This window comes from Eumetopias jubatus, unplaced genomic scaffold (genome assembly GCF_037043125.1).
Source record: "Eumetopias jubatus isolate StellerSeaLion01/CBP00866 unplaced genomic scaffold, mEumJub1_p1.0 scaffold_1, whole genome shotgun sequence".
Lineage (NCBI taxonomy): Eukaryota > Metazoa > Chordata > Mammalia > Carnivora > Otariidae > Eumetopias > Eumetopias jubatus.
The window spans coordinates 203,055,203-203,193,368 of record NW_028274807.1 but is presented as its reverse complement, the minus strand read 5'-3'; the positions used below and the strand labels follow the sequence as shown (position 1 = coordinate 203,193,368).

The window sequence follows — 138,166 nt, the reverse complement described above, 5'->3', positions numbered from 1 at the left end:
CTCTGCGCAGAGGGATGCAGCCACAGCCAGAAAATGCAGGCCAGCGCCCAGAGGGGGACTGGGAGAAATATCTTAACACCAGCCTCTGTGGGCCTCCCCCGTCCCCCCTCCCCTTCCCCCCAGCTTGGCAGGTGCTTCCTTCCCACTGGGTGCACCCGGCTGAAAGGCAGGCGGCAGTAGGTCCAGGCAGGCAATGCAGTCTGGTTGGGCTCCCAGGGCAAATGACAGAGTAGCGGTGGGCGGAGCCTGGAAAGGGGCGGAAGTACACTTAACATGCATTGACATTTTTATGTCCATGCCCTGCAGTCCAGGGCAAAGTCACCTGCATCTCTGGTGCTCAGTGCTAACACATTCCCTTGGTAAAGACTAAGTGAACACACATGGGAATGTGGGGTTCCATTCTTCCAACACAGGGCTCCTGACATCTGCACCCTGGAATTCCCTCGGTGCTGCTTGTCATACTGGCTGGGACACAAAACACAAACAGGGTCAACAGGAAGGAGAAAAAGCGAACTCAATGTTTTTCAGCCAGTGTTTATAGGGAAAATTTCGAGGGAGAGTTCCCCAAACTCGGTAGATTTTCAGCAAGATGGGCTGGGAAAGTTTCAAATTACATTCTAAATGCAACAGACAGAATGTCAGGGCGGGCGTGGGTACATCTCAGATGTTACTGCATATAAAGCATATTGCTTGGAATCAACTGTTCAAGCATTTTGCTTTCTGTCATGAGTTTCTGTAACTTATATAAGGCATTTCGTGTGCTTTAGCTACATCTCTGGAAATCTCTTGGGGGTCTGGGACCCTTGTTAAACAAAAACTCGCTATCTAAATAGAAAGGAAGCGCCGGTTGGCCTTCAGCAGAATGCCAGGCTTTTTGCAGCTCTGTTGCTCTGAGGCTGATTCCGGGAGGAGCATCTCCATCCAGGGGGCCCCAGGCCCCGGGGGTCTCCCCACGAAGTCCATTTTGCTGGCTTCCTTGCCAGAGGGTGAAGAGGATCGGTTGGGCAGTTTCTCAGCCTCAGCACTACTGACATCTGGGGCTGGATAACCCTTTGCTGAGGGTGCCGTTCTGTGCATTGCTGGACGCTCATCAGCATCCCTGACATCCACGCACTAGATGCCTGCAGGGCCGGTTGCAGCTGCCACAGCCCAAGTCTGCAAAATCACCCCCTCCCCACCACTGAGAGGTTAAGAAGCAGTGAGAGAAGAGGGTCCCAGCGAAGCCCTCACAGAAAAGAGCCGGGCAAAAAATAGCTGAGGCAGACCTTATTTGTCTGATGCTCCAAATTCAGGGACTTATAAAGAAACCGTATTTCCCAAGCCAACATTCAGTGCACGTGACTTCAGGGAGGCTTTTTAAAGAAAACACTCTTCTGTGAGTTTATTTCTTCACCAGCAGTACACAGGTTGTACATTTGTGTAGGGGTTTTCCTCCCCTCCTCTCTTCCCCCCTTTAATTCTCACGGCCATCTCCCTCAATAAAGCTCTTGCATGTCTAATCCCATCTTGGCCCCTGCTTCTAGGAGGATTTAAGCTGGTTCAATGACTCAGTGGTGCTGCCGACGGAGGCCCCGTGTGCCCCCCACTCAGGGGGTGCGGCTCCGATGGCTACAAGAGAGCGGGCCGCAAGAAGCAGAGTGGACTGACAGCCTTGGCTGCCAGCGGCCCCCGCCTTCGGGACAGGAGGCCTGGCTGCCTCTGGGGCAATGACTGAGCAAGGCAGAGGTGCGGCAGGGGCTCGGTGGGGGCCCCGGTGCCACACCCTTCCCACCCAGTGCCGCCCTGGGGACTCCTCTAATGGGGAAGTTCAGCCTGCAGAGTCCCCAGTGGCCTGGCCAAGATTTTCTCAGAATTGCACTGCGGCCTGGGGCCTGGGGCCCTTCCTCCTAGTGCTCTCCCTCTCTGCTTAAGCAGGGGGGCTGGGCCTGTATTGCAGAGGGCTCCCCCTGCCTGTTCCTGCTCCCTCAAACCCTTGATCCCTCACAGGTGTTTCCCCAAATAACCCTCTTGCACTTCTAATCCTATTTTGCTGTCTGCTCCTCAGAGGATCAGACAAGTAATGGATTCCCTTCACTACACAAATGGACTTGTATAAACCCAGATTGTTTGTAGCAAAACTATATCCCAGGTAATCGAATAGTGATACTTAGTACCAGAAAATTGGGATGTATGGTCACGCCCCCCAGGTTTCCTGAGAGTGGACTGTATTTCTAAGTCAGGATTATCTGTACTAAGAAGGGCCCCTGCTTACTGCCTTCCCTACCCCTTTACTGGGACTTTCTCCAATAATTCAGAAGGCACCTGCACATGAGTGGTACCCTAATTCCCCCTCCTCCCCACGTGCCCCCCCCCCCCCCCGCTTGCCGCCCCTGCCAACATGGCTTTGGAATCCCATTCTCTCGAGAGAGAAAGGGCACCCTGGATCCGTTCAGGTGACAGAGATATGAATACTCTAAGCTAAGCTGCTATCCCCCCCACCCCAAATCCCCCTCCTTATTCTCATCTATCCTTTCTTCCTCTTCCAGGGAAATGACCCTTATCCCACCATGAAGATATAAGATAGGATAGAGAGAAGGCTGCAACTTGAAGGTCAAGGCTTTGCCTTTGCAGTGAGAAAGAGGAAAGTAGTTCCTGGCAGCAGGCTCCGACCAGCCTGGGGCTCACAGCTAGACTGCGACGTTCTGCTGCTGAATAGAGCCGATCTCACGGATCACATCAGGCAAGGTCTTCCACAGTCATGTCTGAGGGCAGACAAAATCAAGGCCCCTGTGTAAACCCCCAAACCCACCCAACGTCCCCCACTCCCAGCTAACGCAAGTGATGGCTGTCTCTTTACCAACCACAGCTTTAGCTCCGCTGTTTTTGTCTCAGCTTCTATATAAAAATCAAGATACCCAATCATAGAATAGATCCTGCTTTCTTGGAACTGCCCCCACAGTCCTTAACACAAGTTCTATTCTAACTCCCTTGTGACACCTTCAGACTGAGATGCCCCTCGACGCCTCATCTAGACACGTATGCAGTCTCCCTCATTGCAACAAATCAGTAAATCCAACTTTGTTCCTGGTGGTCTTTGGCTGTGGGCAGAGACAAGTGGTCCACAGGTGGCCAGGTACTGGCTTGTCCTGGGACTTCAGCTCCTGGGCCTGTTTCCAAGGTGCCGCATCCATCCTATGAGCGAAAAAGAGAAGAAACTGAAGGCAAGACAATGACCGGAAAAAAAAAAGAAAGAAAGAAAAGAAAAGAAAAGGCTTCATATATACAGCTGAGGTGTAGATGAATCTCCTGACTCTGGTTCCAATTCTAACTAGTTGCTCTGCGGCCTTGAACAATTCATACAAAAGTGGAGCTACATGTATCCTTCAGAGGCCTGCAAAGTAAGTTTTAAACAAGTCAAGGATGAGAACAAGCGGGCCCAAGGGCCGGCATACAAAAAGCACTTGCTCGTGGCTGGGAGGAACTGGCAGGGTGAGGGAAAAATGGAAGGTACAGAGAACATGATGGTCAAAGTCTGATCATCTCAGGGAGAGAGAAGAGCTAAGAACATCAGAGGGAAACAGAGCTGTACATGGAACCTAGGAGACAGAGAAAAGGGGAGGCCAAGTTCATCCTGACTGGGAATCCTCTGCCCTTGAAGTATTCCTCAGCCAAGGGAAAACAGATCTGGGGAGAAATGGTGTGGGGCTGGCAAGATTGGGCAGAAAAGCACCGAGGGAGGGGTCAGGGAGAAGAGAGAGGGACATCCACCCCCGGGGAATGGAGTTCAAAGTCCACCTCTGAGTGTGAGCTGAAGCGGGAGCCCCAGATGGGCAAGGGCTCCCCTTACCTTTATGTGTCAGAAGGAAGCTAGACTCCAGAGCAGGTGCCAGGGCCCAGCCTCCACAGCAGCCTTTATCCAAGACTCCACCTTGGGTTCTCTGAGCAGCCACCAATTTAGAAATGTACAGGCCTTTCAAGAGAAACAACAGATCAATAACGAGGGTGGCCTTCCAGAGACTCAAGAGGCCAAAATTAACAGCCCAACGTCGAACGGGTGAGAGGAAGCAGTTGTTAGGAAAACAGATGCTTTCAAGGAGGGACGAGACGAAAGGGGCCATGAGCTCGAAGACGAGCAACGGAGAGGTGCCTGGATGGGTTTCCGCACTTCCCACCTGCGCCCGGCTGGAGCCGGGGCAGGTGCGCAGGCCGACCACTGCCCCCAGCAGGAGGGCCCCGAAGCCTCGCCGTCCTCGCACACCGCCACCCTTCCGAGCTGCGGCCTTGAACTGTGGTTGGGAGATGCATGCTCACCCCCGCCTCCCAAAAAAGCGGGCCCAAACCGTGAGGTGAGGTGTCTGCTAGAGCAAACCTCTTCTGTCCTCAGTGGTGAAAACGTTCGCCAGAAACTCACTCAGCAAGCCCGTGGCACAGTTTCATGGATAAACGGGCTCGTTCTCCATCCGCCCACGTCCTCGACTGGGGTCCTGGCGTTTCTTTATTCGCACGCCGCCGCCGAGGCCTAAAACCTGCCTTCAACGCGCTTCTGCCCTCCGATCAGTGCCCTCTACCCGGAGGCCCACGTGCAAGGCGCCTTTGCGGGCAGGGCCGAGCGGGGCTCAGGGCCTCCTCCGTGCTGTCCCACCCTAACCAGAGGGCCGTTCTCGGTTGTGTGCGGAGGGGCCGGGCGTGCCGAGGGACGAGGACCGACTCGACTTCGCGAGACCAACGGCGCCAACCGCCTGCTGAGATCCAGCCAACGGCCGCCCGGCCCCGCCCCCCCACGATCCCGCCCCTCCCCGGCATGGCCCCGCCCCGTCTCCCCTCCGTCCAGCCCCGCCCCTGTCTGACCCCGCCCACCCCGTCCAGCCCCGCCCCAACCTGGCTCCGGCCCAGCCCGGCTCCGCCCCATCCGCCCCGCCACGCCCTACCATTCCCGGCTCCGCCCCTCCCGGCTCCGCCCCTCCCGGCTCCGCCCCTCCTGGCTCCGCCCCTCCCGGCTCCGCCCCTCCCGGCTCCGCCTGGCCCCGTGCCGTCCGGCTCCTCCCCATTCCGGCCCCCCCCCCCCCCCCGCAAGTCCTTGCCTACACCACGCCCCTGCCGCCTCCGTTTCCCCACGCTCACAGCCTAGCCTCCGCCACACCCTCGCTCCGCCTTGGTCTCAAGCTCCCTCCCCTCCCTTAGGCGTCGCCCGCAGGGTATCCTACTCCAAGCCTCAGCGTCTTTCTCACCCTTTGGGCCTGTGAGGCCCTGGCATCTTTTGCACCAGTTGTCCTCACTGTGGTCCATTTCATAGTCTAAAATCGTGGTTTGGAAGTGGAAGGCAGGATGGAGAGCCGGGACAGTTTGGACATAGGCCTCAAGACCTGCCTCGTTCTGCCCTGAGAGATGAGGAGGAAGGAAAGGTCTGCATGTCCGGCCTCAGGGCTCTTGCCTCACAGCCCCAGGATGAGAGCTTTACCTTATGAAGTAGAAAGATCTGGAAAGATTAGGGGCTGAGGTAACCCAGGATCTTCGGATGGGGATTTTTGTTGTTGTTGGCATTTGGGGGGCAGCTCTTGGAGATGCCTGGGAGGAAGATGTGCCCTGAGCACCAGCAGTCCTATATATAATGGTCCTCTTGTGGCAAGAGCTCTTTCATTGGAATTTGCTGGAAGAATTTGACCAGCCAAGGAGACAAAGCTCGTGATTCCCTTACCCCTTCCTCATGTCATGGCTTATGCAGCATCTTGGGGCATCTGTTCAGAGAAGGGTCAAGGATGGTGTCTGTTCTGCAGAAGCTCATCCCTAGTGTAGCCATTATCTTCAAAACCTTCTTCCTGATTGTTTGGGTCCTTAAAGAACCGGGGAAAGAGGACTTGAAATATGTCAATTCAGAAACTTGAGAAGGGACTAAAACATCGTAGAAGTGTCCACTCTTTCCACCCCAAACCCTGGGTGTGCTGAGGTGGATCAAGAATACTCCAGAGTGCCATCCTCTCCAACTGAGCCTGTTTGGTTATTTATTTATTTATTTTTTCTCAGTAGCTTGATTATGGGTTTCCTCTCCCCTTCAGGTGAGAAAAATATTAGGTTGCTACTAAAGAAACAGTAGTTCTCTCTGCAAAGGTTTGGATCAAGATCAAATCTTGAGGTGAGCCTGTCTCTCACAGGTGCAGAATCTATAACCTAGCTGCTCTGGCCGTCAGCATTGTTGAGGACAATGTTGAGGATACAGTGCATGATTTCTTTTCCTTTTTTTTTTTTTTAAGATTTTATTTATTTATTTGACAGAGAGAGCACAAGCAGGGGGAGCAACAGGCAGAGAGAGAGGGAGAAGCAGACTCCCCGTTGAGCAGGGAGCCCGATGTGGGGCTCGATCCCAGGACCCCGGGATCATGACCCTAGCTGAAGGCAGATGCTTAACAGCTGAGCCACCCAGGCGCCCCAGTGCATGATTTCTTTTTAAAACATCCAAAATGTAAGTTATTAGTCAAAGGATATTGCTAGGAAATCATTGCAATATGCTTTAATTGGTTTACAGATTAATGTAGCTTGTTTGCTAATGTAAGTAACTTGCAATGTATTCTGTTGCCTTGGGAGCAATGCTAGAAACAAAAGCTCCGAATTGGGAAAATTGAATGAAAATTGGCTAAGAGTCCTCATCACATTTTCTTACTGCCCCTCCAGCCTCAGCCCCACATAACATTCCTCTTCTAGTTTAGAAGTGTCTTAAGCCCCTCAAGAGAGCATGCCCCACTTGTTGCATGAATGGGTGAGTGCTATCACCTAAGGTTTGTAATCTCCCCTGCCCCCCACCCCACCTGCCACATGTCTGAACCTTTCCTTCTAGCTCTTCACAGGGCAGCTGCTTCTCCACCCACACTTAGCCTTAGCACCGTGTCTTCCACATCGGATGTATTCCATAGGAGTGAAGTGAAATAACTGAATTGAGTTGGACACCCAGCAGAATAAATACCACACAGTTTAGTGCCACCGGTGCTAAAATTCTTCATGCGCATCAAAGCAGATGTGATGCCATGTTCAGTTATTGCTCAATTCTTGGCAAGGATCTGAAGACAGATAGAAACATCTTGATCTATTTGTGCAAGAAGTCCGTGCTTGCAGCATCTGTAGCAAGTGTAAATTTTTATCTTAAAAATCGATGTCTCTGGCCTGGAGAAAATTAGATTGATTTTTTTTTTTTTTTTTAAAACACCAAAGACAGAGACTTCATTATCTCGAAAGGGGTTTGCTATCCATGTTATTTAAGGAAAACATAATTGAAGATAAAACTTCATCCTGGGTATACTGGACTGATTTGACACTAGACCTTTTTCTAAAAGGTATAGGGCACTTTTGTCTTCATTATCGGAAACATCTCTGTAGCTGGTGCTTCTCAAAGAGACTATCTGCCGAAATATCACTAGGGTGCCATTCAGGCGGAAGTGAGGAAGATTTCTGGAAAGATGTAACCCCTGACTGGAAGGATCGCCTCTGAAGAACGTATCTCCCTATTGTCCTTCCTTCATCTGGGCCTCAGTTTCTGCAACTGTAAAATGAATGGGCTGGTCACCAGATAATCTTTAACATTCCTTCTAATGAAAACTTTCACAATTCTTTGTTTTTTTGTTTTGTTTTGTTTTTGCCGGCAGAAATGAAGGGCAATTGGCCAGCTAATACCAAATGATGAATCTTAGGTGTTTGTTGTTGTTGTTCTTAAAAGTGATTCTGTGGGCACCTAGGTGGCTCAGTCTGTTAAGCCTCTCCCTTTGGCTCAGGACATGATCCCAGGGTCCTGGGGTTGAGCCCCACAGCATCAGGCTCAGTGCTTGGGCAGGGAGCCTGTTCCTCCCTCTTCCTCTGCCTGCCGCTCCCCCTGCTTGTGCTCTCTCTCTTTCTCTCTGTCAAATAAATAGATAAAATCTTAAAAAAAAAAAGTGATTCTTGTAAGGAAAGACTTCTGCTGTCGCTAGGTCTCCCAAAGTATTAGTGTCCACAGGTAAGTGTTTGCATTTCAAACAGAAACCCTGAAAATAGCAGGAGGGTGAAGTCTGGCCTCTGTAAACCAGGCATTGCTTGGAATGAGTCACAGACTATCTTAAAAATACTGGAAATCTTAATTAGTGTTTTTTCTTCTTAAATCAGCTTTACTGAGATGCAACTGACCTACACTAAAATGCACACATTTGAAGTGAACTGCTGATCAGTTTTGACAAATATTTGCTCCCAGAGAAACTGCCACCCCCGTTACCCTCTAATGTTCCCTCATGTCCTTTTGTAGCCAGTCCTGATCAGACTGGATCTTCAGTGTAGATACATCACCCCTTCGCATCCCATTTTTTGACTTTCCTAGGGACACAGAGGTGAACAAAGGCCACGTCCTTGCACTCAGGGGGCTTACACGCGCTGTAGGGTGAGCAATTCTTCAGTGAGCCCAAGCCCCAGCTTAACTAATTCAGCCTTTCTTACTGGATAAGGAGACAAGACTCTGTTTAGACCTTTAGAGGATGCCCGACGTGGGGGCTTCCCTCACACTTGAAACAGATCGTTTTTTTCCCTTAGGGCACCTGGGTGGCTCAGGGGGTGAAGCGTCTGTCTTTGGCTCAGGTGATGATTCCCGGGTCCTGGGATCAAGCCCCACGTTGGGCCTCTGCTCAGCGGGGAGTCTGCTTCTCCTTCTCCCTCTGTGTGCACTCTCTCTCTCAGATAAATAAATAAAATCTTAAAAAACCCAAAAACCCAAAAAACCCGAAAAACCCAAATTGCGTTTTCCCACAGGATGAGGAAGTTCTTACTATGTCTCCTACAGCTGAATACCAATGGTGTCTTCCCTTCTGTTCCTTTTTTTTTTTTTTTTTTGCAACAGCTCTGGAAGCCAACCCCAGAGCTCTCAGTGGGTAACAGCGGGGAGCAGAATTGCTGGGTTCTTCAGATGCATTTTGTTCTCCCTCTCTTGAAGGTGCTAGCTTGTTTTAGAAAAACACTTAGCCCACAAGAATTATTTGTTTTCCTGAAGAATCATGATGTAATAGTAAATGTCTACACTCAGTGGGACAAACAATGTAGAATAAGTTGGCAAAGTTAGATACAAGACTGGTTAATATCCCACAGGGCCATGAAACCATAACTTTTGAGGTTATCTTTTCTACTGGCCAGAGTTCATTTGCATCTGTACCTGACAAAAATCATTCCCAACTTATCAGTTTTCTACAAATGAACATATACTCTTAAAAAAAGAGTCTAGGTCCCAATCAATAGTAAGTCAACCAAAAATTTCATTTCTTTATAGCACTGGATGACCTTTAAGTGAACTTGTTAGACAATGCTCTGGAAGACTCGGAAAGGACATTCAGTTCATCATTTTGCATAATTTTCAAGTTTTGGATAATCTGTCTTTACACGATTGACCATAATCCTGCAAAATAATAACCAAGCCTCATTAGACCAAAGGGACAAGTGCCTCTTCCGTGGCCTGTTGAGCTGTTGAAGCTGATGATACTACCACCCTTATATCAGATGTCTTTCTCCCCACATCTCTCCTCTATCACCTGGGGGAGTTGGGGATGTCTTAGTACAATCTGACAGAGGAGTTACTTCTTGCAGCTTCCTGTTTGGTGTCTTCCTGTAATGGCAAAGACCATTGCTCAAGAATATTTGGCTTTCCTGAAAAAAAAATTGGGGCTCTGAGTAAAACGATTGATTCATTCTTCTTTGGCAACTTTGTTTTATTTTATTTTTTTAGACTGATTGATTGATTTTTAAAGATTTTATTTATTTATTTGTCAGAGAGAGAGAGCACAAACAGGGGGAGCGGCAGGCAGAGGGAGAAGTGGTCTCCCCGCTGAGCAAGGAGCCTGATGTGGGACTCCATCCCAGAACCCTGGGATCATGACTTGAGCCAAAGGCAGATGCCCAACTGACTGAGCCACCCATAAAATTTTATTTTATTTTTAAAAGATTTTATTCATTTATTGGAGAGAGAGTGAGAGAGAGCATGAACAAGAGGAGGGGCAGTGGGAGAAACAGACTCCCCGATGAGCAGGGAGCCCGAGGAGGTGGGGCTCCATCCCATCTTCCCCCCCAACATCGTGAGCAGAGCTGAAGGCAGATGCTTAACCGACTGAACCACCTAGGTGCCCCCTCTTCAGCAACTTTATTTATTTATTTTTAAATATTATTTATTTATTTTTTAATATTATTTATGTATTTATTTATTTGACAGAGAGAGACACATGAGAGAGGGAACACAAGCCTGGGGGGGAGGGGGTTGGGAGAGGGAGAAGCAGGCTTCCCGCTGAGCAGGGAGCCTGATGCGGAGCTCGATGCGGAGCTCGATGCGGAGCTCGATCCCAGGACCCTGGGATCATAACCTGAGCTGAAGGCAGCCGCTTAACTGACTGAGCCACCCAGGCGGCCCCCTCTTCAGCAACTTTAAACTGAGCTTTTAGTGACTTTACTTACAGAAAGACATCTAAGCAGAAGAAGGGAAATAGGCAGATCCTGAGTCATAGTAATCCCTATGCCAGAGGCCCCGGAGAAGGCTTGCCCTAATGCTCTGCAGGTCTATGTCATTAGGAGCCCCAAAATACTGAGTGAAGACATCAACAGCCACTAAAAAGTTTTATAAATACATTTTAAAAACTTGAATTATAGTTGACATGCAGTATTAATATTGTATGAGTTTCAGGTGTACAACGCAGTGATTTGATGATTATTTACATTATGAAACACTCACCATGGTAAGTGTAGTCACTGCACAAAGTTATTACAGTATTATTCAATGTGGTTTGAAGTGGTAGGGTTTGGAGTCGACGGCCAAGAAAAAATTCTTGAGACATCTTTGTTGCAAAAAGGTGGTATTATTAAAGCACCGGGACGGGACCCTGGGCAGACAGAGCTGCACTGGGATTGTGAGGAGTAACTGATTATATACTATGGAGCTGGGGGAGGTAAAAGACCAAGGGAATTTTCCAAAATGACTTTCATCTGCTAAAGAAGACTTGCAGGATCCTGGAGGCCTGGCTATTGTCAAGCTCAGGTTGTTTTTCCCTCTAGCAAGGCATTAACATAAGATGGTTGGGAGTTTCCTGGAGGAACGTTATACCCTGCCTGCCTCAAGTATTTGTCAATGGGCTGCAGGTTATAAGGAGATTTAATTTTATCGACATTTCCTGCTGCCCTTGTTCCCCGCGTCATTATTGACTACATTCCCTATGCTGTATTTTTCATCCCTGTGACTTATTCATTTTATAACTGGAAGTTTGTACCTCTTCATCCCATTCAGCTCTTCTGCTCATTCTCCCACCGCCCTCCCCTCTGGCAACCACCCGTTTGTTCTATTTATGAGTGTATTTCTGGTTCTCTCTCTCTCTTTTTTTTTTTCATTTGTTTTGTTTTTAAGATTCCACCTAGAAGTGAAATCCTCTGGTATTTGTCTTTCTCTGTCTGACTTATTTCACTTAGCATCATACCTTCTAGGTCCATCCATGTTGTTGCGAATATAGATGCATTTTGGAGTGCCCCCTGCTGTCTTGGAGGACCCTCCGCCTCCCCCACTCCCCAATCAAAAGAGGTGTCGTTAGTCGAGATCAAAGGCCCATGACAGTTAGCCTGCAGGCTAGGCCTCCTTGGTGGTTGCAGGGATCAGGGGTAAGTAAGATGGGGGTGATGGTGGGAAGAGACTTAGCCTGGTGGGATGTCGGATGATCCTGCTGCCATTCAGCCTGCAAAGGAGCTCAGGCAACACTGCGGGTGGCTGGCGGCCAAGTAATTTGTGTCTTGTGAAAAGAAAGGGATCAAGAATGGAACTGGTCCCTACCGGTCTCGTGAGCCCCAGGGAGCCCACCCAGGGTCCAAAGTACACACTGAGTCTAAGTCTGAGGCAGAGCGAGTGGCTCTTTCATTCACCCCCAGGCCCGTGGACTTGGATTTTGGCTAAAAATATAGCTTCCCCTCAAATTACAGAGCAGTCACAAAACTAATTTCTGAGTAGCCCTTCCCATATAGCAGGCTGCTTTCCCTGAGCTCCGAGGAGCAGCCTGACCCCCTCGCAGCCCTAGTACCAAGGTTAAGTTCTGAACAGATTTTAGTCCCTCCGGCCTGGGTCTTTGAGAGGTCAGAGCTGAACGCCTTGGGCCACAGGAAGAACCAATGAAGGGCTTTGAAGTCACTTCAGTAGGTAGCCGGTGCCGGGACTCCTCTTTCCAGGGGGGCGACCAATACCCCCTCTCATAGGGCTGGTGGTCAGCCCCCTGGAGACATCTTGGCTTGGGAGGATCATCAGTTGAGGAGTGTGTGGAGCAATGGAGTTCCGAGTTACTGGAGGTGTGTAGAAGAAGCTTCCAGCAGGGTGTGAGCAGCGTTTCTGCTGCTACACCTTCTAGTCTTTTCCAGCCAGTAGCCTCTCAGGGAGTAACATGGGATCTCTGACCAGAGGGGTGTGAAATCTGGCCAAACCGGTCCCAACACCTAGGGGTGGGGAGGAGGGAAGGGAGGCTCAAAGTCTGAAACGCTGGACTTAATAGAGGCTTGCAGGACTGTAATACTTTCACAGAATCTTGAGTTTTAATATATATTTAAATATATTTTTAAATACTCTCTACACCCAATGTGGGGTCCGAACCCATGACTCCGAGATCAAGAGTCACGTGTTCTTCTGACAGAGCCAGCCAGGTACCTCAAGATTTAACAACTTTTAAAAAGGAAATTTTCATTGTATTGTATTGTATTAATTAATTATCACTTATTTGTTATTATTTTTTTAATATAAAGATTTTATTTATTTATTTGACAGAGAGAGACACAGTGAGAGCAGGAACACAAGCTGGGGGAGTGGGAGAAGGAGAAACAGGCTTCCTGCCGAGCGGGGAGCCTGATGCGGGGCTCAATCCCAGGACCCTGGGATCATGACCCGAGCCAAAGGCAGATGCTTAATGACTGAGCCACCCAGGCGTCCCTATTTATTATTTTTTAAAAAGTTTTTTTTTTAAAGATTTTATTTATTTATTTGTCAGAGAGAGAGAATACAAGCAGGGGGAGCGGCAGGCAGAGCAGGCAGAGGGAAAGCAGTCTCCCCGCTCGGCAGGGAGCCCGACTTGATCCCAGGACCCCGGGATCACGACCCAAGCTGAAGGCAAATGCCCAACTGACTGAGCTACCCAGGCGTCCTTAAAAAAGTTTTTTTTTTCACTCATTTGGGTAATCTTCATACCCAACATGGGGTTCAAACTCATGACCTCGAGATCAAGAGCAACATGCTCTTCTGACCGAGCCAGCCAGGTGCCCCCATTTTATTGTGTTTTAAAATAAGAGGTACATTCTCAAAGTTCAAATTCAAAACTTACACAAGGGTATTGTTGTGACAAGATTCCCAGTCCCACAGTTTCATTCCATGAAGGCAAAAACACTTCACAGCTCCTATTTAACAAGATTTTTTAAGGAACTGCTTTTAAAACTTCTCAAATGCTTAGAGGCTATTTAGAGACACTGACTGAACTCCACACTGGAGAAGAATCAATGTGGTTTCCAACCATTGTAGGGGTTCAGAGCAAGTTGCAAAGTAATCAAGGCCCAAAGACTGGGGAAAAAACTTTGATCTTTCCCCTAACTGCCCAAAAGAATTTCGGTGAAGAACCTGTTCTTAGAAGAGGGATACATTAAATCACTGCATGTTAACAGGAACAAGGGTGGTAGACAGGGAGGGATTAGCAAGTCTGTTTGCTAAAATTCCTCCTGATGCCCATTGCTTCTCCAGCAAATATTTGTTTACTGAATATTTACTTTTTCATCTTCCTGTGAGTTTCCTTCCCTTTGAAGTCCCACACTCCTACCCCCTTACCTCTTTAGTTCAGGATGACATATAAACTTCATTTTGCTGGACTGTCTTTGGAATCTCAGGTGTATGTGGATTCCCCATATGTACAAGTTTATATGAGATTTTCTCCTGTGAATCTGTCTCGTGTCAATTTAATTCTTAGACCAGCTAGAAGAATCTTGGAGGATAGAGAAAAGTGTTTCCTTCCCAGCATCATCTTTAAAGGAGTGGTGTTGTTTGTCATTGAGGATAGGTGTCCTTTGGGGAGTGAGATGGAGCAGGGAGAAAAGACTGGATGGTTGCTATGGTTACTGCAAGCCACAGAGCTGGGAGTGCTGCTCCCTGCCTCCCCACCCTCCCTCACCATGTCTCCTTTGGCGTCTGTTTCTGATCCTAGTGCCCTGGGCAGGCAGGCCTGAATGCCCAGGGCTGCCTCAGACATGGGCAGCCAAATATCTCATCTCACTGCTCTCGTGTCACAAAATGAGACCCTGCAGTTTCCCCTTCCCTGGCTGTTGAGCCCCCACAGCTCATGCTGTGATGCTTCTTCTAGGAACGTCTCTTTCTAGGGCTGCACAAAAGCTGTAGGATCACGTGCCAGCTTGCTGGAGCTGACAGCTAAATGAGTTTGGAGAGGATGAGAACAGCATCGTCAAATCTGACACAGTTAGCTAGAGAACTGTCAACTCACAGGAAAAGGCAACCAGCTTGCTGAAGATGAGACCAAGCCAAAAGAAGCCGACTATTGGCAATGGTTTTCCTTTTCAGTGCAGATTTAAGGAAGAGTGGCTACTAAATTCAGACACTGTCATATACGTCACCTCTCCCACCCTCATAATCACCTTGTTAAGTAGGTATCAGGGTTCATATTTTACAACTGAGGACATTTTGGCTCAGAAGGGTTAAGTTGCTTGCTTGGGTTACATGGCTGGACTTCAGAGCTGCCTCTCAGCAATTCTGAGGTCTTTGTCAGTCTGAGGACAAATGTTTCCCCAAAACAAGATAGGCTGGGTTTAACATACATACCTGTGTGCACAAATTGATAGATCTGCACTGTCTCCTTGACACATGGTGGACGAGTGGCTGTGGCTTCTTCCGTGGGTTTGCTCCTGGAACACTCTTCAGTGACAGGCCTTGGCAGCAGTGGCTCCCTCAAAGACCAGCCCACTCCCCAACTGGTCTTCCGAGGTCTCTCAAGGAGCAGCAAACAGTGGCACAATGGACTGGAATGTGAGCCCCAGCCTCCTCATTTGTGAGTCTCCTTTCTGAAGAAAAGACTCAGTCAGTTGGCCAAAGACTGGGAAGCTCATTGAGAACGTCAGAACTCCAGTCCCAGAGATCCTGACTGTGTAGTTATGTATGGAGCCTGGGAATTTGCATTTGATTTAAAGACTCCCGGCAATTTGGACACAGGTTCCAGAAATCACACTGAGACACTCTGGGCCCTGGAATGGGACATTAGCTGGAGCAGGGCAGAAAACATCCAGAAGTTTTCTTTTCCACTGAGGCCACAAGGGCAAATATTGTACCCAAGTAAGGCTTCTATAGGCCTTGAGTTTCAACAGACTCAGACCCTGCTTGGAATTGGAGAAATAAAAATGAACTGTAATATGAAATATATTATAATTTATTATAATCTATAATATGAAAGCTTTTATTTTTTTTAAGATTTTATTTATTCATTTGAGACACAGAGATAGAGAGAGAGCATGAGCGGGGGGGAGACAGAGGGAGAGGGAGAAGCAGGCTCCCTGCTGAGCCAGGAGCCTGACCTGGGGCTTGATCCCAGGACCCTGGAATCATGACCTGAGCCGAAGGCACACACTTAACCATCTGAGCAACCCAGGTGCCCCATATGAAAGCTTTTAAATGGAAAGCTCCAATTAGCTTTTTTATTGTCCAGCTCAGCTCACTTGGGCCTCCTTGGTGACCATTGCTCTATGTCACATGCATAGACTTTCAGTGGCTAATTGTACTTTGAGGTTAGTTAATGCCCCTTATGGAAACAAAACGAAACAGAACAAAACATCATCATGTTACAGCTAGACTCAAGGTCTTTCTACAGTGTTACAATGGGCTACGTTTGTATTACATGATAGCGCTCATTTGAAGCCTGCCAAAAAAATGCTCATTTTTATTCTTGAAAAACATTTTAAATGCCAAAAGGCACGATATTTTTTAATGGAGACGTTTCTCTAGTCCATAGGGACAAGATAAAACTAAAACATACAGTGACTTTTAGCAAGCTCTCTAATCAGCTAAGGAAAGGGATAGGATAGGGGGAAATCTCTTTAGAGGTTCTTAAATTGCTAAGGCAGGAAACAGAAAAGAAATGAGCTGAATGCATAAATGTCTGAGTGAAGAAGATCTAGCCATCAAATCAGATGTGGCCGCCACATTATGCTGGAAACAAACACTGCATGTTTTTGAGAGATTTATAATCATATTCAAATATAAACAACTACATAAAAAACCAGCACCAAAGCAAAGTTGCCAAATGGCCTAAACAGTATCCATTTTCTCATTTCTCCCCTCTAATAGACCTTTACATTGCCAGAGTCACCAATGTGCCTAGCTAATTTTTCAGTCATCCTTGAAGAGAGAGGTGAGATATAATAAAAAGTTAAGTGGAGGGGCGCCTGGGTGGCTCAGTCGGTTGAGTGTCTGCCTTTGGCTCGAGTCATGATCCCAGGATCCTGGGATCGAGCCCCGCATCGGGCTCCCTGCTTTGCGGGAAGCCTGCTTCTCCCTCTCCCACTCCCCCGTCTCTCTCTCTGTCAAATAAATAAATAAAATATTTTAAAAAAAAAGTTAAGTGGAGCTCCCAGGAAAGCTCTTTTTTTTTAATAAAGATTTTATTTTTTTATTTGACAGAGAGAGAGAGAGAGAGAGAGAGGGAGAGCACAAGCAGGGGGAGCAGCAGAGGGAGAAGGAGAAGCAGGCTCTCTGCTGAGCAAGGAGCCCGACACAGGGCCTGATCCCAGGATCCTGGGATCATGACCTTGGCTGAAGGCAGACGCTCAACTGACTGAGCCACCCAGGCGCCCTCCCACGAAAGTTCTTTACTCCCCATCTCTCTGCTTCCTGCCTGGAATGTATATGTGGCTTCTGGAGTTCCAGCAGCCATAATGAGACCATGAAGCAAACTTTAAGATTTTATTTATTTATTTGATAGCGACACAGCGAGAGAGGGAACACAAGCAGGGGGAGTGGGAGAGGGAGAAGCAGGCTCCCTCTTCCTGGCCACAGCCAGGATGGTGACAGAGAAAGATGGGAACCTAGGTCCCACCTCTGAATGTCCTATATGTGACAAAATAAGCCTTTGTCTTGTTTAAGCTATTGCTTTTTTGTTATATGAACTTGAAGCTACCCTGTGTCCGGTACTGTTCCAGGTACTAGGAATGAAGATGAGGAAAATACACTGACAGTTCCTGCCTCATGAAACTTATAATTTTTTTTTAAAGCCCAATGCAGGGCTTGAACTCCTGACCCTGAGATCAAGACCTAGACTGAGATCAAGAATCAGACGCTTAGCTGACTGAACCACCCAGGTGCCCCATGAAGTTTATAATTTAGTTGGAAGAGCAAAATAAACAAGATAAATAAAAATAGTTTGTTAGGTAGTACCAATGCCTAAGGAGTACAAATAAAGCAAGGGAGCGGATATGAAGTGTGCAGGTTGGGGGAAGGCTTAACATTTTAGAGCGTAGCCAAGGACCCTGTGGGATTTTACCGAGGTAGTGAGGCGCCCTTTGTATAAAGACCTAAAGGATGGGGCGCCTGGGTGGCTCAGTCCTTAAACGTCTGCCTTCGGCTCAGGTCATGATCCCAGGGTCCTGGGATCGAGCCCCGCGTCAGGCTCCCTGCTCGGTGGGAAGCCTGCTTCTCCCTCTCCCACTCCCCCTGCTTGTGTTCCCTCTCTCGCTGTGTCGCTATCAAATAAATAAATAAAATCTTAAAAAAAAAATAAAGACCTAAAGGAAGTAAGGGAGAGAGCAGAGGGATTTCTGGTGGAAGAGCCTTCTAGTTGGAAAGAACAGCAAACACAAACACTGTGAGGCCAGAATGTTCAAGAATTACAATGGCTTGGCGTGGGTGGTGTAGGTATTAAGAGCTAATGTTTGAGAAGTGATAGAGCCAGGTCCAGCAGGGCCTCACGGGTAGTAGGAGGGATTTTGGCTTCTGCTCTGAATGAGAAGGGGCTATGCGGAGGGTTCTGAGCAGGGGAGTCATGAGATCTGCTTTATATAGGAACAGAACCACTGTGGTTACTGTGTTGAGACAAGGCAGCAGAGGACAAAGGTGCAGGCACAGAGACTGATGAGGAGGTGACAGCATCATCGAGGTGAGAGGTGATGGTGGCTTGGACCCTAGTGAAAGCAGTGGAGGTAGGAGGGTGGGGGATCCTGGAAACTAGGGAGAGCCATTAAAATTACTGGTGGCCCAAGGGCACCTGGCTGGCTTGGTCAGTAGAGCTTTCCTTCTTTTTTAAAGATTTTTATTTATTTGAGAGAGAGAGAGAGTGAGAGAGGAGTGAGGGACAGAGGGAGAAGCAGGCTCCCCGCTGAGCAGGGAGCCCGATGTGGGGCTCCATCTCAGGGACTCTGAGCAACTGGAGAGAGAGATCCGCCATCAACAGAGTTGGAGCAAACTGGTTCCTCTACCCTTACCCTCAATGGGAGGAACGGATTTGAGGGGTAATAGCAGCAGGTCAGTTTTGGGTATTTAGGTTTTTTTTTTTTAAGATTTTTTTTTGCGGGGGGGATGCCTGGGTGGCTCAGTTGGTTGAGCATCTGCCTTCGGCTGGGGTCATGATTGAGTCCCGGGATCAAGTCCTGCATTGGGCTCCCTGCTCAGCCTCCTTCTCCCTCTGCCTGCCACTCCCCCTGCTTGTGCTTGCTCTCTCTCTCTCTGTCAAATAAATAAATAAATAAATAAATAAATAAATAAATAAATAAATAAATATTTGACAGAGAGAGACACAGCGAGAGAGGGAACACAAGCAGGGGTCGTGGGAGAGGGAGAAGCAGGCTTCCCACCGAGCAGGGAGCCCGATGCGGGGCTCGATCCCGGGACCCTGGGATCATGACCTGGGCCGAAGGCAGACACTTAATGACTGAGCCACCCAGGCGCCCCAATAAATAAAATCTTTAAAAAAAAGATTAAAAAAAATATTCTCTACTTCCAATGTGGGGCTCAAACTCACGATCCTGAGATCAAGAGTTGTACGCTCTATGCACTGAGCCATCCGGGCACCCCAGTTTTGGATGTTTTGAATTTGAGATGCCCATTAGATGCCAAAAGAAGATGTTGAGTAGAGTTGGACACATTAAGTCGGAATTCAAGGGAGAGGTGGGTCCATCCTGGAAGCCATCAGGATGTAGATGTAGATATCATGTGACTGGAGAAGGTCACCAAGTGGGTGAGTGCGGAGAAAAAAAGGGATGTGAACCCTGAACCACGGGCCCCTCTGATGTTTAGAGCAGGAGGCAAGGTGGAGCCAGTGAAGAAAGTTGAGAAGACCAGAGTGGAAGGAGGAAAACCAGCAAGCCTGGAGCTGTCATGGCCATGAGAGAAAAAATACTTAATGGGGAGAGAGTGAGAGATGGTGCTCATTGCTCATCAAACTGGCCATAGAAACACTTCTGAAGAGTTCTCCGTACCTAGTAAGCATCCAGTTCATGGAAGGTGGTACTGTGTAACACACACACATATGCACACACACAGACACACACACACCACACACACAGACACACACACCACACACAGATAGACACACACAGACACACTCCACACACAGACACACATAGACACACACACCAACCACACACACTCCACACACACACACACCACACACACATGCATGCACACACACCACACACACCACACACAGACACACACACCACACACACATACCACACAGACACACACAGACACCCACCACACACACACCACACACACACATACAGCACATACACACCACACACAGACACACACACCACACACAGACACACACACACCACACACACATTGCACACACAGACACACACCACACACAGACACCACACACACCACACACAGACACACATACACACAGAGCACACACAGACACACACACCACACACACATCGCACACACACAGACACACATACACCACACACACACCACACCACACACAGACACACACACCACACACAGCACACACACACACACAGCACACACACACACACACACACACACACACACGGGAGCCCTAAGCCACTTTGGTGGCCCCTTACCTCATTCCCAGATCCTAGGAGCTGTCCCCTCCCACCCCCCCACCCCCCGGGGCTGCACTGAGCCACACAGCAGGTGGAAAGGCTGTACATTTGCTGCCCTGCCTCTTGCGTGTTTGCGTCCCTGGGTAAGTGACTCCATCTCACCGGGCCTCCTTTTCTTACCAGTAAACTGGAGATGGAACATTGCCGCTGCAATCTTCAGAGGCTACCGTGAGCGAAGGCTTGAAAGCTTCTAGCATAAGGTCTTTGCCTGGCATTGAATTCCTTCCCTCCGTCTGGCCGTCTCCAGTATGATACCTGCCGAATGTCGTCACTGAAGTACAGTATGTCTCTATTCTGACCATGAACGTAACAGATGTTCTTGCCGGGCACCCGCTGTGCTGGGCAACACGAGGAGGATGAACTAAGTACAAAAACATGGACTCCTACCTCCGAGAAAAGCACAACCGTGCTGAGCAAGACATTGGCAGTACAAACTCCCAACTAATGAGACTGATGTACCTCAGTGCCGAGTATCAGGCATCCTAAGGACGACTGCCATTTAGAGGGAGAGCTTGGTGGGGCTGGAGGGCTTCTTGGAGGAAGTGGGCTCTGTGATAGACTGAAGTGCTGGTAGGATTTTCACAGAGAGGGGAGGTAGGTAGCACAGCTTCTTGTAGAGTGTTGTCTGGGAACAGTGGCATGAGCCAACAATTGGGCAGGAGTGCCCATGATGCCCCCTGAGGGCTTTGAGTGCCATTGGGATGGAGCTCTGAGGTCATGGGTTCAATGGAGGGAGAGACCTGGAGAGCTGAGGAGGACCAGGTGGGAAACTGGAGGTGCCATACCTCAGCAGGAGATCAAGGATTTTATTCTGAGGGACAAATCTGAAGGTACAGGTGTTAGAGCAAGGGCGTTACCCGATGACGTATGGTGGGAGGGAGTGGGAAGGTAGAGGAGAAGAATCTAAAGCAATCAGGGTGAGTGACAGGGATGACCCAAAGTCTGGTCCAATATCCGGGCCTGGGTGACTGGAAGAGTCAAAGCATTTTGGAGATGGACGTGACCTTGGGCGATTTACTCTTATGTAGACATTTGAGAAACAGAACCCAACTCAAGGCCACCCAACTAGTTAGGGGCCGAGTCAGGAAATGAACTCATGTTAAAGGTTTAGTGCAAGGGGATGGGGAAGGAATTTGCCTCTGGGGTGATCAGGTTTGGGGCACATGGGGACGTATGAGCTGATGAATCCAGCAGGCTGCTGAAAATGTGGGTCTGGGGCCCAGGGAGGTATCAGCTAGGGTTTGGGGGGGTGGGCATTCTCATCATAGAACAGAGGACACGGTTAGAACCCCAAGGGGCAATGTGCTGAGACAAAAGGCCAGAAGCCCCAAGACTGAAGCTTGACGTCCAAGAACAGGATCCAGGAGAAAGGGCGGCCAGAGAGGTGGGATGTGGCCCAGACGTGAACGCAGTGATCAAGAGAAAAGGGGTTGGTTAGTGCTGTCTAGGGGCTTAGACACTTGGCTCCGATCTCCCCAGCCCCACTGAAGTAGATGGCCGCAAACTCCTTAACCCTTCTCCCACTGAGATGCGGAGTCTTTGCTTCCTCCCCTTAAATGTGGGCAGGCTCTGTGATGAATGTGCCCAGAGACTAGAATGGAAGGGACGCCATGCGGCTTCCGGGCCCAAGTCTCCAGACACTGGCAGGTCCAACTTTCTGCTCTAAGAACACTCGCTCTTGGAACACAGCCACCGTGTTGTGAAAAAGGCCCCAGTCCTGTAGAATGGTCCAAGGGAGGAAGAATCAGAGCTCCTGGTCAAAGCATAGTATTGACTCTCCAGCTGTGTGATGCCACCACCTTGAAAGGAGAGTGCAGGTGAGGTGCCCAGGGAGGTACGCCATCCCTGATGAGTTCTCAGATTTGTGAGCAAAATAAAGACTGTTCCTAAGTTACTAAAGTGTGGGGTGGTTTGTTATGCAACAATATCCTGTCTCCTCGGTGCACTTGGGTCTCTTCTCCAAGGGCAAGGTGAACGGTGGGGGGCCCTTTGGAGCGTCCCTCTCCCCCCAGCCTCCCTTTGCTTCTGTTCTGGTGGTCGGTGACCCTCATGGGGCTTAGGGCTCCATGTCAGTCAATGGCAACGGTGGCCCAAGACCTCTAGGGGGGTATTGGGAGTGGCCACACAGAGAGGCTCATGGTGACTCAACAAGGACAGAACAGAACAGGCTCTGGTCTCTGAGTTACCCACTGGCAGCCCAAAGCCTGGCATCTGGTACCATAAACACACAGAAAAGACAAGTGTCTGCTGAGCCCCTGCTGAGCCTGTCACAATAAACTGGGGGATCTGGGCCTCAGCCGAACCAGGGGACAAATAGCCCAATCATTTAAACAACTCGATGCCCATTTTTCTTTCCTGTACATTCGTTTATTTAAAAAAGTGTAGGAAATGAATAAAATGGTACCTAAAAAGTATCTACAACGAAATAAATTATTCCCAGTTACGCATTTCAGATCCACACAAACCGGTCCTCTAACATTGACCAAGGTTACATTCCCCAAGGACTTATATGCTTTCCCCCCGCTCTGACTCTTCCTGAGACTTTTCCCCTCCTGTGCGAAGTGACTATAGCATTAAGCCCCATCCTGTATGAGCTGGGCTTCCCCACAAGCATTGTGGACAGGCGTGGAGGCAGCCCAGGGGTCCACAGACCCAGCGGCAGGGCACACAGTAGGCGTCAGCAAATGTGTCCAAGTGGTTTCCAGCGGCCCTGACGTATTTTACCTAAGTAGGGTCTGGGCTTTAAAGAGAAGAGTCAGAAGTATGTTGGGCTGGCACCTCCAGGAGGCATAGCTTCAGAAAACATGAAATTCGCCTGAGGTCTCAGGAAGGTAGCAACTGGGCGTGGAGTTTGGAGCTCTCGGTTAAAAGCAAATGGCCCCATGGGGCCCTTGTAAGTAAGGGCAGAACGTGTGACACCAGGCCAAGGGTGGCCTGCCACACTCCGTGGCCGTGGGATGCAGAGCACTGAGGCCAGGTCTCCAGCAGTGGTTTTAAGTCATGATACAATGGCAGTTGGGGGGAGGAAGCCCCAGCCCTCCTCTGGCCCTTCATGGGAAGGGGGTCAAGAGTCCGAAGGTAACTGGGCAGGAGCCCGCCTTTTATAAGGGAAAGGTGCCAGGGGCTGCACCCAGGGTGTCAGCCAAACAACAAACTCTTCCTTCTGGAAAGAGTTCAAGAGGCCTTGGAATACACGCCATTTAGGAGATTGCAAAACTCCTTTTCAGGGAGGCAAAGTAGCACATGCAAGCAAGTCTAGGCAGTGCTTTTCCAAGGTGAATTCACTGAACACAGTGAAGGGCATTTATTTTTTAAAGGAGGTTTGGCCACAGAAACATTGACGTTTGGACCATGCCGACAAGACAGAACAGGATCCCTCTCCTCCCAGAATTGATCAGGGCCCACAGAGGCAAACACTCCGCCTCGTGGGAGCTGGGCTGGTCATTTGTATAAATGAGGGATGTGGGCCGCGTACGAGAAAAAACTTTCGTGAAACACACACCAGCCTTGAGGCCCATCTTATCCTTTGATAAGAGACACATACGGGTCCTAAACTTTCCATTTCATTATGAACAAAGCAACCCCCTGGGGGTGGGGAGGGGGCACTGATCAACAGCCACAGACGCTCAGCATCAGTGAGGGAGGCAAGAGGGAGTGGTGGGGACTGGGGTGAACTGGGGAACCAGGCACCCCACCAGCTTCCGCCAGGTGACAGTGTGAGCCCCAGCAACGGCCAGATCTCCTGATCTGGATTTTTATGCAAAAATTGTATAATTTTAAATGTTAGTAACAAATTCTTCCAAAAAGATTCTGCAGGCCAAACAAAACACACCTGCGGGCTGGGTTGTTTCCCAGTCTCTCTTGCAGCGGCAGGACGGTGTGATAGGCAGAATCATGGGTCCCCAAGGATGTCCATGTCCTGATCCCCCAGAACCTGAGGCTGTGTTAACTTACGTGGCAAAAGGGACTTTTCAGTGTGATTAAATTACAGATCCGGAGATGGGGAGATTTTCCTGGATTGTTTGAGTGAGTGGGCTTTATAAGCGAAAGGTCCATATAAGGCAGAGAAGGAAGGAGAGCATCAGTGTCACGTGGCAGCACGGGCGACCCAGTGTGACCAGCCAACAGAGGCATGGAGTGTGAGCAGCCTCTAAAAGCTTGAAAAGGCAAGGAAACCGATTCTCCCCTAGAGCCTCCAGAAGGAGCATAGCTCTGCTGACTCCCCGATTTTAGCCCAGGGAGACCCACTTTGCCCTTCTGCTCTCCAGAACCCTAAGATAAGAAATCTATGTTGTGTTGAGCTGCCATGTTTGAGGTGATCGGTTACAGTAGCAACAAGGAGCTAACACGTGGCCATTCTCTGGTGTATTTTTAGACATTGCTAGAGTTTGAAAATACTCTCTAGATTTCTCTTTAAATGCCGAAGTATTGCTGGAGCGGGGACAGCCACACAGCAATTCAAGGAAATTTTTCTTACTTCTAGGACTCAAGATAAATCTGTGCAGTGGGATAACCACACGCGGAGCAGGAGAACCAGGAAGTCGCTTATCAATGCCCTCAAACACACACACCCTGTTTTGGCTGGACAGACTGCAAATTATTCCCACCTTCCAGGGGACAGGCACATGTTTATCTAGTGGTCGGTAGAAGTCAAAACCCAGCCATCCAACCAGTTCGCATGAGTTGTCACCATGTCAGGTAAAAAGAGCTACGTGGTTATGCATTCGACTCCTTAAATATACAGGACCACCAAATAAATAATAATAATAATAATAATAAAAATAATAAGGCACATTATCATTTTCATCCGGGGGGCTCCAGCGGGAACAGGACCTTGGATGGGCTCCGAGGGATTGGAATTGTTGCCCTGAAGAGGTCCAAGTCCAAGTCCAAATCCAAGTCCAAGTCCAAATCCAGAGCTTGTTGCAACCTTGTATGTGGTGACTCATAGCCCTGTCCTCTCATTATGGGCTGATTTACAACCCAACCCGAGTTTAGAAGGACATGAACTGTGACGATTGTATCCAGGTCAGAATTCATCACTTTCCAACACCCCATCATTGGAATGAATCCCCTTGGAAATCAGAGGTCGGTGGTGTCCTGAAAAACCTCCTGCTCTTCCTTCCATATAATTCCTCTTTAGGATTTCTGCTTGAGACCCCTAAAGGGTGTCTCAATGCCCTATTTTAGGCAAAGTCTTTGGGATGGGTCCAAGTTACTCCCCAGGCTCCTCTGGCTCATGGGTGTCCAGCAAGGGAATGTCTGTGCTCCCGTTGTTGGGGTGGGAGAAGGTATATAGTTTGGTCTCAGACTCAGCAGGGAAGCCAGGGGATGGCTCATCTGTGGTCAACTTTGCAGTCGGGGCCCTGGAGCATATGGGGGGCGGGGAGGGGGGGCAGTCTCCTGTGGGGCCCTGGAAGGGCCGATAGGTGTCCACCTCTGGCTGCAGGAAGGAGCCGTTGGAATCCTGTAGCAGATGCCCATACACCATGGTGTCATCGATGACAGCATACACGTGGGAATCACTGTCCTTTCGTCCTTTCTGACACTTTTTTGGCTGCATCGGCATCTGGGTGTTGATGTTGCCATTGTAGATGCCTACAGGTGGGCCTTTGTTTTTCTTCTTTTTCCTACTGAAAGAAGGGGAACAAGACAGAGTCAGGAAAAGCAGGATCTTAGCTGTGCTCCATTGGCATAGCCCTACAGGAACTGGGGCACTTCGGGGTTCTCGCACGTCTCCCCCAAGGCCCTCAAATCCCTTAGCCCTTGGAACTGAAACTACTGTCCTTTGGGAGCATTTAGAAGGGACTAGCTCTGTCTCCAGTCTTCACAGTGGATGCAGGGTATCCAGGGGTGGGAACAGCTGATAACCAGCCCCTCTTTCCTATGAGAAAGGGTGCTGCCCCAGCCCGACCACATCCGGTGTGGTCGTGCCCCCGTCAACGCTCTAGGATGCAGTCTTTCCCATAGCTAATGCTTCATCCCTCTTTTGCATGGGTAGAAGCTCTGACCATCTGGATTCTAAGTGATGTAACAGAGGAGACTCGGGATGCGAGGCTGTATCTTAGTTTTTAGCTGGAGTTGGGGACAGTGGGACTCAGTATTAGCAGAGGTATCCAGTCCCTTCACGCAGTAGCCTGCATAAGGGGAACATCCTGCATAAAGGGACAGAGCTCAAAAGAAGACAGCATTCAGGCTGGGGCATGCCAGAGCTCCTCAATAACACCATTAACCTTTGCTTTGTAATGTTCTTTGGTAGTTGGGTGTGGATGGGCATTAGCACTCTCCGCCACGGAAAACAAAGCTTCGCCCTCCATCTCCATGAGCCAAAAGCCTGGGGTGCTGGCTTTTTAGCTGACCAGTGATTCAAATGGAGGACATTAGTTCAATTAACATAATGGACACTATAATGCACAGGCTGACTAATTGTGGACAGGCTTCCTGTCCTTTTCTGAGATAAAAATAATGCAGTACATTTAGCTTGTAACACTGAGTGTCTGGCTGGGGTGATGGGTTCCAAAGGCTCCTGCCTGAAGCCCTGAGATGGATGCCCCTCCTTTGTGCTCCATGGAGCCTTGATTGTCCCCACCACTGTTCTTCTCAGGCCAGAACCGGGGCAGTTTAGAGATGGAGGCAAGAGGTGGACCCTCCCCTTGCCTGGTTCCCACCCAGTGAGGAAGAAGTGTGTGCTTAACACCGTGCTTTCTGATCTGGGTGGCAGAGACTGCACCCCAGACAAGAAAGTTTCCTAGAGAAACCATAAAATAATTTGTTGAAAGAAGTCCTTTCCCCCTGTGTGGGGAAATTCCATTTCACGGAGAAAAGGCTTTTCCCTGGATCTGCCGCGGGCAGCCCCTTCCTCATCAGTGGAGACATTTCTAGACAGTCTCACTGTGGGTCGGGAATTTTGGTTGTTTGCTCACAGCCCCAGTTAATAATAAAAAAGAAAAAATTCTCTTTAGCTTGTTCCAAGGTTGAATCGCGCTAAGGAAAGCAATTTCCTTCTCCCTCACGGCTTTAATCAGAAATACGTGCAGAATTGATAAAATCTGGTGGCGTCCCTATTCTGTCTCAAAAGGTCAAGCCTCTGCCTTCATAAAACAGCAGCTCTCATCCTGAGGGGGTGGAAGGTGAGATGAGTCAGGTAACTGGGCCTTCCTTCCTTTCGCCCACAGGGCTCGCTTTTTGGTGCCTGTCTGGAGTCCAATAAAGAAGCGCAAAAAATTTAAGAAACCGGAGGAGAACCAGCTGGGGTGGCATGTGTTTGCTCTCCAAGTGACAGGGGACGCAGGCTCAGAGCCCTGGCCTGGGTTGGGGGTGGCGGTGGGGTCTGACGTGAGCATTTTCCTGCTAAGATCATCTCCGGATGACCACCGTCTGATGGGCAGACAGTAAATGATTTCCAGGGGACTCCTGCTGAGACAGCTGCGTAAAAACCGCAGGCTAACACGTCACCAGCTGCGTCTTCTGTCCCCACCCCCACCCAAGCATAACTCACATCTGGCAATATTATTTAATACCCATCCCTGGGAGAGGAATGGGAAGAGAGAAAAGAAGTCAGTAATTAACGACAGCTCTGGTCTGTGTGATCTAAGGAGGCGTCAGATCGGCGGAAGACAGTTTGAGAAATTCCACCTACTTCTTTTTCACAAAGCAAATGATGAGTCCGAGGGCAAACAGCAGTAAGGCGCCACCTCCCACGACCACGATGATGATGACAGTCAGGTCTGTGAGCAGAGACACGAGGGAGAGGGATGAGGAGACACGGGGGTGGTCAGGCAGACAATGAACTGGGGCAGACAGTCTCCAGAGATGGCCGCCATCCCTCCCCTCCCTCCCCAGACACACATGCTGCTCCTCACATCAAGAGGAGCCAATTTCCCTTCTTCTTCACTCTTCTTGACTTGCCGGTGCTGGGGCCTTTTAGAGGCCTGGTAACTTCTTGTACTTTCTGTCTGAGGGGCAGCGGGTCAGTCAGTGTGTAAGAAGGTTGCCCATGCTGAGGCCACCATGCTGTGAGGAAGCCCAAGCCAACCACGTGGAGACTCTGTGAGGAAATGGACCCAGGAACCTGGCTGAAAGTACCAAGGCTGCAGATGACCCATCCCCGCCACCCTCTAGCTGTTTGAGGCATCTGGTGGCAGCCCCAGATATCTAAGAGCAGAGAAGAACCATGTGGCTGTGTCCTGTCCAAATTCCTGACCCATGGAATTGTGAGCAAACAAAATGGCTGTTGTCTAAGCTACTGAATCTTGGGGCTATTTGTTAGGCGGTGACAGAGAACTAAAACAAACTACAGGCCCTACCAGATCCCTTCCAAAGTCTACTCTGGGCCTACCGTGGGGTGTGTCCACCCAGGCACCACGCCTACATGGGAGAGAGGGGCAGAGGGCTGTAGGGGAAAGCAGGGAGGCAAAGTCAGAAGTGAGGGTGCTAAGGACAGGGTTGTTTCATATGTGCTGTCCTTTTTTTATAGTTGTACAAAGGACAAAGGAAATAAATCAGACAGGGAGCCCTGCACCAAACAGGGATTTAGAAGTTCTTGCTTGTTTGGGGCACCTGGGTGGCTCAGCTGTTAAGTGTCTGCCTTCGGCTTGGGTCATGGTCCCAGGGTCCTGGGATCGAGCCCCGCATCGGGCTCCCTGCTCAGCAGGGAGCCTGCTGCTCCCTCTCCTATTCTCCCTGCATGTGTTCCCTCTCTTGCTGTGTCTCTGTCAAATAAATAAATAAAATCTTAAAAAATGCCAGTGCCGGGAGCCTGGGTGGCTCAGTTGGTTGGGCGACTGCCTTCGGCTCAGGTCATGATCCTGGAGTCCTGGGATCGAGTCCTGCATCGGGCTCCCTGCTCGGCGGGGAGTCTGCTTCTCCCTCTGACCCTCCCCCCTCTCATGCGCTCTCTCTCTATCTCATTCTCTCTCTCAAATAAATAAATAAAAAAATAAAAATCTTTTAAAAAAAAATGCCAGTGCCAAGTTCTGTGTCACACTTTCCAGGTCCCCGCATTTGAATCCCCAACACTTGAATTCCCAATGATACTTCTATGAGGTCGTTATAACCATTTACCCTCTAAGACGAGGAAGGTTAAGAGAGTGAAGAACCTTCCCCTATGCCAGAGAGAGAGTAATAGTAAACGACAGTGATAGATGGATGACAAAATTGCCCTAGTTCCCCACAACCATGTCTTAGACTATGTGACTCTGGAGCTCCTCCCACCAAGAGGTGGAGTCTATTTGTCCACCCCTTGAATTTGGCCAGGCCCAAAGAATTCTGTAGAAGGGATGCTATGAGTTCCTAATGCAAGCATCAAGAGACCTTGTATGCTTCTTCCAGACTCTCTTGGATCTCTCTGCCTCTGCCATGAGAACAAGGCCCAGGCTGGAGTGTCAGGGAGCGTGGGGAGGAGAGCCAAGGAAGCTAGTTATCTCAGCTGATTGCGGCTGGGCCCAGACGTGTGAGAGTGCATGGCTAAGACCACCAGAGTCCTCTAGCTGCCTGCAGCTGCCCACAGGTGCATGAGGGAGTGAACCCGGATAAGCCCAGCTCAGACCAGAATTGCCTAGTCAAGATGTAAGCAATAATAAATGGCTGTCTTTAAGCCACTAAGTTCTGGGGTGGTTTGTTATAGAGCATTACTGATGCAAACGCTGACTCATGGACAGCCAGGACTCAAATCCATGTTTTCTGGATTTTTTTTGCCTCCCAGGTTTGCCCCCTACCCTTCAGCTGCCAATTTGCTGTCCACACCCTGGCCCCCACAAGACCTTGCAGGCCCTTACCCATAGTCCTTGGGGTAAGCAACACCCAGAAGAACAGGTCCAGCTGCTTGCCACTCACAGGGCTGCAGTTGGAGATGTTGACCCAGAAGCTGTGGTGGTGAAAGCTTGGCTTGGGAAGCACCTCGTCCTCCAGGCTGAAGATCTCCTCCACCTTGCTCCGCTGCTCCTGGATGATCATGAACGCACGCCCCGTCTGGCAGACAACGCCAGTCCGCTCCTTGAGGAAGGTCAGGCAGGCCACCTGGTTGCTGGGTACGCTGATGTTCCAGGACACTGAGGTGAGGGACGGCAGGCCCCGGTCCCAGTTAGGGCTCCTCAGGTAGACCTTGTTTTTTGTGTCTGGGGTCACTGTGAAAACACCTTCCTCTGCAGGAAAGGGGAGAGAATCCACACAAGATGTTTCACTGAATCAAAATGGACGTTAACCTGTCTAGACTTTTCTAGAGTTTTCTGCGATGACAGAAAAGTTCTCCATGGGCTCACCCCATTTTATTACGCTTTGCAGATTCTGCGAATTTTTAAGAATTGAGTGTTTGTGGCAACCCTGCATTGAGCAAGTCTGTGGCACCATTTTTCCAATAGCATTTGCCATTTTTTTTGTGTGTGTCTCTGTCACATTTTGGTGATTCTCCCAACATTTCAAATTTTTCATTATTGTATTTGTTATGGTGATCTGTGATCAGTGATTGCAACTTGCTGAAAGCTCAGATGAAGGTTAGCATTTTTTAGCAAGGAAGTTTTTTGTTTTGTTTTGTTTTTCTTACAAAGTTTTTATTTTTAAGTAATCTCTACATCCAACATGGGGCTCGACCTTACAAGCCCGAGATCAAGAGTCACATGCTCTACCAACAAAGGGAGCCACGCACCCTGGCAATAAAGAATTTAAAATTAAGGCATGTACATTGTTTTTTTTTTTTTTAGACACGGTGCTATTGCACACTTACTAGACTACAGTATGGTGTAAAGAGAACTTTTATATGCACCAGGAAACAAAAAAACTCATTTCATTTGTTTTATTGTGGTGGTCTGGAACCGAACCTGCAATAAAACCGAACTCTCCTGGATACCCATATCTGCACTGCCCAAGCACATAGCCATCACCAGGTGTGTCTGTGGAAGACCCAAAATGTGCTCAAATGTGACTGAGGAGCTGAATTTTAAATTTTTTTTTTTTTTAAGAACAAAGCATTTTTTTTTAAAGATTTTATTTATTTATTTAATTGACAGAGAGAGAGAGACAGCGAGAGAGGGAACACAAGCAGGGGGAGGGTCAGAGGGAGAAGCAGGCTTCCCGCTGAGCAGGGAGCCCGATGCAGGGCTTGATCCCAGGACCCTGAGATCATGACCTGAGCTGAAGGCAGTCGCTTAACCAACTGAGCCACCCAGGCGCCCCTGAATTTTAAATTTTATTATTAATTTAAGTATAAATTGCCACACATGGCCAGTGACTGTTGGTCAGTACAAAGATTAGAGTCTCAGGTTACGTGCTCAGGTCTTTTGAACAAAACCAATCAACCAAACAACAAAAAAACCCAGGCTAGTTCACCAAACCACTGGTTATCTCTGAAAGCTTGCTTTCAGAAACACCCTCGACATAGCTGAGATTCACCTGACGCTCTGCTTCATGGTGGGACTGGTACAGAGCAATTTCTGTTCCCAAGGTTAAACTGCTTCCATTTCTGGGAAAAATGGTAGAAATGCAAAGCTGAAGACCTCCGATAGACATGTCACCTGACCTTCAGGTGAGATGAAACTCCAATGTTCCACATTGAGGAGGGTATGTCTTGTTTTCCAAGACTTCCCAGAGGAGTTTCTTGGGGAGCTGTGGGGATATCAGGCAGCTTGGACTGACCTTAATCTTATGGCCAAAGATTCTTCTCCTTCCCCACTCAGGTCTCTGGGAACAAAGTACGAAGTAAACCTCAGATAAAAGTCTTGGTCAATTTTTAAACGGCCTCTGACTTTGAGCCACTTGTAATGGCGACTGTGACTTTGAAAACCAACCATGGAGAGCTCACCATTGGGAGGGATTCAGACCCCGCTCACTGCCCAGCACCCTGAAGATCAAACACTAGCCTTGCAGGAGGGGCTGAGCCCCTGTGCTGAGAACAGGACCCTGGTGCTCTGGAGACCCTCCCCAGTCCACCTTCCTCTGTGCACTCCACGCCATGTTCTAAATTGTCAAAGCTGACTCACAAAAATGTCTGAATAAGGATTTTTATGCTACCGCCTTAAACATCTGGGACTCAGGAATATTTGGTTAGCTCTCATTGAAGCCCCTGCCTGCTTCCAAAAAAGGCTTGAACCTGATTCTTTGTCCTGCTGCCTGCCAACTGTTACCTCCCATTGTCAGAGTCTTCTTTTTTTTAAGATTAAAAAAAATTTTTTTAAAGATTTTATTTATTTATTTGAGAGAGAGAGAGAGAGAGAGAGAGAGAGAGAGAAACAGTATGAGAGGGGAGAGGGTCAGAGGGAGAAGCAGGGTCCCCGCTGAGCCGGGAGCCTGATGTGGGACTCGATCCCAGGACTCTGGGATCATGACCGGAGGCGAAGGCAGTCGCTTAACCAACTGAGCCACCCAGGCGCCCCAAGATTTTTAAATTTTTTATTAGAGAGAGAGAGAGTACAAGCAGGGGGAGCGGCAGGTAGAGGGCGAGGGAGAAGAAGCAGGCTCCCTGCTCAGCAGGGAGCCCAATGTGGGACTCGATCCTAAGGACCCTGGGATCATGACCTGAACCGAAGGCAGACGCTTAACTGTCTGAGCCACCCAGGTGCCCCCAGAGTCTTATTTCTAACTCCCGGGATTTTCCACACTAGGTGAATGGTGGAATCCGGATCAGGACACATCTTTCAGATTTCTTGTGAGAAGACCAGCCCACTCAGCTCTCCCTACTCTTCAAGTTGACAACTTAATGAAGATGATCCCAGAAGCAAAATAAGAGGGATGCCCCGCCAAGAAAGGGGCAGGGAGATGGGGATAGAGAGGGAGACCTCCTTACCTTTGAAGAATGGTATAAAGGACACGGTCAGGCCCTGCCTGGTGGCCTCTTGTCGGAAGCTGGGGGCAAATGTGCGGAGGGTCACCGAGATGTTCTGCTTCACCTGGATCTGCTCGATGGAGCCTCCAGGGCAGAAGAAGCCGAAGTAAAAGTCCTGGCCGGGGACGGCACTGGCCACCAGGTAGCTGAAGCTCGTGTTGCAGGCCTTCTCTTGCGTGTGCTGTTGCAGCTTCTGGGTGGGCACCAGTGCCAGGCTCAGCCTGTCCTTGGGCACCAGCAGCTTCCAGGAGAAGTCATGCAGCTGCACAGGCAGCTGGAGGATGTCCCCAGGCACCTGGAGGGAGTGGGACCTCCTGTGGCAGTACCGGTGGTCCGTGCAGCCTGGAAAAGAGGGGCTCGTGGTACCGGGCAGGGAGGGGACCAGCCCTGCGTCCTCCCCAGCTGGAGAGACTGCCCAGGCTTTCTTGCTTTTCCCTTTGGTCTCTCCTCTCCCACTCCGTCCCCCACTCTGGGCTCCCTGATGCTTCTTTTCCAGCCGCCCCTCTTGCTCTCTCACGTTCTTACTCCACCCTAAATTGGCAGACCGACTTCTGGGGGAGTACTTAGGGTTGAAATGTCCTCTTCCTGTGTGTCAGCCTCTCTTCTGTGGCTCTGAGTCTCAAATGCTCAGTATGGGCAGGGCGTAGGTTTTTCCTTCGCCCTGCTTCCCAGTGTCCCCGACTGTGGGGAAGTAGCTTGGTGCAGTGGTCAGAGCAGGCATGGAGCTGGGGAGGTATCTGCCACCTCCAAGTGGGCAGGCTGCCTCGCATCTTGTGGCCTCAGCTGTTGCATCTGTGGAAACCCTAAGAGCATCCATGTCGGAGGTCATGGTGGCCCAGCGGGGAGGGGACTAGGGGTTTTGCTGCCCTCCATTCATCAAACATTTAGTATGTGACTAATACATGTCCAGCACCCCCAGGGGCTAAAGGGACCAAAAAAAAAAAATAGAACAGGCTGCAGTTCTTGACCTCAGGACTCTCAGGGTCAGGCAAGAGGAGTCAAGTGTGTGGTGAGCCTGGAGGCGGGGGTGAGGGGTGTTGGGGGGTAGGGAGGCTACACAGAGGAGAGGATCTCAGGAGAGATGCTGGAAGGCTGGGCAGAGGCGCAGGCATGAGCTTGGGAGTGCAATGCACTTCTGAAGGATGCCCGTTCTCACTGAGGCTCTGGTCCTAGAGGGGCACATCTCCACCTCACTGTCCGCTGCCTGCCCTTGCTCACCCCGCATGGCGGGAGACAGCTCTGATCATACGATTTACAGCCTACCCAGCGGACCCCACTAAGAAGATAGGGCGGGGCAGCGAGACCTGCCCATGGCCCCGGAGGATTGTGCTAACCAAGGGGGCGTACTTATGGTTTTCTCGGCGTTCATCCACAGGCGAGTCAGATTATCACAAAGGAAGGAGATCTTGTGTTTGGAGCCAGACGTCAGGGTGAGGTTGGTGCTGCAGGTCCGAGACTCCAGGCACACAAAGCAGCCAGGGACAAACTTGCGGCTAAGCTTGATGGGCCGTGGCTCGATGGTGAGCGACATGGCTTGCTCGTTACTCAAGTCGACCAGGTAGATTTTGTCTGAAACCACGAAGAGAAAATAGGTCTGAAGCATGGATCAGCAGCCACCCTGTGAAGGGGCAAAAATTAGCATAAAAAGTCTCATGGCTGCGGAGCATTGGAAATATGTTTTATTATTACGAGAATATGCAAGCAGGTGCCTGGGCGGCTCAGTCAGTTAGGCATCTGCCTTCGGCTCAGGTCATGATCTCAGGGTCCTGGGATTGAGCCTCATGTCAGGAAGCTGAGGAAGTCTGCTTCTCCCTTTGCCCCTTCCCCCATTTGTGCTTGCTCTCTCACTGTCTCAAATAACAAAATCTTTTTTTTTTTTTTTTTTTAGATTTTATGTATTTATTTGAGAGAGAGAGAGAACAAGCAGGGGGAGGGAGAGGGAGAAGCAGGCTCCCCGCTGGGCAGGGAACCTGATGCGGGGCTCGATCCTAGGACCCTGAAATCACGACCTGAGCTGAAGGCAGATGCTTAACCAACTGAGCCACCCAGGTGCCCCTCAAATAATAAAATCTTAAAAAAAAAAAAAAGAACATACAAGAACTCTAGGAGAAATTTAAAAGGAAAAATAATGGACTGAATTTCTACCACCCGTATTTAACCGCTTTTACTTCTTCAAATTCATTTTAGTCCTTGTTCGTATGCATGCATATTTTCAACTGCTTAAAAGTATAGTATATATATAATTTTATACTCAGCTTTTACTTTATTACTTTACACAGGTTTACTTATTTTTCCATACAGTTTTCATATTCACGAGTCTTTGAAAATATTCAGTAATTTAGTGGCTGCGTGATAGTTAACAAGTGAGATTTACCATTGTTTATTCAAGTATTCTCCTGCTATGAATAGTAATTAGCAACAGTGTGGTATTAGCGTGGGGATAGAAGATTCATAGATATTACATTTCTTCATAGATATTATTATTCACAGATATATCCATCGATATTATAATTTAGTCTCTAATAAATGCTATATTTCAAATAAGTGAGGAAAAGACGAACCACTCCTGGCTTGGCTAGAACTCTCTCTCCCATTAGCAAAAGAATAAAATTAGGCTGGTATTTCAAAGCAAAGAGAATATCCTTATAAATGTGGAGTGCAAATTATAAAAGAAAAAAAATTTAGGTATCTGTCTGATAACAGATACTGAAATGTTGAAGGACAAGGGACACATCGGGAGAAAATATTTGTAAGAAAGATGGATTGAGCGGTTCACAAAAAAGGGAAACTGAAATGTTCACATATTCAAAATATAAGGAGTTCTTAGTATCACTTGCAGTATCACTTGTCATCACAGAAAAGCAAATTAAAACAAAGTGTAGACAGTGAAGATGAAAGCCTGCACCCTTGGGACCCCAGAGGTGTAACTGGGGAATATAAGCCCATGTTTGTACCGCAGCTCTGGAACTGTGGCAAACCAGACACCAGGTAATACGGGAAGGGTTAAATACTCTGTGGAACATTCATGAACATTCATGAACATTCAAAGCCTATGCTGTTTCTGTAACGCTCGTGGCCTCTGTGGCATATTATTTAGCAGTTAGAAAGAAAGAGGGAGATCTAGGGGTGGGGCCTGGGTGGCTCCGTCAGTTAAGTGTCTGCCTTCAGCTCAGGTCATGATCTTAGGATCCTGGGATCGAGCCCCACGACGGGCTTCCCTGCTCAGCAAGGAGCCTGCTTTTCCCTCTCCCTCTGCCCCTCCCCCCTACTTGTGTGCATGCGCATGCGCAAGGGCTCTCTCTCTCAAATAAATAAAATCTTAAAAAAAAAGAGGGAGATCTAAATATACTGATCTAAGAACTTCCAAGATACAGTGTTGACTAAAACAGCAAGTGTAGAACAAATGTAGACTATGACACCATCCGATTATACGATCTCTGCATCAAATGTAATCACTCTTTTTATGTGTATATACTTATGTATGTAAATGAAGAGAAACAAGATCTGGAGAGAAATACAACAAATCCATAACTGTGGTTACCCCAGGAAAGGAGCCAAGAGCGGGGCGCCACACACTATTTGGAATACCTCTGCTTGTTGACTGAGCTTCTCTGGAGGGTGCTCTGACCAGACTGCTTCCTGTGGAACCCGCAACATCTTCATGTTCAACCTTTTCTCTTGGGTTGATTGGATTCCCTCAAAGAGCCCGCCATTCACCAAACGGAGGAAACACACTTGGGGCTTCCCACGAAGGAAGTAGGCTGGGGCCTCGAGAGTCAGCACATCAACCTTATTCAAGCTCAAGCTGCCTGTGTTCAGCTTAGCGCCTTCACCTTCAGTGCAACTGGGATCTTTGGTTCAAAAACTTCCCCTTCCAGGGAAGGAACTCCTATCTTCTGTTGCCTGCGGGAGGAGCATCCCCGGGCTGCTTGGTGGATCTGGGGCTGGAGTGGCTTCTCCCACTTTTAGCCCTCGTTCTGAAGGTGACGTGTTGCCAATTCCTGCCTTTGAAAGATTCTTCTTGGTGTTTCCCACTGTGGGATTAGATTCTGCACTTTTTTTTTTTTTAAAGATTTTATTTATTTATTTGAGAGAAAGAATGAGAGAGAGAAAGCACATGAGTGGGGGGAGGGTCAGAGGGAGAAGCAGACTCCCTGCTGAGCAGGGAGCCCGATGCGGGACTCGATCCCGGGACTCCAGGATCATGACCTGAGCCGAAGGCAGTGGCTTAACCAACTGAGCCATCCAGGCGCCCTAGATTCTGCACTTTTGGGTCTGCTGAATCAGTTAACCCTATACGTCCATGCCGGGAAATGTTAGAATATTGTCTCCTGGGCGCCTGGGTGGCTCAGTTGGTTAAGCAACTGCCTTCGGCTCAGGTCATGATCCCGGAGTCCCGGGATCGAGTCCAACATCGGGCTCCCTGCTCAGCAGTGAGTCTGCTTCTCCCTCGGACCCTACCCCCTCTCATGCTCTCTCTCTCTATCTCATTCTCTCTCTCAAATAAATAAATAAAATCTTTAAAAAAAAAGAATATTGTCTCCTTTCCATTTATCATTTCTCTTGGAATTTATGCTTTTAGAAATGTTTTAAATGCCATTACAGTGTGGTTTAAGAAGGAAGCAAATGTCTCTTTAATGGGAAGACCTTATTTTCCAATTAGTTGTCTGTTTTTCTCATCAGAAAGTGAACTTCAGGGATCTCCATAACCTGCTTATCTGGCGCATAGTCAAGAGTCCATGATGTGTTGGGTTGTTAATCCTCATACATCCTGGAGAGGGAGTATGTCAGTCAGCTCAGGCTAAATTATGCTACAGTAACAAATGGTCCCCCAAATCTGAAGGTTTAGAATAACCAAGATTCATTCTTCATTCACCTTACCCATCCATTGTGAGTTGGCTGTAGCACTGGGGCATGTCTTTTTAATTTTTTTTTTTTTTTAAGATTTTATTTATTTGAGATAGAGAGCACGAGTGGGGGATGGGGTGTGGGGGGAGGGGCAGAGGGAGAGGCAGGCTCCCTGCTGAGCGAGGAGCCTGACATGGGGCTCCTTTCCAGGACCCCGGGATCAGGACCTGAGCCAAAGGCAGACACTTAACCGACTGAGCCACCCAGGGGCCCCATGTCTTTTTAATTCTGAGATCCGGGCTGAAGGAGAAGGGTCTGTGACACATCAGTCTCCTGACAGAGTTTGAAAGGAGAACCACAGGATGGGTGCTGAAGCTTCTGCTTAGAAGGGGTGTACACTCACTTCCGCTCATATTTCATTGATAGAAGAAAACTCACATGGCCAAGCCTGTAGCCAGTGGGGTAACGAATCTAATCCTCCCCCAAAAGGGATGGTGAAGATTTTGGAACAAATATACAATCCAGTGTAGTAGGCTTCCTCACCCCCATTTGACAGACAGGGAACCTAAGGCCAGGAGATGGTGGCGGGACTGGGATTCAAGTCCACATCTTCTGGATTACAAAGCCTGCGCTGTTTCTATAATGCTCGTGGCCTCTGTGGACCCCAGCTTCCTCTTCTCTAGCCGGTGGCTGTGCAGAGGAGACAAGAAACCGTGGGAACCCTGGACCTGGCTTCCCGAAGCTCGTATAGGGATGATGCTCCCTCTGAAAAAAACCACCAACAGCCATCTGATCCCAAGACGAGAGCAAAGTTGTCCCTTGATGTGCATTAGAAATGCACCGAATTTGTCAGACTTGCTTTAGTTCAAGGACAGTTCTTCAAATACTGATGGAGGACCTGCTTTTACCACCCACGCTGTACTCCAGGGATGGTCTACAACCATAAATGGAACTTTCCTTTGGAAAGTTCAAAGTTTAGATGTGTTTAAGGTAATACTGCTTTCATCATGTCGATTTTTATAAACTACAAATTTGAAGCTTAGAAAGGTAGTAACTTGTCCCAGGTCACACAGCTTGCTTGTAGCAGAGTCCGGCTCCCAAATCCGCTAACCACTGGCTATAGCTTCCCTTGACGTTTTGGTCATGAAATTTACATATAATGAAATGCAGAGATCTGAAGTGTTCAGTGTGATGGGTTTTGTCAACTTTATATATCCATTGTATTTATCACCCAGAGCAAGATCTAGAACATTCCTATTATCCCAGAAAGGTCCTTTGTGCCCCTTTCTCATCAATTCCCCTTCAATGGCCCCACGAAGGCCATGACTTTCTGATTTTTATCACCGCAGATTTCACCTGTTCTAGAACTTCCTATAAATGGAATCATATGGTATGTACTCTCCTGTCTGGCTTCTTCCCCTCAGGAAAATGTATTTAAGGCTCATCCATGTTGTTATGGATATCAGTTGCTTTTTCCTTGTCATCACGGAGTGGTGTTCCACGGGACGAATATCCCACGTTCGTTTGTTCCTAGATTGATGGAGATTTAGGTTGTTTCCAATGATGAAAAAAACTGCTGTATATATATTCTTTTATTGATCTTTGAGTAGATTACAGTTTCATTTCTCTAGGGTAATTAGCTAGGAGGAAAATTTCTGCCAGATGATTCTCTCAAGTGATTGAGCCTTTGTACCCCCCTGCCAGCCGTGTGTCCGGGCTCCAGTGCCCCACATTCTCACCAACATTTGGTGTTGCCAGTCTTTCTCATTTTAGCTATTCTGGTGGGTGTCGAATGGTACTGTGGTTTTACGGTTCATATCTCCTTTGAAGGTCACTGTAGAGCGATCAAGGGATGGTGATGAGACACCCCGCACTTGAGCCAAAACAGAGAGTGGAGTTTGTTGAGGAAAACAATCCTGATTCTGAGGCAAGATGGACCTTGCTCCACGGGGAGCGTCAGGAGGACCCTGGCCTCCGTGTTCACACACCCCACGTGTCCGGCTTTCCAGTTCTGCAGACACATCCCATTCGTTGGTCATTTGATGTGGCTTCTTTCCACAGTTTTGGTTGGCTCTCAGGGTAGACACGGTAAATTCCCATGATGCCTAAGGCTTCAGCTGTCCAGGTAAGAGGAAAGTGTGCAGCCCTCACCTGTCACACGTGGGGTGGTTTAAAGGGAAATGTCACTATCTACATTCGTAAATCTATGGAAAGATAAGGCAGATTTTACTCAGTGTCTCCTGTGTGCTCTGACAAGTGGCCTTATCCTACCCTCACCAGGAGGAGGAGGAGGGGTAGGTGTGACAGTTACCAATTTACAGCTGAAAGAGACCTTGGAGAGGCTCCAAGTACTTGCTCAAGGCTAGGAACCTAACTGATAGTTTCCTACCACAAGAGAATCCCATATGCTTTCTACAACACTGCACATGTTTCCTTCCTGTAATAAACACTTGAGCCGGAGATTTGAAAAGACATCCACCCCCGCAAAAAGACAACCTTTCACTATTTGCTACTTACTGACACTGGAAACCCTTGACAGAATTAGCTTATTGACTGAAGTTTCTGAAAGGCCCCTAATGATTTTTGTGGAATCTGTAGAGATTTCTTATTTATTTATTTATTTTATTTATTTATATTTTTGAGAGAGAGAGAGTGTGTGTGTTCGAGTGGGGTGAGGAGGGGCAGAGGGAGAGAGAGGATCTTTTTTTTTTTTTTTTAAAGATTTCATTTATTTATTTATTTGAGAGAGAGAGTGAGAGAGAGAAGGAGCAGGGGGAGAAGCAGAGGCAGAGGGAGAAGCAGACTCCCTGCCCAGCAGGGAGCCCGCTGTGGGACTCAATCCCAGGACCCCAGGATCACAACCTGAGCCTAAGGCAGATGCCCAACTGACTGAGCCACCCAGGCGCCCCGAGAGAGAGACTGAAGCACAGAGCTGGATACAGGGCTTGATCTAACTACACTGACATCATGACGTGAGCCGAAATCAAGAGTTGGATGCTTAACCGACTATGCCACCCAGGCGTCCCTGAGATTTCTTACTTTATTTATTTTTTTAAAAATTTTTATTTATTTATTTGACAGAGAGAGACACAGTGAGAGAGGGAACACAAGCGGGGGGGTGGGGGAGGAAGAAGCAGGCTTCCCGTGGAGCAGGGAGCCCGATGCGGGGCTCGATCCCAGGACTCTGGGATCATGACCTGAGCTAAAAGCAGATGCTTAATGACTGAGCCACCCAGGAGCCCCAGATTTCTTACTTTAAAATAAGAACAGGCTCCAGGGGAATAAGTCAGAGGCTACAGTACATGTCGACTCTGCCAGGACAAACATAAGACTCACAGAGCTTGAGTTACCCAACAAAAAACAAAAACAAAAACCAAGTGAACATTTCATTAAGGGCTCCAGGTAGCTTCTGGGGGTCTACAGAAGCTGAAAAAGAAGCAATACGACTGCTTCCCCAACCAGCATTTACTCAGATTGGTTAACGGAAGCACACAGTATAACAAGCTGGAAACTCCTGTTCATCTACCTTGGTTGATAACCCAGAAGCCCATGGGTTTTGAAGATACTCGTCTGTCTGGTATTTTCAGAGCAAGTGAAAATACCTTCGAAAAGCTGGAGGAGGATGCAGAAAGCAGCAGGCTAGCGGTCCGCTCTGGCTAAACAGAACCATATATTTGGGCAGACTACTATTAATTTGTGTGATCAGTATCCGCAGGGCCACTTGCAGAAATGATATAAAAAGAGGAACAGGCCGCAGGGGACAATAGAGACGTTGTTTCTCTACTGTGACTATCAGGATGAAACTCCAAGGGGGACAAAATTATTTTGTATAGTTCCAGGAAGTGATGGGACACTAATAACAGGTATGACAGGGTAGTACCGTTGACCCTTGAACAGTGAGGGGGTAGGGGTGCTGACCCCCTCCCACCGTTGAAAATATTCATATAACTTTTGCCTCCCCCCAAAATTTAGCTACTAATAGCCCACTGTTGACCAGAAGCCTTATCAATAACATAGTCGATTAACATATATTTTGTATGTCATGTGTATGACATACTGTTTCGTACAATAAAGTCAGCTAGAGAAAAGAAATTGTTATTAAGAAAATCATAAGGGGGGGGTGCCTGGGTGGCTCAGTCGGTTAGGTGGCTTTCTGCTCAATGGGGAGCCTGCTTCTCTCTCTCCCTCTGCTCCTCCCCCTGCTCATGCTTGCTCTCTCTCTGTCAAATAAATAAAATCTTAAAAAAAAAGAAAAGAGGGATGCCTGGGTGGCTCAGTCGTTAAGTGTCTGCCTTCAGCTCAGGTCATGATCCCAGGGTCGGGGATCGAGCCCCACATCGGGCTCCCTGCTCAGCAGGAAGCCTGCTTCTCCCTCTCCCACTCCCCCTGCTTGTGTTCGCTCTCTCGCTGTGTCTCTCTGTCAAATAAAGAAATAAAAGCTTAAAAAAAAAAGAAAAGAAAATCATAAGGAAAAGAAAATACTTTTAAGGTATTATATTGTATTTATTGGGGAAAAAAGTCTGTGTATAAGTGGACCCATGCAGTTCAAACCGTGTTGTTCAAGGGTCAACTGTATTGTACTATCAAATAATAAAGAATAAAAAAGAGAGTGCAGAATAGAACACTGAAAAACAAGATCTGTTTGGTAGAGATGAACGTCAATCGAGCTCTCGAACCTGGCTGAGCTGCGTGCTTTGGACAGCATCAGTTGTCAGTGCTCACAAACACGGTCACAGCAGGCCAGATGGGTCACTCCTCAGGCCCAGGGCAGCGCTCGTTCCTCATCCCACGACATAGGATGTCTGTGGTCAAGTCATGGAAAGACACCCCTGGAGGACTCCTCCAGGTCTACTCCGGGTCTAGTTTGAGCCTGTCTGATATTCTTGAGCAAAGTAGAGAGAAGGTTGATAGTAGGGTTTTTGGGAGCAGACAATTAGGTTCAAGGTAACCCCTGACTGTTTCAATCACCTTCAGAGATTGTTTTTATTTTGTTTTTTCCTGCAGTGTGGGCCCACTGTCGTCAGGTCCTGCTGTGGATGATGAGGGTGTTGGGCACTGGCTGGGGCTCTGATGGCTGCCTCCGCCCTTGCCGGGGCTTTGGCTTTGCATGGTTGCTGTTGACAGCCAATCTCTAGGCTTGAGAAGGTCTCCTGCTCTTCTTTCTCATGCTCTTCCCCTCATCTGACTTCTTGGGACAGCCACTCTCCTGGGTGCCCCCACTGAGGCGTAGCCACCTGCCCCTTCTAATGGGCTGTGCCACTGGATGGTGCATCTGGTTCTTGAGCCACTTTGGGCAAGAGGCTGCCCCCTGAGATTAGGATAAGGATTTACAAAAGGCCTGAAATGTGCCAGAAACTGGTGGGTGTGGGAAGAGAGAGGAATAAGACAGATTCCTGACTGGGAGGAATTTGGCAGGACACAGACCTGCAGACGGAAAAATACAACATGGTGTGTGATGAATGCAAACCCTGCCCCCAAGTGCGCTCTCGGAGTAGTGGCTTTGGTTTGGGCAGTTGTTCCTCTGCTGGGGGCAAAGGCGGATAAGCGAGGGGCAAGAGGCCCTCCCTGCTCAGGGAGGCACAGCAGGAGGGAGGCCTCCATGGGGAACCAGCTGCAGGAGTTTGCCTCCACACTCTTGGGGGAAGGAAGGGCAGAGGCTCCTACCTGAGGGACTCAGTCTCTTGAAGCACCTCCCCCCCACTCCAAAGCGTCTTCTTTCTCATTTCCAAGGCCAAGAAAGAGCAGAAACAGGACACAGAGCCTCTGACTGTGGCAATGAGGGGCATCAACCATCCGGGCCTCCGGGGTAGGTTGGAAAGCGCCAGACTCTGCCAAGAGTCTCCCCCTGGAATTCCTGTCAGCCTGCTGTGCATTCCCTGCCTTGAAGTCCCATACCACACCAGTGAAACTCCTGGGGAGTGATCTCCCGCATCTCTCTCTGGGTTGTAGTCTACCTTGAAGGACAAGTGCTGTGTCATTTTTTTTTTTTAAAGATTTTATTTATTTATTTGACAGAGAGAGACACAGCAAGAGAGGGAACACAAGCAGGGGGAGTGGGAGAGGGAGAAGCAGGCTTCTGGCCAAGCAGGGAACCCGATGCGGGGCTCGATCCCAGGACCCTGGGATCATGACCTGAGCCGAAGGCAGACGCTTAACAACTGAGCCACCCAGGCGCCCCCGCTGTGTCATTTTCAACCCTGTATCCCTTCCTTGATCTAGAACCCTGCTGGATAACACTCAAAGAGCGCTTACAAACCTGCCAGGCACCGTGTACCTCATTTCTTCCTTAAAACACCCCTATGAGGGTGGGCCTATCCTCTCTATTTTAAGATGAGGAACCGAGTCACACAAAGGTTAGGTGCCTTGCCCACAGTCACTTGGTAAGTAGGGGAACCGGGATTCAAATCCCCGCGGGCAGACCCTACACTTTATGTGAAGCCGTGATACCACCAAACAGCATTAAACACAGTTAACCGCTCTTTACTTACCTGGCAACTAAAGCCAGACCCTTTTTGACACTGGTTAAAGCCTGTTTAACAATTTGATGAGTTGCAGAAATGAACTCAGCTCTTATTCCAGGAGATGCAATACATCGGCAGCACTCACCATAGGGGAGATGAGAAACAAATCCCTCGGTCTCCTAAACTCAAACCCACACCATCTCCAGATGCTTGCGTGGCTGTTTTCAACATTGTAATGATGCAATTGTGACAGCAGAATCATAAAAATGTGTCAGCGGACACACACACACACACACACACACACACACACACACACACACACACACACACAGACTGACACCTTCTACAGGGTTATTGTAAATCAAAAGGCGTCTTAGTCTGGTTATGCTGGGGCTGCAGCTTCCGTAAAAACCCAGAAAGTATTCCCGAGGCAGCACCAGCCGGGCAACCCCTGGGGCGGGTCCCACACTGTCGATTTCTAGATGTTTATCAGCTCTACTTAAATAAACGTCATGTTTCCACTTAACCATTTCTGCCTGGCCCCACCTACTTCCCATAAGTAAATACTAACCAAACCAAGGCTGAGAATCAGTCCTCGGGACAGAACTCATCCTGAGCCCATGTCACGGGTTCAAGACCACTAGTCACACACTTGCTCCTTCGCACACTCCAGTTTACAGATGGGCCCCAGGAACAGCCACTCTGAACTCATCTCGTACCATTGATTTCAAGATCCACACCGGTCCCCACGGAGCAAAGTTCAAGGAGGCACTCACCCTCAGGGGCTGACCTTGTACTCACACAACCCTGAGGGTGAGCACCTCCAGAAGAGCAAGCGCCTCAGAGGGGGTGCCTCCTTCAGTGTTGCATGCTGGGCACTTTGCCCGAGTCTTGGCCCTGACTCACCTTTTCTGGGTTCATGGCATCTCAGTAAATGTGTGTAGAGTGACGTGCAACCGCATTCTCATCAACCCACCTGGGGTTCAGAATGGTCCAGAGCACAGGCTCTGGGTTCTGAGCTTGCTCTGCTCCTGACAAGCTATGTGACGTTGGGCTAGTTCTAAAAGCTCTCTGAACCTCCTGGTTTTTCACCAGTAATTGAGGATAATTCCTGCCTCCTGCCTCCCCTATAGGGTTGTAATAAGGATTAGCTGAAGCTAAGTGACATGCTAGGTCAGGGCTTGGCATGGAGCGTGTGTGCATGGTGTGGGGCACTCGGCCAGTTAAACAGGGTTCATTGTCATTATCGATGACGGTGCTGGTGCCATTCTGATTCACACTGAGGGTCAAGACATGTGATCTAGAAAGTAACCTTCTGGGGATGCCTGGGTGGCTCAGTCAGTTAAGCGTCCAACACTTGATTTTGGCTCAGGGCATGATCTCAGGGTGGTGAGATGGAGCCCCGCATCAGGCTCTGTGCTGGGCGTGGAACCTGCTTAAGATTCTCTCTCTTTCCCTCTGTGCACCACCTACCCCCTCTGCTCATGCTCTCTCTCTCTCTCTCAAAAAAAAAAAAAAAAAGAAAAAAGAAAAGAAAGAAAGAAAGTAACCTTCCAACACCTTTGTTAAAAACAACAGCCTGAATGCAAGTTCCCATTTGCTTCTTACTGTGTTGAAATGGAGCGGCATGCCAGGCCTTCACCAATAAGCCTGTCTTACTCTCTGGCAACGCACTTCCTGAAACTCTTAAGAGAGTCCAGAGTCCAAGTGTTCCCGAAGCCACAGATGAGGAATAGGAGGGGAACCTCACGCCGAGCCAACTACCCAGGAAGGAAAGAAGGAGCTGGAGGAGGAGGGGAAAGGAAAGTGGGGTTCACTTACTGCTTTCATTTTGTGGATGTTGGACCAAAACTTGAAATTGCAGCCGGAGGATCCCTGGATTTTGGGCATCTTGGTCACAGCCCTGCAGAGAGAGGTTGAAGTTCCCAGCCATGTTCCCGGGCTGCTTGTCCTCCAGCCTGAACACCTCGGGGTTGGTGGTGGAGCCTGGGATGTAGTACTCAACCCGCTCCTCCTTCTTCTCGCAGTTGGACACATTGAAGTGAAGGAAGGAGACGCTCGCCCGCAGGTGCGCAGGAATGACAAACTGCCACGTCATGAGCTCGTCCTCCGGGAAGCCATCTGGGTAGTTGGCAGACATTAGAGTTGCCGAGCCTTCACCCTCAAACACAGATTCGATGATGCACAGTCCTGTCGGTAGTAGGACCCGAATGAGAAAGAAGAAGAGGTGATTAGACCCTGCCCCTGCTGTCCATGGCTGAGAGGCAGCAGGCTTAGAGAGGAACCTGAGAGCAATGCTCAGGTCCTGAGCTCTGGGTGTGGTCTTACCCCCGATAAGGATACATCAGTGGTGGGTGACTAAATGTTGAATGACCCACCCAGCAGGGGGAAAACAAAGCCCTAATTTGTAGTGTCTGCCCATTTCCTTGCTGTAAATACACGCAACATGGCTGATTTCAAGCCACCAACATGATATGAATGTGGAGTTTGGAGCAGATGGGCAGTAGTCCCCGGTTGTATGGCATTTCCCACTACAGAGGTACTACCGACATCAATAACCTCAAGAGCACAGATAACAGTAAATGTAGCGAAATAATTAGGAAGTGATGAGTTTTGAGTGTCTATTACCTTTGTTTCTAAATGAATTTATCCTAACTGTAAGTTTACATCATTTGATTTCTATGAATGTTTAGCATCAGCCCACAAAATTCTGGAACATTCAACCATCAGCTGTCATGAACGGGTGTGAACCGGCTTCGGCACACCAAGGATACAATTACTAGAAATGTGAAAGGGCTAGAAGACGGGACAAAGTCATCAGCAACGGGGTAATCAAGGGAGGTCTGTAGAGCCAACGCCGATTCGTGTTCTGAAAATAAACCTCACGGGCACAGAGGACCGAGGAAAGAGAGTGGCCACACAGTTTATTTAATAGAGAAGGGTGGGTTCACACCAGAAGATCCGCACCACCTCCGGAAGAGTGGGATCTTCCTTCGAGGTATTCAGGTTGAATCATATAATAGTGCGGACATCTGCCCATTTCTGACCTAGAGCAGGGGGTGGGGTTTGTAGGTTTCAGTCTCGGCCAATAGTGGGGATGGAGGGGCGTGCTCACGTTTTATAGAAGATCGGTTTGCGATGCTGAAGCCGGAGACGTTTCGGTTGTGGAACCAGGGCAAGTGTAATGCCATTTTCACCCCTTCTTGCATTTTGATGCGGGACACAGTGCCGTTGCTGCAGAAGGTCCCAATCTTGACCGCGGTGGCATCAATGCGGCCGCTGATGGAGTGGGTGACTCCGTCCGGACAGCTCTCCCCTGGCCCGATCTGCCTCAGGCGAGGGATGGCGAACTGCAGCTCTAGACCAATGCTCTTGTGAGCTTTGACATCCCAGATGAAGGTTCTGTTGAGGGTGGGCAGCGCCGATGTGGAGGGCTGAAGCTGGACCTCCCCAAACGGACAGGGGCCTGACATGCAGTCTGAAACACAGTCACAAAAGCAAGCTTGGTCACAAATGCCACCAGGCCACTCAGGGCCTCTCCTGACCCCTGGAGGAGATGCTGTCCCCCCCCCCGAGGCATGATCTCCTGGCAGTGTGGGTGTTTGGGGGGAACTGGGGGGCTAGGGGGAGCCCCCTTGGCCCAGAGAGCCTGAAGGGTCCAACTGCACCTCCTCCCCTCCCAGGTTGGGTAGCGGCCCACAGCCAATCATTGCTCCCCAAGGCAGGGGTGAACAAGTCTGACCTCCTTGTTTCAAGGGACACAACCTGGTGATGCCGCTCATTTGTCCGCATCGGCCTGTGGCTACACTTCAGCTAAGACCACACCTTCTCTTACTTCCTCCCTTGGTTCTATTTTTTCATGGCTTCCTCGTTCCAAGGGCACCCTCTGGACAAGCGACTAAAAAATCCCCACGTCAGGCTCTGCTTCCAGGGAACCAGACGCAAGACACCTCCTAACTACTGTGTTTTCCAGACTGGAGTAAGCCAGATGGATGCCCTTTGCAGTGGAACCCAGGTTGTAGGATACCCCACGTTCCCCCCCACCCCGGGGTCTGAGACAGTCACGGTTTCACAATTGCGAAGGCACGGTGCCCAGCTCCGCCTTTCAAGACTGGTTTTTCCATCAACGTACCCATCAACATACCTAGTACTCTGAACTTACAACCCCCTTCATGGCTGGAACCCGGAGGCAGTTATCGTTCTGCCTCGGGGCTGTAATGTTGCTGTTTTATGACCAGTGCAGTTAAAAAACAATTTTTTTTTAAAAGACAAACAGCTAATGACATCCTTTGATGTGTTTTGTTTCCTAAGCCTTTTAAAACAAAGCACAAAACGTTGCTCTCAAGGAGGAAATGAGCCTGTGGAAGAAGTGATAGAAGGCAGACAGAACAGGGACACTTTGTTGTATACAGGCAGGGAATCTGAATGTGCAGTGCCTTCTGGCCACTGGATAGGAAATCTTCTCACCCCTAGTGCTGCTCCAGTGGGGGATCTGGAAGGACCACCAACGCAAAGTGGGATCATGGGAGAATTTTGGAGCTGGCTGGGACCTCCAAGGTCATTCCCACCCGAGCTCTCAATTTTGCAAGGCGGTCCTGGAGTCTGGGTGACAAGTGTGTTTGCAGTGCCTGCAATCCCAGGACGAAAGCCCAGGCTGTGTTTGGTCCATCAGAGTTCTTGCCAACACGTCGTGCTGATTAATCCATGAAATGGGGTCAGATGATAAGGTGACAAAAGTGGTTAAAGTTAGAGTTTGTGGGTGGGTAAAGATAGGACCTATTTTTAGGAGCTCACAAAAACTTCATTATATCAAGCCACCTCTGGGGTGCCTGGGTGGCTCAGTCGGTTAAGCGTCTGCCTTTGGCTCAGGTCATGATCCCGGGGTCCGGGGATCGAGTCCCGCATCGGGCTCCCTGCTCAGCTGGGGAGTCTGCTTCTCCCTCTCTCAGTATTCCTCTCCCTGCTTATGCTCTCTCTCTCTCAAATGAATAAAATCTTAAAAAAAAAAAAAAAAAGCCACCCCTGCCAGGGCTTTCTAGCCACACCTCCAATGTGCCCAGGGCCATATGGTTTAGCTCTTGCTGGGCTCTCGTGGGATCTCTTAACCCTCTTTAGACAGTGGGGTTTGTTTTTTTTTTTTAATGTTCTGGTACATTTTGATATTAGGGTTGTAAGAGCCTTATTATATGAACTATGTAAATCCACCTCCTTTGGTGCTCTAGAACAGGGGTCAGCAATCACAGCGAATGGGCCCAGTCCAGCCCAATCCCTGCCACCAAGCATAAACATGTGGGACATCACTGCCCAGATGTTTCCCTACTATCTGTGGCTGATTTCATCCTGTAACAGCAGATCAGTGGTTGGGAAAGAGACAATCTGAGATATTTACTACCCAGACTTTCACGGAAAAGGTTTCCCAACCCTCCTCTGGAATGGTTTAAATATAAAAACTTCTCTTCTCCGTGAAGTTTTATAGGATCCTCTATGAAACCATGTCTAATTAACCCAAACCCTGCTTGCCTCCATCTTGGACATGGTTTCCAATCGCCTCCTTGGTTATTTATTCAGGTCTCCTAACTTTCTAGGAGTCAATCTGGCTCATTACATTTTCCCTGAAAATTATTCCTTTTATTCAGATTTTCACACTTATTATCATAATATTGTACATAGTCTATTTTAGAAATTGCCTCTGTAAGGGGCGCCTGGGTGGCTCAGTTGTTAAGCGTCTGTCTGCCTTCGGCTCAGGTCATGGTTCCAGGGTCCTGGGATCGAGACCCGCATCGGGCTCCCTGCTCTGCGGGGAACCTGCTTCTCCCTCTCCCACTCCCCCTGCTTGTGTTCCCGCTCTCGCTGTGTCTCTGTCAAATAAATAAAATCTTTAAAAAAAAAAGGAAATTGCCTCTGTAAATGTCATTCAATCAACATTTATCCTTTCAATGCTGTATATCTGTATGTTCTCTTTCTTTTTTTCCAGGGGACTAGTCAGAGATTTGTCTATTTGTCTTTATAGAGAACCATGCCTTAGCTTTAGTTATCAGATGTAGTTTTAAAGCTGCTGATAAGTACTTTAATTTCTCTCTTTTTTTAAAGATTTTATTTATTTATTTATTTATCTGAGAGACAGTGAGAGCGAAAGAGAGAGAGAGAACACAAGCAGGGGGAGTGGCAGAGGGAGAAGCAGGCTTCCCGCCGAGCAGGGAGCCCGATGCGGGACTTGATCCCAGGACCCTGGGATCATGACCTGAGCCAAAGGCAGACACTTAACCAAATGAGCCACCCAGGCGCCCTCCTTTTGTTTTTCTGAACTTCTTCCTAAGGTTCATTTTACTCCCTTTTCTTGCTTATCTATTGCCCAATTCATTTATTTTCAATGAAAGGCAAAAGAATTTTCTGGGTATGGCTTTGGTTGGATCCCAGATCGTGTTCTCCTCGTTGTTACTATATCCAGGCTACTAGCTGGCATGCCCACCTAAAAGCAATTGGGATATTCTACGTTTAATTCTTTCTGCCTGGTGATTATATCTTATGTCAATCTCCTATCCCAAATTCAAAATTATGAGGAATAACACTAATCCCAAATAACCATAGTTTGTTACCTTGTGTGTCAAACATTAGTCCATTAGTTTATATCACCCTCAAGAGAGCCCTGTTGGTTGGTACAATGACTCTTATTGTACAGAAGAAAAAAACCAAGTCGCAAAGCAGTTAAGTGACTCAGTTAAAGCCACATGATGAGCTTACATGATCAGGAGCCTGGAGCTTGAAGCCAGACCCAGCTCCCTCAGCCTCAAAGCTGCTGTTTTCACCACTATACCTCCTGGACCCACTTCCCCACCTTTATGTCGTCAACCATCCAGTTTCCTTCCTTCCAAGCATTTTTTTTAAGTAATCTCTATACCCAATGTGAGACTCGACCCTACAACCCCGAGGTCAAGAGCCGTGCACTCCACCGACTAAGCCACCTAGGTGTTCCTCCAATTTCTTTGTCTTCCGACTCCCTTGCTTTTTGCTCCTCCTCAGCAACATTTTAGCTTAAAATTTAATTAGCTTAAATTTGAATTAAATGAGCTTTAAAGTTTTAATTTAAAAACTTTAAGCTTCAGTTTAAAAACTTAGCACATCAGCTGGAGCATCCCAGACCTGAAGGAAGATCCATAGCTCCGTCAAGAAACAGTGTGGCACAGTGGTTGGCAGGCAATGCCTGGAGGCAGAGCACCTGGGTTTTTGTCCTGCTGCTACTTATTAGCTATGCTATCTTAGGCAAGTCACCGTCTTTGCGAGTTTCTCATAGGGCTGTTTTGGAGATTCAACAACGTAACCTGTGTAAAGCGTTGACAACCACGAACAGCCACATCACAGCTAAACAGAGTGTGGGGTTTCGGCGTTAGAGGCTGGTTTAGCACCAGAAAGAGAAGCAGGGAGGCCAAACATTCGTGAGCGTGTACTTACCAATATTCTTCTGGATCTCAACGACAAAGTGATTCTCTGGGTTGTGGCAGCTGAAGGAAAAGACTTCTTTTTCTCCAGGTTTGATGGTCAACGAGGTTTTATATCTTTTAGAACTGATGATGTAACAGGGCTTCACTGGCAGAGGTGGGGTCCCAGGCTTTATGAAAACCGTGATGCCACTTCCATGTGGCAGGGCAATCTCAGAAGCTTCTGGAGGAAGGAGGAAAAACAGAGTGAGCAAGATGATTTATTTAGGTCTCCAAACTTGCTGCCGTCCCCTCTGCTGGGCCAGGAACGATGCCCTCTTTGACACCTTTGTTCTGTCCTTCCTGGTCTGGGGGGGGGGGCGGGGGGTGTGATGTTAACATGACAGTGTTGTCCTTACCAATGGGAAAGAAGCAGCCTATTGCTGATGGGTGTTGACAAGTGTCTCGTTTGCTTTATTAATTTTTCTAAAACTTAAAACCACTAGACCACAGCCTAGATGCTTTGAGCAGTATGTGTTTGTACCCCACCTGTGCAGCATTAAATAGCAATCAGAGAAACTGCCACACCTTTTCAATATGACTGTAGACAAAAGTCCACATACAGAAACCGTCTCTCTCTACAGGGACGTATTTGTTTGCAAAGAGCTGCTGTCTTTTCCCCTGAGCGCTTCACATGCCCAGTATATACATATATACAATAGTGGAGGCTGGGGAAAAAAAATTTTTTTTAAAGATATTATTTATTTGAGAGAGAGAGAGTGCGTGCACGAGCAGGGGGGAGGGGTAGAGGGAGAGGGAGAAGCAGACTCCCCGCTGAGCAGGGAGCCCCACGCGGGGCTGGATCCCAGGACCCTGGGATCACGACCTGAGCCGAAGGCAGACGCTTAACTGATTGGGCCACCCAGGCGCCCCTAACAATTTATTTTTTAAAATCAACTGTATTGAGATAATTTACATACATTAAAAAGGACCCACTCCTTTTAAGATATACACATGACTACCACAACAGTCAAGATATAAGAAATTTGCATCACCCCTAAATGTTCCTTTAATGTCCCTTTACGGTCAACCTCGGCTTCTGGTCCCAGAAAACTATCCGTTGCCTGATCCAGAACTTCATATAGACAGAATCCTACAGCATATTCTCTTTTGTACCTGGTTTCTTTGCTCAGCATGTTTGTGAGTTTAATCCATGTTCCTTCAGGGATTAGTAATGCGTTTCTTTTTACTGCTAAGTAGTATTCCATTGTCTGTATAAACTCCGCTTTATTTATCCACGCACCTGTTGAGTGACATCTGAGTGCCTTCTAGTTTTTGACCAGCCATGTGCTTTAATTTTATCAAAACTGCTAGCCGGCATGAAAGTTCTGTGCATTCCCGCACCCCCGCCACAGGAAGGTATGGGCGCACCTGCGTTCCCCGGGCCAGCAGCTGTGTGTGATCATATGTTGGGATTTTTGTCAACCTCTTCTTGAACCTCTCTCTCCCCTTGTTCGCTCTGCTCTAGGCTGACCAGCCAGCAGCTCTTTATATATAGTAGTGGAAATTGATCCGTCAGTCTGTGATAATGAACTGCAAATATTTTCTCCATTTTATCAGTGAGACCTTTACCCTCTTTGGGCCTCTGTTCCATTGTTTGTAAAATGAGGGGGTTGGGCTAGAATAATTCTACATTTCCTGCCAGCTCCCAGTCTATGATCAGTACCTGACTGAGGAAGAAGTGACTTTGCAACTATCAGCACCGCCCAGCAGTGACACACCGGGATACCCGCTTAGTTGCCTTCCCAGTTTGGCTTTCAAGCTGGCTTAAGTTTGCATTTTTGGAGCAAAATGTCCTGTCTCTCCAACTTCAGCTTATACCCCTCTCTGCTTTGGTCACTATGCTCAGGCCTCCTTTGCCTTCCTTCTTGAACACACTAACCTCCTTCCCATCCCCAGGGCCTTTGCACATGCTGGTCCTGATTTCTAAAAACGCTCTTTCTCTAGCAAGAGCCGAGTCCTTTTTGTCATTCCAGTCTCAGCTCAAAGGTCATCTCCTCAGAGCAGCCTTCCCTGAGCAGCCCCCTAAAGTGCTCCCCTCACCTCCCACCCCCAGTCTTCCTGCTTTGTGTCCCTCCCTGCTCTAGTCCTTGCCTGAGCGCATCGTCTTCCTTGTTCATTTGTTCTTGCCGCCCATGATCAGAATGTGAGCTCCTTCCTACCGTAAGGCAGCAGGAAATTTGCTTGCCTTTTTCAGTGGTAGCCTCGGGATCTAGACAGTGCCTGGTGCCCGTGTGGAGGCAGAAGTCACGAGCCTCTCAGTGGCTCCAGGAAAACTCTCCTCCCCATATTCTCGCCTCAGCTGCCTTTGGGTATATCTCACTGACATACCACCACCCCCGGATTTCAGTTTGGGCTAATCAATCCTGGTGGGAACCAGGGGCTCCGAGCTTCTCAATCAACAGCTTCAGACAGAGAAAACACTCTCCCAGGCAGAAGCTTATTTATTCCAGTGCTTCATCTTCAAGCAGTGTAGCCATTTAAAAATCTTCAGAGAGATAGAGAGCTGGAGGCCCGGGGGTTCTTGAAGACAACAGATTAAAAAAGAATCTAGCTGCGTGTTCAGAAACCCAGTTGTCAGACTGCTAGCCAAGCAGTCTATGTCAACCTTATGTTCTCTTTCTGCAATCGTCAAAATGTCTTACTGTGCTATAAAATTCTTGGAACACCCAGTCTCGGAAAGTGTGGCACGCTCCCTCGTGGCCTCCAACCCTGGGGCTCCAGTGGGGCTAATTCACGGTCAAGGGAAGCTGCATCCAGTCTCAGGGCTGCAGCCCGGCTAGCTAGGTTATCAGTTTCTTCCCCATTCTTACTGCTCCTCTGTGTTTACATCCATTGGCCACAGCATTTTTTAAAAAATTCCTGACTCAGGGGGCACTTGGGTGGGCTCAGTCAATTAAGCGTCGGACTCTTGATTTCAGCTCAGGTCATGATCTCAGTCTTGAGATGGAGCCCACATCAGGCTCCATGTGAGCGGGGATTTTGCTTGGGATTCTCTCTCCCTCTCCCTCTGCCCCTTCCCCCCATCCTCCCCCATGTGCATAAATGGCTCTCTTAAAATAAAAAAATAAAATAAATTAAAAAATTCCTGACTCTACAATGATGATTATTGTTATTTTATTTTTTAAGATTTTATTTATTTATTCATGAGAGAGAGAGAGAGAGAGAGAGAAAATGGCAGAGGGAGAAGCAGGCTCCCCGCCGAGTAGGGAGCCCGATGCAGGACTCGATCCCAGGACTCTGGGATCATGACCTGAGCTGAAGGCAGCCGCTTAACCATCTGAGCCACTCAGGCGCCCCGATTATTGTTATTTTAATTAAGTGTTAGACCCTAAGCAGATCAGTGGTTGCCTGCGGGGGAGGTGGGGGCAGGGGATGGAGGCATGGGGGGGTGGGGGGGTGGAGGAGCCTTTGTAGGACCAGGGAACCTTCCGTATCTTGACCGTGGAGGTGATTACACATTGTACACAGATGCCACAATTTATCAAACTGTACACTTAAAATTGGTGAAGTTGATTATATGTAAGTTATGCCTTAATAAACAAAAAAGAGGGAAGGACTCGTGTTAGGAAGATTGTGTTTCTACACAAAGCAGGCACTTAATAAATGAAACAGGAGTTGTCACGACCATAGTTAAAATATGGCTTAATATTTGGGGTGGGCCTTGTTTCTCTCATGGTGTGTGTAATATTTTCAGATATCTCTAAATTAGATTTCGGGAACAAGGCTGATCTCACCACGATGCCTCCGCTCAGCTTTCCCTCCTGCTTGCAGGCAGGTCGGTACCCCCCAAACAATCTATTCTATTCTTGATGACAGTCAAAGAAAAAATGGATGATCTTTTTTAGAACATTTTTTTCTTTTAGAATTTTTGAAATCGTGTATTCATTTCATAAACATTGTCAGGGTTCATAATATGTTCTAGGGGACCATACCTGGTGCAAATGATTTAATGACAAAAATCGCTGGGGTCCCAGCCCCCAGGGAGTTTATAGTCCAGACAAGGGGTTTCTTCTTGTTTTTTTGTTTTTTAAAGATTTATTTATTTATTTACTTGAGAGAGAGAGACAGAGAGAGAGAGCAGGGGGAGGGGCAGAGGGACAGAGAGAGAATCTCAAGCAGATTCCTCGCCGAGGGCGGAGTCCGAAGAGGAGCTTGATCCCAGGACCCTGAGATCATGACCTGAGCCAAAACCAAGAGTCAGATGTTCAACTGACTGAGCAACCCAGGTGCCCCCAGGCAAGGAGTTTCTAAATGGTCTCTGGAGGGCTTCCGGAATGATGAGGTCCCAAGGTCCAGGATGCCCACCATGAGATCTGGGAATCTGTATTGGAAACACTTTGTTTCGTCTGTGGTGGGAGGTAGGGATTCACTTTTACTATTTTCTCCTATATGGAAAGTCAACTGTCCCAACTCTGGTGATTGAACATACCAACCCTTCCTTCACGCATCGCTAATGCTACCTGTTATTTATATTTTTTATTTTGGGTCAAAATAACCCAGATTTTCATTCTAACTCATTTTGCAAACCAAGAAAATGAATGTTTGAAAGGGAGCGATGGCTCACTTCAGGTGAGCATACTTTTATCATCTCACCATGTTCCGTTGTTCCGCTCCCAGGTAGCCAACCCAGGACGTTCCACTGCCCAGCCACAGTTCACAGGTCTCCTTCGGTACCCTGCACCAGAGAATCCCCACCCAGCTTCCCAGCTCATTGTCCAGAGGAGACACATGCGCAGTAAAGCCCAAGCCCACCCACCTTTGCAGCAGGAGGGGATGATTTACATGATGGGCTGTTTCCTGGGGTCACAGCCAAGGACACATCACCCACAGGACTGCCCCCCTCATCCTCAATGATGTATATACTAGCAGAGCGGGTGGATGGGGGGTGAGAGGCTAATGACCCAACCATGGACATGCTTGATTTCTGGACTCCCTTTCCCCACCTCCCCCCAGCTCTAGCACTCAGTAGCAGAGAGACCCTCATTGCTTGAGTAAAATAACTTGTAACTCATCGCAGATGTTCTGAGGTTGAGAACGAACATGTTGCTTGCACATCTCCCTCTTGTACACTCACCATCATTAATCATACTTTGAAACTGGAAATCCCAACACTGGAATAAATCTCAGTTGCCCACCACAGCCACCCCCAACCGAGTCAGCGCAGGTGAGTGCTTGACAAATGCACTGTAATTTAAAGAAAGTGGTTGGGTGTTTTCTCCTTTAGCATCTCTTGCTTTTGCCTCCCCAGGAACTTGGTATTTCTCTGGTGTCGTATTTTGGAAGATCCGTTACCCGGGTTGCCAGAAACTCAGACAAAGCTCCAGATTCTGGTGTGATTTTGAGGTCTTCCAGGTGGAAAGAAATCCAAGCCAAGCCTTGCGGAAGCAGCGCGTGGGCTCCCAGGCTCTGAGTGTTCGGGCAGGCTCCCAGGCACCAAGCTGGTGCTCATGAATCACACCTCTCTTCTTCATTCTCCTGCCTTCCGACCTCTCCTTATTAGGACAACTTTGCTAGTTTCTGCCTCACCAGTGGCGGGAATTTCCAATTGTTTTAATCACCATTCATTATTCACCATTCATTAATCACCATAGCACAGGATATTATACAAATAGCCCTGTTATTTCTTCTCCCTGCCATCCTATTTCTTTGCAAGGGAAGCACATGCAAGGAAAAGAAACTCAAAGAAGGGGATTCCACCAGATACACATTTGCTCTCAGATTTGTCAAGTACAGTTTAAAAGACCGACACACATGATTTAAACATTTTTAGATGGGTCAGAACTAGCTGCCTCAATTCTGGGTGTGGTTCCCCGGGGGGCTTGGCTTCCAGGCACTCTCTGTCCACCAAAAATGGACCAAACAGTTCCCAGCAGGGCCTGGGCCCAGCCTGGGCACCCGGAGACACCTATTAAGACGGATGATGCCCTGCAGGAGAGCCCAGGATGTCGAGGGAGACAGAACGCAGAAGCCGAGTGGTATAATCGTGAATCAGCATGGCTGATCAGTCACTGCCTGGGTGGGAGTCAGATTCCAAAGCACATCTTTAAGGGGAAGAGTCCTTCTCGCCAAAACAGCCCCGTCCTCTCTTAGGGAGATGTCTCACTGCACATCAACATCCCTCTCTCAAGTCTACTGGCTACAGTAGTTTTGTTTGCTCATCCGTGGAGTGGATCCCTGCTTCTCAGGTTGAGCACCAGACAAAGCAGTGATTCAATTTTAGGTGCCAGGTTTGCAAAATACATTTTGTTAAATTGTGGGTGATCCCTCAGAGCATGGCACGCTCAGACCATGAGAGCCTGAGGAAGTGACACAAGGGACAGCGCTTCACCTGTCCAAGTCACGTCCACCCTGGGGGGACACTCATGCCGCTTATACGATCTCCTCTGCTTTTAGTCTTTGCAGAGAGCAGTTGCTGAATTCATGTAAGCTCAGTATACATTTGCCGGTCTGCCCCACCAGACCCCACCTGAGAGTCAGCAACTTGAAGGCACCAAGGAAAGTCAAGGTCCTCTGAAGGCACTGAGGGTCTGCTATTCACTGTCTAGGGGTGGTGGTCAAGGAAGGCTTCGCATAGGAGGCCTAACTTAAGATGGGTCTCGAAAAATAGATAGGAGTTTGCCAGCCAGGGCTAGTGAGATGGGTTTCAGGGTGGATAGGTGGAGGGAACAGCAAGTGTAAAGACACAGAGGTATGAAGAACATGGCTCCCTCGGAGCCACTCCATGGCGGTGTTTTGGCTGGAGGGCAAGGAACATGCAGTAGAAGAGGCGGGAGACAGAGGCAGGGGACGGGCTGGGAAGGGGTGTGGTCACGGCCCTGGAGTTGGCCCCCCTCCCCGGGGAACAAGCATAACTTAGCAGCTTTGCATAATGGTTAAGAGCTTAGATTCTAGAATCTGTTTGGGATCAAATTCTGGCTGGACCACTCACCAGCTATGTCTCCTTGGGCAAATTCCTTAGCTTCTCTGTGCCTCACTTTCCTCATCTGCAAACGGGGATAATACTGGCATTGTTGTTGTAAGGACTGAAAGAGTTAACACCTATGAAGTTGCTTAGAATGGTGCCAGGTAGCGATCAAGGTTAGCTGTTAGTAGTGTTGATCGTGTAAAGCCCAGGGCTGGGCAGGGATGAGGGGGAGGCAGGTAAGGCTCCCCTGGGGCAAACTTGAAGGAGGCCTTTACTCTCAGGGTTGTGCAAGCTTGGAGGCCTCCTTAGCGCTTCCAAGGCTTCCCTGCCCTGGCCTGGCCCTATTCACTGCTTATCAAAGCCTTTCTATTTGTGTTGACTCATGGGACTCCAGCAACCCTTTGCGGCTCAGAGATGTGACCTCACTTCCCCACGTTTGCTGAGCACAGGAAGCAGAGGGGACATTCTGGTTTGACCCCAGCACCCCTGCTCTGGCCACTCTCCTAGGTCCCACACTAGGCTGCCCTCTAAAAAGTTGCCAAGGTCAAGTGAGCCAGCAGGAAGGGAGGAAGTGCCACTGTTTTTAGGAGGTGCATGGAGTTCCTGATTTACACCTGGGCATCACCACCAACACAACCCATTCAGTGGGGTCTGCTGTGGGGATGGGGTGCCAGACTGTCGTACCACCGAATTCAGAGTCTTACTCATCTCATGGGCCTGGGGCAGTGAAGCCTGCAGGCAGAGGCGGGACACCTAGTTTAGACACCCTAAGCCCATCTGGCATCGACTTGGCCAGGTTTATTTACATCCTGGTGAACTGAAGGGAAAGTCTTACAATGGCAGGGAGTCGCCCATCTGCCTCCCTGGGAAGAATTAATTGCTCACATTCACACAAAACAGAACAAGACACAAGTTGCTGTTTCAGGAACTAATCCATCTCGCTTGGCTGAGAAGCCTCTGGAGTCTAGGCACTGGGCATGCCTCCATCATAATTACAATGAACACCAAATGAATGATCTGCCATGTGCAGTCTCCATTCTTGTATTCGGTAAAAGTATTTCTAAATACCACCCCCACACCACAGAGTGGGTTCTAATATCAATGCCCATTTTGCAAACAAAGGAGCTGAGGCTGAGAGCTTAAGCGATCTGTCCAGGCGTATATGGTTAATAAGAGTCAGGGCCAGGTCCTGTGTCCGAGCAGTCGGACCGCTGACCACTCCGCAGAGCTGGCCCTGCCCGAGGAATTCCACACTCAGCCACGAACTTCGTGATGAGAATGGTTTGTTCTCACCGCCGGTCCATCAGGACGGAATAAAGCATGTCCCAGATGCTGGCTCTCCAGGGATCTCCGGGATGTCAACAGGCAAAGAAAGATGTTTGTTTAAAATGGCTAAATAGGCACTCTGCAGTAACCGAAATCGTTTGTCATGTCAAAATAATTGGCAACCATCGCCTGAATTTAAACTTAAGATTTAAAGTTCCCTGGAACTCGAAATGTTTGGGGTGTGGTTCCTTTTTTGTGCATCTTTTTGGACAGGTCCCAGCACAAGGATGCGAGGAAGGGAAATTGGCATGTTTAGGTGCTAACGGTTCTTCTGCTGCTTTGGGGGGGTCTGCCTGGGGCTTGTGGGATGGGAGGCACGTGGCCAAGCTGGTGGCAAAGGAAGAGCGGCCATGATTCTGGTAGAGAGCACCGGGAATAAAGGGCTAATGCCAGGTCTTTAGGGAAATCACCTGCAGAAGTCCTGACCTGTGGGCTCACTTCCTGAGACCACTGTCAGTGAGACTCAAGAGGCAAAAATCAGACCTCAGTTGAGGAGAAGCTCCCAAATCCCCATCTACTGAACTTCCTTCTCGTTTAGTTGGAGTGGATGAATCTCAACCCAGGCCTCCAGTTTGGCGTGGCAGGGAATGAATGCTCCTGGGTAGAGACTCTGGCCCATTCTTCAGTGGTGTAGAAATCAAGCAGGACCTGATAAGGCACACCAACACTGCCCACCACCACCTTGTCTCCCTTTCCACGCCTCCGGCCTCCCTCCCCAGCCTGGCTGGGACAAAGCAGCCTGCTGCAGGACAAAGGGATGTGGAATGATGGCCGCCCACGAGGCAGCCCCATGAAGACGCTGGGGCAAGGGTGGTGGTCGGGGCCAGGCTGGGGGGATGCTTCAGGCTACTGTGGGAAGTCTGGAGGAAGAGGTGGGTAACGGGACAGGTGGCCATTCTCCAGCTCCAAATAGCACGGGCACCTCCCAACTGAGGATGCTGGGCCACGGGTAGCCACAAGAACTTGCCCACCATGCTCCCATTAGAGTTTATGGGTTCTCCAAAGGTCAGGGTCACACTTCAACCTCATGCGCTAAATGCTGCAGTGATCAGCTAGCCTACCTGGACATTGACAACAGTTAAAAATAAAAGGACTGGGGATGAATACGTGCCACTTCCCACCAGGGAAAGGGTGGAACTGAGACACAGGACCGCACCGGGGAGGTCAGGGCAGGGAAGAAGGCGGATTCCGGCCACAGGACGCAAGGTAATGGTGAGCTGCTGTCCAGCAGATGCCAGTCTACAAAGAAGAACAAGGCTGGGCCCGCCTTCCTGAGTCACATCCTGGGATTTCAGGGTTCCAAGGAAGTCACGTTCCACCCCCTGGGTGAAAGAGACCCATAGTTCTCTTTAAAATAGTTTACCATTTCCATGGCTCTGAGAGCAATCCTAGAGGACATGGTAACCTAAAGTTCAAAGGGCAATGTTAAAAGCAACCCCACGGGTCTTCCTAGTCAATCCAACTTGCTGGAACAGTTTATCAAAACAGGGGACCGTTAGGTCCACCCATTCACTTCCTACTCTAAATCCCCAAACTCTTTAGGAAAGAAATTGATGCTCACTGATGCAAGTTGTTTATTTTCTAAAGAAACTGAACGATCCTCTGAAGGGGACACTAGCAAGCAACTGTCTGCAGGGCTTGTGTTTTGAATTATTTCTCTAAAGTGGTGATGCGTGTGCAAATCCAAACCTTTCTGCTGTATCCTTCCCTTTTATGATCAAAGAAAACACACCCTATTAGAAATGCAAGTTAGAGACCCACAACCAGGCTGCCAACTGTCAGGGCCAGAGTCTGGAGCAAATGGATACATTGTTGTATAAATCTCTGGGACTGTGGCCAACCCAAAATGCGGACTTTCACATTTCACTTCAGATCGAATCAAACTGCACCGGACGAAGGAATGATTTCAAAGAGGGCCACAGAGGGAGAAAAAGTTGCATCATAACGGACTGAACGTGGGAATTGCAGAATTAAACAACAACATAACTCAGCTGATGACTGCTGTGAATAATTCATGATATGCTAACATGCTATAAGGCCGGCTTAAATCACACTTACATTTTATGAAATGTTAAAAAAGATTCATTTTGTCAGACCCTGAAGTGTGAGTTACCAGGACCGTGAAAGTCACTAAAGATCACAAGGATGGGTGGGGGAAGAATCAGAGGAGCAGATCGAAAAACCCCTCTGTATGTGTGCTCACATTTAGAAGCCGCTGGATCTCCAATTTCTTCAGTGTTTCAGCCCTAGAGCACTTTGTTCCAATGGCCCCCACCTTGCCAGTAGAGATTAGCTGTTCAGGTCCTTTGGATACAAAGTTGGCAGGGAGATGGTTGCACAAGAATCCATACACAAAAGACTATATGTTGTAGGATTCCATTTGTACCAAGTTCCAGAAGACAAAACCAATCTGTGCTTACATGTCAGAACAGTGATCCTCAGGGAGACAGGTATTAACTAGGAAGGGGTAAGAGGAACAACTCTGGGGTACCAGAAGGGTATACACACATGCACACGTATATATGTGTAGGTATATACATATGGAAAATGTATCAAGCTGTATACTTAACATTTATATATTTTCTTGTATGCCTCAATAAAACAATTTTTAAAACTCAAAAAAAAAAAAGTTTACTTGAAACTTGCCCTGATGAGAGGCTCAACCCCCCTTCTCTGTCCTTCTGGGCATGCACCGAACCCATCCCGAGTCCCACTTTGTGCCTGCAGAGTGCTGGGCACGGGGTCTCATTCACAAACGATTCAAAAATCTCTGCCCTCCAGGTCCTAGACTCTTGCAGAGCCTCACACTTCTGGCTACAACCAACTGTGTTTGCCCAGACAAAATGCTGTTGGCCTCGGATTGAAGCCTGAAGGGGTCTGAACCAGGCGTGCGGTGAGTTAGGCTTGTGGGACCCTGCCCGAGGGACCCTGTGGGGTGTGTGGCAAGGCTTCTTCTGAGGATAGGGTTAGAAGCAGATCCACTGGTAAGGACATTTACAAAGCAAGCCTTGGGATCGAAAGGCGCTTCACTGATTTTTTTTCTTGTGATAAAAAAGAAAAAAGAGAAGAGACTACTCATCCTTCCACTACCCACAAATAAACCCCACAAATATTTTTTTCCCATTTTAAAAATTGTGGCAAAGTATACATAACAGAAACTTTACCACAGTAACCATTTTTAAGTGTACAGTTCAGTGACATCAGGTACAATTACGTTATTCTGCTAACACTGCCAACATCCATCTCCAGAACTTTCCCATCTTCCCAAACTCTGTCCCCATTAAATACCAGCTCCCTGTTTCCCTCCCTCAGCCCCTGGCACCCACCATTCTGTCTCTATGTATCTGGCTCCTCTGGGGACCTCATACAAGGTATTCAGTATTTGTTCTTTCGTGTCTTGCTTATTTCATGGAGCATCACGTCGGTGTGCTTCACTTCTAAACCCGAGAATTGCTAACCACTGATTTGAACAACAACCAAAAAATTGAGCAAAATGGCACATAGTCTTCAATTCATACATACACACAATATTTGCTTTTGAGAAGGGGAGAAATTTTTCTTTAAGCGAAAAATGATGTCAATAACTAGAAAACTCAAAAGATGGCAGAAGGGTATGAAAAAGAAGCAGGGGCATTTCTCTGCAAAGTGAGCAGCTGGTCAGAAAGTCACTCAGCCTGCTAGCCATCAGCGCTCAGTGACCTTGACCTTCTCGGTGCTGCAGACCCAATGATGGGCTACCATGACCAGCGTTCTAACAGGCCTGCATTCCTTGGCGATTAGGAACAATAGACAAGAAAACTCTCTTGTCTGAACATAAACCATGAATTGGTTAAACTAAAAATAAATTTAGTTTCAAATGGGTTTTTCCAGAAGGTTATATGAGCCCATTTCTACCTTATTATTCACCATCCCTCAAAGCTAATGTTAAGAGATGGGGTTGGGAGGGCAATGGGGAAATGCTTCATTATTAAAACATCCACATTTGATTTAGTTCAGCCTGCAGCTTTGAAGAGCTGATCCTGGGGGAGCAGGGAGGGGCAGCAGGAGGGAAGGTTCTATTAAGGCCTGACCTGTGCTCGGGGCCACTCGAGTCTTGCCTCCACCACTCAGCCTGATGTACGTAACACTCTCTGTCTCATGAGCCAAGTCTCTCCAGTCATCCCTGGGGCCGTGCTTGGCTGCTCTGCTTGGGAAAAGCCATCTTACTTCTTTAAACTGTAGGGTTCTCATCTGTACTATCTGGCCCCAAACATTGACTACGCGGGACTTCTACAAGTATTGCAGTGATACTCTATGTGTAAAGTGCAAAGAACAAGGCTGCGCTGGTGGTAGGCCCTCATCTAGAGATGGCCACCATCGCCTCCACCCCCCCCAAGAGGGGACAAAGCCCCTGAGCCTCTGAACCCTCTGGTGGGCAGAATTTCAAGATGGCCCCAAAGACATGTGCTGTGTGTGTTCTCTTCCCCTTGAGTGTGGGAAGGACTCTGAATATTATGGGATGTCACTCATGTGATTAGATGGTGTTGTAGGGCCAGGTCAACACTATCCTGGTGGGCCTGACCTCATCAGTTGAGCAACCTAAAAAAGTCTGGGCTTTTCCTGGAGAAAGAGAATTGAAGTGTGAAAGGAATTCGACTGGTAGAGGTGGATTCTCTGTAGCTGGTTTTGAAGATGGAGGGGGCCAGGTGGCAGGGAGTGTGGGTGTGGGAAGCTAATTGCTGTGAGCAGGCTCAGTTTTCAGCTACTGAGGAAAGGGGGACCCCAGACATATGGCCACAAAGAACTGAATTCTGTTACCACCCTGTGAGCTTACGGGAGGACCCGAACTCTAGATAAGAACACAGCCTGGCCAATGTCTTGATTTTAGCCTAGGGAGACTGAGCAGAGAACCCATCCACATCATATCTGGACTCCTGACCTACAGAACTATGAGTGAATTAATGGGTGCTGTTGGAAGCCACTAAATTTGTGCTAATTTGTAATGCAGCAGTAGAAAACTAGTATAGAACTTGTAACCAGATGGGGTACCAGGCAGGACCTGCTGAGCTGCTCAAGGAAAGGGGTTTGGGTGAGTATATGGTATTGTCTAGGACATGGATCCTTCCCTTCTTTTTTATTTTTTATTTTTTTTATTTTTATTTTTTATTAAAGATTTTATTTATTTATTTGACAGAGAGAGACATAGCGAGAGCAGGAACACAAGCAGGGGGAGTGGGAGAGGGAGAAGCAGGCTTCCCGCTGAGCAGGGAGCCCGATGTGGGACTCGATCCCAGGACCCTGGGATCATGACCTGAGCCGAAGGCAGACGCTTAACGACTGAGCCACCCAGGCGCCCCTTCCCGTCTTTTTTAAAGATTTATTTATTTAACAGAGAGAGAGAGAGAGAGACAGTGTGCTGGGAGGGGCAGAGGGAGAGAAGCAGACTCTTGCTAAGCGCGGAGCCCAACGTGGGGCTTGATCTCACGACTCTGAGATCATGACTTAAGTGGAAATCAAGAGCCAGATGCTTAACTGACTGAGCCACCCAGGCGCTCCGGAGCTTTCCCTTCTGAGCTGAGTTACCATTATGGTGTTATGTCAAGTGGACAGCTTTTCTGGAAGTATACATCCACGAGGATGTCTAACCTCATTGTATTTACTGTAAAACTTCAGTGCCCAGATGCTGGAAGGTGACGGGGAGGGAGGTGGAGGAGGGCATCAGAGGGAAGCTCATGCCGTGGTCGAGAGAGCTCATGGCTGGTCATCTCACCTGGCCCTGTGGGCAGAGCGAGAGTAAAAAGAGGGTCCTCAGATGAAAACCAGACGTCAGGGAGAGAGCCAGTGGGAAGCCTGGCCTTAACACCCCAAGAGTCCAGAAGTGTTAGGCTGTGTAGGGGCTGGCCAAAGCTGGGGGCTGGTGGGAGGTGGCCTCTGGGAATGATGGCCATAACCTACCACCCCGATGTGTTCGGCGTCTGCCACGTGCCAGGTACTTCCTACACACATCCTTTAGGTAAACTGTTCACATTCACAGCTGGGAAGATGCATGGCTGAGATCCAAACCCAGGACTGCCTGACTCCAAAGCCCACGCATGGTTGCTGCTCCAAGATGTCCACCCTCAAGGTCACAGGCTGCTGGGCAGCCAGCCGGGGCCCAAGCGTTTGCCCCAGCCACAGCTAGGGAGGGACCCGCTTCAGTGTGTAGCACTCAACATCAATGCAGAGAGAAAGTATCCTGTTTGCTTTTCCAACACCCACTCTGAGTATCAACGCTGCCCTTCGCCCTAGTGCAGACAGAGGCCCCTGTGACGGTATACTGTGTTCGGTAGGGAGGCAGGAGCCTAGCCATCCAAAACAAGCCTGTTTGCCTAGTTTGAGCCCCTCTCTTGGCCTGTCATCTTACCCGCCTCAGAGCCCTGATCCCAACTCTCCTCATGAACAAGTCCTGGGCAAGGGATGACGTCCGCTCCTGCTGTCACCTCTGACATCTTCCCCCACTCCCTCTGTAACTTCGTTCCTGATACTCTGTCTGGAGGATGACCACCGGATGACTCACCCCTCACTCCAGCCTTGCTGCAACCAGAAGGACAGATGGCAGCATTTGCAGCCAGGGGATCAGCCTTCACCAAGTGGTGGCCGAAAGAGGGGCAAAATGGGTCTTTGTGGGGGGCCTTAGGGCTGCCAGTTTCTTAACTGCAAAGACCCAAATTCTTGGTTACTTGGGGGGACATAACGGGGGAGGGTGGGTATATCACCTTCGCAGGAGCCAAGAGAGCCAACTGTTTGAATCTCTTGTTTTAGGGATTAGGGATCAGTACCTCTTGCTGTTATCGATGTTTCCAGCATTCTTAAAGGGCAGGGGGGTGTCAACCCACACAGCCTGGCTCGGACAACAAGTCTCCAAACGAAGCTCTCTCAAACAACCACAGGCCAGGCCCACAAAGTGATTTCTCTGGCAAACCTCGGGTAAAACAGGTCAGCAAAGGAAGGCTGCACACTTCAGCAAATCTTTGGGGCCAGACAGACACATGCTTTCCTCACCCACAGGGGCTAGGACAGTTCCCAAGAGGTGTTATGTCAATGAGGGGGGCCATTAAAGAATACGTTACACTAGAGCATGGTGATTATGGGAGGTGTTATGTCAACATGATCAACCGTTATGGAAGATGTCTCCTCACTGAGGAGGGCCACTAGAGAAGAACGGTTGTTACGGAAGGTGTTATGTCCATGAGGATGGATGTTGCAGAAGATGTTGACATGGAAGGTCTTAAATCAACAAGAATGGATATTATAGGGGGTTCAGCCATCATGGAACAAATTCCATCAACAAGGATGGTCATATTGGCACCTGGACAGTGCCAGTATTGGGACCAGCCGCTGATCTCAAGGTCATTATGCTAAAAATTCAGGGAGATAAAAAACAAGGTTGGGGGACCGAGAATGCTGAGACGAGGGTTTTGAGGAGCCTGGCCCCAAAGCACATCGTGTTGGCAGGTGGAAGAAAACAGCCGATGGTTATTCCCGAAAGGGACAGAAGAGACTGTAGTTCAGAGCACTTTCCTTTTCATGAACCATATTCCTTCCTTACAGCAGGAGCTGGTCCTACTGCTAAGTGCTATTATCAAGGAAAGAGGAGGATGGGAACAAAACCAGCTAGAAAACCCCAGAGCAAGGAGGCATTTAATCCTCATTCAACTACGTTCTGTTTTGCTCCTATAGCTCGTCTCCAGTTATAAACCGTATATCGAAGGATCATTATTTTTTAAAAGTTTTTATTTAAATTCCGGTTAGTTAACATACAGTGTAATATTAGTTTCAGGCGTACAATAGAGTGATTCCACACTTTCATACTACACCCTGTGCTCATCACGACAAGTGCGCTCCTTAATCCCCATCACCTATTTCCCCCACCCCCACCTATCTCCCCTCTGGTGACCAGCAGTTTATTCTCTCTCTTGGTTTCTCTCTCTCTCTCCCCACCCCCCCTTTTGCTTGCTTGTTTTGTTTCTTAAATTCCACATATGAGTGAAATCATATGGTATTTGTCTTTCTCTGATTGACTTATTTCACTCAGCATAGTATTCTCTAGCTCCATCAATGTTGTTGCAAACAGCAAGATTTCATTCATTTTTATGACTAATATTCCATTGTATGCGTGTGCATGTGTGTCTATGATATATATGTATCATATATAGATAAATAAGATGTAGTGTAAATATGTATATGTGTATATGTATATACCACATCTTTATCCATTCATCAATTGATGGATGCTTGAACTGCTTCCGTAATTTGGCTGTTGTAGATTATGCTGCTATAAACATCAGGGTGCACGTATCCCTTTGAATTAGTACTTTTGTATTCTTTGGGTAAGTACCTAGTAGTATGATTGCTGGATCCTAGGGTAGTTCTATTTTTAACATTTTGAGGAACCTCCATGCTGTTTTCCAGAGCGGCTGCACCAGTTTGCATTCCCACCAACAGGGCAAGAGGGCTCCCCTTTCTCCACATCCTCGCCAACACCTTTTGTTTCTTGTGTTGTTGATTTTAGCCATTCTGACAGGTGTGAGGTGATATCTCATTGTGGTTTTGATTTGCATTTCCCTGATGATGAGTGATGCTGAGCATCTTTTTGTGTTGGCCATCTGGAGTTGAAGGATCACCCTTAATTACATTTTTCCAGATAGTGGATCACTTAGCAAGTTGTCTTTTCAGAGATGATGGGAAAATGCTCTGGAAATATCAGAACAACACTGTGGGATTATTGGTAATGAATGACAGAGCCACATTTCCACCCCAGAGTCAACCTCATGGTTTGTTACGATGTCCCACAGACATCAGACACCGGGAGAACACCTTGTGCTGCTCCTCCTCTTTTCCTGCCTACAAAAGCTAGTCTCCATCATCCCCAACCGCAGTTTTTATACATGTATCTTTTAAGTGTATTTATCACATTGGACAGTGTCTCAAACTCATGCTTTTGGGGCCCAAGCAGGCGATGTAAACGAGAAAGGCCAACAGAGGGTATTTGCTGAATCCGAAGTGCATGCTTTACTAAACACTTTGTGATTCAGCTTTTTCTTTTTTCAAAACACACCAAACAGAACTGGGTCAAGGCCTCTAGGCCTCTAATTTGTAGCCCTCAGTGTACCTGTTTGAATCCCTTCTGGATGGTGAGTCCCTGGAGAGCAAGGGACTGGGGTTTCCTACCTCTGTATGTTGACCGTCTAGCACAGGGGGCCTCCAAGATCTGTGGAATGGATGGGATTTATTACCTAATGGCTTAAGATTGCGCTAGATCTTTCAAAGACTTCCTAGCCAAAAATCAAATTCTCTAGGCCTGCTCAGTGCTAGGCTCTAAGAGTGGATAGGGCGAGAAATGCAGCAATTTCCTCTTCAAGAAAAGTTACTCCACGTGGAGAAGACAGCTTTGGTCATGAGTTCTCCAATTCCTAGGGACTTGATCCTTCTACTCCGTTCCTTCTACACAACCAAATTCTTGCAGGAAGCAACTGTAGACTTTTTGAAGACAGTATTTACATTCACAAAATCTGTTTTTTTTTTTTTAAGATTTTATTTATTTATTTGACAGAGAGAGAGAGAGACACCGAGAGAGGGAACACAAGCAGGGGGAGTGGGAGAGGGAGAAGCAGGCTTCCCGCGGAGCAGGGAGTCCAACATGGGGCTCTATCCCAGGACCCTGAGATCATGACCTGAGCTGAAGGCAGATGCTTAATGACTGAGCCACCCAGGCGCCCCTCAAAATCTGTTTTTTAACAAAAGTATTGATTGCTATCCTCATACCTGGCTTTGAAAAAAAATTTTTTTTTAATTTAAGACTATTTTTAAGGCAAAACTTTGGTGCTAGAAGGCAAAAGGCAAATCAAACGTTGCCTGGGGATTGACTGCAAAGGGGTCTGGAGGAACTTTGCAGGGTGGTGGGAATGTTGAATCATGCATTTGACAAGACTCGTTGAACAGTGCCATTGAGATTGGTAAAGCTTGTGCTCAGTATATTATAGCATAATAGAGCTGAAAAATATATTTTACATTTAGATAAGTAATACATGAAGCACAAAGCAAAAAAAAAAAGAGTTTTGATCAGTAAAAAGTCTTACTTTTATCTTGCATCTGGGGTTTTTGTCAGGGGCAACCAGTGATGTCCGCTTGTGTGTCCTCACACAGGTACTCTCTGAATATGTAAGTATATATCTGTATGTCACCCTGATTTTACTTCGGTTCCTTTTGCCAACAGGCAATGCGCTATACTCACTGTTCTGAACTTCACACTTTCCTGTCCATAATATATCTTGGGGGTTACTCCATATCAGTACACTGAAAGCTACCCAATTGCCTTAAATGGCTATGTAGCATTCTACTGTTGGGATGTATCATCATCTACTTAACCAGGCTTATAAGGAAGGACATTTGGGTTGTTTCCAGTCTCCAACTACCAGGACAAGGAGCAGAAGATGCTTATCTAGAGCTTCCAGGTGCCAGTGGGACACACCTTCCTTGGGTCCCAGGTCCCTGGCTAGAACTTGTATTGTATTCCCCACACAGGTCAGGCACAGACCAGGGAGGCTGAAAGATTTGGATGGCAGTGTTCGGCTGCATTGGGTGGTGATGGGCTTCTGCAAGATGACCCAAGCACTGTTTACAGTTTTTTTTAAGATTTTACTTATTTATTCATGAGAGACACACACAGAAAGAGAGAGAGAGAGAGAGGCAGAGGGAGAAGCAGGCTCCCAAGAAGCAGGGAGCCCGATGCGGGACTCGATCCCAGGACTCTGGGATCATGACCTGAGCCGAAGGCAGACGCTTAACCATCTGAGCCACCCAGGCGCCCTACTGTTTACAATTTGAAAAACGTCTTCTATGTTCTAACAAGTTGAGAACTTGCTCCCCACAGATTTAGCCCAAGGCTGAAGTGCCTGATAAGATTGTCAGCGACTTCTGGGCCGGTTGGGTAATCCTTCTTCAGCTCTGGGTGGAGGGGGGAGGATTAAAGGCGGGGGTCCAGCTCTGTTTCCACGGCTTGGCACATTCTAGCTTAGTCTTGGTGTATGACACCTGCTCACAAGAATACTATAACCCTCAGAAGCCTACTGGGTGTTCTCATTCATTTCGCAGATAAATTGGGCATGGCATTAAAGTTACATAAAACTGGTCTAGTCAGTTTCTTGGCTAACAGAAAATATGTGTGTGTGTGTGTGCACACGCGCATAGGGACTCACTTGCAAACAATTTTTAAAAATTTGTTCTAGTGTCATTGAGAATGACTTCTTGCCATTTTTTTTTTTAAGATTTTATTCATTTACTTGAGAGAGAGCGAGAGAGAGAGCACAAGCAGGGTGGGGGGATGTAGAGGGAGAAGCAGGCTTCCCACTGAGCAGGGAGCCTGATGTGGGGCTTGTTCCTAGGACCCTGTGATCATGACCTGAGCTGAAGGCAGATGCTTAACTGACTGAGCCACCCAGGCACCCCGACTTCTTGCCATTTTTAATCCAGCAGCTTCACTTCTAGAAACTTCCCATGAGATGTCCTCACACCTGCCCAAAGTCACCTGCACGGGGACAGTAACTGAAGCACAGCGTGTGGTAGCAGAGACCAGAGAACAACCTCTGTCTCCCACGAGCAACCTGGTTATGCAGACCACGACCTGGCACCTCCATCCAGACCATCTGCTCTTGAAAAATCTCCAAGTTCTTCGTGGGCTCAACTTAAATAATCAAAGAAATAGCAATTCTCATTAACTGAGGAATCTGTTCTCGGCCAGACCGGGTGCTGAGTGGTTTACAGATGTGATTTCATACAGACCTCCAGCTACCCATGAGGCGCTGCCATGTCCCCATTTGGAACTGAGGACACTGAGTCGTAGGGAGGCTAAGTAACTAGCCCAAGTTGTCTAGTTAAGAGGTGGGGGAGTCAGGACTTGAACCAAGCTCTGCCCTATCCCAACGCTTGTCTGAATGAGACTGCTTCCAAAAAGCTAGCAGGTAACCGTGAGCCCAGTTAGACCTCTGGCTCAACTCCTTCCATTTCTCTGCGCCCCCCTCCCTGGAGCTCAGCAAGGAGGATAGCCCATCACCGCTGCTGAATCTTCCCGAAGACAGTGTTCCCAGCTGCCCGGGGCCTCCAGCGGGAGCAGCAGCATACCGTAGTCCCTACCTCCATGCTTCTGGCTCTTGGCCTCTCCCCCACCGTGGCGTGCCACTCTGCATAAGAGCCAGATGTCTGTCTGGGTCCAGGAGATGCCCCGAGCCCTTCACACTCAGGGGCTTTATCTCCGCAGCCCTCATGGTGTCCCCGGACCTCTCACCAAACATCTGTGAGTTGTTTTCAGGCTCAACACTGCTTTAGCCAAACATTTTTGTTTGAAACTGCCTGATGTTCCTGCCCCCAGACGAGTACCGGAAGATAAGGCATCTGTTTGGATGGATCGGTGTGTGCCAGGATGGACACCGTCCTTGCCCAGCTCCCAGCTGGACCACACATCGTCAAGGGCTACAGAAGGCTCCTCAGGGCTCCAAGCATTGTGTGGCATCGTGCGTGGCCACATGGTGGACCCCACCCCCCAAACGACAGCTTAAACTCCACGTAATTTGGGGACTCATTAGACTTTGATGAAACTCATTTCTGGAGACTATCTTTTATCATCCCAGACAGAGACAGCAGATCGGTACTTTGTACGTTTTTGCAGAAATGGCACATTTCACCCAGAATCTTCTGGTCTTCTGTCATGGAGGGTCAGGAGTATCGGCATTTCACTTAAAACTTAAAGAAAGCTACATCATCTGTGCTTATGGAACAGTTTTAATTCATTCTTTTGAGATATTTCCCAACTCATTACTTAAAGATGCTCCCACTCTGAAGTGAGGCGTTTACTGGTGTTGGAGTCATATTGCTGAGGTGTGTTGGCATCAGGCAGCATGCACGGCTGGTCCGAGAGGACAGACCCTCCCCAGCAAAGTCAGACCAGCTAGGCTCTCACTGGTGCCCTGGTCTTGGGTTCCTCTGCTCAGGAGAGACTTGAGAAGCGCCGATTACTTTTTTAAGTCCAGTAGTTGAAGAAAGAACTTTTCATTTCATACAAGTTGTAAAGTGAATGTCTGTAAAGCAAAATCTGATTTTCTATTGTGTTCTCTCACAGATTCAGCATCACTATTTAGAGAAAACCAAACCAAACCATGCCAACCCGGTCAGGATGCTGTGGGGGCAATGTGGCTCAAATGGGGGAGATCACGCAGGACAATACAGAGTCCTTGTCACGATCATTCCTGCCACCAAGAAACAGTCCTCCACACAGGGGGACTCTGCTGAGCACCTGCAAGGCTGGGTGCTTGCAGTGGGACTTCCTTTCTTCTAGCCTCTTTTCCTGAGCTCGTGTGAGACACAAAGATAGCAAGATGACAAGAGTCGTGCTGCCCACCTGAACATGCGCACGCGCACGCGCACACGTGGCTTTACTCCCTGCTTCCTTCGCTGTATCTCAAGCAAGTCCTCATCATTTTCTGGTGATTCCCTTGAAAGTTTCCAGCAGTGGGGTTGCATTCCTGTGGACCCACTCCCACCCCCACCCACTGCCTCTTGAACCCACGTTCAGGGGACCAGCAGAGACTGAGCTCGTCTTCTATGCGGTGACGCTCCCAGGTCCTGGTGTGACGCCTAGAACCTGGACCGTCAGAGAGGTCTCCTCCACCCTCTGCAGGAGCAGAAAGCCGTGGTCCCCTCTGTCAATCCACATTCTCTTTTTTTCTACTTTCCAGGACTGAGCTTCCCTCTCCCTCCTCTTCTGTCTGATCGGCATCAGATCTGGAGCCAGAAGACCTGAGGTTTAGAACTTCGGGCCCTCAGCCCCTTCCAACAGTGTGACTCAAAGAAGTCACCTACCTTCTCTGAGCTCGTTCCCTCCTAAAAAGACTCGGCTCGAGGCTTGACCTGGAGTCCCCATCTGTTCATTCCACGTATAATTTATTACATGCTACCTAAGTGCCAGGGTCCATTCTGGCCACTAAGCTCATGGGAATTGGATATGAACCTGCCTGAGCTGTTCTCCTAGCTCAGGGGTCTCCAGGAAGCCCGCAGATCATCTTTGGTTTAAAATCAGCTCATAAAACATGAGGGCTGGTGCTTCCTCTGCATGGTCCAAGCCCCTACATTAAAGATCGGAAAAACCGAGGCCCAGAGAGGCGAGGCAACTTTCCCACGTCCTAAAGCTCATGGTTGATGAGACTTGAGGTTACCACCACGTGTCCTGACTCTTAAGTCTGGTGCTCTGCCCACTCTGCCCACTGCCTTGCCAACTGGACAATGCTAACTTCTTCCAAGGTCACATCTAGACTACATTTCAGTTTCCCTTTCAGTGGGATGGGGCCATGCCACTGAGTTTTAGCCAAAAGAATGGCAGCACAAATGATTTGAAATGACTCCTATGCTCGGGCCATAAAAACCTCCCACGTGAGTCCCTTTGTGTTCTGCTGTCTTCTGTCAGTTTGATGTGGATGACCACACATTGAAGATGTCAGAGCAAGAAAGCGGAAGGAGCCTGGGTCCTCATCACTGCTTGGAGGGGATCCCCTGTTTGGGAGCTTACATAAGCATGAAATATGCATCTGTTGTGTTTGAGCCATGACCCACACTTGAGTCTGTGTGCTACAGCACCTTAGAGTGTGTTACACCTTAACCATGAGACTCACCTATGTAAAAAGTCAGTAAGAACAAATGACTCCTCACTATCAACGTGAGGTGCCACCAGAACCCATGCCTGGCCTCAGTCTTCCTGACACCCAGGACTCCAGGCACACTGAGCCCTTAGCCAAAAGTAAATATTTAAAAGGAAGTTCAAAACGTTTCTCTTGCTGAAAATGTATGGTTAGTTTCAGCTGGAAAGATGAAAGGAAGGAGTAAACCGCAGTGTGGGGAGGTGCAGAGCCTGCACTCTGAAACGGGTCTGCCCGGGTCTGCCCGGATTCACAGATAAGCACCACCGCTCATTAGCTGTGACCTTGGGCAAGTTGTCTCACTTCTGTCACTCACTTTGCTCCATCTGTTCTTTGTTACTTTCTGTACAAATCCTTTGATCCAGTAATTCCCTCCTCCAGGAATTTTAACCCACAGGTAAACTTGCCTATATGCTTAATGAAGTCAACTGCAAATATGGTCACTGAGGCTCTGTTTATAAAAATAAAAGACCAGGGTGCCTGGCTGGCTCAGTGGGTTAAGGCGTCTGACTTTGGCTCAGGTCACGATCTCAGGGTCCTGGAATCGAGTCCCACATCAGGCTCCTTGCTCAGCGGGGAGCTTGCTTCTCCCTCTCCCGCTGCCCCTCCCCCTGCTCATGCTCTCTCTCTCACTCTCAAATAAATCAGTCAAATCCTATAAAAATAAAATAAAATAAATAAAGACAAGAGACTGGAAACAATCCACCAGTAAGTGGCTGGTGAAATGTAACATGTTGTGCCCACAGCAAGGAGTATCAGGCAGCCGTCAAAAAGAATGACAGCCCCCATATGTTCCAATCTGGAGTGAGCCCAAGATGGATAAAATCACAAGAAGTGAACAAAATCAAGACACGTGCGAGAAACATCCTATCCTGTATACTATGGTTACGCTCCTGCTGTGTAAAGAAGGAAGGTACATACGTTTATAAACTTGGACATGTGTAGAACAGCTCAGGAACAATGCCTAAGAAACCATGGCTGCCTCTGGGAGAAAACCCGGGGTCAGAGGTGGACAGGGGCATGCTTCCTCCCACACACCCTTTCCTACTCTTTGAATTTTTGTTACCGCGTCCAGGTGTTTTCGAAGCGCAGTCTTGAAATTCTTTGAATATTAAAAGCACATAGAGAACAAATATGAGCACAGCACTAAGTGTTGCTTGTTTTGTTTTAAATGAAAGGACATGTTTGGAGCACAGACATTGTCTCTGAGAGGACTAGCAAACGCAGTCTTCAGGAGTCCCACTGCGCACAGGGGTTATTACTGGGCACTGGTGACAGGAGCCGGGCTCTGCGGTCAGGCTACCTGGGCCGCCATCTTAGCATCATTCCCTACCAGCTGGGTAACCCTGGGCAAGTGACTTCACCTGTCTGTGCCCCTCAACACAGGGGTCTTCGTGGGGGTACTTGCTTAAGGATGGACAGGTAAAATGCTAGCAGGTTTCCTCAAAGACAATGCCTCAATTTACATTTTCTTAGGAGAAAGCAGCTTAGTTTTTATTTATTTTATTTTTTTAAAAGATTAATTTATTTGACAGAGAGAGAGAGAGAGCACAAGCAGGGGGTGCAGCAGAGGGAGAGGGAGAAGCAAGCTCTCCGCTGAGCAGGGAGCCTGATGAGGGGCTCAATCCCAGGACCCTGGATCATGACTTGAGCCTAAAGCAGCTGCCCAACCTACTGAGCCACCCAGGCGCCCCTAGCTTAGTTTTTATGACTCAAACCTTGTTTCATCTATCATAGTTCTTTCTGGGGGAAAGGGAGGAAACAGGAATATTTACAGCTCCAAACATAACACAACATTTTAAACAAAATAATAGAAGGTCTCGACTTAAGTTGCAAATACAATAGGTGGAGTGTCAGGATCTGGTGGAGATGCCCCGAGTGTCGACAAGGGGGGGTTCAGCAAGTTACTACACACAAAGCAGCTGTCCGCCAAGAACCACATAAACGGTTTGGCAATCCGGAAGTGACATCCTATGTCTTTCACGCTGAATAGAATCGGTTAATTACAGATGGGTGTCTTTCTGTGTTTATGCTTTTGGAAATGGTTGGGGGTTTGGGTTGTTACAGTTTTTCCCATATGAAATAATGAGACGTAGGGCATCAGTTTGTGTTTCATGCAGAATGTCTGGTTTTAAAGAATGAATTAGGGGCGCCTGGGTAGTTCAGTCGGTTAGGCGTCTGCCTTTGGCTCAGGTCATGATCCCAGGGTCCTGGGATCGAGCCCGGCATCAGGCTCCCTGCTCCACAGGGAGCCTGCTTCTCCCTCTGTCTCTGCCTCCCTTTCTCTCTGTCTCTCATGAATAAATAAGTAAAATCTTAAAAAAAATTAAAGAATGAATTACTGATGGTAAGTGAGACATGCTTACATATAAAATACTCAGAAGAGTGGCTGGTCCAGAGCAGATGCTCCATATGTGTTAACTATGACAAGAAGTAATTAGTGATTTTTAAGAATGATGTACTGAATACAAACTCAAGGCTACAAGGAGGTGAGGTAGGAAACTTGGCTTTCCTGGCCTGGTTGTCAAGAACATTGCCAGCTGCCTGGGAGAAGGTGAAGGGCTAATTACAAGGCTGTCGGAAGTGGTTTGAAATGATTTGATTGTGGGATAATTTTTATAATTTAGAATCATAATTAAAGGGTATGAACTTTTCTTAATCAGTCAGGTGGAGAGCCTTAGCCACCGGGTCTCCGAGAGCAGGGGTCTTGTCATCCCCCTCTGCCCCACCCACCTTGAGCTCAATCGTGAATCCCTCCAACCAGCAAACTCCACTCCCTCCCCTATCCAAACCCAAGTCAGCACTGCTGTGCAGAATCCCAGGTGAGGCTTGTGTTGTAAGCAAAGTGATTCAGTTCTGGGTTTTTTTTTTTTAAGATTTTATTTATGCACAAGTGGGGGCGAGGGGCAGAGGGAGAGGGAGAAGCAGACCCCCACTGAGCAGGGAGTCCGCTACTGCAGGGCTAGATTCCCGACCCGAGATCATGACCCTCACCGAAGGCAGATGCTTAACTGACTGAGCCACCCAGGTGCCCCCTGGGTTTTGTTTGGTTTGGTTTGGTTTGGTTTGGTTGGTTGGTTTTTGGCCAAAAAAAAAAAAAAAAAAAAATCATTGTTGGACTATTAGTACCATCTAGCTGGGGTGTTCCTAAGATTCTTAGAACACTGTTTAGACCCTACTTGCTGACCTAGAGGGAGGAAAAAACTTCTTCCCTAGATGTTACTGAAACAGTGAGGACAGCCTGCGAGTGTGGGAACCAGCTGCTTACACATGACGGCTGGAATGTACACCAGGACCACAGGATGAGCCCTCCACGGGGCCACGGGGGAGGACAGATCCACCGCCCGAACATTTTCTCTATTCTTCATGCCAGCAATTCTATTTCCAGAGTTTTAGTCAGACAGAATCGTCAAGAAAGTGCAGAACAATACAGTGAACAAGAACACATTCTCAGATATATCCAAACGAGCTAATCCAGCTTATACTATTTTATAACCTCGACAACACAAAGATAACATCATTTTATGTCAGTATAGAATCTGTGCTATGTAATATTTTTAAAGATTTTTAAAAAAGATTTTATTTATTTATTTGAGAGAGAGAGAGAGGGAGGGAGAGTACAGAGGGAGAGTGAGAGGGAGAAGAGACTCGCCGCTGAGCAGGGAGCCCGACTCGGGACTCAATCCCACCCAGGATCACTACCTGAGCCGACGGCAGACGCTTAACCGACTGAGCCACCCAGGTGTCCCTGTGCTATGTAATTACTTTTCACTGAACGGACCTATCAGAATTGATATAAGCAGTCCCCTATTGTCGGACATGTTCTGTTTTTTAGCAGGAAAAGTGGAAAGCAACTTAAATGTCCAATGGGACTGGTGAAAGCCATACAATGGATGGTCCCATATTTGGTTTTACACACACACACACCCCCGAGATAAGACTGCACCAAAAGGACCAAGGTGCTTTGCTCACAGATTAATTTTTTTCATGTTGGTTATATTTATTACCAATTTTTCTACAATAACTATATATTACTTGAAACATTTTAATTGATGTTTTCCACTTCCTTCCCCTACCTTGAGAGCCTGGGAGAACCCCCAGAAGAGCGTGTGTGCAGGCAGGGTACAGACTTCACAGACAAAATGGCAGCATCTGAGGTGAACACTGAGGCTGATGGGCCAGCACCAGAGCAGCTCCCTACAGTCAGCAGAGCACCCCTCTCTGACCCTAAGTCATGAAAATCTGTGGGGGTGAGGAAGAATCCTCAGTCCTGCCAGTTACACATTCCAGACAACAGCCGCCAGCTCCTCATTTGAATCTGAAGAATGATGAACACACATACTCATCGAGGGTGAGTGAACACATTGTTTGATGACTGCTCACAGTTCTGGCAAAAAACAATGGCAGCAAGAATGGGGTCACTGACCCAGATTCTGGTATCTCAGCAGTTCTTAAAAAGTCACCAAGTTGAGGTTTTAACAAAGTTATGATTCCAACTTAACTAGTCCCTCACTCTTGGAAGTGGGAGGGCGGGTGGTTACATCAAACCCACGCAACACACCACACTAAGACACAAACTTCCCTTTACAGTTCAGTTCTGCAGAGATGCCAACCTCACCTTCACGCTACCGAGTCTTTGTTAACAGAGTTCAGAGATTTATTTTTTAAAAGATTTTATTTATTTATTTGTCAGACAGAGTAAGCATGAGCAGGGGGAGGGGCAGAGGGAGAGGGAGAAGCAGGCTCCCCGCTGAGCAAGGAGCCCGATGCGGGACTCGATCTCAGGACTGTGGGATCATGACCTGAGCCGAAAGCAGGCGCTTAAGGACTGAGCCACCCAGGCGCCCCAGCCCGAGTTCAGAGATTTAAAAAACAAGTTCACTGTGTCTCCATCTTTTCTGGACAGACTCTAGTAACTCTTCAAAGGCCCATACCCGTTAGGCCACCCCCAAGACTTCAGGCAAAGCAGCTTTACTCCGCAACAGCTCTAACCTCCAAGACACGGTCCTCAGTTCAGGCCAGAGATGTGGCCGGACAGAGCCAGTTCTGAGGACCACAGGAAGGATTTAAGAAAGTGAGATGGGAAGTTGCTAGGCTTCCCCATACTTATATCTGTACCATGAGACATGGCTCCCAGAGTCAGGCACTTCCTGGAAGGAAGGGACTCTGCTCGAGCTACCAGGAACCAAAATGGCAGCCACCGGGTGAAATCAGACGCATTAACAGAGGCCAGCTCAGGCCAGCCTGTCATCCTTGTCATGACTAATGCCTTGACTGACACTGTATTCTTACTGGAGTTGTTCTGGGTATCACAGACAATGCAAAACATCTCAAACAATTCCAATTTCCATACAGCTCCCAAGTGTGATTGGACACGCATTTTTCTCACACACATTTACACACATTTTTGCTCACGAAATCACTCTATTCTTAAACTTTTTTCTTCCCCAAAGGAAATCTGGAAAATTCAGTCTGACAGTGAATGTGTTCTACAGTAAATATGCATACGTGTACAAGGTTTTAAATGAAGTCTTAAAATGTTCTATGAACTGTGCAGCAATGTTACCGGACACTGTTAGAGGAAGGAACAAGGAAGCTTTCCTGTGGGTTTGTAATGGTGGCATTTGCCACAACGCCAAAGTTCAACGCACCCGCTTGGCTTTATTCCTTAACTTAATTCACACAATCTACCTACCTGCCAAATACAACTCCCCGCCCTCCAGCTGCAGCAAAGAATAATCAAATCGCTTCCTGGATAGCTCTTTTAAAAAATCACAAAACCTGTGCTAGTTTCGGGAAAGGCCTCCAGTCAGGTTCGTACACCTGCTTATTTCTGTGTTTTGATAGTTGCAGGATCCGCAGGGCACCTCCCCGCAGGCACCCGCAGCGCAGAGGCAGCGGGGAGGTGGCAGTCCCTCCCCACAACCGGAACAACTGGAAATTCACACACTTCTCTGGAACGCCCCCTCGCCGACCCCCTTCGGCGGCCCAAGTGCAGACCCTACCCAGAGGCGCGAGGAGCCGGACTGCTGCGCCTCCGCGGCGCAGATGCCTGGCGGTGAGGTATCCTACCGGCCTTCTCCCGCCCGGCGCTTTCATTTTCAAATTAATGTTCCGGAACTTCGGGAGAGCTAGAATGCAGCGTGCGGACCGGGACAAGGGTGATCCGATGAGCTGTCGAGCGCCAAACTACTGTACTCTTGCGCCTTCTCCCTGGCCCGGCGAGGAGGTAGAGGGTGGGCCAGGAGGGCATAGCTCCTTCCCCACGCCCAGCCCCGGCGCCCCCAAGCACCCGCGGGAGGCCCCCAGGGCGCCGCAGGTCGCCGGGAATCGGTCGGGGCGCGCTCTTACTTCCTCCTGCGCCGTCGGCGCGGGGCTCATCCCCCGACCGCCGGGCTCCCCGCTCCGGGGACACTCCTAGGTGCCACGGCCTGCGCCCAGGACGAGGTCGCTTGGAACCCAGGAGGGCACGGCCACCTCGCCCAACGCCGCGCGCCCTGGAGCCGGGCGGTCCCGGGGACTCCGCGCCGTTGGTGCATCCCAACTGCATCGCACCCGGCGACCCTCGGCGCCTCCGCACCCTCCGCCGGGACCCTGCTCGCGGACCACCAACACCACTCCGCGCCACCAGCTACCGCCGCACCGCACTCACCAGCTCCGCGCGGCAGGCGCACGGCACCCAGCAGCAGGACCCCGAGCAGCGCGGTTGTGACCCCGCAGTTCTGGCCGGCCATGGCTCCGGGGCGCCTCGGCCTCGCTGGGGAAATCGGCTGTGGCCGGTGGCTCCGAGCGGCGGCCGCGGGCGCCCGAGCCTGGCACCGGCTGCGCTGCGCTGCGCTGCGCTCCGCCCCGGCTAGCTCACCTGCGTGCGGGCGGGCGGCCCCGGACTCCGCCCTGCGCCCGGGAGCCCGAGCTGGCCCGGCCTGTCCGCTCCTCTGTCTCCTCCCCCCCTTCCTGCCGCAGCGCCCGCCCCTCCCTCCCAGGGTGCTGGGACTTGTCGCCGCTTTCCCGGGCTAGTCTTCCCTCTCCAGCCGGACAGTGATCAAACCTTTGTGCCTACAGGCGCGAAGGTCGCTCTTGGGGAAGCCGATCAGCTTTCTCTTCACCGTCCGGGCGACAAGAAAGCCCATGTGAGCCCTATTTTGCAAGGGAATCATATTTGTGGATCAGCCAAGCCCTGATTTCTCGTGGGCTCGCTCGACTCCTACCTGATTGGGCCGCGAGAACTGTGTGTCTGCAGCCTCAGGCACTTTACCTGCAGCTTGCTTGCTTGCTTGCTTGCTTGCTTGCTTGCTTGCTTTCTTATTTATTTATTTATTTGACAGAGAGAGAGAGAGGGAACACAAGCAGGGGGAGTGGGAGAGGGAGAAGCAGGCTTCCCGCCGAGCAGTGAGCCGGATGCGGGGCTCGGTATGGGGCTCGATATGGGGCTTAATGCCCGGCACGATGCAGGGCTCGATGCGGGGCTCCATCCCAGGACCCTGGGATCATGACCTGAACCGAAGGCAGACGCTTAACGACTGAGCCACCCAGGCGCCCCTATCTGCAGCATTTCTAATGCTCAAGGCATCCCTTCCACATTACAGAGGAGACACACTGCCCAAGGCCAGTTAGGAATTTACAGAGGCAGGGTTTCACAGCGCAGGAAGGGTTTCCCTCCAGCAGAGTTGCTTTGAAGAATCCATGAATGAGTGAATGAACGCAAGAGCCTGGAAATCCAAACATGTCCACAAGCGCGCCTTCCTTGTGTGTGGAGTAGTATGTGTGGTCTGGACATGTGGCATCCAAGCCAGTCTGGGGCTGTAAAAATCCACAGCTTGGGCTCTTTGCCTCCTCCCAGCCGCCTTTGTGCTTTGTGTGTCTGGCTTAGGTGCCCCTGTGGGTTCTCTTTCCACCCTATAGGCCACACACCAAGCCTAGGGCAACAGGGCCACAGGGAAAGATAGTAGATGGCTCGGGGACTCAGCTGGCAGACTAGGGGTCTGCCAGAATGACTCCCTGGGGCCCCCTGGGGCTACCTGTGCCTGTGGGCAGCCAGAGGCTGGGTCAGGGTCACCCAGAGCAGCCTAGGAGGGCTGGGACAGGAACCGGAGCACATGCACGAGCATCAGCCTGCTGTCCAGCCCCAACTTCTGTCTAATTCTTGGGGGGCACTGAACATCTCCCAGTAGCCCCTGAGCTCCTTGTGCACCAGGTGAGAAGTCGTCTCTTAGGAGCTTCCTGCCCTTCCTTCTTTGTGTCTTCCCTGATGAGAATAAAGCAAACTCTGCACTCGGGAGCCCATGGTCCACAAGGGAGGCAGAGATGTCCAGACTGAGGGCAGGACCCACCCTTTCCCTAGAAGGCCTTAGAAAGGCCTGAACTGTGAGCTCATCTTCTGCTCCACTTTCCTCATCAGGCAGATAGGTGGGGAAACTGAGGCCTAGAGAGAGGAAGGAAGATGAGAAAAGTAGGGAGGCGCTTGGTTCTCCCCACTGAACTGAGGGCAAGCTCATCAAGAGAAAGAAATCTTGAGAAAAATCTAAACACCCTTTTAGTTTTTTTATTTTTTTAAAGATTTTACTTGTGTGTGTGTGAGAGAGAGAGAGCACAAGCAGGGGGAGCAGCAGAGGGAGAGGGAGAAGCAGACTCCCTGCTGAGCAGGGAGCCCGATGCCGTACTCAATCCCAGGACCCTGGGATCATGACCTGAGCCGAAGGCAGATGCTTAACTGACTGAGCCACCCAGGCATACCTCTAGTTTGTTATTTTTATTTATTTATTTATTTTAAAAAAGATTTTATTTATTTATTTGACAGAGAGGGAGAGACAGCGATAGAGGGAACACAAGCAGGGGGAGTGGGAGAGGGAGAACCAGGCTTCCTGTTGAGCAGAAAGCCCGATGCAGGGCTTGATCCCAGGACCCTGGGACCATGCTCTGAGCCGAAGGCAGCCACTTAACCGACTGAGCCACCCAGGTGCCCCTAGTTTGTTTTTTAAAGATTTTATTTATTTATTTGAGAGAGAGAAAGAGTGCATGCATGCACGTGTGGGCACAAACAGGGAGGGGCAGGGGGAAGAATCTGAAGGGGACTCTATTGAGTGAGGAGCCCCACAGAGGGCTTGATATCATGACCGTGAGATCATAACCCGAGCTATAACCAAGAGTCTGACATTCAACCGACTGAGCCACCCAGGTGCCCCAACACCCTTTTAAAATGTTTATGTTTGGGACGCCTGGGTGGCTCAGTCATTGGGCGTCTGCCTTCGGCTCAGGTCATGATCCCAGGGTCCTGGGATTGAGCCCCGCATCGGGCTCCCTGCTCCGCGGGAAGCCTGCTTCTCCCTCTCCCACTCCCCCTGCTTGTGTTCCCTCTCTCAGTGTCTCTCTCTTTCAAATAAATGAATAAAATCTTTTAAAAAAAAAGGTTTATGCTGACCCAGAGAGTAAAAGCAGATTTTGTCTGTTTTTCTAATTCTAAGTGAGGATATATACCCCAGCATCTTTTCCTAGCATCCATAACACCATTGTTTCCCACATATAATAATAATAATAATAATAATAATGATAATAATAATAATAATAATAGAATGGCAGTGTGTTGAATTCCAAATATCAGAATTACTGCTTGACACGTTTAAGCCTAAGGAACAAGTTATTTCATTACGGTCTTATTTCTCTGAAGTTTGCTTACCTGTCTTCCCTGGGATCTTGACACCAACTTTCTATAAATGATGTGCAAGTCAGTAATGCTCAGATGTGAAGAGTTGGCAATGGTCCCAGACAGCAGCAGCAGCAGCAGCAAAGGGAAAGAGGTAAGCAAAGCAGGAGGCATTCCTCCATCCTCTGCGTGACAACCCAACTACATAGTTGAAGTCAAGATGCCTTGAGGTGACGTCTTGGTTCTTGGAGTGGAATGTGAGCAAAGCAGTGTCAAGGTATGGATATGGTTTGTCTTATGAACGTGGCTGAATGGAAGGAGTCAGTTTTAAAAAGGTTATTTCTGAGCTGGAAAGAAATGCAAGCAGTCACCGTCTGTTGTTGGAGACAAATGACAGATGGAAGGGTGAATTTTAAAACAAACTATTCCATCTAATTTTGACCCTCTGGAAACCCTACAAAAGCTACGAAATAGAGCTTTTAAAAAAGACGTAAGTGCACAAAGACAGGGAGAACAGAGAGAAGACAACAGCAAGATCCTCTCGGAAGCTGGAAGGCGAGACAAGCACTAACTGCCTTAGGAGCCTGGAGGCAGGAGAACCCTAAGCCGGGTCGGGGGGGTAGTGAGAAGTAGCATGATTTATACCATGGAATTCTCAAAACTAAAAAATAAAACAAAGCAAAAAACCTAAAAAAACCATTTAAAAAAAACAACTTAGGAACTGGTAGCACAAGGTATGGAATGGGACTGTAAAGGAAGGGTTAAAGCAAGGAAAACTGGGAGAAAACTATCTGAGAAGTGCTATAGTTGGATCATTGGAACCTTTCCTCCTTTCCTCCTGGCTGGGCCACTGCCCTTCTGTACCAGTAGAAGTCTGAAGTGTTGTTTTCTGGAGAGGTTAAAAACCAAGGGATCTGGGGGGCGCCTGGGTGACTCAGTCGTTAGGCGTCTGCCTTCGGCTCGGGTCATGATCCCAGGGTCCTGGGATCGAGCCCCGCATCGGGCTCCCTGCTCGGCGGGAAGCCTGCTTCTCCTTCCTCCACTCCCCCTGCTTGTGTTCCCTCTCTCGCTGTCTCTCTCTCTCTCTGTCAAATAAATAAATAAAATCTTTAAAATAAAAAAACAAAACAAAAAAACCCCCCAAGACCCAAGGAATCTGGGTCGCGAGTGCCAGGCATAGCTGAAGGCCTAGGAATCATTCTGAAAAACAGGTAGATAAAAGGAGCATATGCATTCTAAATGCTGAATTCCCCAGCTGCCTGGCCCCAACTTGCCTCCCAGAATGCAGCACAGAGGGCTTTATCATCCATACTGGAGATGGAGTCTTCTCCTGGAGACTCTGAGCAGCCCAAGAGGAGAGAGCTAAATATGGGGACATTTGTCCCCAACAGCAGGATAACCAGAGCACAGGTATGAGGCTCCCAGTGGATAACCCCCACCAACTCAGCTTTTTAAACTCTCAAATATGACCAATTAGGATTTCCAGACATCTGAGGAAAGCTTCTAACATGATAAAGTCAAAGTCAACCAGCTAGCCAAACACAAAAAAAGCAACTTAGAGGAAAGCAACTATATAAGGAGAAGAAAATAAAGCAAAACAAAAACAATTACTAACTTCCTTAGAGAGATAGCAGGCAACATTGTATCTATGAACTGGTAATAGGATGTTATGAAACATGAAGATTCAGGGATTCACAAAGGAGTTCTTGGAAATTAGCCCACCAAAATGATATTTGATATTAACAAATAAAGAGAAGCATTGGAAGATTTCCCAGAAAGTAAAACAAAAGGACAACAAAAAAATAGAAGAGAAAAATTAAGAAAGTAGAGATCCAGTTCAGGAGACCCAACATCTGAATAATGATAATGCTCTTTCTCTAAAAAGAGAGAGCAAATGAAACAGAGAAGACATCATCAGTGATATAATTCAAGAAATCCCCCAAGCCTGCATGACTTGAGTTTCTAGATTTAAAGATTATGGAGTGTCCAGCACAATGGATAAAATAGGCTCACATCAAGGCACAGAAACCTATGAACAAAGAGAAGATTCTATAGCTTCCAGAGGCAAGATATGGGTCTCATGCAAAGGAACAGAAATCAAAATGGGTTTGGATTTCTTAACAGCAGCCCTGGAAGCTAGAAGATAATGAAGCAATATCTTCCAAATGCTGAAGGTTTAATAAATTCCAATCAAGAATTCTATACCCAGCTATGCTCCCAATTAAGTATAAGGTAGAAAAAGGGCACTTTTAGATATCCAAGATCTAAGACAAACAAAATAAACAAACAACCCCAAACATCAAACTCCCACACACCTTTTTTTTTTACAAAAAAATAAAAGATTCTATTATTTTTAAGTAATCTCTACAGCCAATATGGGGCTCGAATTCACAACCCCAAGATCAAGAGTCACACGCTCCCCTGACTGAGCCAGCCAGGTGCCCCTCCCACACACCTTTTGTCAGGAGAATACTTGAGGCTGTGTTCCATTAAAAGAAGAAACACAGGCTCAGTTGGTTGTCTGCCTTCGGCTCAGGTCATGATCCCAGGTCCCGGGATTGAGCCCTTCGTCGGTCGCCCTGCTCAGCAGGGGAGTCTGTTTCTCCCTCCCTCTCCCTCTGCCCCTGCTTGTGCTCTCTCTTGCTCTCTCTCTCTCTCTCAAATAAATAAATCAAATCTTTTTTTTTAAAGAGAAGAAATGCATAAAATAGAGAGAGGAGTAGATATAGGTTTGTGGAGCTGAGCTTAATCACCCTAAGAAAGAGAATACAGAGTTACCAGCAAATCAGGGGTGAAAAATGACTATTTATTTAGAACGAGGGAAGAAATCACCACAAATTACAAACTTGAAAAAAAAATGGAAAAATACCACCAACATCACAAGATCAAGCAAAATAACCTGATGTCTTTACAATGAACTCACAGGTACAGCCTGATATCATTCGTTTCTTCAAATCCTTTTGCTTCCTCAATGCGATACTTGTGTTCTTTCTTCTGGAATGGCCAGACTTCATCACAAGATGCATCAGCTAAGATACCATCTTGATGTATTGTGTTGAATTCACACAGAAATGCTCACTGTTCATAGAAACTCTACACTGTGGTGCCCTACAAATACAGGAATTCTTACAAATTCTATTTGTGTGATTTCTATTAAATATAAAGAACAAAGTAGTATGGTGCATTTATAAGTTTACCTGCTGCAGAAACCATTTTTTCTTGACAGAAAAAAAAAAAACCTTTTCATTTTTTTAAAGATTTTATTTATTTATTTGACAGAGACAGACACAGTGAGAAAGGGAGCACGAGCAGGGGAAGTGGGGGAGGGACAGGCAGACTTCCCGAGGAGCAGGGAGCCCGGTGCGGGACTCGATCTCAGGACCCTGAGACCATGACCTGAGCCAAAGGCAGATGCTTAATGACTGAGCCACCCAGGTGCCCCTCTTTTTTAATTTTTTGATAAGCCATAATGAGAATTGAATATTCTGCTTAAAATTTTGGTTTTGATAATTGGAAGAATTTTCCACAGGCTTCCAGCTCTGTGCTTGTCAAACTTGACTCCTCCTCCCCATCCACATACTTCCTGTTGGGCACTGCAGGCCAGGTTCATCATGGGACACCACCTCTGACCTTATTCCTTTTGGTCACCTCACCTGTTGAGTCAGCCAAGTATGTGGGAGTATTCCTGGAAGTCACTGCTACATGAGGGTAAGTAATGATTTAACTATACAGGGAAGTGACTTTGAATCAGTTACATTATATCTCACCAAACCCCAATTAAGTGTATCTCTGATTCAACTTCTCCTTAGCCAGATCCCCAGATGTCCACAGCTATTCAGTGCTGCACTGCATCAGGGGAAGTGTGATGAAGGGGAGGTGGGGAGAACTTTTTTGAGGTTGAGATACGTGCCTTTGCAAATCATACAGGAAACCTCTGACCAGGTTCACAGGCCCTTGGAAGGGGCTGCACAGTGACCTTTGAGCTTTCCTCGCTTGTGGTCTATTTGCCTCAGGACACAGGAAGCACAATACCCAATGGGAAGGAGAGGCAAGAAATCCCCAGGGTGATGTGCCCCAGGCTTAGAGAACACAGAGTTGAGTTCAGACTGAGTCAGGTTGTAAAATGCATGGCCAAGGATAGTGGGGGTCGCTCCCAAGGGAACAGATGGACAGAATGGAGTCAAATGGAGCATTACTTTTATGGATGAGATCCTCAAATACTAATGGTGTTTGGCCGAGACGTGTACACCTCACACCTCGGCGTACCTGTGCTTTCCAGGGGCACCCGATCCACAGACAACTGAGCAACAAGAGACAAGGAGCCAGTACCACGGAGTGACCCACCAGCCCGGGACACTGACCAGGGTTTTTACACAAGAGAGGAATCAACTTTTCGTTTTAAAGTTTCTGTGAGTTTGGGCTTCCAGTCTCTTGTAACTGAACCTCATCCTAAGGCAAGCATAGCAGATTTTTCTGGTGCTGTGGCATGTTTAAGGGAGAGCAGACCCAACCGATTCGCTCCAAAAAAGAACCTGACCTAAGCGGGTGAAGTTCAATGACTCAGCGACTACCAGTGTGGATTCTGCAGTCAGGTGTCCTAGGTTCAAATACAGGCTTTGCTCCTCACCAGCATGTGCCACTCTGTGTGCTTCAGTTTCCTTATCTGTACACTGGGGCTATGAGGGGGTGTCCTTCCTAGGGTGTTGTAAAGATTCGTGAGACAGTGCCTGTAATATGTGTCCAGCACAGTCTTTGGCACGTGGTAAATGCATAATGAAGCTGGCTGAGATTGCCTTTGCTTTGGGGTTTGGCAGGAAAGTGAGTTTCTGCTTGGTGGTAGTGGAAGCTATGGGGATGGAAGAGAGAGTTCTGGAAAGAGAGGTCTGGAGACCAACATCTTCCGGTCTTATTCAAGCGTGAAAGTGTCAGCTCCCCAAGGCAGGAAGGTGTCTCTGCTTTACTCATCTGGATGTTCCCGGTGCCCCCCAAAACAGCACTTGGTACTTAATCAGCGCTCAACAAATAGCTGAGGAATGAATGGATTCGTCAAGCCAATGAATGCATGGATTGCCCCAGGAACCCAGCCAGCTGAGCCTGGGGGGAGCTCCTGGAAACTGGGACCCTGAAAGGATGAATGCACAGTTCATGGGGAAAAGGGGCAGGGTCCCTGGCTTCCAGAATGAGGCCATTGTGGCTCACGCCAGGTGTCTGGCCTTGTGGGATTGGCCAGGGTCTGGTGTGCCAGGACTTCATCTGGTGTGAACAGAGGGTGGGAGGAACATCTGTCTGAATTAGGCAGTTTCTCTGAGACTTTGCTTTCCAGGCGATGAAGCCAGTTAACAAAGTGGAGATTCTTCCGGGGCACAAACGACCCTTAACTATCATTGCAACACCGACTACTGTTTCAGGGAGAAAACCGTCCAGGCACAGTTTGGGCAGAAGCCCCTTTGTGAGTCTTGAAACAGAGGAGTCTGCTGTGGTCCTGGGATGAGATGGGTGTTTCGTGGGCGGGAGTGGGGGGTGGGGGTGGGGAGATGACTTAGCCGGCCAAGTAATTTGCCTGAGGGTAACCACGTGGTACAATTTCAGTCCTGGGATGAGTAAGACAAAGAAGGAAAAATCCTCGAGCAGGAGCAGGTAGTCACGGGGCTGTGGACCGGGCCGTGACTCAGGGACTCACAAGCAGGCAGCGAGGAGCACTGTTGCGCTCACCCTGGAGTTACCTGAAGCCCGGGGATACATAATTCTATCACCTCCCCCCATTGTAGCACCTAGGAGGTTAAGGTGAATGTCAGGTGGCAGAAAGAGAGGAGTGTGGACCTGGAGCCTGTGCTCCCCTCTACTCCCTTCTTCAAGTTTGTGCAAGTGGTTCCTTGTAAGTCAGTTGCCTGCAGGGCCAAGAAGGCACCCTGCCCTTCCTTGGAGAGCACCACCCTCGGATATGACCCATACCCCCGTCAAGCCTGTGCTTGCCAGGCTTGCTTCTTTCTTTTCTACGTTTCTGCTTGGAGTTTCAGAGGGGAAGGGCCCTTCTAAATGCTTTCAGGGATTTTCTTCCTCTTGGAGAGGGGACTGAGTCATATAATCCCTGAGCTGGAGGCCTTGGAGCTCATCTGGTTCTCACCTCCTGCTGGCTGGAGTCTCAGAGAGGGGTATGCCACAAGTCACCCGGCAAGTGACCTTCCCAGCAGAGAAGCCAGATGTCCATCCAGGAGCCCATGAGTTCTTTCCAAATAATCCTGGTCCAGCTCTGCCGGCACTTGGGGCTGGCCAGCATCCCTCTGCCCTCTGCCTGCACTCACCATGGCGCCCCCTGCCCCTGACACTCAGCGCCTAGCAGTTTGGCTTCCATCCCCCACTGCTGGGCTGAAACTTTCCTCCCCAGAATGGCCCAAGCCCCTCCCCCTGGTCCCCGCCAGGTCTGGGGATAGGAAGTCGGCTTCAGAAGGATGAGGGGGTGGGGAAGGGTTGTGGCTGAGGCTCTGAGGTTCCTGCTGCCCCGTCCAGGACTAGTTCAGGAGCTGCGAGGGGCTAAGACTGGGCTGATTGGGCTAGAACAGGCTAAGACAGGGTTAACCAAACAACACGGAAGCCATTAGTCAACGTCCTTGCCTGCAGTCCCTTCCCACCCCCAGCCACTGAATGGGCTAAGAATCCAATCCATATGCACTCCCCTGGGAAGACTCTTCTACTCTGTCTCATGCACACACGGGCTCTGTCCCTCTTTGATCTGCCAGTGGGGAAACTGAGACTGGCCTCATTGTCTTTGTCACTATAATTTTTTGTCTTATGTAGAACTTTAAAAATATGCAAAAATAGGGAAAACAGGACTATGAACCCCCATGTACTCATCATCCAACTTCAAGTCTCCAACTCCTGCCCAGTTCCTGTCCAGTTTTCACCCAACAACCCACTTTTTTGTATCGCAGTTGGTTGGTATGTTTTTTTAAATAAACTGTTTATTTTGGAATAATTTTATATTTACAGAAAAGTTGCCAAAATCGCACAGAGAAATGCCATGTACTCTTCACCCAGATTCTTCTCATGTGAACATCTTGCAAACCATGATACTTTTGTCAAAACTGAGAAATTAACACCAGTACTTTACAATTAGCTATACTCTTGACTTTATTTGGATTTCAACCGGGTTTTCCACTAATATCCTTTCTCTGTCCCAGGATTCCATCTTGGATCCCACATTGCATTTAGTCCTTACATCTCCTTAGTCTCCTCTGATCTGTGAGTGGTTTTGAGTCTTTGCTCGTTCTTCATGCCTTGGCAGCCTTGAGTGCTGGCCAGGCATCTTGCAGAATGTCCCCCAATCTGAGTTTGACGACTGTCTCAAGATTAGACAGGGGATGTGGATGTTTGGTAAGAACACCACAGAGGTGGAACCCCCTTCTCATCATTCCCTATGGGGGGGTGATGGTGGCATCCACACGACATCACCAGTGGTGCTTCCCTTCATCGCTTGGCTACACGGCATCTCTAGACTCCTCCACCAAAAAGTTACTATCTTCCCCTTTCCCTGCTCTGTTCCTTGAAAGCAAATCACTAAGTCCATGATGTGTCTTTTAAATCCATTTTAGGGGCGCCTGGGCGGCTCAGTCGTTAAGCATCTGCCTTTGGCTCAGGTCATGATCCCAAGGTCCTGGGATGGAGTCTCGCATCGCATCCAGCTCTGTGGGAGGCCTGCTTCTCCCTCTCCCACTCCCCCTGCTTGTGTTCCCTCTCTCGTTGTGTCTCTCTTTGTCAGCAGGGGGAGTGGGAGAGGGAGAAGCAGCCTTCCTGCTGAGCAGAGAGCCGGATGCGGGGCTCCATCCCAGGACCCTGGGATCACGACCCCAGCTGAAGGCAGACGCTTAATGACTGAGCCACCCAGGTGCCCCATAAATAAAATCTTAAAAAAAAAATCCATTTTAGTCAATCAATTCCCCCATCTTTCTTGTTTTTTTTTTCCTCAAAATTTATTTTTGAAGAAACCAGGTCTTTCTCCAGTAACATTTCTCAGGGTCTTAGCATTTCCTGTGCTTTGGATAGCTGCTGTAAATGGGTATTTGGATCTAGGGGCCTGACCTGATTCGCCGCTGGTTTTCTCAGCAGGATGGGGTGGGGATGGGGACTCACAGGTGGGGATGGGACTTCTGTCAGGAGCCACCAGTTGTCTCCTTTTTGTGACGTTATCTGCTGTTGGTGTTCACTGTGTTACCTTGGCACCAATGCCTTTAGATTCTTAAGACTTACCCTATCAAGGTATTTCCTAAATGAAGACAGCTTGTTTTCCGCCCCATCACACATCGCAGATCTCAGCAAACCAAAGGCTCCACCCATGGCCGGAAACACCACTATCTTACACACAGCTAAGGCAAAACCACTGAGAAGTAATCTACGGCGCTGTGCTTCTTACTGCTCGGAACTTCTCCATCGTCAGTGTAATTTTGAGGCAAGTGGAAGAATACCAAGGTCAAGTTAGCATTTTCCTTTTCACGGACCCAGAGGTTTACTCTGTGCTCAGTTGAGCTTGCATTTGCTGGGAGTTCGGTCAAAGTCAGCAGGCGGCCTCTGACAGCTGGATGTCTGACGTGCTTATCATCTGACGTGACCTGAGCTGCAGGGGCATCATTCGCTCCTGCCTTCGTTGTGTTCAGTTGATGGTTCCTTCACCATCCCAGCGGAGTCAGTTGTCCCTCTGCCCACCCTCGCCTTGTTGGTGTGTGTTCTGCTCTCCGTTTGCACACTTCTTGGTGACAAAACAGCCTAATCTCATTCTGTTTCTTCTAGGTCCGTTTCTTAAGACTCATAGCACTTAGAAAATAGCACCACAATTAACATAACAATAAAAAATAAAAAAAAAATAGCACCACAAGAAAATTAGGAATTGTGGTCTTTCCTGTAAAGACAAATATTTGCTACTCTGCTGTTTAACTTGTGGCCCACTGCCTTGTTTCCATGCCTTTCTGTGCTTATAACCAACTTTTTGTTTCTGTACTGAATCAAGTGGTGATTTTTTGGATGTTATTTTATTTTATTTTTTAAGTAGGCTCCACACCCAGTGTGTAACCCAATGTGGGGTTTGAACTCACGACCCTGAGATGGAGACCTGAACTAAGATCAAGAGAGTCAGACACTTAACTGATGGAGCTATCCAGGCACTGCTAGGATGTGATTTTTTTTTTAAGATTTTATTTGACAGAGACACAGCGAGAGAGGGAACACAAGCAGGGGGGGCGGAGAGGGAAAAGCAGGCTTCCTGCTGAGCAGAGAGCCAGATGCGGGGCTCCATCCCAGGACTCTGGGATCACAACCCGAGCCGAAGGCAGACGCTTAACGACTGAGCCACCCAGACGCCCCTAGGATGTGATTTTCAATGGTAATTAAACTCCATAAATGCAGAACCAACCTGTCATTCATTCCGGGGTGACACAATCTGAACAGTTATGGTGGGATTTGTTTGGTTTTCTCCCCCTAAGGATTAGATCGGCTTCGTGAGTTTGGGGGAGGAAGATCATAGAGGTAAAATGACATTTGCATCACATCTTATCAAGGGTCTAAGTGGTCAACATGACTTAGCACTGTTAATATTATTAATCTTGACTGCCTGGCTGAGGTGGTGTGTGTCAGGTTTCTCTCTGTGCCCCAACCCTTCCCATGCAGTACTCTCTGGGAAGAAGGCTCTATGCTCAGCCTGCACTTAGGAAATGGGGAGTTATGCTCCCTCTCATTTAGGGTGGAGCTTGGATTTCTTTTTAAGTATCAGTCTCCTGTGTTTCTCTCCATCTTTTCTTTCTTCCCTTGCCCTCCAAAAGTCTTGTTTCTAAAGTTGTTCTTCCAACATACGTTTGATTGTTTTCTCTTCAGATATAAATACTCTCAAGTTTTTGGCTGAGTCCCTATATACTCCTCTTTTCCTTAAAGCAGGATTTTTCTGGGTTGACCTTACAGAGTGCCCCTTCTCTGGGATGCTCTGGTGGAAAGGGTTCTGTGGACCAATGCATGCAGAAACTAGCTCATTCCTCACCTTTCTGTAGAGACTCACAGTGCATGTGAGCATACTAAAAGCTCTGACGAGTCCTACAATAAGGAGACCTATTTAACTCAAAGGTTTCCCAAATGTATTTCACCTTGAGGCCTTTTATTATATTCCATTGATTCAAAGACATACATGTTTCTCCTCACATGTTAACATTTCTGAAATTGGGATGCATCTTACAGCTGATTAGATAAGAAAACAATGTTTTTTCTTTCTTAGAAGTTCCTGCAATCATGGTGTCAGATACATCCATAGTTTTTGAGATTTGAGGAAACGTGATTTTTTTTTTTTGTGGGGCCCAACACAGGGCTTGAACTCACAACCCTAAGATCAAGACCTGATCTGAGATCAAGAGTCAGACACTTAACCAACTGAGCCACCCAGGCACCCTGAGAATGCAGTATTCATGGCACATTTATGGATATTCTTCAGACCAGTGAGAAGTGGAAACTGTATTAAGAAACTCAGCCTGCTAGGTCCTCAGACCCCGCCTCTTCCTACTTGGATGCTCTGCCTCCCTGGTTTCAGGTATTCCCGAGCTTAGTAATGAGCCCAGATTCACAGAGCATGCTGCCCCAGCCTGCTCTACTTCACACAATGACCGGAACGAACATTCCTTTGTGTAATGAGAGAATGTTAAGGATGGCAAGCTTTGCAGTGTCAACTTCTACAAATAGAACATGTCCACCGTGTAACCGCATTTAAGGCTTTCACAAGGCTTATATTCATTCATTCCTTCCAGACCTTTCCAAATTCACTCTAATCCCTTAAAAAATGGGCTATTAAAAAAAAAAAGACACCAGACTAATAACTCTTTTGAGATATAGTTCATATACCATAGAGTATGAGATATAATTCACATAAATGTAATTTAAAATTTATAACCCTTTTTAATGTCCTTTTAAAATGTATAACTCAGGGGTGCCTGGGTGGCTCAGTCGTTAAGTGTCTGCCTTTGGCTCGGGTCATGATCTCAGAGTCCTGGGATCGAGCCCTGCATCGGGCTCCCTGCTCCTCAGGAAGTCTGCTTCTCCCTCTCCCACTCCCCCTGCTTGGGTTCCCTCTCTCGCTGTGTCTCTCTGTCAAATAAATAAATAAAATCTTAAAAAAAAAAATGTACAACTCAGGGACGCCTGGGTGGCTCAGTCGGTGATCACAGGGTCCTGGGATCATGCTCCTCGTTGGGCTCTCTGCTCAGTGGGGAGTCTGCTTCTCCCTCTCCCTTTGCCCCTCCCCCTTCACTTGTGCTCTGTCCCTCACTTTCTCTCTCTCAAATAAGTAAATAAATCTTTTTAAAAAAATGTACAGTTCAGTGGCTTTTTTTGTTTTGGTTTTGTTTTGGTTTTTCCTGTGTGTGTATTTTCACAAAGCTATGCATCAATTACCACTATCTGATTCCAGAATATTTTCATCATTTTAGGGGCTGCTTTAGTTTTTCTTTCTAGGGCTGTGGCTTGCATTTTCCAAATAATAAAATATATTCGAAGGATCCGAGGCTAGTTCCAAGGGAAGTGCGGGAAAAAGAAGTGGCAAAAACAGGAAAGTGTTGGGGAGGAAACTCAGACAATACTTACAACCCCCAAGGTAGAGTGGGGGAGATGGGGGCAATAGGTGGCAGTGTTAATTTCTTCTGGGAGTGGGGTCCCTGGGTGGCTCTGTTGATTGAGCATCTGTCTTTGGCTCAGGTCATAATCTCAGGGTCCTGGGATGGAGCCTTGTGTGGTCAGGCTCCCTGCTCAGCAGGAAGTCTGTTACTCCCTCTTCCCCCCACCCCACCACTCATGCGCTTTCTCTCTCTCAAATAAATAAATAAATAAATAATCTTTAAAAAGAAAAATTTCTTCTGGGCGAATTTATCTGGTTGGGCCTTCTGGGGTTTCATGAGTTCAGCCATCATAGAAACGATTATGTCAATCCCATGTTTGATTAGGTTAGGAGGGTCTCTAGGCCAAGGGAGGTTCCACTGTTCCTGGGACACTCAGAGTGTCTGCTGTCCGGAAAGCCCCAGGAAGGACCAGCAGGGAAAGTTTGGTGAGATGAGCCTGAGTCCTGGTGTCAGGTAGACCTGGGTCTGAATCCCAGTTCCACTGACACACTGCTGTGTGGCTCTGGACAAGTTGCTCTATAGTTCTGAGCTTTAGCTTCCTTACATGGTGATCATGATGTCTGTTTTTCAGTGTTATAGTGAGGACTTGAGAGAATCATTATGGGGTAGAGACAGAACTCTGGGCCAGTGGACACATGGCTGTCACTCTGGTATGTGGTGGTGTAATGATCATCCATGGAGGAACCCAAAAAGGGTAATGAGAGGATGGAGCAGGCGACATAGGCAGCACTTGGGAAAATGAGGGGCTTTAGACCAGATCAGTGCAGGTTTGGGATGTGTGAGGATTGGTTTAATTGTCTGAAGGGCCGTTTTCTTGAGACAAGACTAGAATTCTTGTTTGTACCTCTCCAGAGCAGCAGAGTTCTGGGCATGGTTCGAATGTTGTAGGAAGGAGGCTTTTAGCTTGGTTCAAGGAAGACCTGTCTGTCAAGAGAGGTAAGCAAGAGTGGAGAGGGCCATCTCCCTAGGATATGAAACGTCAGCAGGGTGTCCGTCACCTGAGGCCACACTCGTTGCTTCTGACTCCAAGCTGCAGCAAGTGACAGGATGGCCAGTTGGGGCCAACTCCCAAGCAAGCTAGGAGGTACACAATGTTTCCTTGCTGGGGGTTCTCACCCTGGGCCCACTGGACCACCCAGCCGAGTTGACCCTAGCCAGAAAGTGAAGGGAGAAAGCAAGAAAGTGATTCTCCATTCTCTTGAATGGAAGAGGCTGTCAAAATGGCAGCCAGAAGAGGGGCGCCTGGGTGGTTCAGTCATTAAGCGTCTGCCTTGGGCTCAGGTCATGATCTCAGAGTCCTGGGATCGAGTCTCGCATTGGGCTCCCTGCTCAGTTAAGAGTCTGCTTCTCCCTCTCCCTCTGCCCCACCCTCTGCACATGCCCTCTCTGTCTCAAAAAAAAAAAAAAAAACCACCACCAACAACAAAACTTTAAATATAAAAAAAAAGTTTTTTTAAAAATGACAGCCAGAAGATTCAAAAGTAGTGGCTTTCAGGCCCCAAGAGAATGGTTTTCTTCGGGGTCCCTTTTGGGGGTGTGCTGACCAGGGCAGGACTCTGTCCACACACACTCTCCCCTCAGTTCCCACCTCCTGCCCTTATTATTCAGGACGGCTGCTTTATTTTTTTATTTTTTTAAGATTTTATTTATTTATTTGACAGAGAGAGAGAGAGACACAGAGAGAGAGGGAACACAAGCAGGGGGAGCTGGAGAGGAAGAAGCAGGCTTCCCACCGAGCAGGGAGCCCGATGCGGGGCTCGATCCCAGGACCCCGGGACCATGACCTGAGCCGAAGGCAGACGCTTAACGACTGAGCCACCCAGGCGCCCCAGGACGGCTGCTTTATATTCATTGCCCCACGTGTTCTGTCCAGTTTAATTGCTCTGCCATCAGAGCTTAGTCCCAGCAGATAAGAAAAAAACTTCTGGAGAATATTGACTCTGTTACTTCTTATCTTCCCCCTGGGAGCCTTAGCATTTTCAGTGGCTTTGTTCTAAAGCTTTGTGAGGTTTTTGGAGCGGCTCCTTTGGGCAGGTGAGCTAACTGGGGTCTCATGTGGAGCTCTCCCCAAGGCTGAATTGCTGGCAGGGCCAGCCCCCCTGTTGCTGTGTTGGAGGGACAAGGACCAGGCCTGGAGGCCTCTGGTCCCATCCCAGCCAGGAACAGTCCCTGCCTTTACTGAGCTGCTAAGAGATAGAAAGACATCCCAAGGGGCAGGTTGCCTTTACAGAATATAACTTTAAGAGGCACCTGGGTGACTCAGTTGGTTGAGGGTCTGACTGTTGATTTCAGCTCAGGTCATGATCTCAGGGTTGTGAGATCGAGGCCTGTGTCGGGCTCTGCACTGAGTGCAGAGTCTGCTTGAGATTCTCTCCCTGGGGCACCTGGGTGGCTCAGTCGTTAAGCGTCTGCCTTCAGCTCAGGTCATGATCCCAGGGTCCTGGGATCGAGCCCTGCATCAGGCTCCCTGCTCGGCGGGAAGCCTGCTTCTCCCTCTCCAGCTCCCCCTGCTTGTGCTCTCTCTCTCACTGTGTCCTCTCTGTCAAATAAATAAATAAAATCTTAAAAAAAAAAAGATCTGCTCCCCACCCCCCTCAAATAATAAATAAATAAATCTTTAAAATAGAAGAATATAACTGTAACAAGCTCATCCTAAATGACACATCACTGACGCTTTATCAAGATCTTCCTGGTTGTTCAAAGGATGGCCGACATCTCTCTTTCTCACTCTTTCCTCCGCATACCCATTCCTTCTCTCCCCATCCCTGTTCCTCATTCTCCCTCCTTCCAGCTCTTTTTGGTTGTAGGGTTTTTTGTTTTAAACCATGCCTGTCATTTCCCAGGGGACCCCTTCAGTGAGCACACTCTCATCCATGTGTAAAATAAAGCAATTACCTGGGGAACGAGTACCCACACTTTTTGTGATTGTCGCTGATGACATGTCACCCTGCTGCTTTCCTAGTCCTGAGCTCCTCATTTTTAAGAACATGTGTGCCTTCGGCTCTATTTTATTTTTATACAAAGGATCGCACGCTATCACCTGTTCTGCCCCTCGGGTTTTTCCTTTCTTTCAGCATAACAAGATTCTGGCTTATCTTTCCACGTCTGTAAAGAGGAAGAAGCATGAATCATTTTTAATGACTTGCGCATCAAGTGCGCTTTCTGCTCTGGGGCGCCACCACCATCTGGCCCCAGGCCTGCAGACTGGGGCACCTGTGTCCTCAGCCTGCTGTCTGAGTCCCAGGGGGTCAGAAGCAGATGGCAGCTCAAACGTGGCCATCCAGGAGAGCTTCATGAAGGTGCTGTCTATGGAGGTGTGACCACAGGAGAGAGAGTGTGCCAGAGAGTGTGCTGAGGTCTCAGGGCCAGCACCATCTCATCTGCTCACTTGCTCAGGTCACCGGGGGCCTTGTGACTTGCCCAAGGTCATATAGCCGGAGGTGCAGCCACTGGGGAGACTAGGTGTCCTGACTCCCCATCAGTGCTTTGCTTTGTCAAAAAATGAGGTAAGACAAAAAAAAAACCCTAAAAAACAACCCCACCCTCAGTTATTCAAATTCCACTCGTGAGTCTAAAGAAAGAGGTTTTAATCTTTTCCACAATCAAGACCAATTAGTGAACTCTTCTATTATGAGTTTCCATAGTGTTTCTATTTACCCAACTTACAAATTGCCTTTTAAGTCATAACTTGCAAATGTGTTCATAGGAAATATTTTTAAAAGCAAATTTGGTATCAGTTTAAGTGCCCCGAATAAGATAATTAGCAAGTAAATGAGGATTTGTCTCCCAGTGGGAAATTATCTATTTCTTAAACTTGGTGTTGACGAAGAGTTTGCAATAAATGGAAAATGATCAGCTGTAACGCTCAAGGAAAATTGTGATCTCCAATTTATTTAGAGTATCACTATAATTAAATGTTAATTCACGCATGCACTGAAATAAACCCTGAAACTTACAGAAAGAAAAATATATACAGGAAGAGAAGAAACCAACCCGTTACTGATAGTGGTTATTTTTAGATGGGGGAAATATGGGTGATTTTTATTTGCTCTGTACTTTCATAACAATAAGGGCATCACCTGGGCGCCTGGGTGGCTCAGATGGTTACGTGTCCGCCTTTGGCCCAGTTCATGATTCCAGGGTCCTGGGATGGAGAGCCCCATGTCTCGCTCCTTGCTCAGCAGGGAGTCTGCTTCTCCCTCTCCCTCTGCCTCTCCTCCTACTCCTCATGCTCTCTCTCTCTGTCTCTCACATGAATAAATAAATAAAATCTTAAAAAAAAATAATGGCCTCCATTACAACAATCCCAATTCAAAATAAAGTCTCTGATCATTTGACAAGGGACGAATATCCAGAGCCATAAAGATACCCATAACTTCTGACCAGTCATTTCTCTTCCAGGAGTCGGGCCCGAGAAAGTCATTCTGCTTTCGGAAAAAGTTCTAGGCAGGAAGAAGTTTACTGCAGGCAGAAACTGGTAACCACCCGAGTGGCAAACATTGGCGCAAGCACATTACAGAAAACGTGGCTCAGCCGCTTGATGCCATTAAGAAAGAAAATTAGGACAAAAACGTGCACTCCACCATTAAAAGGGAAAACTCAGGATTCACACTGAAATGTAAAGGATGACTACAACGGGTTTTTTTTTCTTTTTAAGATTTTATTTGTTTATTTGACAGAGAGAGACACACAGAGAGAGAGAGAGAGAACACAAGCAGGGGGAGTGGGAGAGGGAGAAGCAGGCTTCCCGCGGAGCAGGGAGCCGGATGCGGGGCTCGATCCCAGGACCCTGGGATCATAACGTGAGCCGAGGGCAGACGCTTAATGACTGAGCCACCCAGGCGCCCGCCTATCAGCCAGGGAGAGAAAAGCCACCGTTGTAGACCCCCGAGGCAGCATCCAGGTGGCCCGGGGAGGGGAGGTCCCCAGGATCGGACCCCAGAGTTTGGGGTCTCGGGCTCTCACCGCCAACACCGAACTGAGGATGCTGGGACTGAGCAGCAGGCTCTGAGGTCCTTTCCAGTTCCCAGGGGCTGTGATCTGGGCTGCCCTTTGCTCTTGAAATTCTCTTCCTCATCTTCCAACACGGGGCCCAGATAAATGCCTCCACTTTTGGGAGGTCTCCCTTCACTGCCCTGCCTGGGCTTTGTGCCCACAGCTCGGAGCTTGACACCCAGTTCGGAACCGACTTGTTCCATCTGAAAACAGAGTAAACATCTGACAGCCAAGCAGCATGTAGGCTGTGTCAGATACTCTACTTGACTGCATGTGGTCAGAAGGTGGGTTAGTCTATCCTCCCAGAACCGGGGCTGCGTCTTTGTGCCCTGGTTACCTCTCACTGCATAACCAACCATCCCAAAGCCCAGAGGGGAAAGCAACTGCCATCTTTATTTTGCTCACCTTTATGGCGACAGCTGGGGCAGTCAGAAGACCCGGGCAGGAATTATCTGACACCTCACTCTCTCCCATGGCTGGGACTTGACACTGGCTGCTGGCTAGCACCCTAGCTGGGGCTGTTGGCCGGAAGACCCAGGTTGGTAGGGGCCTGGGTCCTCATGGGATTGATCTCCCGCCCTCTGAGTGCATGTGCCTTATTAATGTCTCCAACCTCTTTGTCGCTTCTCGATCCTCTGTTCCTATTACGTGATCTCGTCAAGGCAGTGGACTGTTCTGTGCGATATGCAGTGAGGCAGGTCCCTTTGGAGTATATTATGACAGAGGGTGGAGGAAGTCGTGTGGCCCTTGGGAGCATCGTGTGTTCTGCTGTCCATCCCAAGTGAAAGTGAATTGTTTCTGATAAGGATGGGGTGGGGGGAGGGAAAGAAAGAAAATGCATTTACCAGATTAATGCTGCATCACATACGTAAGTTCTTCTTAACATGCTCTAGCAAGACCCTGCATTTGGCAACAGCAGTCAGGGCTATTACTTGGTTGAGTTTGGGGAAGTTTACTGTCATTTTCCAGGGTTTATCTGGCTTTTGTAGGGGACCTCCATCCTTGCATCCTTTATGATGTTAAGAGCAGAACAAGTCTGCCACTCTCGTGGGGATGTGATGAGGGTGGGGGGGCACTTTCTGGGGCTTCCGTTTGGCCTTTCCCTTCATGTTAACTCCCACCCCCCAGGCCAGGGCACCTGTGAAGGCTCTTACTCCCAAGTATATCCACTCACGTCATTCATTTGGGGGCTAATGAAATGACCACCAGTTGGCTCCAGGGCTGGACCTCACGGATCCACTAGGTCAGGGATTCATGTGTTTCCTCAGAGGTTGCTGTTAAGATCAAACAAGATGACACAAGAGAGGAAGATTTGTAACATGCTGTAAGTCACAGTTGTTAGTTTTCACCCTGGGAACATCTACTCTGGGTTGGAGTCCTGGCACCGCCAGGAGCAGAGTGCATATCCTTGGGCAGGAGCCCACGCCTCTGTGCTTCAGTTCCCTCATCTGTAAAATGGGTATAATGGCATCTGCTTTGCAGAGTTGTACATGTCATGGAAGTGCCTGGCATATTCCCCCATACAGCTTTGCCTGAATGGAAGCTTTATTTTCTCAAGAATTCTTCACTCTGGGGGCGCGTGGGTGGCTCAGTCGTTAAGCGTCTGCCTTCGGCTCGGGTCATGATCCCAGGGTCCAGGGATTGAGCCCCGCATTGGGCTCCCTGCTCTGCGGGAAGCCTGCTTCTCCCTCTCCCACTCCCCCTGCTTGTGTTTCCTCTCTCGCTGTGTCTGTCTCTGTCAAATAAATAAAATCTTAAAAAATAAAAAAGAATTCTTCACTCTGAATGCCCAGGTTCCATGGAATTCCTTGTCGATGGACTGGAAGAGCTTTGGCTGAGCCCAGAATCTGCTTTATGTGATACACCCCCCCACCCCGGTTGAATCATCCAGGACTTGATTTCCAGCACACTGGGAAGACCCCTACTTCCCAAAGCTGCGCCTCTTCTGGCTGGCAGGTGCCTGAAATTGCACCATTAGACAGCTAAATTCCTTTGCCTCTTTTTTCCTTTGCCACTCACGTTTCCCATGTGTATAGCACTTGCTTTATGTTTTCCAAAGCAATATCGGTCCTTGCCACAGCCTTGGGAAGTAAATCAGAGATTTGTCCCAAGTCACTCAGTTGGAGAGGGAGGAGCCAGGATTTGAACCCAGCCCCCACCCCCCTCCTGGAGAAGTTCTCACTCAGCTGGAACTGTCAACTCCAACACATTATCTGTTGATCTGACAAACCACATTCCACCACTGGAGGTGAGGTACAAGCGAGTCAGTTCATATCAATTAAAATTAAACGTTAAGGACCTGCTTTGTGTCTCGAGCGCCCTGCCCACATCACGTCTGACCCAGGACAGCGCTGTAGATAAACTGAAGAACTTAACCACAGTCACATTTGTCTGCAACAGAGACCAGGCCACAGGATTTCACAGCCTGATCCCAAGCCCTTAACCACTACATCGTAGTACCATGAGCATAATAAACAGCTCAGGAGGTGTTTACAGAGTGAGGCACGGGCCAGGGCCCTGCAGGCAAGGGGAACAGCCCCACCAAAGGCCCACAGAGGGGAACGCAGGGCTGTGCTGTGTGCTGAGTCACTGGAGGGCAAAGTGAGAGGGGGATCACGGAGATGAGCATGGGGGCGCCAAGCTTACCAGGGGAAACTCAGTGAAGGAGAGAAGGCTCAGCGCCTCCCCTGAGACATTTCCAGTGCCCGAGGGGGCCGCCTCCAGCTGAGAACATCTCCCTAGGGAGTCTGGTGCTGGGATTTGTTGCTTCCTTCGAAAGCGCACGTCTCTGCCCAGCCAGGGCCTTTGGGGCCCAGTGTTGGCGCGCCCACCATCCCCAGCAGCCACATTTAACACCAGGCTCCGCTGCGGAGGGGGCCGGTGACCACATTGCAGGTAACGCTCTGCTGGGGATGGAACCCGCCCTCTGAGATCCCAGCAGTGCTACGAATGGGCTGAGCTTTGAGGGCTGCCTCTTTCTTGGAAGGTATGTGGTCTTAGTGGCAACCGGATAAGTGGGCTTGTGTTTCTTCTGGGTTAAAAAAGCAAGTGAGTAGAAATACCTCCCAACCAGCCTAGGTGGGGGAGACGGCGAGGTGCAGCCAGGAGTGTGGCTCTGGGGGAACAGATCTGAGACAGAGTCCTTGCACTTGGCTTTGCCGTGGGGCCTTGGGCTGGTCTTGTAAACCCTGGAATGCCCAGTTTCTCCAGATGTGACCTGGTACCCCATTGACCTTCGGCTGTAAAGATGGAGGACACAGCCCAACTCCTAAGCATGTGTCCAATGACGGTAAGTCTTGGCATGACACCTGGGAGGTCTGGACCAATGCATTCCCACAGTCTCAGGTCAGATTCTTCCAGAACCTGGGCTAAGGATTTGTGTGGCAGCAGTTTATTAAGGGAGTGTTCTCAGGAGAACCCAGGAAGGCTCCTCTCGCTCTGAGTAAGGACACAGTGGCCCTGGGGCTGGGGACAATCTTCTGAGAGTCGCGGTCAGCGGCTAGTAACAAAGCATGCAGCAGCTAGGGGAAGGAGGCACAGAGCTGATGAAAGGATTGGATGAGACCTGCATGAACTTGAATTGCCTCGCTTGTATTCTAACGGCCCTCCCCAGGCCCAGGCAGCTGGGCCCCGGACCCGTTGCCTCATCAGAGAATAAAGTTGACAACATTTTGACTTTCAAGTTTGAAAGACTTTGTCAGCTGTAAGATGGAAGATACCTGGAGAGAGATGAGATCTCTTTTCTTTCCCTAAGAGAACTGGCCGGTCTCTGGGGGGACGCCTGCCCTCAGGGCATCCGAGTTGGCCAGCTCTGCCTCCAGGTTGGTGCTCTCTCCAGGACGTGAGGATCAGATGGTGGCTTCCCTCTGCTGTTTGGTGACAGCCAGAGGGAAATAAGGGGTTAGCTACCTCATTCTAGGGCACAGAGCTGCCAAGTAGAGCTGGGATTTGAACTTGGGACCATAGTACTGATATGTGTTATATAATGCTGCATAACACATCATCCCAAAACCCAGTGGCTTAGAGCAACAAACATTTATTATGACAGTTTCTGTGGGCCAGGACTCTGGGAGCAGCTTCCCTGGGTAGTTCTGGCTCAGGGTCTCCCATGAGGTTGTTCTCACACTGGACGGCTGGGGCTGCAGTCATCTGAAGGCTTGACTGGGGCTGGAGGAGGCAATATCAAGCTGGCTCACTCAGGCCAGGGGCAACTGGAGGTCTCAGTTCCCTTCCACCGGGCTTTTCACAGGGCTGCTTGAGTATGTCCCTGGTATGGCTGCTGGCATCCCCTTGGGCAAGCGATCCAAGAGAGAAAGCAAGGAGGAAGCCATAATGCCTTTTATCCCCAATCTTGGCCCTCACACAGTATCACTTCGTCTTCTCTTTTTTTTTTAGTTTTATTTATTTATTTTAGAGGGGGGAGGGGCAGAGAGAGAGAGAGAGAGAGAGAGAGAGAGAGATGCCCCGTTGAGCATGGAGCCTGATACTGGGCTGTATCTCATGACCCCGCAATCATGACCCAAGCCAAAGGATGCTCAACTGACTGAGCCACCCAGGCACCCCTGCCACCTCTTATTAGGAGGGAGTTACTAGGTATGCCATACTTTAGGGAAGGGGGAGAACCATTTTTTAAAAAAAGATTTTATTTATTTATTTGACAGAGAGAGACAGCAAGAGAAGGAACACAAGCAGGGAGTGGGAGAGGGAGAAGCAGGCTCCCCACAGAGCAGGGAGCCCGATGTGGGGCTCGATCCCAGGACCCTGAGATCATGACCTGAGCCGAAGGCAGACACTTAACAACTGAGCCACCCAGGCGCCCCAGAAGTACCTTTAAAAGGGAGAAATATCAAATACTTTAGGGACATATTTTAAAACCACCACAGTGCAGTACAGCTGCTCCCCACCTGCAGGTGTTTGAAGAGTGCTTCCCTCGACCCCCTCCCTGGTTGGCTAAGGCCCCCTGTGTCATTCTGCCACCCCCCACCCCTCACCCCTGCCCCAGGAGAGAACAGCTGTTGCTGCCCCCACCCTTCCTCAGGCCTGGAACACTACCAGCTCTGCTCTCTGGATCTCTTCTCTGCTTCCTTGGGCATCTAAGTTCCCAGAGACGGAGGTGAGGGCTTGCAGACCTGGGGTTTCACCTCTGTGCGTGGTCACATCTGCCAAGGATGCTGGGGGAGGGGAAGTCTCTGAAGGGCTGAGGGCCGAGACAGCATCCCTGCCCAGAAGATCTAGTCCACGGGAGAGACTTGGTTCTGGGCAAGGCTGATCAACTCAGCGCACACCTACTCTTTGACCCGAGGGTGAAGAAGTACTCAGTCACATCACCCATTTCTCTTTCTAGAGTACTTGTGAGGTGGGGCCCTCAAGGAGGTCAAGCTGAGGCTAGAAGACAGATGTCCCGAGGCAGCTGCTGCTGACCCTTCAGCCACTCTGTCCTTTGTGCAGGGCTGTGGCAGCTGTGAGCCAGCCCCTGGAAGACCTCCAACCACAGGGGGGTTAACTGACCAAGGGCCCCAGCTCCTGGATCTTGAATCTACCTCCTCATTTGTGCTGAAGCCACGAGGCTTCCCATGTGCCCATCAATACTGAGTGCAAAAGGGATACTAAGGCCGGCCCACGGATTCCTTGGATGCCCCCTAACTTTGGCTCAAGGACTCCCAGATGGCTTTGGGAAACATCCTGTAGACAGCACAGTGGTCTAAGCTGCTCCACCTACATTTCTCCTTCACTCGGAGTTAGGGTGGCCAGAAACAATACGGGTCACCCAGCTAAATGTGCATCTCAGATAAACGACAGCCAATTCTTAGCATAAGTATGTCCCAAATACTGCATGGGACAGGCTTATTCTAAAAAAGCATTTGCTGTTTGTCTGAAATTCATGTTTGCCTGTGCCTGCTGACTATTTGCTGAATCTGGTGACCCTACTTGGGGTCCAACTCACCTTGCAGACTCCTCTGCTCTCTGTTTTCTGCCCCACATGCAATTCCTCTAATAAAATCTTTGCACATTTAATTCCTTCTTGGCATCTACTTCTCAGAGGGCAGGGACTAACACAGCAGGGCAGGGTTGGGGGTGGGGAGCCCAGTGTGGGCCGGCTTGACTTAAAAAGTTCTGGTTTCCTTACAGCGGGCATGGTCCTGGGAATGGGGCCCTCTTTTGCTGCTCAAAGCCACAGTAGTGGGGTGGGGGGGAGGGGAGCTCCTCTCCCTGAGTCCGACTTAGAAGGCAGTTTCTAAGGGAAAGGAAGTTTTAAATCAGTTCTATAATTTTAGGGTGCCTGAGAGTTCCACGGGGGAATACAAGGGAAAATGTAGATTCATGGGTCCCTCTCTCCAGATCTCCCAATTCTAGAGGTCTAGGGTTGGGGTCAGCAATTTGCATTTTCCCCGGCTCCAGACTTGATTTTGAAACTGCACAGGGAAAGTAACTTGGCTTATTTCGTAAAACTTCCCACAAATGCAGCTGCTTATGCTTATTAATCTAGTAGTAGTCAGAATTTTGAACTCATGGCATCAAAGCTGGGAGTAAGTATGCTTTCCTTTCTTCCTCTCCCCCCTTACTTTCTTGAAGTCTCTTTCTGGGTTAGAAAAATTTGCTAGGAGTTTGGGTCCTTGAGAAGATAGGGCACACTTTTTTTTTTTTAATTTGGTAATGAAAGCAACACAAATCGCTTTTCACCTTGCCTGCTAGGAGGCTCAGAGCAAGATTTCCTGTAAGTTGCAGTGCTCTTTCTAAATCAGGATTTCTGATACAAGAAATTCCTGCCTCCTGCCAAGCAAACACTGATGGACGTCACTACATTGGTATTGTTGTTTCATTCCTGGCCTTGATAGTGGATGGTCTCTTTGTTTCTTACTGTGATAAGGAAAATCTGTGTCCTAAGATGGTCGACCAAGCCAGAGAGAGAGTCCCAGTCCCTTCCCTGGGGCTCTTTCAGGTTCTTCTCCTTGCTCTGCTTTGCGCGTGCACCAATCAGGGTCCTTCTCTCTGCCCTGCTTCCTGCACATGCCAAAAGTGCCAAATATGCGGAAGTACACGTGTATAAATCGCCCCCTTTGTGCTTGGGGCTCAGACCTTTGGAGAGCACTCTCCCCTGAGCCCGCTGGTGTTAAATAAACCTCCGATCCTCCAAGATCTCTGGGTGCCACTTGGTTCTTCTGTCGGGCGATCCAGTCCAGGTTCTGTAACATTTGGTTCCCTGACTGGGAAACCCAACCGCGCTGGCCCATTGTTGCCAACGGTTTGGGGCAATGGCGGGGTGGTGCCAGAACGAGAGATCGTAATGGAGAAGGCATGCCCTGCTTAATTTTCGGCAGTCTCCCACCCTGGTCCTTTGGGCCGGTCCTGCTCTGCTGTTCCCGCCGGACTGGAGGAGACTTGGCAGGTGAGGACCTGGTCCCGACATTGGATTCTGGTAAGACCTGGGGCCCCAGGACCCAGACAGGCCCATCCCCATTGGGGTGGAAGGGGAGCCTGATCACCCCCCCAGAGACCTCTTAGAGGTCTTACAGGAAGGGATTCCCAGGGAGGGAATGTAAGAACTTCTGGAGAGTAAATGTGTGAGTGAATGTGCAGTCCGACCTGGCTTGCTCAAGCGGACTGATTCTGTGACTCCATGGGCGGGCACCCTTAAGGTCCCAGAAGCCTAGGGAGTCTGAGTGGGCCTGTCTGCGATTCCATGGTGAACAGCATACGGTGTATGGTGGCATCAGAAGAGATTCTGATCGTAAGTCACAATGCTGAAACCGCTACGGCTAAGCCTCACCTAAGCTCCTTCGGGACATGGCCAGATGGGCATCTAATTGGTCTCCTCATCTCAGGAGGCACCCCCCTTTATCTGTCTCTGTGCCACCACACACGGGGACATCACCATGGGGTCAGGGCAGAGTAAACCTACAGTTCTAGAGACCATGATCAAAAATTTCAAGAAGGGGTTTTCAGGAGACTATGGAGTCAGGATGAACCCCGGCAAGTTGAGAACCCTATGTGAATTGGAATGGCCCACCTTTGATGTCGGGTGGCCTTCAGAAGGGACACTGGATGTCCCAATGATTCGTTGAGTATGGAGAATCGTAACAGGAGAACCAGGACACCCTGGCCAGTTTCCGTACATTGACTCCTGGCTAGGAATTGCTCAGGACCCTTCCCTGCTGGGTGCAATTCGCTTGCTATAGGCAGGGACAGGCCAGGGTCTTAATCGCCTCATCCAAGCGACCTAAAGAAAATCAGCAAAAGCCCCAGTCTCCACAAATCCTAGCCAGAGATCCCGAGGATGAGCCGACCCTGCCCCTGCCCCACGTACCCCCAGGACCGCCTACACCTGGCCCTTCAGCTCCAGACACTCCACTGCCATTGGTTTCACTGGCACCCCCCAGGCCCAGAGGATCGACCGGCACCCCCAGACCCAAAAGATTCACTTTCTCCAGGACCGCAGCCAGGCTGTGCCCCAGGCTGAGTGCAGGCGCCCTCTAAATGCCGGTATGAGAGATGCGGGAACCGAAGAGGCACAATGAAGACGAGATAGTCCAACCTGGCCGTTTCATGATGTATTATCAGCCCTTCACCACCACCGACCTCCTCAACTGGAAACATAACACCCCATCCTACTCTGAGAAACCACAGGCCATGGTAGACCTCACAGAATCCCTCTTCCAGACTCATCGGCCAACTTGGGAAGACTGCCAACAGTTTCTCCTCACCCTGTTTAACCCAGAGGAAAGGAGGAAAATAATGAAAGGGGCACGGCAGTACCTGGAAGAGCACGCACCAGCGGGAGTCATCAACCCTGCTGCCTGGGCTAAGATGGCCGCACCTGAAAAGCACCCAGCATGGGACTTCACCACAACCAAGGGAGAGGCTCACATCCACCGGTACCAGGAAGTCCTCCTCCAGGGAATCTGGGCAGGACCTAAGAAACCCCTGAACTTGACTAAGATATCCTTGGTCACTCAACAACCAGGGGAGTCCCCCGGGGACCACTACAAAAGATTATGTGAAGCCTACAGGTTATACACTCCAGAGGGGGAAGCCCAGAACCCCCTTGGCAAGGGATCAATGTGCCTACTGTAAAGAGAAAGGGCATTGGAAAAACAAATGTCCCAACTGAGGAAAGGCTCAAAAGCCCAGCCCCTACAAGGAAGAACCCCGAGAGGAGTACTTCATAGGCCTTGTGGGAATGGACTCAGATTGAGGGGGACCGGGCTCTTTCCTCCTTGGCCCCCATGAGCCCACGGTCAAAATGAAGGTGGGGGGCCAACCAGTGACTTTTATGGTTGTTGATACTGGGGCCGAGCACTCTGTTGTCACCTCCCCAGTGGCATCTTTCAGCAAAAGGACTGTGACCATCCTCGGGGCCACCGGGACGCGGGCGATACAACAACCCTTTTGCCAGCCTCACCAGTGCAGACTTGGGGGCTACAAGGTCTGACATGATTTCCTTTATCTGCCCAATTGCCCCATCCCTCTCCCGGGCTGAGACACACTCTCCAAGCTCAGGACTCAGATAGCCTTTGAGCCCACTGGACACACTAGCCTCCAACTGAACCCAAGGCAAAAGGAGACAGGGTCTCTAATACTAGCAATTACTACACCAAGGGAAGAAGAATGGAGGCTATTCTGGGCCCAGGCCCAACCAAGCAGCCTGCCGGAGTTCAGAATCACCTTCCCTTCAGTATGGGCTGAAAACAACCCACCTGGACTAGCCTGGAATCAGGCACCTATCATTGTTGAACTGATCTCAGGAGCCCAACCTCAGAGGCAAAGGCAATACCCCCTTCCACAAGAAGCTAAGATCGGCATCCAAGAACAAATGACCAAACTCAAAGAAGCAGGTATTCTAGTCGAGTGCCAGTCGGCCTGGAATACCCCACTCTTGCCAGTCAAGAAGCCAGGAGGGGGATACCGACCAGTTCAAGACCTGCGGGCCATCAACAAGGTGACCATCTATCTGCACCCAGTGGTCCCGAATCCATACACCCTCCTCGGCCAAATCCCAGGGTCAGCCAGATGGTTCACTTGTCTAGATTTGAAGGATGCCTTCTTCTGCCTCTGCTTAGCTCCCTGGAGCCAGCCACTATTTGCCTTTGAATGGTCTAAACCTGATACAGGGCGCCAGATGCAACTGATTTGGATGCACCTCCCACAGGGGTTTAAAAACTCACCAGCCCTCTTTGGGGAAGCGCTGGCCACGGACCTCGCCAGCTTCCCAAAAGAGGCCACATGGTGCACCCTCCTCCAGTATGTGGATGACTTCCTCCTTGCCAGTGACACACAAAAAGACTGCACAAAAGGCACAAAGGCCCTCCTACAGCTCCTGTCAGACTCGGGATACCGAGCCTCATGGAAGAAGGCACACTCTGCCAACAACAGGTCCGATACCTTGGTTTCCTCCTCACCCGAGGGAAAAGAGAACTAGGGCCGGAGAGGAAAAGGGTCAACATCTGCCTGCCACAGCCCCGGACTAAAAGGGGCCTACGAGAATTCCTGGGGGCTGCAGGATTCTGCTGCATCTGGATCCCTGGGTTCTTGGCAATAGCAAGACGCCTTTACAATCTCTTAGGGGGACCAGATCGAGAACCCTCTGCCTGGACTGAGGAAGCAGAAGCCACTTTCACAGAGATAAAGACCGCCCTGGGCGGGCTCCAGCCCTGGGCCTACCAGATGTAGAAAAACCCTTCAATCTCTTTGTGCATGAAAAGGAAAAAAATAGCGCTTGGGGTACTCACCCAGACTGTTGGACCCTGGCAACGGCCAGTTGCCTACCTGTCAAAGAAGCTGGACCTCGTGGCAGTGGGATGGCCACCATGCCTCAGAGTGCTGGGAGCCACAGTCCTACTCATCAAGGAGGTGGACAAACTTACCCTGGGGCAAGAACTTAACGTCAAGATCCCTCACGCAGTTGTGTCCCTCATGAACACACAGGGATACAGCTTCCTTTCCAACTCTCGGCTAGCACAATACCAAGGGCTCCTCTGTGAAAACCCGCGGGTCACCCTCGAAATAGTAAGGACATTAAATCCAGCAACCTTTCTCCCCATGGAAGAGGGGAACCAGACCGTGACTGCTCCGAGGTGACTGATGAAGTCTATGCAAGCTGTCCAGATCTGTGGGATCAAACCATAAAGAATCCAGAGCTCACACTGTTCAGCAATGGCAGCGGTTACCTACAAGAGGGTGCCCGGAAGTGGGTTATGCAGTAACCACAACCACTGAAGTCTTAGAAGCTAAGGCATTACCCGCTGGATGGTCAGCTCAGTGGGCTGAATTATATGCCTTAGTCCTCACCCTCACCCTCAGTGAAGGCAAGCGAGTCAACATCTACACTGACTCTCGGTATGCCTTTGCTACTGTACATATACATGGAGCCATTTACAAGGAAAGGGGCCTCCTAACCACAGCAGGAAAAGCTATCAAGAACAAAGAGGAGATACTGAGACTCCTCGAAGCCATCTGGTTTCCAAAGGAAGTAGCAATCCTACACTGTAAGGGACACCAGAAAGGAGACGACCCCATAGCGTGGAGAAATCGTCTGGCAGATGAGGCAGCCAAGACTGCAGCCAGTGAGGACATGGACAGAGCCCCTTCCCTCACCATGGCCCTCACACCCCCGGAAGAAGTCCCTCCACCCAGTTACCCTAAAAAGGAAAAGGAATGGGCCATGGCTGAGGAGGCCACCCTGACTGAAAAGGGATGGTGGATAATGCCAGATGGGCACATCTTTGTTCCAACAGCAACTGGAGGGCATCTAGTCAAGGAACACTACCAACTCACTCATCTGGGGAAAACTGCATTAGAGCCCTTCTCAAGAAGCACTACTACATCAGTCAGCGGCCAGAACTATGCCGAGCAACGAGTGAACGATGCCTAACATGTGCTAAAAATAATGCTCAGTCTGCACCACAGCCCCCACCAGGTGTCCAGAGGATGGGAGCAACCCCCTTCAAAGATCTAGAGGTAGACTTCACAGATGTGCAGCCAAGCAGGGGGTTCAGATATCTCCTAGTAATAGTATGCACATACTCTGGGTGGGTCAAAGCCTTCCCAACAAGGACAGAGCAAAGCTGGGAAGTAGCTAAAGTCCTCTTGTGGGAGATTATGCCCCGGTCGGCCTGCCATTAACAATCCATAGTGACAATGGACCCGCATTTGTAGCAGACATTGTACAGGTCTTGACCAAATCTCTCAACATCACCTGGAGACTCCATGCCACTTACCGGCCCCAAAGTTCAGGGAAAGTAGAGCAAATGAATCACACCCTCAAGGGACCCTTAGCAAAGTTTTGTCAGGAGACTACCCTCCCATGGCCAGATCTGCTACCCCTAGGTCTCCTGTGTGCTCGCTGCACGCCCGGGACATCAGGTTTCTCCCCATTCGAATTAATATATGGACGGCCTCCCCCATGCTTGGGAAGCCTTCCAGGAAACTTGCATCAGGTTGGAGATAAAGGGACACAGGAGCAGCTTCAGGCCCTGGGGGCCACCCTGAATAAATTTTAAAAGTACACCATCGAGAGGGCCCCAATCTCCTTAGGGTCATAGGTACACTCCTTACAGACAGGGGATTCAGTTTGGGTCAAAGATTGGAAGAAAGACCCCCTCAAACCACAGTGGACAGGGCCCCACACTGTTGTTCTAACCGCCCCTACTGCCCTCAAGGTCTCAGGTGTCACCCTGTGGGTCCACCACTCCAGAGTGAAGAAAGCTCATCATTCAGACGAGGAGCTGCGCCAGTGGAGAGTCCAGCCAGACTTCATGAACCCACTCTGGCTTCAACTTCGACTGATGGACACCTGCTCACCGTGGTCCCTGGCCCTCATCGGCGTGATTTCCCTCATCTTGGGAGTCAGACTCTACACTGTTGCCCCTCCTGACTGGACTTTCCCCCAGAGGCTTACTATTGTCATTGCTTATTGGGTGACCCTAGGGTGTATTACTGCACTTACTTGTCCACAGGTTTCATCTGCTGACAGGTTAGCCGTGATGGCTCCCTCTACCTAAGGTCATAGATCCCACTTTTACTGGCCCTCTGCTGTCTACTCCTGAGCGCATTTCACCATGGTCTTCCTGACCCCAGTCACTCCCGGTCTTTTGCTACCTGGTTTGCGGTTCCTCCTCATTGCCTCTAGCTTGCCCGGCCAGGCAAGGGGGGCAAACTCTCGTATCACCATTACTGGTAAATGGACTTTCCAGCTTATCCCCCTCAATCCCGCACCAGCGCCCCCACTGACTTCTTCCACCTGGGATGGGCACACACCAAAGGTTAACCTCCATTTTGGTGGATGCCAGCTTCTTGATACCTCCTGGGAACCTCATAGACGGTGTTTCTACCATGGCCCTAACTCTGGTTACCGGCTGGTAGATATCTACATCTGTGGGGGCCCTACGCCTCAACAGCCAAACACCTGCCCTCAGTTCTGTTCGCAAGCCTGGGGATGTGAGTCATGGGTGGCGACTTGGTGGGGAATGGAACGATGGTCCACTAGGTGGTGGCACCTCAAACAGCGCAGTGACATCCAGATTTCCTTGGCATGCAACGCCACCCCATCCTCTTGCTCTATCACTGTATACCGCTCACCCTCGCAGTCTTAGAAACCAATGCCACATCATGGGCTACAGGAATCACTCTCCTGTTGGGCCAATATCACCCTATGGGAACTGACCCCATGGCCAAATTTATGATTAAGTCCATGTTCACTCCAAGCCTTACAGTCAACCCCTAGAGTCAGACAGAAAATAACCCGCCCTGGCGCATCCCTGGGTCCCCATCCACATGCAGCAAGCATCTATAGCACAACTGTTAGGTATGATTAACGCCTCCCACCAAGCGCTTAACCGCTCAAATCCACCCCTAGCATCTGACTGCTGGATCTGTGTCAAGCCCAGTCCCGTCCAATACCTAGGTGTTATCCTCAACCAGTCTACCGTGTCACCTCCCACATTGGCACTGGGGACCTCAGATTATCCCTTTCTGGCTCCGGTCCCGCTGTATGGCAACTCTTCCTCTCCCATCACGGGCCACAGTCGGGTCTGTGCACCTAACAATGCATTTCTGGCTTGTGATCAAGGTGTATACAACTGCATCACCCTGCGCAATCAATCATGCCCGCTTGTCAGTCTCTTACCCGATCTTTCAGTCCTCCCTGGGAGCAATGCCCCACTCATATGGAGACCTCCTAGATGCCCCCAACGCTCCCCCATGGCCATCCCTCTTATCGTGAGCCTGCTGGCCACATCAGGTGTTGCCCTCGGCACCACTGGCGTCGGGATGTCCCAGGTTTAGTACCAGGGGTTAACTCAACAACTCACGGTGGACTTTTCCACCCTCACTCAGTTGGCCGTGGCCCTGCAGCGCCAACTCAATTCACTGGCCTCAGTGGTCCTCCAAAACAGGCACGGGCTCGACTTATGGCCGTGCGGGGGGGGGGGGGGGACTGTGCCTCTTCTTACAGGAGGAACGTTGTTTCTATGCTAATGAGTCGGGGGTGGTCCAAGAAACTCTGACCCAATTACAGGAATGAGTACATCGCCAGTGGGAATCTCTCCAGCGGACAACTTGGTGGGAGTCCCTCTCACAATGGTTGCCTTGGTTCGCTCCCCTCGTTGGTCCCCTCCTATTGCTTCTCCTCATAGTAGCATTTGGTCCTTGTATTCTTAATGCCCTTACTAGGTTTATCACTGCTCAAATTGCTAAAATCAGACTCCAGTTACTCCTTACTCACTCTTGCCCCAGAGAAGATGAAGATGATGCCCTCTAAACTAGGTGTTTAGCTTTCCACAAGGGGCATCAAAGGGGAGAACGATAAGGAAAATCTTTGTCCTAAGATGGCCGACGGAGCCAGCAGGAGAGTCCCATTCCTGGCCCGGGGGCTCTTCTGGGTTCTTCTCCCTGCTCTGCTTCCTGCGCGCACCAATCCGGGTCCTTCTCCCTGCCCCGCTTCGCGCATGCGCCAACAGTGCCAAGTATGCAGAAGTAGAAGTGTATAAATTGCCCCCTTTGGTTGTGCTTGGGGCTCAGACCTTTGGAGATCACTCTCCTCCAAGCCCGCCCGTGTTAAATAAACCTCGGATCCTCCAAGATCTCCACTTGGTTCTTTTCTTCCCTCAGGCGATCCAGTCCAGGTTCTGTAATTATTGTAGACAGCCGACTTTGGTCCTTTTGGAAATAAATGGAGTAGAAACCAGAACTCCCTTACCTGACTCCTGAGAACTGGAGATGCTCCCCAGGGGCCAGGATCATCTGAGCTGAGCTTCTGTGGGAGGGTTGAAGTGGACCGTGAAACCGTGGAGAGAGTGTGGGCCCCTGAGGAGCAGCAGGGCGGGCAGGTGGCACCCTCAAAGGCAGAGCTGGGTGGGAATCGGCGGGAGGGTGGTGCTGGGTGGTGTAACCAGTCTGTTCAGAATGGGCGTTGGCTGATTCTGATCCCAGGCAGGCTGGGTGAGTGGGCAAGGAAGGAATGTCCTGACTCATCCATGTCTCAGTTTCTCTTCAGGTGGAGGGCTGCCCCGGGGGCTGCGGAATCTGGAAAGAAAAAGATGGACAATGGAGCTTCATCTGAAGCCTGTGGGGACAGGTGTCCCGGCCACAAGTGATCACAGCCTCTTTCCTTCTGACTGTCTACCACCAACCACTTACAGAAGACCTGAGAAGTATAGCCCTGCACGAGGCACTGGATTTGGGGCCATCAGGATAACTGCCACTCCAGACACCCAGGCCACCAGTCCTTATTTTAGGATCTGTCTTATAGGACATTTGCCTGAGGTTGAAGGAATCTGGCCTCCTTCCTCCCATTTTCCCAGGGGGCTTCAAGCCCCTGCTCTTCAGCCTCGGCTAGGTGACATGGGGCGGGTTATTTGGGCTCCATCTGGAGAATGGGTGCAGGGGGCTGGGGTGGAGGGCAGGGGGCTCTGCGTCCCAGTGTCTTCCCTCCTGTGTGCTGGCGTCCGTGGCTTCTGCCCTAGCAGTGCGCTGGTGGGACATGCTGATGGCAGCCTGGTAGGGATAGAAGCCCTGTCCAGGCATCTCTCCGAGCCCTCAGCCCTGGGCTGCTGGCTCAGAGCCACCCCCAGCATGGGATAACAGGCCGGGCAGGGCTGAGGCCAGAGTGATCCTGCTCGCCTAGGAGCCCGAAGCATCTCCGTCGCATCAGGACCCGTGCCCTCCATTACGGAAATCCCTAAGCCCCTGTTCTTATACCCTATAGCCCTATAGCCATGCACTTTTTTTTTTTTTTTAATGGATCTCCAGATCTAAGGAAGGGGCTGGGAAGTAGAGGCTCAGTTCTGAGCAGGTATATTTGGTCCATGTGCCCAGAGGGGCTTCGCACGGGGATCCACCTGCTGAAAGAAAAAGACACAAGCGCAAATCCCAGGCTTCCAGATGAGACACAAAGTTAGTGAAAATGCAGATGAGTTTTTATGCCCAAACCAAAGGTGGCTGGGGGCTACGGCTGACACCTGCAAGCTGGACCAGTTGGCTCTGTAGGTGGGGGGACGGGGCAGATTCTCACTTGGAGCAGCTGCAAGACCCTGGGCAAGTTGCTGGCCATCTTTGAGCCTCCATCCTCCCGGTAATGTAGGGACATTGTCTTCAGAGAAGTTGGCCCAAGAGCTCAGGCAGTACAGGGGTGAGTATGCCAGCTACCAGGTCCTCAGGCTCTCACTGGGATTGGCTACCCTCTGCCTCCAGGAAGGTGAAGATCAGGATCCTGGGACTCCATTCTGGAGGGGGATAAAGAGCTCTGTGGGGTCCTGCTGGGTGCATTTTGGGAAATTAAGTCACAGATACACAAGTCCTCCTCCAAAGGTACCATTTCAGAACATGGTAGTACGAAAGGACCCCTAATTCTATGGTGCTGGTTATTTTTTCCAGGCATAGCTCCACCCCCGAAGGGCAGACGATTTCCTGCTCTTATTTAAAAAGTGAGCTGCTCTGAGTGGGTCTCTGTAGAAACATCCCCCCTGGGCTGTAGAGACTGCTGAGTGGAAAATCTCTGGCTGGTGAACACATTAATTAGCTAATGCCCGATGCCCTTGGGGGCTGCTAAGTGTGGTCCTGGTTGTCTGGGGGAGGGAAGAGATGGATGGGTGAAGGGGCTTGTCAGGGGCCTGCAGGGGGACCGAGCCCCTCCCCCTAGAGGGGGGCAGCCCAGCCCTTCCCAGGGGCTGGCCCGATTTTCCTGGGATCTCCGTTAATGAGCTCACTTCACAATGAGGGCTTGCGGCTGGAATCAGGACCTGAGCTGCAGAGCTCTGATTTCCAGTTCCTTCCAGTGCCTCCTCCCTCTTGAAGAAGAAGAGCAGTCAACAACCTTTTATCTTAATAATATGGGCACATTCTTCCCTTCCCAGCCCCCAGCTGGGAAAAGGTGATGCCAAACCTGGTGCAGGGAGGGAGGCCTGTGTGAAAAGCAGTGTGTGTGTGGGGGGGGGGGCACATGAAGGGAGAGGCCCCAAGGAAGGGCGGGGTGGGGTGGGCAAGGGCCCCCACCCACAAGGTGACCTTCCTATTCCGTTCCTCCGAATTGAGCAGAGCAGGAGTGTGGAAATCGTAATGTGCTGGGGGGTGCTGGGGGCCCGCGGAAGCCAGTGCAGGGCCACACCTGGGTGCCACCTGCTGTGGGGACGAGACACGGTTGACAGAATGGATGTGGACACGGCTGACCCCCTGGCCAGGCTTGGGTGGGGCAATCCCTGCCCCCACAGAGCCCCTACCTTGGGGAAGAGAGGCTGGTGACTGGACTGTGGGCCCAGCTGCGGGTTGCTTTTGTGGCTTGGAGGCTGGGCCGCCTTCCATGGAGATAGCAATTATGTCTTCCCCTCGCAAGGAAAGAAGAAAGAAAAAGCCTTTCCCCTTTGGTCTCTCTCCCCAAAGACCTGGGTCTGTGCCCTAAGGGTTGGGCCAGGTTGTAGGGGGTCCCTGGCAGGGGACTGAGAATGAGAGCCAGGAAGGCGGACCCTGGCAGGGAGGGGCTGGAGAATGCTGCTCAGATCCCGAGGATTGTCCTGGCCATCAGTTGGGCCCCAGGTTGCAAGCTCTGTTTTTTCCAAGCGTAGCTGGACCTCTAGATGACATCGTGGGGCGCGCAAATGCTGGGAGGCCACTTAAAGAAATGGCAGAGACAGTTTTTGACCCCCCAAAACTCCATCTGCCTCCGTCGGTGGATGAATGGATCGCAAAGTGGCATATCCCGACAACAGACTATCACTTGGCTATAGAAAGGAATGAAGCTCTGACTTTCGCTAGGTTACAAGGTGGGTGAACCTCGAGAACATCGTGCTGAGTGAGAAAAGCCAGTCGCGAAAGGCCCCACCTCTGATATGATTCCATTTATATGAAATGTCCAGGACAGGCAAATCTGCAGAGACAAAAACCAGACCATGGTTGCCGGGGGTGGGGTGGGGTGGGGGGTGGGTAGAGTGAATGCGTAATGGGTACAGGTTTTATTTTGGGGTTTTGAAAACGTTCTGGAACTAGATAGAGGTGATGGTGAACAACGTTGTGAATGTACTAAATGCCACTGAGTTGTTCATTTAAAAATGGTTAATTTTATATTATGTAAATTTCATCTCAAAAAAAACCCTCCACACCAAAAAACCAACAACCATCTGCCTCCATACACACACATACACACACACACACACACACACACACACACCAGGGTCTAGGCCAGCTCCCTAGTCGGGAGAGGGGAGCAGCTGGTGAGGTGACCGGAGCCTGGGCATTAAGTTTAGAGGGCTTGAGCTCAGGGAGGCTTCCCAGGCAGGGTTCCCCAGGGGACAATCCTGTGTGATAGGGGAAATCCTGGAGGAGGGGATGTCTAAGCTGAAGAATGAAGAGAAAGACTTGGGTAATGGTGGTGAGACCGACTGGTGAGAGAAGCACAAGCAGGTCTCAGAGGCAAGTCAGAGCGCACTCAGGGAGCGCCAGCCTTTGGGGAGCACGCAGTGTGTGTGCATCGTGGTGAGAGGGGACATTCCTGAGGTCAGGGGGCCATCGTCGAGGGCTGCATCAGCTTATCCTGAGGACAGTCGGGAGCCATGGAAGGTTGTTAAGCAGGGAATTAATGTGGTCAGATTTGCATTAAAGAAAGACAGCCCTAGATGCTGTGAGCAAGCCACCAACAGCTGTTGAATAGAGAAAGAAATCCTCATTAAGGGCCCTGCTCTACCCATCCACCAGAAAGACTCCCTATTTTCATAATATCCATCTGCGAGTTTTGATATATTTTTAAAAACACATTTTAAATCACAAAATATTTCCAACATACAGAAAATGATGTACCAGCTACTCAGGTTTCCCAGAAGTTAAGATAGTGCCACCTTTGCTGCAGATGTTATTTATATTTAGGAAATAAGAAGTACACAACACACCCCTTTCTGTCCCTTCCGGCCTGGAGGTAACCACCACCCCAAAGTCAGTGTCAGTCCTGTCCAGCCAAGTTTCAGTGCTGTAACTTTACAAACACTGTATATACGTATGCATGGGTAGGCATTGAGCACTTTTTTTTTTTGAGAATTTTATTTATTTATTTTATAGAGAGGGTGAGAGAGAGAGAGAGAGAGCATGAGCAGGGGGGAAGGGCAGAGGGAGAGGGAGAAGCCGACTCACGGCTGAGCAGGGAGCCCGATGCAGGGCTCGATCCCAGGACCCTGGGATTATGACCTGAGCCAAAGGCAGACGCTTAATGAATGAGACACCCAGGCGCCCCAGAGTTTGTATCTTTCAGGAGGGTCTGGAATCAGTACTAAGATCCCCTGGGATCTCAATTCTCCACTTCCTTGATTTCTTGTCCCCTAGATACCCCTGAAGTGAATCCTTGGAACTGAGTTAGAACCTTTCTGGGTTTCCTGTGATGGACATTGTCAAGGGCTGTGTGTAGCCGGGGTGCTTGCTGAGACGTCCATCCTGGATGGGGTGGGTCACTGCCCCCTGGAGGGTAATTAACTTCCCCCAGGTGGCTGCCTGCCCTTCCTCAGGGCTAGTACCGCCTTGGGGTCTCAGTTGGCGCCTGTTGCTGGCAGGTAGACCTCTGCCGCGGCAAGTGCTGGATGAGCTTTGGGAAGCGGAAGGCCATGCTATCGGCCCACACAGACCCCATTTCTGCCATGTGGCTATGTGTTCATGAGCCCACGGTGCAAACCCTGGGTGGTTGGGGACAGGGACTAAAGGACATCTCCTGGCTGAGCCATTCTGCCGCCTTAATTATTGGTGCCTCTCCTGTGGCAGATGTTCTCTGATGGGCATGAACGTGTGGCACAGAAATCCTCACAATGGTGCCTACACCCATAGGCCCATCATATGCCTCCTCCCTGGACCTCCTCGTCCCCGATCTTCCAATCCTGCTCCTCGCAGACACCCGATCAACCAGCGATGCCAGTTGGCACAGCTCACACACCTGTGTGTGTTCTCGGTCCACATGTGGTGGAGGACCCGCCCACTCTGCACAAGCCCCGCCCATCAGGAAGATCTTCCGCTGGTGTCTTTCACCCCTCCGTGGGGCTGCAGTGCAACAGCCCCCACACTCCGAGCAAGCCCACGCGTGATCCAGGCTCAGGCCTTTCCTCTTCTGTCAGCTGAGACACAGCACAGCAGAGATGAGGAGCTTGAGGTCTGTGCCACCTGCGCATGAGGCTCCTTTGTGCCCTCTGGCCCTGTTTATGCCTGATCCCCGGATGGGTTCTGAGTCTAAGAACTGGCTCCAGTCTGGAAGCTGAGCAAGGGATCGTGACTGTATGTGAAGTGGCTGACCTTGGCCTTCTGCTCATCCATGGTCACTTCTGATTATATATATATATATATATATATATATATGAAGCAATACCCTCGTTAGCTGCCCATACATCTTCATTATGCATAGGAGTATTATCCTCACTATGCATATCCATAGTCAGGCACTCCTGCTTGCCCTTCCAAATTCATCATCCATGATGGTAATCACTCCCACCTTGATTCTGATGGCTGAGTGCTATTACCTGACCTCTGTCATCCCCAGATCCCATCATCCCCACTGTTACTAGGGAGCCCAGTTCTGTAATGGTACCTCTTACATCTCTCCCCTGCCTCCTGTGGACAGCCAGCACTAAGCGTCAATTCCGGTGCCTCTGCCAGAGCATTTCTTACTGCGTTGGTAAAGGGAGTGATCTGCACGCCTTCCCAAGGAACATAATCAGCTGGGGACGGGGAGAGTGGGGTAAGGTCTCATATATCAGATCCATTCTAGCTGCTCACTTCCTTTGATCCATTTCTCTAGAATCTTCCACAGCAGTTTTGGCATGTCAGTTTCACTTAATGTGGGCATTGCTTTTTCCAAGCTTCCAAGAGTCATCTTGGCAGGGTATCAGTTCAAGCCCCGAGGACCTTCTCTGGGTGTTACATCCTGTGCTCACATTGACAAAACTCTTCCTTCTTGGGCTTATATTCTGACAGTCTTGATCCAGCACCATGAGGATCTCCTTCCAGGCACAATCTTCCAGATTGGCGTGTGTCTCAGCAGAGACCTGTAGCTCCCCAACACACAATCCCTCTCCTCACTGCCCAGCGCAAACAAAGCAGCTCTGCTAACATTCAAGCTAAGCTGACTCTTGACCCTCCTTGTAGGTCTGGTGGCCGGAGGGCAGGTGGGACAGATTGGAAGGAGGGCAAGCCCTTCCTCCTAAGGTCTCTGTCTCCTGGGAGGCTCTGCACCCCCTCATGAGGGGGAGGAGCATCCTCTAACGAGGGGGTGGTGACCCACTCTTGCAGGCACCGGGCTTTCAGGAGAATCACAGGTCAAGTCTTGGCAGCGCATCTATCTGCCTGCAGAATCCCATCCCGAGTCTCTCTAGGCTGAAGTCCTGCTGCTCGTACAGTGAGGTCCTCAGCTTCCCCCCTGGCTCCCTCCACCCTTTGGCCACAGGGGAGGAGGCCCTCTGGCTTTCACGTTTTGAACTGATGATGACTTGCCCTCAGCCTGTGGCATTCAGCAACAGTCACCCCATTCCACAGTCCTTATAATCATCCTCTCTCCTCAGATTTTTCACAGGTCGGGGACATTGGATGGGCCACTGCGCCCCATTCTACCTGTGTCCCACCCCAGGTAGCGCGTGTGGAAGTCAGCCTCTGTCCAGCTATAGAAAACCAGGCAGAGAGAGAGGATGGGACTTGCCCGGGTCTCCTCGGGAGCTCATAACCACACCGCACTGCTAGTCCTGCTGGGGTCTCCTGCATCACAGGGTGGGGGCAGAGGTGGGGGCGCCCTGGATTCCAAGAAAAACAAACACCTTCGAATCAAAGACCGGGGACCGTTACTGCAAGGCATCGCCCACTCAGGAAGCCTGGGAAGCCCAAATCTAGTTTTGCAGAAACCACGAAATTGGTCTGCCAAGGCCAGAGTCCATGTCAGTACCTCTGGGGCCACCCCAGGAGGAGCCAGGCATCTCCCTCCCAGAACCGGGCCCTCACTCCGGGCCTGCGTCCCTCTCTTCCTTCATACACTGGCTTTTTCTGTTCATCCTTGAGCGTTAGGAAATCTGATTGGCACAACTAATAACTTTACTGCCGGAAAGACAGTTTGCCATCAGAGGTGAGGGCACGTCGGTGACTTTCTCCTTGCCCTTCCCATCCCCACGTGGTAAGTGCAACAGAGCAACACATGTTTTCTCCCAGGGTAGGCCCACCCACCCTCTTTCACTTTCTGCCCCAGGCAGGACTCACATCTGACAAGGCGAAGGCTGGCCTCTCTTTCTGGTCCACTCTCCCCCCCAGGATGAAGGCTGCAGATCCAGGTGTCTGAGATCGGGGGGTGGAGAGGTGAGGAACAGGTGTCCGTGTAGGTTTGCTAATCTGAACTGCCGCCCCCCTCCCCTCGACCAGAGCTCAGCTGAGCCCCTATAGAATGCATCACCCAAATCAGGCATCTTGAAAGAGAAAGGGAGGTTTCCTACTGACCCTGGGAAAATAGATACAAACTGGGCACGTTCCAGGCAAAACCTTGGTCACCCGGATTCACACAGCAGTACCTGATTTCCCAGTTGGTTCTCCCTGGTGAGCACAGCTCCTCTGGTGCGAGATCCCAGAGGGAGAAGAGAGGAATGTCAGCATCTGAACACTGAAACCCAACCTTGAATCCCTTACACAAATAACAGACTCTTAATTAATAATCGTGCAAGAGCAATGGGCGTAGCTGAATTATTGCACCGCGATGATAAAACCGGAAGGTAATATTGTGAAGTAGTGAAGACAAGGGACACTGAAAATGTCTTTACTTTGATGGATCTGAGAATGCCCTGGGACCCTAGCTTGTCACTTGCCAACTGTTGTCCCTCTGGGCACATTTTTACCTCAGGGTTGTGGGTGGTTCAAATACCACTGGGGCCTCCCTGCCCCCCCGGGGGGTTTGGCGTGTCTGTGTGATGGGTTAGATGATTTCAGAGTTTTTCTTATAGTTCCTGAAAATTCCAATTCTGAATCCTTGTTTCTTTTTTAACGCATTGTCTTTCTGCTGCTCTGCCCCCACACTCCATGCCTGTGTGTGTCGGTGAACATTGATCCCAGACATGAACCTTAGCCCATCCTACTTTCCATAGGAAACCCTATCTTTCCCCATATTGCATGGGTTTGGAGGTTTGGAGACGCCCCTGAAGATTTGGGGGGTTATCCAGAAGAGCTTCTTGCACCATGGCCATCTGCTGTCTGGGGGGCTCCAGGTACCCCCCTTGTCACTCGGTTGTTTTCCAGGATTCTTCTCTCATCCCCCCCACTTCCCCAACCACCACACAGATCCTTGGAGGATACACTTCCGTCTTCCTATGACTTCTCTCATTGAGAGCAGTATGCCCCCACCTGCCCCTGACCCCCTGCTCTGTTTTACAGCCTTCCCCTGAATTCTGGTGAAGGAAATTTTTACCATCCCATTTCTTGAATAAGAACATCTGGAGGCATAGGTTGGGCACACAGCACCATGACCATCCTTGCAACTGTAGAGATTCTCAATGGTGATTTCTGAGTCTCTCTGAAAGCTTTAGCCTATGGGCACGCTGTGTGTAGACACTCATTTTTCTAAGGCACTCCTTATTAGTTCTTAACAGATTTTCAAACGTATCTGTGACCCCTGAAATGAGAGCCTGAGCTTTGGAGTTAGATGTCCCGTTTAGATTTAAAATGAAAGTTTCCGGGGTGCTTGGGTGTCTCAGTCGGTTAAGCGTCTGCCTTTGGCTCAGGTCATGATCCCAGGGTCCTGGGATCAAATCCTGCATCGGGCTCCTTGCTCAGCAGGGAGCCTGCTTCTCCCTCTCCTTCTGGGTTCTCTCTCTCTCTCTCTCTCTGTCAAATAAATAAATAAAATCTTTAAAAAAACAAACAAAATAAATAAAAGTCTCCATTTCTATGGAAGAGGCACAAGGTTGAGCTGTCATCTCGACTTACCAGCAATCGATAGAACCATCTTCGGGTTCACAAAAGGAATAAGAAATGGAAACGAGACAGAGCACCTGTACCCCCTTTCCCCAAGGCAACTGGGCAGGAGCTGGAAGAATGCAAGGGAGTGAAAGTGAACTGGTTATGTCAGCGAGTCCATTTCCAAACGCAAGCGACAGAGAGACCAACTGGAAGTGGATTTTGCAATAAAACCACCCAAGCGAGGATGTCTCCAAGGGAGAGAGTTCAGCAGCTCAGTGACACTACCGAAGACCCAGCTTCCTTCCAAACTCAGCCCAGCTTCACCCCAGTCTGGTCACCTCAGTCCCAGCAGCAGCAGCAGCAGCAGTAGCAGCAGCAGCAGGGGACCCAACAGCACCCCCTGCCATGAGTCTCTTTTAGCCAGCGACGAAATAGCACCCCAGAGCTCCCCATCAACTTTTGCTCATTTCTCCCTGGACGGAATTATATCATGTGTTCCTGCCTAAACCAATCACGGGCGAGGGGCATGGCACCGCCAACGCTGGCTGGCACGGATGGACGGTGTGGCTGTCACAGAGGGAGGTGGCCACGGGGACAAGAGGGGGCTTCCCTGGAGGGGTGATGGCGTGGGCAGCCCCGTGCGCCACAGTGAGGCTCCATCAATGACCTGGTCTTCGGGTGATGAAAACAGGGGGCGGGGGGGCAGGGGGCAGAGGGCACGGCCAAGGAAAGGGAGGAAAGATATGCTGGGCCAGACAGTTTCCCTGCTCTCAGGACATTCTGGTTATTTCTTCAAAAGCCTCGGGCCAGGTAGAGGCTGGGGGAAGTGCTATCCGAGTGGCCGTGAGCGTAAGCGTGTTGAATACGCTGCTTCCCGCCTGTGAAGACTCTGATGAGGTCTCATTTGCAGTCTGACCACAGCCCGTTCGGCCTCGGCATTTCCATTCCAGTTCCGCCCCTCCATCGCCCTTCTCTAACTCCAAGCGTGTCCTTCCCTGTCTTGGACTCTTTAAAGCTCCCTTTGCTTTGCATTTCTTTTCCATGTCTTTAATTTTCTGAAGAGTTTCAAGGAAGAGTTTCATTGTCTTTAGTGTCTGGTCTACACGCTCCAAGTGGGAAGGAAATAGCTGCAGATTTCGGCTCAGATTCTGTCCTGCATGGGTTTACAAAACGTCCGGTCCAGTCCCAGGAGCCCTCTCGGACCCCTGGTGCCCTGAAAGAAGGGAGATGCCCTCTCCCCAAGGGATCCAATCAATCACGCAGACCTTGACTTGGATAACCCGCTCGGAGCCGCTGTAGAGTCATCTCTGTCTGCAGCACTGTTTGCGTGCATTTAAAAACCGAATAGTTTGCAGATAACCCTGTAGTTCTAGGTCCCCATCATGGTACTGATGTCTCTGCGAGTCTCAAATGCAACTTGCAACGAGGATCCCAGAAAACCCACCAGGAAAGCTTCCCGGAACTGGAAGCCAGCCCCTCTCCATTCCTTCACCCTCATTTCACTGAAATGCAATTTCAATAGTGCTTTTCTCAGTTTCTGGCTCCACGAGGTCTGCTGTGCATGGTGGAGACCAGGCCATTGGTTGAGATGTTTCTGGTTAGGAGAGCAGGGTTGGTGGGCTGTGCAGGGCCTGGATGCTCCAAAAACATTCTGCTCCCACCCGGCGTCTCTTGGATATATGTGGGAGCTCTGATCTGTGCGGAGAGGAGGAGGGACGAGTTTTATTTGGGGATGGGCTGGACGAGACACAAGGACTGTGGGATGGATGATGCTATAGCACCTGTTCTTTGACCCAGGAAAAAGAAAGGGATTCGAGACAGAAGCTGCTCAAGGGAGAGTGTTTGAGGGCTTGAATCCAAACAGAGCTGCCCCAGGGCCAGGGAGCACCATGGGGCTGGGGTGCTGGCTGTGGGGAGGCCCGAAACCACAGAGGGCATGCCCGTGGTCTGCACCTTGGTGTCCGATATTGGTCAGTGGCAGTGGGGAGGCTCCGTCAGACAGCCGTGTTAGCAATGACTCCTGACCAGGAGGAGGGGGAGCTGGGGCACCAAGTAAGGTGGGCAGGAGTAGAAACCACAGCACGTTAGCCGGTCCCAGAGGACACCGCCACGGGATGCCCAGTCTCTTACGTGGTTGCGTGGTTGCCATTGGACAGTGGCTGGAGGGGTAGGCTGCTGGCCAGTCACCCCTGTCCCTTCGTGTGGGGTCAGGGCCTCTGTGTATCCTCTCCCTGTGGCCTACTTTAGGCTTCCTTACAGCATGGTGGCCTCAGGGCGGTCAAAATGCTTCCAGGTGGTTGAAGGCTTCACAAGTGAGGACTACAGGGCGTCTGGGTGGCTCAGGAGGCTAAGTGTCTGCCTTTGGCTCGGGTTGTGATCCCGGAGTCCTGGGATTGGGCCCCACGTCTGGCTCCTTGCTCTGTGGGGAGCCTGCTTCTCCCTCTGCCTCTCCTTCTCTGTCTGGCCCTCATGAATAAATAAGTAAAATCTTAAAAAGAAAAACAAAACCCCACACAAGTGAGGACTACAAGTGGAATAGGGTAGGATATGGCCCAGCCGGGGAGGTCTCACATAGCATCATTGAACCCGGCACAAAAGCTCACCTAATGTCAAACGGAAGGGAACGAGACCCCACCTCTTGAGGGGTGGGGCAAGGTTCTAGAAGCACACGGGTGTCGGGGAGGGGTGGGAGACATGATTGCCTCCGTCTTTGGAAAAGACAGACAGCCATAACCACCTTTTGAGCCTTCTTCCAAGTCCGGCTTCTTTTAAGGCAGCCTGCATCTTGTGACTATGTTCCTTCCTGATCAGCATTCAGCCACCTTCCCCACCTGCTTGAATTTCCGATCCTCTCCCAGGCTCATTTCTTCCTGACCCCTGTTTAATATGCAGCGCGCCTCAGACAGAAAACCTTCCAGCTCTGCTGCTTCCCTGCTGGGTTAGCCTTTCCCAGAAAAGGGGTTGAGCTAACAGTTCTCAAGAGGGAAGACAGTGCAGAAATCCATCAGAAGGCTGCCAGGGACGCAGGGCGGCTCCGGGACACTTGGCTGATGGGAACATCCCGCGCGTTCTTTGATCTGAGCATTGCACACACCAGTGAGATCCTTAATTACATGGGGGTTGAGCGGGTGGGGAGGACAGGGGGTGTGAAAGGCTGGGGGCGAACCCACGGAGCTAAAAATGACCTGGAGATCAAGCAGAGCCTCTCAGGCATATTTTCCAAGCCCTCGGGCGTGTCTGGACTGTCCCAAATCGCCTGTGAGCGACTCATCGCCAATTGTCATGCGGCCCAGTTAAGGATGATAGTAAGCAACAGGCCTAGAATCAAAGCCTTTAATGAGAATAATAATAAAATTAATTATAATAAGCGTTACTATTTTATCAACAAGAAAGAGATCCTGTTCAGAAGCCTGGAGAATGATGGGAAAGGGAAGGTCAGGATGGGGGCCTTCGGAGACAGGACAACGGAGAGTCAAGGGCATTCCCAGGTGGCTGTTAGGAAGGGTGGACTCACAGAGAAGCCAGATGCTTCGGGCCAGAAGAGACCTGTTTGTGGAATCACTTAGGTCCCCTGAAGTCACACCAGGCTGCCACCCTGTCTTCCCTGGGCTATTTATCGTTTTTCTAGGTAGCTGTGAAACAACCAGGCCCCACAGGCATGGCATCCTTCTGTTTCTGTAATTCTAGCCAGAGAAGGCGGAGCTCAGACCCAAGTGTGATTTCTGGCTGTCATCCTCCGAGCTGTGTGACTTTGGGGAAGGCACCTAACGTCTCTGAATCTCTGTTTGCTCATGGAAACTGTGAAATGGCGAACATTATACCCTACCTTTGTGTTCTGGTAAAACAAGATCATATGAATAAAGCGTTTAGAATAACCTTGGCTCCAACTGGTGCTTCATCAAGCCTGTCTTCTTCCTGTTTCCCCTTCATTTACCCACTGGAGCATCTTTGTTTCATTTTGCAACCAGTCCCGAAAGTATCTCTTCGGCCAGGTGTGCATTATTTAAAAAGCAAGGCATTTACAATCAAGACACGGTTATGTGAAAGGGCAGGAAATTATCTTCCTGGAGGATTCAGCAGGGGAAGATTCCTTTTCCTCGTTTTCTTTATGTGTCTGGGGCTCCCAAACCAACTTCTCTGCAAGGGGCGGGTCTTCCCCTGGTAAGTTGAAAATCCACCTACTCCGCCAAGGAGCAGATCTAGGCGATGAGTCACGGGTGTAGCCCACCCGGTGTCCTGGCTTTGGTCCTTGGATCCAGGATCCCAGATCTCCTAGCCGGTCACCTGCTGCCATCACAGGCTTAGGAAGGGGTATCTGGCAGTTTTGTTGTGGAGTCTTGGTCAGTGAGGCACACAGGGGCCTCGAAGGCAGATTCCTTGTGCCCCATTCAAGTCCAGCCCCTTGTGAACACACACCACGGATCACATCACTCTCCCTGGCAAAAAATGCCCTCCATATCCACAGGAGGCCTCCCTTCTCAGGCAGATGTCCCTTTCTCCTCTGAGGCTACGTGGTGCCTGGGACACAAAAGCTCTCCCTGGACATCGACATCTGATGATTTAGGGCACACTGCCTTCCCTGCCAGACCCCAGGCCCTGCAGACCAGGCCACTCCCTCCCTGTTCACATTCCTACTTCCCAGCAGCCAGCCCGGCCCAGAGAGGGGCTCCCTGGAGATTTGTGGATCTGAATCAAATTGATGCAGGCAAGACTTTTTAACTTCTTCCAGCCCTGCTCTTCCATGATTAATTTTTTAAAAGTGCCTACCCGGTTAACTTCATTTTCAGAATCTAATTAAGTCTAAAATAGATGTTGTGGCGTTAGAAATTTCACATTACAACTCAGATGTACATAAAATTGTTACTGAGAATTTTCTCTCTAAATGATTCATTCTGCTTTGAAACCTCATTTCTTTTTTACTTGAAATTGCCTTTAAAATGAACAGGCTCCAGAATAAGGAAAGATTTCTTAAATGCAACACAAAAAGCATTAACCATAAGGGGGGAAATTGCATAAATGGAACTGCATTAAAATGGAGAACTTCTGATCATCAAAAGATACCCCTTAGCAGTGTGGAAAAAGAAGTTACAGACCGAGAGAGGATATTTACAATAAATATATCCAACAGGGGATTCAAAATACATAAAGAACTCAGACACATCCATAGTTGTGTTCAACAGAAAATAGACAAAGGGCTTGCACTGGTACTTTCCAATGAGGATATTCAAATGTTCAATAAGTATACAAAAGGGGGGGCTGGTATTAGGTGCCATAGCAGAACGTTATAGACTGGGGGCTTCAGTTATAAATAAATATAAATAATAATAAAAAGAAAACTTATTTTTCACAGTTCTTGAGGCTGGAAAGTGCGAGATCAGGGTGCTGGCTGATTTGGTTTCTGGTGAGAGCTCTCTTCTTGGCTTGTAGATGGCTAGGTTGCTGCTGTGTTTTTCCATGGTGGGGTGGGGGGAGGGAAGGAGAGGGGGAGACAGATGGAGGGCGAGAGGGAGAGACCCTCTCTGGTGCCTCTTCTTCTTCTTCTTTTTTAAAGATTTTATTTATTTATTTGACAGAGAGACACAGCGAGAGGGAACACAAGCAGGGGGAGTGGGAGAGGGAGAAGCAGGCTTCCTGCAGAGCAGGGAGCCCGACGCAGGGCTCGATCTCAGGACCCTGGGCTCATGACCTGAGCCGAAGGCAGACTGAGCCACCCAGGTTCCCCTGCCTGGTGTCCTTCTAAGAGGAAATTTGGACACACAGAGAGATAACCAGACATGTGTGCACACAGAGGAAAGGCCCTGAGGACAGGGCAAGAAGGTGTTCATCTTGCAAGCCGCGGGGAGAGACCTCAGGAGCAACCAGCCCTGCGACACCTTGATCTCCGACTTCCAGCCTCCAGAATGGATGTCTGTCATGGAATTCCGCCCACCAATCTGTGGTATTGTGTGACGGCAGCCTGAGCTGACTGGGACAGGCATACTCGCTTCATGAGATGTCACACAGCAGTGGGGATGTGTGAGCCGCCATGCATCCCACGACAGGTGGGGTCCCGCACACGTGGCGGGCACACCCCACGAACATGACGGTGAGCGCAGGGAGCCAGTCACGAAAAAATACCAACTGTATCTTCTATTGTATGAAGTTAGAAACTGGGCAGAACTAGTGTACGCTGTCTGAAGCTCTCACTGAAGTATATCATCCATACAGAAGAGTGTACAACCGACTTAGGGGGACTCCAGGTGCTGGTCAGTTCTGATTCTTGATCTGGGTGCTGATTACATGGGTGTGTTTACTTTATCATGAAAATGCATCAAATTGGCCACCTATGATTGATGTACTTTTCTGACCCTTTTTTTTCTTTTTTATCTGACCCTTTAATAAAGACTTCACCCAAACCTTCATATCCAACTATGTCCTTCAGCCAGGTTGGAGTTCCCCCTCCCCAGTGAAGTCCTGTCTCCTCAGGAAGGCCTCTTCCCTAGTTTTTTCTCTCAGTATGAGAGCAGTTGAGGAGGGTTCCACAGAGTTGTCCTTTGCCAGCTTCCCACTCATCTGGTTTGAGGGATAGCTTGTCTGGCCCATCTTTGGGTATTGGCTCTTGTCACTGCATCCCCTGCTCATGTCTGTGGCTTGTGTCATCTGTAGTCTGTTTTCTCAGCATGGGCAAAGCACTAGAATTTCTTCCAGAGAGATTGGTTCAGCCCCCACCAGCATGTGGCGTACCTAGTGTTGTACAGTGCATAACCTACACAACAGTCCATGGCAGCCCTGATCCTCACCTCAGCTCCTGGGGTTCTGTGGAGCCTGTGAGACCTAGACATGCTCTCCATTTGCCCCCTACCTCACCTCTGCCCTCAGCTACTGTCACTGCTGGGACTGCTTCACCCTTCTCTATCCCTCACAAAGAATGAAAGGTAGGCATTCTGTAGATCTCTTCTGGAATGGGCAGGTGTGGGGAGCCAGGACAAGGAGAAGGGTGGCTGTGAAGTTGGTTCTGTCCTGGTGGGGGAAGCAAAGGAGCTGAGAACAGGGGGAGAGAGCAGTGAGTCAGCTCCGATTTCCCCTGTGGCAGCTCCCACTCCCTGGGCTTAAATTACTTAACCCAGCAAATTCCCCTTTTGGCCCAGGCTGGTTTGAAATAGGTTTATGCCCTTGACAATCAAAAAAGTCCTGACTAATACATCCATTAAAGTTTTTTTTTCCCCCCAAAGAAGCAGACTTCCTTCAGAGGTGAATTCAGACTTCTGGCTTGAAGAAAGCAGAAATATTTTTTCAAGATATAGAAGAGTGAGTCAGGTTGGCCCCCCTCTTCACCCACTTCCCTTCTCATCATCCAGGTCATCCAAAAGCAGGGCTTGGCCGCCACCTCAGTACCCTGTTCCACAAAGTTTAAGACAGAGAATTAAAAGAGAGAGAGAGAATTTAGCTAGTGTTCAATGAATAGCTGTTTGCTCACTGAACAGATCAAATGAATATGACAGAGTAACACCAGGAAATACACTCACTGACCCAGGGTTTATTACCTTAGGTGCTGGTTTATCTTACAGGGGTGTTGAAGCATTTCTGGGAACCCCGATGGGGCTGACAACAGTGCAGGCATTGGCAGGAATGTGGATTAAACTGTTTTGATTGCAGGGGCAGATCTAGTTTTCAATATTTCCCATGGTTACAGCTCAAGACTTTGCTGACCTGACTGTTTGTAGAAGCACAGTCTTTTCAGGAGCCCCCGAGACAATCTTTTTGGGAAGCCTATATCAAGAAGCCATTGTGACCTATATGACCACAAGATGCGATATGTCCAATGGAAAGATGTATCAGACACTGGTGGAGTAAGTAAAGTCTCTGCAGTGATGCTGGTTGTGGAAATGGTGACAGAGAACAGGAGGCACCCCAGCCTGCTTCCAGAGAGTGGTAAGGCTTCCCCGGTCCCCCGAGCCTCCACAGGACAGCCTCACAGGGCAAGGGCTCTGCTGGGCACCAGGTGCCCCCTGCCGTTTTCATGGGAGGGGTGAACGGGTTTATGTCTCCTATGTTTTGAAGGTTGACTACATACCTGTGCACTCAGCAGGTGTAAGGGATGGTGTAAAACAACTCCAGCACATGAGTGTTCCGCCTGAAAATGGGGAAACATCTGTTTCCCAGGAGCATCCGTTCCTGCAAAGGGTATCTGTTCAACTTGGAGGAGTTTGCTAGTGATACGTATTGCTAAATTTGATTCCAAACTGCCTTTACAAATGTATACTCTCGCCAGGGACTGCCTAGCCCATTCTCACCAGCACTAGATATGAAGATTTTTAATAACAAGTTTCCTTGTTTGATAGATACTAAGTGATATTCATCTTTGGGTTTTGTTTGTCTTGATATCTGTTTTTAAATAATGCAATGGGATAGCGTTTTGAATATCACCTACTGCATACTCATTTCTCCGTAGTCCGTAGTCCGTAGTCCATTCTTTCCCTCCTTACAGCTTTGTGCCAACAAGCACGGGCCAGGAGGCAAAGGCAAGCCTCTCTAAAGTAGAGGAAGGTGGCTACAGTGTGAATCAAAGATGCTGTTTCTCTGCTTTGAGTTTTGAAGCAGCCTTAAAATCTCATAGCAAGGGACGCCTATGTGGCTCAGTCGGTTAAGCATCTGCCTTCGGCTCAGGTCATGATCCCAGGGTCCTGGGATCGAGTCCCGCATTGGGCGCCCTGCTCGGCGGGGAGCCTGCTTCTCCCTCTGCCTCTGCCTCTCATGAATAAATAAATAAATAAATCTTAAAAAAAAAATCTCATAGCAAGACAATGGCCCTGAAAGTTAGCCTTTTCAGAGAGAGAGAGGAAGGGTTTTCTTAAAACTGTCAAGACAGGAGTTTTTGCACATAAAAAAAAAAAAATCAAAGCTCAGAAAAGTTGAGTGATCATTTAGTGAATTATAGAGGAGGGCAGAATGCAGATATGACAAAAGGGAAGTTTCTAACTCACAGGAAGAAGAACAGCTATTTTGTGACTTGGGGAAAGAAATGAGAAACAGGGCAAGAAAAGGCAAGCAGGGGTCAGGCTCTGAAGGTGCTGGTTTTCCTAAGTCTATCCATCGGGATCCAGTCCTAGTGGGAAGGGAGGGTAGAAATACCCAGGTAGTTTTAAGGGCTCCAAGAACACCAGGGTGGGTGTGGAATTTTCCCATCTTTCAGAGGAGCCCTTGGGTCAGCCTGACATTGAATCCATCATGGTGCCCAAGTCATGGAGTAGAAATGATGGAGAGAGATGCTTGGGTGTGAGATACCATCCCCGGTTCATAATGTATGGTCCAGCATGAAATGTGGAGGAGGTCTAGAAATTCCTGTGTGCCACAGGGGGACCCCAAAAGTAGCTAGGGTGCTACCTGGGGAGTTCACTAGGACATTGCCATGGCCAGTGGCGAAGTGACCAAAGCTGCAGGATGCACTTCTCAAACGGGAATTGAGTGGCTTTCCCATGCAGTCCTCTGGGAATCAGGAGCCTCCATGAGAACCAGGTAAGACCAAGGCAGCCAGGCAGAGCCTCCAACCTGTAGCCATCATATAATTGAGCCATAAGATCTGAAGATAAGAAAGCTTCGCCTGCAACCAGTTGCCATCTTGGAATGAAGAGGGAGAAGGAAAACATTTGCCGTTATGGAGACACCCAAAGATGAAGTAATTATCCAAAAGAAGATGATTTTACCCCAGGAGACCCTGAGATACCATAATGGCAAGAACAAGAGTCTTTTGCCTGCAGTGAAATGGGGTCTCAGGAGCTGCTTGGGATTTTACTGGCAGTCCCATTTTGCACGTCTGCGCAAATTCCACCTTCACAAGATACCCGTGACTTCTAGAGTAACAAACTTCATTCCCCTCCCCCCAATTATAATGGTAATAGGGCTTCATTTTAGAGAGCTGGGGGCACAACATTGTAAAAAAGAAAATAAAAATCAACCCATCCCCTCACAAATCATAGATAGCCAGTGTTACCATCTTGGTGTATTTCCTTCCTGTCTGTTTTCTATGCATGTTGTTAGTTTGTGTGTGTTATTGTGATTGCACACTTGTGCATCTTGTTTGTGGACAAGATTCTGTAATGTATAAGGCGCTTTTGCTTGTGGGAAGGAATATCTGCCACTTTGTTACTCTATTACCGTTAAACAATTAACAGTTCTAAATGTTCACAGGAGTCATTACAGCCGAAATGAAAATATATGAAGTTAACAAATTTGATTTCCCCGAGTGCTTAAACATTGACCAAAGTATGATCAGTTAAACTTCTCTAAATGTTTGATAACAAATCTCCAATACATCAGATTTTCTCATGTGCTTTTAAGTGCCTTAAGTGCCTAGAACATGCCCAGGATTTGACAAGGATTTCTGCACTGCCAAGCGCTTATACTAACACAGTTAACAAAAGTGCCGAGACCATGGATTTACAGCGTCTCTTCATCATCAGCATCATCTTCTTCTTTGTCCTGTGTTTATTTCTCCCCAGGGACATAACTTTCCTTCCCTCAGCCCACAGAGCTGGGGAGGGGGGGCCCTCTGCACTGGGCTCACTGAGATGAGATAAAGGTCAATGGGCCAGGGACTTTTCATATTATTGATGCTGACAGCTCAGATATGGTTTGATTTGTTGTAGACTTTGTCTTTGCACCCAGAATGACAGTTGCTCTGGTAGCCCGACCTGTTTTGCGACTGTCCAGGGGAAGGGCTGTTGCGGGGAGGGGCTGGCCTAATTTTGATAAAAATCTGTCATCTTGAAACTACAGCCTCTTTCTCATGGACTATTTTGACCTATAATATCGACATTATTGTTTTTCCTCCTAACATCATTTTATGATTTTAATGGCTGCATAATATTTGCTGGGATGGATGCACTGTCATTTAGTTAACACGTGTACTTAACTATTGGGCATTTAGATGATGTTCAATTTGGTTTTCATTAAACTCATCTCCATTTGAACAATGCTTGCTCGTGAATCTCTGCACATCTTTCTACTTTCTTGGGTTAAACTCATAGAAGGGAACCTCCTAGGACGGTGGTTACACAGATACTCAAGGCTTTTTTCTTTTAGATTTTTTTATTTGAGAGAGAGACCAGCGGTGGTGGGGGGGTGGCACGGAGGAGGGCAGAGGAAGAGGAACAAGCAGACTCCCCACTGAGCAGGGAGCCAACACGGGGTTCAATTCCAGGACCCTGGGATCATGACCTGAGCCAAAGGCAGATGCTTAACCGATTGACCTAGGTGCCCCATCAAAGCTTTTGATATGTAATGCCAAATTGCCTTCTGGAACAGCTTGTTCTGGTGTGGTCCCACACAGAATAGGAGAAGGCATTGCTATCCTCCTTGGAGCCAGGGAAATCAAGACGGATCAGAGCAAGTTGCCTGAGGGGAGAGTTAGTACCGGAGGTTCTGGTGAAGGATGGTCCATGCCAAGTTTCCAAATGTCGCCTGGGTCACTCACATATGGTAACTAATAATCTCCACCCAGGCTGACAAGGTCAGGCATAGTTAAAGGACAGTGGAAAAGAATATTTGGAATCAGAACTGTTCCAGAAAATCTGGAATTAGATTATCATTAGCTATTCATACCTACATTGTCCAATATGGCAGCCACTAGTCACATGTGGCTATTGAGCTAGTATGACTAAGGAATGGAATTTTTAATTTATTTTTTAATTTTCATTAATTTAAAAACTGATATTTAATTCAGGTATTAGAAAACTTTAAGGTATGTTTGGAACAACCCCAGTATGTGAATCTATTTTTTTAACTGTAAATTTTAGGAAACCTAACTAAATACAGATCAGTATTTCCAATGACAATTTAGCATCCAAATTGAGATGTGTTGTAAGTGTAGAATACACACTGCATTTCAAAGACTCAGTATGAAAAAAGAATGTAAGTTACCCCATTAGTAAATATTTTATATTGATAATGGTTGTAATGATAATATTTTGGATATATAAGATTAAGTAAAATATGTTATTAAAATTAATGTCACCTACTTCTTTTTAAAAATAAACTTTTAATTTTAGAATACTTTTTGATTTGCAGAAAGATTGCGAAGATAATATGGAAAAGTCCCATATGCCCCACGTCCCATTTCCCTATTATCAATATTTTAACATTAGTATATTTGTCACCATGAATGAGCCAGTATTGATACATTATTATTGACTAATCTTTTATTCAAATTTCCTTTGTTTTTACCTAATGCTCTTTTTCTGTCCCAGGATCCCAACCAGGATACCACATCACAATTATTTGCCATGTGTCCATGGTCTTCTCTTGGTTGTGACAATTTCTCAGACTCTCCTTGTTTTTGATGACCTTGACAGTTTTGAGGAGTACTGATCAGAGAGTTCATAGTGTGTCCCTCAGTGAGAATTTATCTGATTTTTTTTCTCATGACTAGACTGGGGTAATGGGTTTTCTGGAGGGGACATTTGTTTCTTCTCCCCCAGATATCTGTTTATTCAATCATTTATTAATATCAATATGGCCTCATGGATATTTATTTTATTCTTTACGTTTTTATCCAATACTACTTTACTCATGTTTTTGCTCAAATTCTTCTAGCTTTGGCCATTGGAAGCTCTCTCAATTTGCTCTTGTGTCCCTTTGACATGTCCCCCCACCTTCCCATTGTGGAGTTTTTAGAGCCCGCTTTTTTCTTCTTTCTTTCTTTCTTTCTTTCTTTCTTTCTTTCTTTCTTTCTTTCTTTCTTTTAGGATTTTTAAAAATTCTTTTGACAGAGAGAGCACAAGCAGGGGGAACAGCAGAGGGAGAGGGAGAAGCAGACTCCCCACTGAGCAGGGAGTCTGATGTGGGGCTCAGTCCCAGGACCCCAGGATCATGACCACAGCCAAAGGCAGATGCTTAACTGACTGAGCCACCCAGGCGCC

General features: G+C 49.1%; 1 protein-coding gene across 1 annotated transcript; it reads right to left on the bottom strand.

Moving 5' to 3' along the window:
- Positions 1 to 25,306: 25,306 nt before the first annotated feature.
- Positions 25,307 to 81,358, bottom strand: CDCP1 (CUB domain containing protein 1). The gene is made up of 9 exons (XM_028126816.2): positions 81,277 to 81,358; positions 51,664 to 51,873; positions 47,330 to 47,692; positions 46,036 to 46,404; positions 34,253 to 34,474; positions 32,867 to 33,247; positions 29,868 to 30,233; positions 27,731 to 27,818; positions 25,307 to 25,721 (listed from the first exon to the last, which is right to left on the bottom strand). Exons 1-9 carry the CDS (start codon positions 81,356 to 81,358, stop codon positions 25,307 to 25,309), a joined length of 2,496 nt encoding a protein of 831 aa, XP_027982617.1.
- Positions 81,359 to 138,166: the final 56,808 nt, after the last annotated feature.

Bases quoted from the DNA above. Each gene is read 5' to 3' on its own strand.
- CDCP1 (XM_028126816.2), bottom strand. From the start codon at position 81,358: ATGGCCGGCCAGAACTGCGGGGTCACAACCGCGCTGCTCGGGGTCCTG. The intron at 30,234-32,866 runs GTAAGGAGGTCT...CCTTTCCTGCAG, and splicing joins CTTTATACCATTCTTCAAAG to AGGAAGGTGTTTTCACAGTG. The intron at 25,722-27,730 runs GTAGGTGGAATT...TTCTTTCAGTAG, and splicing joins ATTTGCTTTGTGAAAAAGAA to GAAAAAGAAGAAAAACAAAG.